The following is a 139,352-nucleotide window of genomic DNA, read 5'->3' as shown; positions in this document are numbered from 1 at the left end:
GAGATTTGGGGCAACAAAAAGCAAACCTGGATGTATCTGACTCAGTGGTGTGGAACCCTGGAATCCAGAGTCGGCCTTGGCAGAGATGTGCAATGTGTACCACACTCATCTGTCCCAGGAGTGCAGAGTCCTGTGGAAATAAACACAAAGTTTGGGCTCAAAATATCAACTTTACTTTTGATAACTGCAAAAGACTAAAACCAGGACCGGTCCTGTGACATAGTGGGTAAAGCTGCCACCTACAGTGCAGGCATCTCATATGGTCACTGGTTTGAGTCCCAGCTGCTCCACTTTTGATCCAGTTCTCTGCTATGGCCTGGGAAAGTGGCAGAAGATGGCCCAAGTGCCTGAGCCCCTGCATCCACATGGGAGACCCGGAAGAAGCTCCTGGCTTCAGATTGGTCCAGCTCCTGCTATTGTGGCCATTTGGGGAGTGAACCAGAGGATAGAAGACCCCTCTCCCTCCCTCTCTCTTTCTCTCTCTCTCTCTCTCTTTTTCCATGCCTCTGTAACTCTACCTTTCAAATAAATCTTTTTTTTAAAAAAAAGACTAAAAACAAACCAATGCCCATATGTATGTTGCCAAATACATTCTGAAAATCCATTTAAAAAAATCCTGTGTAACACCTAGAAAAAACTGAAAAGACAGCAAGAAGGTGAGCAGTCTAAATAGTGCGCTATGGCAAAATACCTTACTGTACATATGTTGGCATCTGTATAAAACATGTATGGTAGCATACTGGGGCTGCTTCAACATGGCTGCCTCCCTGTGGAAACTAGGAAGGAAACTAGAGGAAAACTAGGAAGCTTGGGAACGAGATTGGAGAGACTTGTCACTCTCTGCCCTTTTGTACCTTTTGAGCTTTGCGCCAGGTCACTGGCACAGCACTATTGTTTGAGTTGCGTTGTCAGCACAATCGGACTTTAGAAGCATCTCAGACCTGGAACCAACGGCTCCCTGAGTCCTAGCACTCAGCTTTCTCCCAGGTCAGACCCCATGACCCACGTGTAAGGAAGTAAAATCGAGACAGCCACATGGAGGACCAGAGTCCCAGCACACACACTGTCAGTCCCCGAGACACGGAACAAAGGGGCCGCCGACAGCCGCACCTGTTTCCCACGGCAGGAAAGAGTGGGAGGAGAGGGGCTGGCGGTTTCTCCCACTGGCTTCCTCCCTCACTGTGGCAGAGTTGAGGATGGGGACCACGAGCACCCTCTGGCCCCGGGCTGGAAACTCAGCATGCAGGGGAGGAGCGAGAGCCGGGGCACACCTGCAGGACAATGGCGCTGAGGAGTTGGAAGCCAGGAGGGAAGACAAGGCAGGGCTGAACAGATGGCTGATGAGAAGAAATACGTGGTGTTGGAGTCTCGTAGGTCACAGGGCCCAAAAAATGGACCCAGCGATCCAGCGACCTGCCCGAGCTGGGACAAGGACGGACCTCACCAAAGCCTGATGCGGCCGTGTTCTGAGGAAGCCCTTGTGGGTCCCCTGCCACATTCCCGCCCCCCCACCCCACCCCACGTTTAGAAAAACCACCAGTGTTCTGGTTTCCATTTGGCTTTGTGCAGTGGCAGCCTCTGCTCAGCCAGTCTCTGCAGAGGGGCCAAAGCGCCAAGAAACTACACACAAGACGAGCAGCAGCCTGGGCAGGATCAGAAAATGCCAGCGCCTTTGCCACCGAGCCTCCTCCACGGAGACTGCCAGGAGAGAGCTTTGCAAATGGAATCCATCTGCACGCAGCTGATGAGAAACATCTGAGGCAGAGAAGCCAGGACTCCCGGAGACCGGTGCGTTGCCCGCTGCGGAAGGCCAGAGTGCCTTCCCCAAGGTTTCTGCTCGGAGCGAGGCTTTGCACTCGTGAGAAAGACATGGGCTCCTTCTGGGAAGCCCGTGCAGACCCTGTGGTGGGCCCTGACCTCACAAAGCCCACTCTCCCACCTGTCCCCTCTGCACATGCGTGCCCCAGTCTGCCCCGGGGTTACTGGGCCTCATTGCTCTGTTGGGTTCAGGCCGACAGGGGACAAGTTCTAGGTAGATTTTGGTCACGGATGGTGCCTGGTTTTTTTTCCCTGGAGTTTGAGAAGATCAGAAAACCTGACTCACTGGACCAGGTATGAACTCCCCACCTCCTATGTAGAAGACCAAGATACTTCCCAATGCAGTCAAAGAATTTGGGGCATTCTCCTTCGGTTTCCTCTGCAATGAAACCTGATGTCCAACGGGTGGTGGCATTATTCATTGTTTCATGCACGTCCTGGATGATATCTCATAAAGAACTCTCTGCCTGGAGCTGAAGAAAGAGTGAGTTAAATAGGAAAGCTATAGGAACAGTGGTTGTCTTGCAAATGCCAAGGGAAATTGCAACCTGATTCTCATACTTGAGGTTGGATCCTAGACTCGCGCACCCTCGGGATGGAAAATGACAACACCCCCACGAGACAGCAGATGGATAATTGTTTGTCCAGTTCCTTTGTCCTCGTTGCTTTTCCACCATGCCGCCTCTGTTTCAAGCAGGAGGCCGGCTGTGATCACCGGGCAGACAAGTGGGCAGTGCACACGCTGGCGTGACGCTTGCGTTAATCGGCTGTTTCTCGTCCAGCTGGCGTGAGCCAGGGAATTGCTCAATGCAGACCTGGCATCAGCAAAGCTTTGGTCCAGTCCCGGGCCCGCTGGTGATGGATGGTGCTGTGATTCGATAGAGCCACCCGTCCAGAAACCATTACACCAGGAGTTGCCCTGTGTCTCGGCTTCTCTGAAGGATCTCTTCACCGTGCGTTACTCTGAGCATAAACATTATGCTGACCTTGATCCAGGAATTTAAACAGTGTCATTTAATGTAAACGCTAACAAATACCTTCTTGCTGAAGCGGTCTGTTTTCAGCGTGGGCAAAGGTTTCTTCTCTACGAAAGTACTTTGGGGCATTGGATTTTAAATTTCGCAGGCAGATCTGCAATTCTTCTCCCATTTACGTTGTCTGGCCTTCCGAGCATTCCTGCCAGCTTCGAAGGTTGAGGGAGCCCTCTGCCGATGGCTTGGCTGTAACTTCACAGCACGTAGCAAGGAAAACGAGATGACGTCTCAAGAGCTCCCGAATTGGAGAGCTGTCAGCTTGAGACATGACTGTCGCTAGGAGATCTAGTGCAGGCTTCCGCTGTGAAAAGCCAAGGCTCCAGATATGTCCTTGACTTCCTCCCACTACCCACGTGACTTCAGGTTTTATTCTTTTGGGCAAGAGAAGGAAAAAGTCTGGAGGAGGTTCCCACCCTGTGCATCAAAGACTTCATGCTTCTGTGCGCACACAGACATCACACCAAATACACACTTCTGTTTCTACAAATATACGCACACACATAGCGTACGTGGCAAGGCCCACTACAGGAAGATTCTGCCCTGTGTACGTGTCCTGGAATACAGGAGTGGGTGGTACCCAAGTATATCCTCGGTAATCCCAGGATCGTGGGGCTGAATGGAACATTCTCCAGATGAAAGACTCTGACCAGGCCACAGCTTGAGAGGCAGAGGAATTCTCTCCGGCGGCTGGAGCCTTGATGCTGGAGGTTAACAGCTTAACACCAGGGTGTGGTGCCCCATTCTGAACCCTGGAAATTAATGGGGATAAAGGTGGGCTGACTGCCAAGCCTTGGTGTGAATCCCAAGAGAAGCGCCTTTCTATTTTGAGATCTGTCCCCATCCACAGCATGATGTCCTGCGCTGTGACACATGTCCCATTGCTCCTTCTATAGGCTTCCTACCCCAACTCTTTGATTCCTGAACTTTCTGGAGTTTTCAGTCCATGGACCATGACAACAACTTATTCCCTGATCCATGTGATTTGCCAAAAAGAAGTCACGTGGTAGACTATGAACCAAACATTTGACCCAGACATCCACGGGGAGAACCAACAGCATGAGCTCCCCCTTACCTAAAGCATCCCAGGAAACGGGGGCAGTGGCTGAGGACTGGAGGAAGCCCGGAGCAAGGGGTCACCTGTCTCTCATGGTAGCCCTTAGGCCACTTTCATCTCATGACTTCCCCCTTTTCCATGTGTCAGGGCCTGACCATGCTTCAAGCCTTAGCTTAAATGTCACCTCCTCCAGGAAGGCTTCTTCAGGTCGCCCAGACATGGGGAACTGTCCTGTGTTTACCCAAAGGATTCTGTTTACATCCTTCTCCCATCCCACCATGGAATACTTAGAGTTTATAAATTGAGGTCAAGGCCAGCTCTTACTCATGTCTGTGTCCCCTGCTGAATTCCACCCCCATGTCATTCCATGCCCCTCTATCCTCCGGCTCCTTTTCCCCACCCTCGCTTCTCCTGTCTGCTGCCTATCAGAGCACCCTCCCACAGATGCCAGTCATTGTTTGCTCCATTAAACCAATACCTAAGGAGTTGGGGAGAGAATACTCCAAAGACAGAAGAAGGGCAGTGCCGAGATGACAGGCAACCGATGTATCATGTCAGACCCTAAGTACTCCCAACTCTCGTGTGTCAGTTCCAACACGGCTCATCTAGAAGCTTCCCAAGATTCTCAATTTCTCCAGTCCAGGAACCCTGTTTTATACCCGTGACCACAGAGCATTGGACCAGAGTTCGAGTCACTGTAAATTCGAAAAAGACCCCCTTCCTCACAATACATTACTGATACCTGCTAGAAATCTGTCATTAAAAACTGTTTAAACTTAAACTTGCTGTGAACAGAAGGTAAGTGACAGTCCCCAGGGTTGTGCGATGGGCTGCCCCAAGTTTGCTTCTAGGAGACTAAATGATATTCTGAATATCACATACTTCATGACTCACAAGAAATTCTTGGTAAGAGATTACCGGAACGCTTCTAAAGTTTAATCCATTTCTGAAAGTTCTCTTTTGGAATTACTTTCCCAGCCCTTTTATAAGCCACACATAAAAATTATGGAGTGGGAGACGGTTTGTCTTTTTTTTTTTTTTCTTTTTGTAATCCCTTGTTTCATGCTGAAGTCATATTAGCAGATTTATGTCTCCATTTGACTAATCAGATGTGGCTAAAAATGAATTTCAATGCTTCTAAAAATCAAACCTATTGTTTAAAGAAAAAAGGTTTGTGACCACTGACTAATCAGGGAATTCCAAGGGCATTGTCCAAAAATTAAATTTTGCGTAAAAAGCATTTATAACTTACGCGCATATCCCAGATATTCCCAAACCTCTAATTATAAAAAGTTAGGCACATTACTGCTTATTTAATTCAAACTGTCAAGTACTTGTTGAATACAAAAGCCGTTGAGGGCTGCAGATTGTAAAGATCAGATCTTCTGAGTCTGTAACAGAATCACAAGAAACCTAGGGCTTTGGAAACAACTCAAGCAGGGCACTCAGTAAAGCTGACACTGTGGATGGCTCGAGGGCATTTCAGTGGCATGATGTCCTCTGGTCTCCTCTCTGGACTTGAGAATAACTTGGATTATTGCTTCATTCCAATTTTCCAGTCTTAACCAAAGACTGTCCTTGAAAGATCATCGGATTCACTAACAAACGCTGCCAACTCCGTGCTTTTTCAAGCATGGATTATTATTCATTTAATCAACAAGCACTTTCAGGCCCCTGTCATGTACAGCACATAGTACCCAACCCTATAGGAGTTACGAAGACGATCAACGGTCCAGGGAAGACTAGACTCTAGGATTCTAATCTAAAATCTGTAGGTTGAAATCAAGATAAGAAAGAACATATCAGGGCTGGTGCTGTGGTTCAGCAAGTTAAAGCCCTGGCCTGCAACACCAGCATCCCATATGGGCGCTGGTTCGGGTCCCTGCTGCTCCACTTCCAATCCAGCTCCCTGCTACTGTGCCTGGGAAAGCAATGGAGGATGGCCCAAGTCCTTGGACCCCTGCACTGATGTGGGGGACCTGGAGGAAGCCACAGGCTTCTGGCTTCACCTTGGCTCTGTCTTGGCTGTTGCAGCCTTTTGGGGAGTGAACCAGCAGATGAAATCTCTCTTTCTCTCTCTCTCTCTAACTCTGCCTTTCTAATAAATCAATATATCTTTTTAAAAAAAGAAAAGAAAAGAAAGAATCTATCAGGGTGGGTGTTTGGAATAGTGGTTAAGACACCACTAGGGACCCCCAATCCCATGTTGGACTTTCTGGGTTCAAATCCTAGCTTCACTCGTGATTCCAACTTCCTGTTGATATGCGCTCTAGGGGGTGGCAGATGATGGCTCAAGTAGCTACATCTCTGCCACCCATGTGGGAGACCCAGACTGACTTCCAGGTTCCTGGCTTCAACCTGGCCCAGGCCTAGCTGCTGTGGGCATCTGGGGAATGAACCAGTGGACAGAAGATTCTCTCTCTCTCTCTCTCTCTCTCTCTCTCTCTGAAATAATTTTTATTTATTTATTTATTTTGACAGGCAGAGTGGATAGTGAGAGAGAGAGACAGAGAGAAAGGTCTTCCTTTTGCCGTTGGTTCACCCTCCAATGGCCGCTGTGGCCCGTGCACCGCACTGATCCAAAGCCAGGAGTCAGGTGCTTCTCCTGGTCTCCCATGCAGGTGCAGGGCCCAAGCACTTGGGCCATCCTCCACTACCTTCCCGAGCCATAGCAGAGAGCTGGCCTGGAAGAGGGGCAACCGGGATAGAATCCGGCGCCCCAACCGGGACTAGAACCCGGTGTGCCGGCGCCGCAAGGCAGAGGATTAGCCTGTTAAGCCACGGTGCTGGCCTCTGAAATAATTTTTTAAGAGAATATCATAAGTACTACAGTCACTCATTGATTAGACAGCAGAAATGACAGGCGCTGCGGACAGTAAGACACCTGTGAATGGGAGTGGTTATGGAGGCCTGGAACTAAACTCAGCCTTCATGGATGTAAAGTCTTCCACTAGGCAGAGGAGGAAGCGGCCATTCTAGGAGCGACCATGACAATGACAGCATTTGGTACAGTAGTCTTGGAGAACAGAAGTGGGCCAAGTCAGCGACACAGAAGCTGAAGCAGGGGTGTAGTGGCTATTAGATCTGAGAGGTAGTTTGGGACCAGATGGTGAAGCTTCTGAATAACAGACTTTATTCTACTTTATCCTGTGTAGGGCAGGAAGAGAAGCCCTCGTGTGGCACACCATGGGAAGCTGGGCAAGGGACACGGCAATGCTGACCTTTCCACGGGCCTCGTCAACATCGCTTCTGTGGGCAAAGGGATTCGCAGGGCAGCACATCTACATCTTGAGCCTTTTAGAAGAAGACGAAGAGGCGGGAGGAGGAAAAAGATGACGACTCGGGGATTAGCTGTGCAGTTCAGTCTCCCGTGTTCACCCTGGCCTCTGACCACAGGTCATCAGCAACGGGCAGCTGAGGCAGGCAAAGGAGGAGGAACGGCAGAGCTGCTGGTGGCTGGAAAGTAAGCACTCCTGGCAGTGAACCCTACCGCATCTAGGCCTAGGATAAAGCAGTGGGATTAGGTGGTTTGCTGGGCCCCATGGCGTGGTCTGTGGTGCTGTCAGCAGCCTTTAATCAAAACATGACAGTTTAGCGCACAGGGTGGCTGGTTTATGTTCTAGATATTAAATGCAGGCTTACGTGTCCCTCTATTTATACACGCACCCAGGCCTGCTGGACGACTGCCACTCCATTCAAGGGAGGTAAAATAAAACCCTCCTATGCGGCGTGCTGAGACACACGCCGTGCATTCCTGGAAGCAGCAGGCAAGAAAGGGTTTGACCTCCAACCACAAGAAGGAATCCAGTAGGGGAAGCCACGCCGTGGCCGAGCAGATCACAGAGAGAAATCCGTTTCCAATGTGTGCAGGGCTAGTCCTGGTAAACCTGGTAGGTGGAATGTTGAACAGGTGGAATGTTGAACACCAATTTTAAAGGACAGGAAGGCACCGGGCACCACCTGCCTGCCTTCATATTAGCATCATTGTCAAACTTCAATCTTTTTTTTTTTTTTTGACAGGCAGAGTGGACAGTGAGAGAGAGAGAGACAGAGAGAAAGTTCTTCCTTTGCCGTTGGTTCATCCTCTAATGGCCGCTGCGGCTGGCGCGCTGCGGCCAGCACACCGCGCTGATCCGATGGCAGGAGCCAGGTGCTTATCCTGGTTTCCCATGGGGTGCTGGGCCCAAGCACTTGGGCCATCCTCCACTGTACTCCCGGGCCACAGCAGAGAGCTGGACTGGAAGAGGGGCAACCAGGACAGAATCCAAGACCCCGACCAGGACTAGAACCCGGTGTGCCAGAGCCGCAAGGTGGAGGATTAGCCTAGTGAGCCGCGGCACCGGCCAAACTTCAATCTTGTCCAAAATCTTGCCATTGGGAGACCACCAAATTTAAACTCACTTCATTCCCAATTCACTGGGCACATCCTACAGTGGTCCTTTTTGGGAGATGAAGCCAATTTCTACCCAAAGGAAAGCAGTCTGCAGAAATCAACCTGGTTGGTTGTTTGGCAGCTTGCTAAGTTTAAAATGCCTCACACGGACAACACGATGGGCAGCTTTCCAGGCAAACTTCCCTGCTGTGTAGATCTGTAGCTCACAGCACCAACCTCCGATGCCTCCTGCTTCACCATGCTCTCAAGCTACACAGACCTACACCTTCTTACCTTGGCCACCTCCTTCCCACTGCTTTCCCATGTTACTAGACTTGAGTATTTCCAGGGCTGGTATTTAGTGAAGTGGTTAAGATGCTGCTTGGGATGCCCACATCTCCTATCAGAGTGCCTGGGTTCAAGTCCCAACTCCACTCCTGGCTCCAGCTTCCTGCTAATGCATACCCTAGGAACAGCAGGTGATGGCCTCCAACGTGGGAGACCTGGATCAAGTTCCCAGTTCCTGGCTTTAGCCTGGCCCTCCCTCTGGTGGGCATTTGAGGAATGAACCAGCAAATGGAAGTGTCCTTCCCAACTTCTCCCAAATAGAGAACATTAATAAGTTTGTTTTTAAAGAACAGAATGCTTCATCTTTTGAACTTTTCCTCATCAAAGGGTACTTTTCACATATGCCGTTTTCTGTAACAATTTCCATGCACAGCTTTCCCCCACTCATCACATCCCTCCTCCCATATGACCTCAGACATCACACACAGCCCAGTAGACTCATTGAAAATACATGCAAATTGTAGAACCTCCATGGGTTTTCAATAAATGTTGTTAACTCACTCTCTGAGTCCTACAGCAAGACGGCATACTTCAGCAAAATACAGACATTACACAAAGAGAATTTCATGATGCAAATACAGGAGTCTCCACCATGTGCTGTGGGCACATTCTAAGAGCCCCCAGTGGATGCCTGGAATCGTGGATAGTACCAAACCCTGTATATGCTGTTTTTCCTACACATCCATACCTATGACAGTTTAATTTATAAATTAGCACACTAAGAGATTAATGCCAATAACTAATAATAAAATAGAACAATCACAACAATACATTGCAATTAAAGTTATGTGATTATTCTCTGTCTCTCTCTCTCTCTCCCCTCCTCTTCCTCTCCCTCTCTCCCAAAATATCTTGTTGTACTGTACTCAACCTTCTTCTTGTGATGATGTGCCAAGGTACAATTCCTGGGATGAGATGAGGTGAGCTGAGGTAAGTGACATAGACATTGTAATGTAGCATTAGGTCATTAGGCTACCCTGTAAGGGTCCATTGGACACAAGCACTGGGACACTGGGACACCATGAACGTCAATCTGATAACTGAGGCACCTGCTAAGTGACTAACGGGTGGGTAGTGTATACATTGTGAATACACTGGACAAGGGGGTGATTCATGTCCCAGGCAGGACACAACAGGACAGCACAGGATTTCTTCATGATACTCAGAACAGCGTGTTAGTCAAAAGTTACAAATTTCTGGAAGTTTCTATTAAATATTTCCAGACAGCGGTTGACTACGGGCAACTGGAACTGCAAAAAGTGAAACAGCTGGGCCCTGTGCCTTGGCTTAGCCTGCAAGGACACCACCTGCAATGCCAGCATCCCATATGGGTGCCAGTTGTAGTCCCAGCTGCTCCACTTCCGATCCAGCTCTCCGATATGGCCTGGGAAAGGAGCAGAGGATGGCCCAACTGCTTGGGTCCCTGCTAACGCGTGGGAGACCTAGAAGATCCTGGCTGCTGGCTTCAGATCAGCCTAGTTCTGGACCTTGCACATTTGGTGAGTGAACCAGTGGTTGGAAGACCTTTCTATCTGTCTGTAACTCTATCCCTCAAGTAAATATAAAATATATATGATTATATATATATATATATACATACATACGTATATGTATATATATAAAGAAAAAGTGAAATAGCAAACACAGGGAGAGTATGGTAGTGTCGTGTTTTTGGCCACACTCTGACTCTCTGAAGAAATGACTGGGTACTAAAACCAACACTATTCAAATCAAAAGGGGAGCAGCGGCAGGCCTGGGGGAGGCCCACGCTCACCTTAAGGAAGAGCCAAGTGCGAGGCGTCTTCCCCCAGCTTCCTCCCCGCATCCCTTCCTGAGCTCTCCCCAGCCACTTCCGGCCAAGCCTCACTCCCCCGCCTGTCCCACCTGGTGTTCAGATGCTCACCACATGTCCCTTGGACTGTAGTGGGTGCCTCTTGATTGATTAGTCTTCCTCGCAAAAATTTCAGCAGTTTCACTTTTTGTCCAGATGTGTTACAGGTTTCCAATTGTAGCTCCTATAGTTCCACCTCCGGGTCTCTGTTCCAGGCGCCTCCTCTGCCAGTGGAAGATGTTTTCCCCATATCTGCCTGGCCAAGTTCTATTTAGTTCTCCCAAACCCAGCTTCACTGGGTCTTTCCTGAAACTCCCTTCTGGAAGAAATTTCTCTTTTCCTGAACTCTCATAGCGCTCGGTGCCTTTCTTACCACAGTCAGCGTACTCTGCATCCCAGATTTCTGTTCACCTGTCTTCTTGCTCCCGTTAAAATGGAAATTCCTGAGGGCAGCAGCTGTCTCCATCTTAGTATCATTCATTGTTAGCTTTCCTGTAATATATCCTCAGTGAATATTTGTGCAACGAGAGGACACAGCAATCCTGAGTCGTTGGAGGGTGGGAACATTACCCGGATTTAAGAAAGAAGGTGATCAGTCTAGGCACTCATCAGATTGAACTTCTCATTTCAACAGACGAAGAAACAGAGGCAAAGGCAGGCTGAATGCCACCTCCACGTGACACGCAGGTCTCCCAGGGAGAACTCTTCAGTCCTTACCATTCTGCTCCGTGCTGGGCTTGGGCTTTTGGTTTGTGGTTTGTTTTGCTTTTTTCAAATGTCATGCACACATGTCACAGGATTGCCTTCAGGAAGGCCAGGAAAAAATACCCTACTTCTTCTCATTCTCTTCTTATTAACCCCTCCTTAATTCCGTGCCTTCATAGCAGGTGCAGATGAGCTCTATGATAACAGGAAGATACCCAGCTCATTATATACAAGGCAGGCATGGTCTAAATAGGTCAAGAAAGCAAATGTTTCTCAAGATCAAGAATAATTCCCAGGGGGCGCCATTGTGGGACAGCGGGATAAGCTACTCTGTGCACGTAGGAGCGCTGGTTCGTGTCCTGGCTGCTTCAGTTCCAATGCAGTTCCCTGCTAATGCACCTGGGAAGGCAGCAGAAGATGGCTCAGTTACTTGGGTCCCTGTTACCCAGATGGAGTTCCAGGCTCCTGGCTTCAGCCTGGCCCAACCCTGGCTATTGTGACCATTTGGGGGATTGAACCAACAGATGGAGGATAGCTCTGTCTCTCCTCTTTCTATCAGTCTACCTTTCAAATAGGTAAAAACGCATCTTTTAACACATTAATTCCCAGATCAGAGTCTTTGGGCAAGAAAGTCTTTGTTGCAAGAAAGGAACTCTTGTCAAAAGAAAGAAACACTTGAACTGTAAGGCATGTGAGACATCAATCCATCTCGAGGCCTCATCAACAGGCAGGGCCAGGAAAACAGCCGCCTGCAAGGGTTCCTATCTCCTTTAGCCACAGCACAAGGGCCTCCTTGGCACATGGTTTGGAGCCTACAAATAGAAGAATCTCAAGGCAAGCTTTATCTTCCTGCTGCTGGTTGACTGCCAAGGACGTAGTATAACCTCCTGGGTTGCACTGGAGAAGCAGGCATCAGATGGGAAGAACAGATTGGCAGCACCTAGGGACAGAGAGGACCCAGCCTGGGTGGTGGCCCAGGCCCCCGGAAGAGCAATGACCACCACTAACCAGGCTAATTCTGATGCAGCAGGGAGAGTTGGAGGCCTGCTCCAGGGAAATCTCTAGCGAATGTTCTCACAACTGGACTTGTGAGAACAGCAGCTCCTGATAGCGGCTCAGGAAGAAGATAGGAGCTATTCACACCTCTGGGGCTGAGCCCTGCAGTTCTTTGGACAGACTCCCTGCCTGTTAGACAGAGGTGTGCAGAAACTCAGAAGAGGTGCCAGCTGGTGACAGTTAGGTCACTTTCCCCCTGCCTTTTTAGGAGGTAAAAAGTTAAATGGTTTTGTGCCTCTGTTTTGCTAACTGTGAAGTAGAGGCTTCTCCAGTGTGAGGGCTGTTGTGCTTGTGTATAAACTACCCTTTCTACAGGTGTAGACCAAATGTTCTCAGGCCACATCAGCCTGGAAGGGGGACCCTGACCTGAGACTCAGTCCTCACCGGTAGGTACCTGACCCATGGCCTGCCTTACAGATAGCAGGAGCCCCTGGGCATCCACTGGGGGTTCTGGAAGCTCTGTGAGAACCCTCCCCAAATGCTCCCCAGACACTGTGCTCTCCTCCTGGCTGCACTGACCTAGTGCTGCCCCTACCCTGGGCCCTGGTATACTGCTAGACCTCATTTCAGGCCAGGAAATCTGCTCCTCCCAGTTTGTGAGGCATTGTGTTCCTAGGGTTCGGAGTAGGAACCCATATTAGACCTTGAGTGAGGGTTCTGATTGATTTCTGTAGATCATTAAGCTTCACTGAAAGGTTGGCAGAAGATCATTCAAACAGCAGTTTTCCATGTTGCACTCTGTCTCAAGGACAATGTCCTAAGGAGGATGTTTTAAAAAACAATCACCATACACTAATCTTATTAACCAGAAGTAATCCTAATTCATTGATGTCCTCAAATACCAATCCTATATATACTCTCTTGATTTTCTCAAATGTCTTTTTTAATTTTAATATTTATTTATTTATTGAAAGGTTGCATTACAGAGAGAGAAGGTGAGACAGAGAGACAGAGGGAGAGAGAGATCTTCCATCCTTTGGCTCACTCCGCAGATGGCTGCAATGGCCAGAGCTGGGCCAGCCCAAAGGATGCAGGAGCTTCTTCAGGGCCTCCCATGTGGGTGCAGGGGCCCAAATACCTGGGCCATGCTCCACTGCTCTCCCAGGCACACTAGCAGGGAACTGGATCCGAGGTGGAGCAGCCAGGACTTGAAACCAGCACCCATATGGGATGCCAATGTCACAGGGAGTGGCTTAACCCACTGTGCATGACACTGGGCCCTCAAACATCTTTTTATTATTAATTTGTCTGAATCAGGTCCAAGCAAAGGTTTCACATTGCATTTACTTGCTATACCTTCTCAATTTCTTATTCTATAATAATTCACCCTCCTTTTTCTCTACTAGCATTTTGATTGGAGGACAATGCATATTTGATGGAGAAACTGAATTATCTTTTCCTATAGAATGTCCTACCTTTTTGGATCTAGCTAATTTGTGTCTTTGTCATTTTTTTTTTAAGGCAGGCAGAGTGGACAGTGAGAGAGAGAGACAGAGAGAAAGGTCTTCCTTTTGCCGTTGGTTCACCCTCCAATGGCCTCCACGGCTGGCGCGCTGCGGCCGGCACACCGCGCTGATCCGATGGCAGGAGCCAGGTGCTTATCCTAGTCTCCCATGGGGTGCAGGGCCCAAGCACTTGGGCCATCCTCCACTGCACTCCCTGGCCACAGCAGAGAGCTGGCCTGGAAGAGGGGCAACCGGGACAGAATCCAGAGCCCTGACCGGGACTAGAACCCAGTGTGCCGGTGCCACAAGGCGGAGGATTAGCCTGTTGAGCCACGGCGCTGGCCAGTCTTTATCATTTTTTAAAAAGATTTATTTGTTTACTTACTTACTTATTTGAAAGGCAGAGTTAGAGAGAGAGAGAGAGAGAGAGAGAGAGGGAGAGAGAGGGAATCTTCCATCCCCTAATTCTCTCCCCAAATGGTGGCAATGTCCAAAGCTGGGCCAGGTCGAAGCCAGGAGCCAGAGACTCTATCCAAGTCCCCCACATGGATGGCAGGGGCACAAGCACCTGGGCCATCTTCCACTGACTTCCCAGGCACATTAGCAGGGAGCTGGATTGGAATCAGAACTGTCAGGACCCAACCCAGCGTCCATATGTGATCCTGGGAGTTACATGGAGCAGCCTAACTGGCTGTGTCACAATCCCGGCCCTGTATCCTTGCCATTTAAGCTGATCTTCTATCCTTCATATTTCCTGTAAACCAAGAGAAAGTTCTAAGGTGCAATTTTTAGGCAAGAAGACATTATAAGTGACACTTTCCATTGCATCAAGCCACAAGACACGTAGTGTTAGGGCTGTCCTGCATGTGGCGAGGCCAAGATTGAGCTATTATAATATTCCCCATTGATATTCCACCCAACAGCTTTAGCCTCACTAATGTATGCTACACAGACCAATTAGTTTATTACAGACTTAAAATGGAGAATTTTTAAAAATTCTATCATTCTGTCTATATTTATTAGTTGGAATTCTTCTACTACTTAATTATTCTAAAATATAGTCAGTATAGGAAAGGTAAAATGAATGCTTTCTCATTATTTTTTCCATTTTCATAATAATAAATTCTCACCCTAGCAATCTCCTATGATAAACCAGCAAAATTGCTTGGGGGTGTTTACAGTATCATCGTGCACTCATGAGTTTTATATATTTGGTAGGGTATAATGCATCATATTACTATCTTAATTACTCCATTTTGACCAGTGGATACCCTTTCAAAGTGTTTCTTGTGTCGTTGAGACATGACTCAAATGTTCCTTGCTTCCTGGCAAAACAAGTCATTAAATTGATTCATGAATTTCTTGCCCCAAAACCTGGAATCAGCCATTTCACCCAAGGAAATGGCATTTAGAGTCTGCTTAGGATATCCTTTTTTTTTTTTTTTTTTTTTTAAGGCAAGGTTACAGAAAGAGGGGGAGAGAGAAAGAGAGAGACAGAGACAGAGAGACGGAGAAAGAGAGTCTTTCATCTGCTGGTTCACTCCCCAAATTGCCACAATGACCAGGGCTGGGTCAGGCCAAAGCCAGGAGCCAAGTAGGTGCTGGGGCCCAAGCACTTGGGTCAAATCCATTGCTTCCCAGGTGCATTATAAAGGAGCTGGATGGGAAGTGGAGGGGCCAGGACTTAAAACAGCACTGTCTGGTATTGTAGGCAGAGCCTGAGGGAGCAGGCTGCAGCCAAGGTAGCCTGGGCAACCCAAGCCCTTGGCCTGGACCTGACCTTGGAGCCATGAGCTGCCGTGGGCCTTCAGGAGGCAGCCCTGGGGGCTCAGGCCAGGCATGGACCAGCTGCTTTATAGAGCCAGGTGGCCAAGGCAGAGTCAGAGGTGGCCTCTGGGGGCTTGGCCTCCAGCCCAGGTGGCACCAGCAGTGGGAAGGCCTGGGCCAGGGTAGACATGGGAGCCCCTTGTTCTGGGGGTGGTCCCAGAAGCAGCAGCTACAGTGGAGGAGGCAATGGCAGAGCTGCAGGGATACTAGCTTCCTACCGCCCAGAGTGGAACTGAGTGATGACAGGGGGAATGGTAACCACAATGGTAGGCACCCTAGGCCAAGGCCTGGAGTGCTCCCAAGAGGTGGCTTACACGGACATCAATGGCTCTTTGGTGGGTTGTGGACCAGGCAGGATGGCAGAGACCAAGGAAGGTTCTCCAGGACAAGAGGTTGAAGAACCTAGAGCTGCACATATGCTGCATAAACGGGACCACTGCAATGCTATGAGGCTGAGACGCTGTTACTACTCAGCGGGAAGAAGAGGGATGAGCTTCACCTAAATCTGCGACTGGAAGCGGTGCCCGAGACAGTGTCATGAGTGGCCTGTCCTTTCACCAAGGCCAAATGGACCATCGCTGCCATCTATGTCAAGGCATGCAAGTACAGGCTCTTCCAAGGCTTGGCCTACATCCACTCCCAGGATGTGTGTCCCCAGATCCTGCTGGTGGACCCAGATACCGCTGCCCTCAAGCTGTGCAATTCTGGCTGTGCAATTCAGTTGGTCCCCGGGGAAGCCAATGGCTCCTACACCTGTTCTCACTGCTATCAGGCCCCAACGCTCATCTTCAGAGCCACTGACTACACCTCCATCCACTGATGCGCAGTCAGCTGCCTGCATGTGGACTGGGCTCCTGCTTGGCCAGTTCATCTTCCCTGGCAACAGTGGGGTGGACCAGCTCACAGATATCATCAGCGTGCTGGAAACTCCAACCAGGGAACAAACTCGAGAGATGAAGCCCAACTACACAGACTTCAAAAGTTCATCTCTGGACAAAGGTGTTCCATGCTCAAACGCCACCCAAGGCCATTGCGCTGAGCTCCAGGCTCTCTGTCGCTGGTACAAGCCAGTGCCTTATGTGTAGCTCAGTGTCATTCCCATCTCTCCTCACTTGAGGTCCCTGGCGCACTCTACTACTCTCTCCCAATCCTCCCAGGCTTTACTGGAGGCTCAGATCAGCTCAGGCCTGCCCGCGTGAACTCTTCCCGAGAGCCCCTCCAGGCAACTTTCCACTTCCGTTTGGGACCCCCAAGTGGGGCCCGGAAGCAGGGGAGGGGAGAGCATAGTCCATCAAGCTCCTGGCCTGGCTGCGCCCCTAGACTAGAGGATTCTCCATTTGTACCTCCAAACCTGGCCCCTCCCCTCCCGTAGCCTAGGCTCCCACCATCTCCTCCCTCCTCTTCCCGCCCTGGAGGGCCAAGAGAGCGGCGAGAGCTCCTGATGTCTTCATTTCCACAGTCGGTTTTGCCTGATCATTGGCATGAAAAGCTAAAAAATAAAGACCTAGGTTGTTCTTTTTGAAACTAAGAGTTCTACTAGCTGACACTTCCTGTGCAGACAGCTCTCTCAACTCATTGCCCTTCTCCTTTCTGATGGAGACACGCCCTGTCGTGGGTATAGTACTCACTATTCTTGTTCGGGTCTTCATTCTTTTATGGCGTATTTTATATACACAAATCCAATGAAATGGTGTTGTTTTGCAGATGTTTAAATGTTATAGAATGTTACTGCATTATAAGTATGCTATCACCACCAGTTTTTTGCTCTACAGTATTATACATCTTGTATTTATGTATATACGTATGTGGTCGGTATTGGTAGACATATTGCTAGTTCATTTTGATTGCTGCATGTTACTCCACAGAATGAATATGCCACAATTTTTTTTTCTATTAATCAATCTTCAGATTTCCTAATTTTGCTGTTAGAAATGATGCTGCACTGGACATTCGTGACCACATCTTGCACATAACATGGCTTTTCCTAGGATAAAATTCTAGATGTGAAACTGTAGGCTCATAAGATATGAGCACTTTCAATCTGTTAAAAATTACCAAATTGTTCTCCAAAATGGTTGTTCCCACCAGCAGCATATAAAATTTCCTACATCCCTACGTCCTCTCTCAAACTTGGTATCATTAGACTTTTTAGTCTTTGTCCAATTCATGGGTGTAGGTGATTTCTCTTTGGCATTTTAATCTGTACTTTCCTGATTGTTAGTGAGGTTGAGATTTTTCTTATATTGTTGCTGGCTACTTCAGCTGATTTTAAATTTGGGAACAAACCCAGGAGTAATGCCACAAGAATTGGAGCCAGACTTCTAGATTCAGATTCAGCCCCACTACTTACTAGTTGGGTGACTTCAAGCAAAGGATATAACCCTTGGGCCAGAGCCGTGGCTCAATAGGCTAATCCTCCGCCTGTGGCACCGGCACACCAGGTTCTAGTCCTGGTCGGGGCACCAGATTCTGTCCCGGTTGCCCCTCTTCCAGGCCAGCTCTCTGCTATGGCCCAGGAATACAGTGGAGGATGGCCCAAGTGCTTGGGCCCTGCACCCCATGGGAGACCAGGAGAAGCACCTGGCTCCTGCCTTCGGATCAGCGTGATGCGCCAGCCACGGTGCGCTGGCCGTGGTGGCCATTGGAGGGTGAACCAACGGAAAAGGAAGTCCTTTCTCTCTGTCTCTCTCTCACTGTCCACTCTGCCTGTCAAAAAAAAAAAAGTATATAACCATTTCTGTATGCATCTGCATATATAATAATCCCTTACATGAACATAGAAGGAATAAATTATTTAATAAGTATCCCAAAGTCTTATTGCAGACAGTACATGGCTATCCTTCTCTTCCTCATCATCATTGGTTTGCAGGAATTCTTTCCGTACTTTGGATACTACTTTTTTGATCAGATTTTGCACTTTAAATATCCTTCCCCAAATGTCTGTAATTTGTCATTTTATGATATCTTTTCTTATTGAAGATAATGTTAATGTAGTAAAAATTTATCCTTACTTTTTCCTCAACAGTTTGAGTTTTGGTGTATGGTCTAGGAAATCTTTCTCTATCCAAAGGTCGTAAAAAGATTCATTATTGTCTATTTTCTTCTAATATATCTAACATTTCACTTGCAGGATTTTGATCCACAGGAGATGTAAGATGGGGATCCAATTTTGTATCTTTTTCCATAAATAAATTTTAAGTAACATTTATTAATGGTACAACTGTCCATTATATAGTCAGTTATCCATTGGTACAATACTCCCAAGTCCATTTTCCTGCTCAAGTTCTTGGGAGGAAGCAGGTGACTGTTGGGTCCCTGCAACCCACATGGGAGACCAGGACTGTGCTTCAGGCTCTTTCCTTCAATTTGACCCAGCCCTGGCTGTAGTGGACATTTGGGAAGTGAACCAGCTGATAAAGGATTCTCTCTCTCTTGCTCTCTCTCTCTCTCTCCTTCTGTTTCTCAAATAAATGAAAAGAATTTTTTATGTGGCATTTTGGGTCTGTGTGACAGTTTTTTTAAAAGATTTGTTTATTTATTTGAAAGTCAGAGTTACATAGAGAGAGAAGAGGCAGAGAGAGAGAGAGAGAGAGAGAGAGAGAGAGAGGTCTTCCATCTGATGGTTCACTCCCCAATTGACCGCAACAGCCAGAGTTGCGCCGATCTGAAGCCAGGAGCCAGCAGCTTCTATCGGGTCTCCCACACGGGTGCAGGGGCCCAAGGACCTAGGCCATCCTTCACTGCTTTCCCAGGCCATAGCAGAGAGCTGGATCGGAAGTGGAGCAGCTGGGACTCGAACCAGCGCCCATATGGGATGCCGATGCTGCAGGCCAGGGTGTTTACCCGCTGCACCACAGCACTGGCCCCAAAAACGATTTTTTTATTTGCACCTTTCTTTCTCTTTTTTTCAAGTTATAAAGCGAAAAGAAGGAATACTGCTCCAATACACTGGTAGGAACCCTTATCCATCCCATCTTTGGAGACCGCTGCTCTAGAGACTGCACTGAGCATGATTTGCTACTAAAACAACCCCCTCAGATCCTCTGTGGGGGAAAGTGGGGCTAGATTTGCACAGCTGTCCTTTTCAGATATTTTCTAACCTGTGGAAGATAGCAAAGTACAATTTTCCCATGGATTTCTAATTCTATCTTTATCAAAAGTTGAGTGTCTTAATATATAGGAGTGTGTTTCTGGGCATTCTATCCTATTCCATTGGTATTCCACTGGTTTCATTTTCCAATTCCTGCTCCATCTCACTGTGTCCTAATCTCTATAGCTTTAAACTAAATCTTAAGGAGCTGGCACTGTGGCGCAGCAGGTAAAGCCTCCACCTGCAGTGCCGGCATCCCATATGGATGCCCGTTCAAGTACCTGCTGCTCCACTTCCGATCCAGCTCTCTGCTGTGTCCTGGGAAAGCAGTAGAAGATGTCCCAAGTCCTTGTACCCCTGCACCCACACGGGAGACCCAGAAGAAGCTCCTGGCTCCTGGCTTTGGATCGGCACAGTTCAGGCCATTGCTGCCACTTGGGGAGTGAATCACTGGATAGAAGATCTCTCTGTCTCTGTCTCCCTCTCTCTCTTTCTACCTCTGCCTCTCTGTAACTTTGCCTTTCAAATATATAAATAAATCTTTTAAAAAATTAAAAATAAATAAATCTTTAAATCTTATACAAGTCTCATTGTCTTCCTTTTAAAAGGGGAATGCAGTATTCTTGAGCACTTGCTCCCCCGTTGAGTGTCCTGGAGCATAAAAGACCAAGCAGATGGGGCCTGCCACGTGAGAAATCTAAAATGATGAGGCACTGGCTGGCAGCTGCTGGAGGACAGAGCAAGCAAGCACCATGGAGACTCCACATCCTGAGAATTTATCTGAACAAAGGACGGAGATGAGCATGTGGGTTACTTGTGGGCCATGAAAGAGACTTTGCCATTATGAGGGTTTCTTCTAAGAAAAATAGGAAGAATTTGATATAGAATAGAAAGAATCTGATGTAGCAGTTGGGTCATCATTTGAGCTGCCCATATCTTGTATTGGAGTGCCTGGTTTGAGTTCCAGCTGCTTTACTTCTGATCCAACTTTCTGACCCAACACCCTGGGAGGCAGCAGGGGATGGCTCAAGTACTTGGGGCGCTGCCACATATGTGGGAGACCCTGATTGAGTTCCAGGTTCCTAGCTTTGGCCTGGTCCCTCCCTGGGTATTGTTGGCATGTTGGCATTGGAGAAGAGAACCAGTGAATGGTAGATCTCTCTCTCTCTCTCTCTCTCTCTCTCTCTCTCTCTCTCTCTCTCTCTTTCTCTGTGTGTGTGTATGTGTGTGTGTGTATGTGTGCATCTGTCTCCCCCACCCCATCTCATCGTTTCAAATAAAATGAAAATAAATTTTAAAATAAGTAAATAAAATAAAAAGAACTAGCAGGTCAACATTGTGGGATAGCAAGTTAAATTTGCTGCCTATGATGCTGGCGTCCCATCTGGGCACCAGATCAAGTCAGAGCTGTTCCACTTCCAATCCAACTCCATGCTAATGTGTCTGGAAAAGCATTGGAAGATGGCCCAAGTCCTTGGGCCCCTGAACCCATGTGGGAGACCCGTAAGAAGCTCCTGGCTCTTGGCTTTGGCCTGGCCCAACCCCAGCCATTGCGGCCATTTGGGGAGTGAACCAGCAGATGGAAGATCGCTCTCTCTCTCTCTCGCTCGTGCTCTCTCTCTCTCTCTCTCTCTCGCACTCTCGCTCTCCCTCCCTCCCTTTCTTTGTAACTCTGCCTTTAAAATAAATAAAATAAATCTTGGCCGGCGCCGCGGCTCACTAGGCTAATCCTCCACCTTGCGGCGCCGGCACACCGGGTTCTAGTCCCGGTCGGGGCACCGATCCTGTCCCGGTTGCCCCTCTTCCAGGCCAGCTCTCTGCTGTGGCCAGGGAGTGCAGTGGAGGATGGCCCAAGTCCTTGGGCCCTGCACCCCATGGGAGACCAGGAGAAGTACCTGGCTCCTGCCATCGGATCAGCGCGGTGCGCCAGCCGCAGCACGCCTACCGTGGCGGCCATTGGAGGGTGAACCAACGGCAAAAGGAAGACCTTTCTCTCTGTCTCTCTCTCACTGTCCACTCTGCCTGTCAAAAATAAATAAATTAATTAATTAAATAAAATAAATCTTTAAAGAAAAATGAACTAGAGACATATGACCAAATACTGAGTTCCTGCGGTCTATTAGTCTATTTTCTGTTGCTATAATAAAAAACCTAAGGCTAGATAAGGTATAAAGAAAAGACGTTCACTTAGCTCACAGTTCTTAAGAATTGAGAGCATGACACCAGCACCTGCTCAGCTATCTGAGGGTATTTGGCCTTGTCACAACAAGGGTACAATGCCAAGGGTAGATGGCATCGCGGCAGGAGCCCACACCAGAGGGGAGATCACACGGGGAGACAGGAAGCCAGGGAGGGGGAGAGGCCGGTAGAACTCCTTACCCTTCCTATCTTCATAGACCACTGCTCTACAGGTGGCCGGGCATGATTTGCTGCTAAAACGATTCCCTCAGAGCCTCTGCGGGGAAAGGAAGAGGAAGCAGAGAAAGGCCCGGTGTGCACAGCTGCCACCTGCAGGTATTTTTTAACCTGTGGGAGGCAGCATGGTATTGCACATTTTCAACCTCGTCTGCTCATACGGATCACTAAGCATCCTTGCTAACAAAAGAGATTCCCCAGACTTCAGGCCAGGCTGATGGAATCAGAACCTCCCAGGAGGAGTGCCTGAGAACCTGCATTTTTAATAAACATCCAGAGTCTTGTGCACGGGCAAGTTTGGGAAATGCACAAAAGGAGAATAAACATGGGCTTTGGAGTTAGGCTGGGGATAAATAATGACTCAGTGTTTCACAGTGTGTGGCTTCAAGCATGTCCCTTAACCTCGCTGGGCCTCCTTCCCTTGTTTAGAGAAGGGGGTAATCATACTCCCTGCCAGGGTAGTCCATGACATCAGGTGAGAGGGTGCACATAAAACATCTGGTACAAAGCCTGGCACGCGGTAGGTGGTCATCTTTACTATGGGCAGGGTTCGGATAAATACATGAAGCTTAAATTACCAACCTACAAAGACATCCATGCCCAAAGTTAAGAAGAAGGAACAGTGCTCCCCCACCCCTGGGGCCTGGTGTTGTATTGTAGCTGGTAAAGCCAACGCCTGTGACCCCAGCCTCCCATGTGGGTACCAGTTCGAGTTCTGGCTGCTCCACTTCCAATCCAACTCCCTGCTAATGTTCCTGGGAAAGCAGCAGAAAATGGCTCATGTGCTTGGGTCCCTGTACCCATGTGGGAGACCTGGCCTGGCCCAGCCTTGGGTCATTGCAGCCACCTGGGGAGTGAATCAACAGATGGAAGATCTCTCTCTCTCTCTCTCTCTCTCTCTCTCTCTCTCTCTCTCTCTCTCCTTTCTCTCTATGTAACTCCGACTTTCAAATAAATAAATAAATCTTTAAAAATTTAAAATTAGACGCCAGTACTGTGGCGTAGGGGGTAGGACCACTGCTTGCAGTGCCAGCATCCCATACGGGCGCTGGTTTGAGTCCTGGCTGCTCCACTTCCAATCCAGCTCTCTGCTGTGGCCTGGGAAAGCAGTGGAGGATGGCACAAGTCCTTGGACCCTGCACCCATGCAGGAAGACCCAGATGGAAGACCTCTCTCTCTCTCTCCTTTCTCTCTTTCTCTGTAACTCTGACTTTCAAATAAATAAATGAATCTTTAAAAAAGTAAAAATTAAAAAGACAACAGCCCCTGGATTTTCTTGGAGAACCACCACCACCTTCCATTTCTCGTTCCTGTGATTCAGGTAAATGGATTCACCCTTGCCTTCATGGTCCAGGAGTGAGAGTGATCCAGGCCTGACCACCCAGAAGCTTCCATTCCCCCTCCTCAGCATTACCAGTTCAAAATGAAGGCCAGGATCCAAACTGGCACCGTGAGAGTCAACGTCCGGACTTCCAGTAGGGTTGGAGGCCTGGAGCTGAGTCATTGGCTGCCATCTTGCTGCTGAGAGAGCAAGAAGAACAGAAATCCCATGTCCAGAAATTTGTGCAGCCACAGAGGAAAGAAGAACAGAGATATGGGCAGCATGGCACCAGGTCGTGGGGATATTTTCCAGCCCTGGAATCTAGACACATAGCAGCAATTCTATCCAGAGACATTTCAGTTATATGAGCCAATAAAAAGTTTTGCCTAAGACAGTTTGAGTTAAGTTCTCTGGGACTCACATTCAAAAGAGTCTTGACAATGATTTTTAAGGCATTTCTTCTATTTTAGTCTCCAGCTTACTGTGGAGTCGCACAAGCCCTCTGGTCTGATACATTTCCTACCTTTATTAGGAAGAAGAAATCCCATAGTGTAACGTTTAGACTTGATGGATAATGGAAATTGCTGAAATCACTCTCTGGGGATGAGAAAACTCAACTCCTTCCCACTTAAACGGATTCATTTTTTTCTCGGAGTGGGAATGAACTGATATTTAGGTAGGTCTCTGTTTTTGTTCCCCATGCTCTGAGAAAGGCTTCCCATTCAAAGACAACACCACAATTAAAAGCTGTTGGATATGAGAAAGACAACCTTGGCTAGTCTGCGGTACTGTGCAGCTGAGATGATTATTCTCAATTAATGGATAAACATTACGCAATTGTGTCTTTCAAGTCCAGAGTGCTAACGTATAATACACAATCAGAGGGCATTGTGCATTGCAATAGAACTATTAGCCCAGGCCAATTTACTGCTCCTGGGAATAAAATAGTCCATTGTCTCTGAAAGCTGTAATTTGAGTCTTTCAAATTTCCAGCTATAGACCAGGTATAGACTTTCAATTTGGGGAGAATCCAAATGGAAGTGGAAATGGGAATTCCTTTTGGAATTCATTGTTAAGACAAAACCAATGGCCAGGAGAATGAAGAGTTTGGTGGAGGGTGAGGGCAGGGGGCAGGGTGGAAGGTGGAGTTTGACCTCCTATGAGGTCAAGATTCTCCCACCAGAAGTCAAGGACCTTAGACAAATCTGGCTGAGGCAGCATCTGGCCCTAGGGAGGGACATCCCAGAATGGACATGTCCCTGTGTGACTGCCCAGCGAATACCAAACAGATTGGGTCATTTTATTCAAACCTGGAGGACTTGGCTGCCCAAGCACATGCTCTACAGATGAACTCACTCTTGCTTTAGTCACACATGGCTGTCTGAGTAGCCCAGACAGCAAGAGACAGAGGGGAGGACACACAGGCCGGGCGATCAGAGAAATCAAAGGAAGGGATTGAGTTACTATCAGATCAGCAGCTGTGGGGATGCTGGGACACATAGGAGAGCCGCACAGGCTGACAGGGAGCTAGGGGTGTCACAGTCCTCCATGCTGAGCCAGTTGCCTTGCATGCAGATTGTAGGCTAACTGGGCGGGAAGAAATCTTCACATCTACCAAGAACACCCAGCAGGATGCCAGCCCAACAAAATGGTAAACAAAGCATGCCCGGTGGACTCCAGTTCCCTCCAGTGTAACGGACACCTGCAACGTTGCAGTGGGGATGTCCCCAGCAACCTTTCCATACACCCAGGTGCTGTGCCGCGTATGGGGGAATCCAAAGAACACATGTGCAGTACCTCCCCTCTAAGGAGTGCCCCATGTTGTAAACAATTACAAAAGAGAAAGAATGCTGTGGGAGCTGGGATGAAAGAAAACATAAGAATGACGAAATAGACAAAAATCCCAGAGAGTTTACATTCTGGTGCTGCCCAGGAGAGGCTTCCTAAGGAGACAGGAGGGAGTGGCCCTTGTTCGTGACCGGGATTATGCTTGTGAGTTTATAGTATTATTTCTGCTGGCCTCCAGAAGATGGCAAAATGTTACACACACACACACACACACAGCTTTCTTTATGAACAGAAGCTACTGCCAAAGCACCTAAAGGTCATGATAATAGGTTTGAATGGAATAAACCAGCTTGGTCTCTTGCTCTGACCTCCAGTGACCAAGGACACGGCCGACACTTGTTAAGTCTCTGGCTCAGATTGATGGATCAATCTGTGACTGTGGGAGCTTTATTGTCACTCCAAATGAAGCTAAGTAGCCCATAAAATTAAAGTCCTGACCTTTTAAATATCAGCCTCTACCAAGCAGATTAAACAACGCACTCAAAAAGAAAGACAAGCAAGATGGGAGACATGCAGAGAGGAAAAACATTACATTACTGCAAGACCCCCATGGCCTTGGGGATATTGGTACCATGTTGAGGTTGTGAGACTGAGTAGGATGACAGGGAACTGTTGGGTGACATCGCAGAAGATGCGGCGTTTGAAGGGTGGTTTACATGGTTGAAGACAGAAACTCGACACCATGACTCACATAACTTGTCTTCTGAAAACAGTTCCTGCAGCGGAGCCTGTGGCATGCTGCCTGCTTAGCAATGATTTTTTGAAGTCTAATGAATTGAACATTCAAGTGATTTTTAACTAGGTTTGCTTTTAACTTTTGTTGTTTTCTTTTAAGTATTTGAAAAGGTAAATATGTTGATGTAGTGGAACATTTTAATGTAATAACATAATACGAAGTCTTGGTCTCACTCCATTCCCTATCCTTACATGTCCCGTATACTGTACAGCAACCTCCTCTCCAAACTATTTTCATTACTTTATTTATCCTTCAAGATTCAAATACAAATATATTCTATTATGTAAAAGGTAACATGTAATATAATATACTCTGATATTCAGGTGCCTTCTTCACTAACTCTAAATTAGAGATTCTTCCATATTCAACTTAAACAGTGTTGCTTTTTTTTTTTTTTAGTTCCACCACTTCTTTCTTTCTTTCTTTTTCTTTTTTTTTTTTTTTTTTTTGACAGGCAGAGTGGACAGTGAGAGAGAGAGAGACAGAGAGAAAGGTCTTCCTTTTCCATTGGTTCACCCCCCCCAATGGTCGCTGCGGCCAGTGCTGATCCAAAGCCAGGAGCCAGGTGCTTCCTCCTGGTCTCCCATGTGGGTGCAGGGCCCAAGCACTTAGGCCATCCTCCACTGCACTCCTGGGCCATAGCAGAGAGCTGGACTGGAAGAGGAGCAACTGGGACAGAATCTGGCGCCCCGACCGGGACTAGAACCTGGGGTGCTGGCGCCACAGGCGGAGGATTAGGCTATTGAGCTGCTGTGCCGGCCAGAGTTCTACCATTTCTTAAACAAGCCCACGGGGATGGATGTTCATGTTTTTTCTAATTCTTAGTATTAAATAATTAAAAGCACTATATACCATTCAATAGGATAAATTCCCAAAAGCAGAATTGCTGGGTCAAAGATCTGAGGCCAACACTGTGGTGTAGCAGGTAAAGCACTGCCTACAGTCCTGACATCCCATATGGGCATTGGTTCAAGTCCTGGCTGCTCTACTTTCAATTCAGCTCCCTGCTGATGTGCCTGGGAAAGCAGCAGAGGATGGCCCACGTCCTTGGGTCCCTGCCACCCACATGGGAGGTCTGACAGAACTCCTGGCTCATAGCTTTGGCCTGGCACAGCCACAGACTTTGCAGCCATTTGGGGAGTGAATCAGTGGATAACAAATCCTTCTCTCTTTCTTTCTCTCTGTAATTCTACCTTTCAAATAATATTTAAATAAAAAAGTCCCTCATATAGCAATTGGATAATGGTCAGACATCTGACTTCAGCAAGGCAATATAATCTTCCCTGGGAATGATATTTGAGTGACAAAGAAAATTTTCTGCTGCAATTGTTAAACTAGGAGATTTTTTTATTTTTTTAGGTCTTCTTAGCTGACAGAGAATAAAGTCAAAAACAAGCAGAGCCAAGAAATGGAGAGCCAGAAACTTGGCGGCATCCTCACATCCTTGGATTCAGCCTTGTCCCTTGAACATCTAGAAATGAAAGCCTGAAAGTCCTCTTTTTGTGTAGCACCTTTTTTTTCTTAACCTAGTTCCATATGGCTTATTGTAATTTGCAATTAAAAGAGTTCCCATTCTCTTCAATAGATTTTGTTCAGCATGACAGATTAAGAAGCAGAGGCTGGGAGTTGTTAAATCCAATCACAGTGATAAGGTGTTCACCACACCTAGCTCAGTAGCTTTTATTTTCTGGTACCCATCCCCACTTTGCACACTGCATCCTGAGAAGATTCTCTGATGACGACTAGGAAGAAGGACTATGTAAGGGTGCACAAAGCTGCTTAGTAGCTTCTTCTTATTTTTATTTATTTTTTTTTTGACAGATAGAGCTAGACAGTGAGAGAGAGAGACAGAGAGAAAGGTCTTCCTTCCGTTGGTTCACCCCCCAAATGGCCCCTATGGCTGGAGCTACACCGATCCGAAGCCAGGAGCCAGGTGCTTCTTCCTGGTCTCCCTTGTGGGTGCAGGGGCCCAAGCACTTGGGCCATCCTCCACTGCCTTCCCGGGCCACAGCAGAGAGCTGGACTGGAAGAGGAGCAACCGGGACTAGAACCCAGTGCCCATATGGGATTCCGGCACCACAGGTGGAGGATTAGCCAAGTAAGCCCCAGCACCGGCCCCCTTAGTAGCTTTTAAAATAGCCAAGACCCTAAATTCAGTCTTGTATTCTGCCATCTTTTCCCATCTTTTCTCATACCAAGGTGAAAATCGCCCTAACCTTAACTCCTCCATAGGGCCAAGGGTCTTGGCTTATCCCCTGTGTCTTTGGCCAGAAAGGTACATTATCCAATAATGTTGCAGCTTAAATCAGTCACAAAACTTCTTTTTATACTGGGAGAAAGAGTTTGGATTCCTAAAGCTCTTTTTTGATTTGGAATTTCTTTACACTAACTATCTAGATTAAATTACACTCAACAAACAGAAAAATATTCTGGGTTGGGATCAAATCCTCTAACCACTAACACTTAGAGTCTCACAATTAGAACCTTTTTACTCTTAATTTGAATATAAGCTTCTGTTCAAATACAAACAGCCACCCGGAAGACATCCACTGAGTTTTATCAGCCATGTCCACCTTGGAGCATATTTTTACTGAAGGAGCAAGGGGGCAAAAGAGGAGAAAAGAAGAAAGCTGAGGTGGGGAGTAAGGGGTGTTACCAGAGAGGAGAAGTGCAGAGATGCAGGGATGGAGGTAATGACCAAAGGCATACTTCCTGTCTAAGTCCATTTCCTGCTGTCCAGCATCTGCTAGGCTCTGATGAGGGCCTCCTAGCTACATCACAACATGGTAGCTGGAGGAGCACATGAAGAGGAAGACAGCAATGACTTGGTGAAGGGAAGCCAGAGATCTTTAGAGGTCAAACTTGCCTTTTTGACACTGTCACAGGAACTAACGGAGGGCCTAGGAAAACCACACTAACCCCTTCTGAGAGTGACATACCCTCAGTGACCTAATTATGTCCCCCTGAGCTCCACCTCTGAAGCATTCTACCACATCTCAACATCACCGCACTGGGGACCAAGCTTCCAACACCTGAACCATAAAGGGTAACACTCAGACCACATCACCTCCCTAAGTCACTGTTGAGATACAGCTTCCCTTGCTCTAGTTCCTCTTGTTACAACAGAATACCTGAGGCTGGATGATAGATAAAGAATAAGGTTTATTTTGATTTATGGCTCTGGAGGCAGAGAAGTCAAAGAGCATGGCACCTGCTCAGCTGCCTTTGAGAACCTGAGCTAGACCATAACATGGGAGAAAAGTGGAAAGGCAAATGGGCCCATGAGGAAGAGATTAAACATGAGGGGCAACTTTGCTTTATAACAACCGGTTCTGGCGGTACCTAATCCAGGCCTGTGAGAGCTAGAACATAATCCCTGTTAGTGACCTAATTACCTTTCAGAGACCCCCCTCTCCTAACTCCATCACAGTGGCAATCAAGTTTCAACACGCATTTGAGAGGGAGTGACCACACTCAAACCATATCACAGCTGTAAGCCACAGTTAGAGTTAGGCACGTTGACATGCAAGGTGCCGATGCACATGAAGTGAATGACTCAGGTAACCCTGAGGGGCGGCCCTGATTTAATACCAGCACAAGTCATCTCATTCTTTTCACATATTCTCCTACTTGGTCATTTTTGGCATTGCCTTTATGAGCTGGAATTAATTTACATTCAGAAATCAAACCCAAGCAGATGTAGCATGTAATTGCAGCTGTCCTGTGATGTAAGCAAGAACCAGCTGCCTGAGCAATTTACTACCTGGACAGAACTTGGTTTTATAAGCTTATCTGTTCTCAGCTGTCAGTATTCTCATAGATTCTGCATCTATAAAATTTTAATTCCTCCACCGGTTCCTACTCAAAGGAAAAGATTGCAGATCCCTTCATTCAGATTACAGTCCAAGTCCTCTGAAGCCCTCTAGCCAAAGTCCAAGTGAAGCCAGAACTGTGTTGAAGAGGAAGACATTGGCAGAATGCAACTAGAATGTTCCCAGCTCTCATTCCCCAACGGAAACCTATGAGGGGTGGGAGGAGGATTATCTGAGCCAGTCTTATCAGAGCCCTGGAAAGCAGTCAAAGTTTACAGTCACCAAGCCAATACCCTATCAGGAAAAAGCCATCTTGACAATGGTTGGGAAGTTCTTTGCCATTGTTACTTGCCCTTACCTCACCCGTCCCCAGGATGGCAGTAGTTTTGTTCCTAAGTGACAGCATCCCAGTTTCCAGTATTCTCCACGGAGCCAAGGCATAGCAGACCTTGTTTGCAAATTACTGTGTACATCAGTTCTAAACTGTCTGGTGGTTATCTAAAGGATGGACCCAAGAAGTTTGTCTCTTTTTGTCTCAGAACTCTGATGGAAAAAAGTGTCTAGCCCTACTCACAAAACCTGCAAGATGACAATAGTACCACAGGCCCCTGGGGCAAAAGATTACAGGTGGTGACATACAAGAGATCACGTTAGGCCCAAAGGAGAAGTGGCAGCATGAGAGGGAAATGAGAACATTCAAATGCAGCCACATATATGAGAAAACTTAGGAAGCCATGCACATCCTCACCAAGATGCGTGCTCAAAAAATATCTGGGAAGATTTTACACTTTTACCTTTGGTTGATCCCTACATAAAAAAAAACTCTAGTTAGTTGTTGAGGGAATCCCCTGGCACAGAGCCCATCTAAATATACTGGGAAAACAACTGATACTTAAGGGAATCTTTGTCAAAAACTTAAACATGAGTTAAAGGAAGAGTGACCAAACACAACAAAGAATAGCCTCTGTAAAAATAGTTAGGAAAACTCTTATAACTAACAGACTACGGAAGCTTTCAACAACCAAAAAGCCAAAAACAAAAACCAAATGCAGAGGAAGAGGTATGATATACTTTCCAGAGTTACCATATTATATAGTCAAATGCCCTGTTTTCAACAACAACAACAAAAATCACTAGATATACAAAGAAAAAAGAAAACATGGCTCATTCAAAGGAAGAAAATAAATGGTCAACAAAGTGAAGAAACAGATATCAGACTTACAAGACAAAAATCTAACTATGATCAAAGAACTAGAAGAAAACATAGACCAGGAACTAAAAGGTATCAGGAAAAGGGTGCTAGAGTTTGAATGTGTTTACTCAAAATTCATGTGTTGAAACCCGAACTTCCATGGGTGATGCATGGCACAATAATTAAGTCACTGCTTGGGATGCTTGTGTCTCATATCAGAGTACCTGGTTTGCATCCCAGCTACTCCATTTCCAATGCAACTTCCTGCTAATATACACCGTGGGAAGCAACAGGTGTTGGCTCAAGTATTTGGACACTTGTTATTCACATGGGAGACCCAGATTGAGTTCCACGCTTTGCTTTCGCCTGTCTGTTGTGGGCATTTGGGGAATGAACTAACACATGGAAGACCTATCTACATCTCTGTGTGTGTGTGTGTGTGTGTGTAGGGGGGAGAGAGAGAGAGAGATCCAAATAAAGAAATTGTAACCTCCTAGGTAATGATGTTAGAAAGTGAGACATATAGGAGATGTTTAGGTCATGAGGGCTCTACACCCGTGGGATTTCTTTCCTTACAGAAAAGGGCCAAGAGAGACCCTTTACCCATCTTCCATATGAAGACAGAGCAAAAGGTGTCTGTATGAGAACTAGGAAAGAAGTCCTCACCAGACCCTGAGTCTCCTGGCATCTTGATCTTGGACTTTTCATACTCAAGAACTATGAGAAATTTCTGTTGTGTATGAGGTATCCTCTTAAGATATTCTGTTACTGTAATCCAAATAGACTAAAACATATAATATCAGAATGATATCTTCAAAAAGATAGAAATTATAAAAATGAACCAAACAAATTCTGGAGCTATAAGGTACAATAATTGATATGAAAAATTCACTAAATGGATTCAACAGTAGATCTTTTAATACTTTTTAAAAGACTTATTTTATTTATTTTGAAAGTCAGTTACAGACTGAGAGGGGGAGAGTGAGAGAGAGAGAGAGAGAGAGAGAGAGAGAGAGAGAGAATCTTTCAATTGCTAGTTCACTCCCCAGATGGCTACAATAGCTGGGACTGGGCCATGCCAAAGCCAAGAGCCAGGAGCTTCATCTCAGTCTCCTACGTGGGTGGCAAGGGCCCAAGCACTTGGGCCATCTTCCACTTCTTTTCCCAAGCTGTAAGCAGGGGGCTGGATCAGAAGTGAAGCAACCAGGACTCAAACCAGAGCCCATATGGGATGTGGGCATCACAGGCAGGGGCTTTATTGACTATGCCACAATGCCATCCCCTCAACAGCAGGTTTGAGAAAGCAAAAGAGAGACAGTGAACCTGAGAATACGACTATTGAAATTACAGAGTCTAAAGGAACATAAGGATAAAAGAATGAAAGAAAGTGCACAGGACCAAAAACCTATGGAATACCCTGAAGTGGAACAAATATGTATATTGGAAATCTCAGGAGAATATAAAAAGAGTGGGGTAGAAAGATTAGTTGAAGAAATAATATCCAAAATATCCCAAATTTGGTAAAAGACACATAACTACAAGTCCAAGGAACCAAATGAGCCCCAGTTATGACAACATCAAAAACACCCACACTAAGACACATTGTCATCAATCTGTCAAAAGACATAGAGAAATCATCCAGAAAATAGTAAAAGAGAAGTGACTCAAGATATGAGATATCATCAGCGGGAGCATCACCCAATTTCTTGTCAGAAACCTTCAAGGCAACAAAGATGTGGGACTACATTTAAAGTGCTGAAAGAAAAAAAAAAAAACCTGTCAACCAAGAATTCTGTAACTGGTAAAACTCCATCAAAAATAAAGTAGGGATAGGCATTTGGCACAGCAGCTAAGACGCCACTTGGGATGCCCACAGCTCCGACTGGAGTGCCTAGTTCGAGTTCCAGTTCCTCCACTTCTGATCCAGCCTTCTGCTCATCCACACCCTGGGAAGCAGCAAGGGATGCTCAATATTCAGGTCCCTGCATCCCGTGTGGGAGATTGACATCGAGTTCTGTTCTCCAGGCTTCAGCCTGGTCCAGCCCTGCTTGCTGCAGCCATCTGGGGACTATACCAGTAGATGGGATATCCACCTCTCTCTAACTTTCAAATAAATCAATCAAAAGTAAAAAAAAAAAAAAAAAGAGAGAGAGAGGAAAGTACAAAATACTGCTTGGAATACACACATCCTATTTTGGAGAGCCTGGGTTCAAGTCCTGGCTCCAGTTCAAATTCCGGCCTCCTGTTAATAAACAGCCTGAGAGCTGGCAAGTGATTGCTCAAGTATTTGGTCTCTGCCACCAGTGTAGGAGACCTGGATTTGAGTTCTAGGCTCTGGGCTTCTACTTGGCCCAGCCCTGGCTGTTTTAGGCATTTGAGGCATGCACCAGGAGATGGAAGATTCTCTCTCTCTCTTTCTCCCTCCCTCTCTCCCTTTCCCCTCCCCCCTCTCTCATTCAACTAAGTAAAAATAAATAATTTTAACAAATAAAGGCAAAATTAAGACATCCCCCCCCAAAAAAAGGCTGACAGAATTAATTAATATCTAGATTTGTCCTACTTAAAATGCTGATGGGGGTTTGGTATTGAAATTAAAATATGTTGGTAGCTTCAAATTTGTGTGAAGAAATAAAGATCTCTGGGGGGAGATTTCAAAGATAAGCTCATTTATGGGGCTAGAGTTGTGGCGCAGTGGGTAAAGTAGCTGCCTGTAATGCCAGAATCCCATATGGGTGCTGGTTCATTTCTCGACTGCTCCACTTCTTATCTAGCTCCCTGCAAATGCATCTGGAAAAGCAAAGCACTGGAGGATGGCCCAATAGCTTTGGCCCCTGCAACCATATGGGAGATCCAGAAGAAGCTCCTGGCTCCTGGCTTCAGCCTGGCTCAGCTCTGGCTATTGCAGCCATCTGGAGAGTGAATCAGTGGATGGAAGATCTCTCTCTCTCTCTGTCTCTCTCTCTCGCTAACTCTCAAATAAATAAATACATAAATCTTTTTATAAAAAAAGGAAAATAACAAGTGCTGGTAAGGATGTGGCAAAATTGGAACCCTTGTGCATGGTCTGATAAGCAAGTAAAATGGTGCAGGTGCTCTGAAAAACAGGACAGTGGTTCCTCAAAAGGGTACACAAAATCAGCACGTGATCAAACAATTGCACTTCCAGGTGTACACAGTAAAGAATTGAAAGCAGAGACTCGGACATTTGTACATCAGTGTTCACAGCAGCATTATTTCCCATAGCCAAAAGGTGGAAGCAATCCAAATGTCCATTAAGGCAGGAACAGGTAAAACTTAGCAGGTACACACAATGGTACATTACCCAGCATTAAACAGGAGTGAAATTCTGGTGCATGTTATAGCCTGGATGAACAGCGGCAACATGCAAAGTGATATAAGGCAGAATCAAAGGGATGAGTCCACGTATCAGAGTTACCAGGAAGAGGTGAATTCATAGGAACAGAAGGCAGAATAGAGGTTATCAAGGCCAAGGCAGTGGAATGGAGAGTTACGGGTTTCACGAACAGTTTCTCTTTGAGATGAAGAAAGAGTTCCAGAAAGAGTCAACTTAAGGCCGGCGCTGCGGCTCAGTAGGCTAATCCTCCGCCTTGCGGCGCCGGCACACCGGGTTCTAGTCCCGGTCGGGGCACCGATCCTGTCCCGGTTGCCCCTCTTCCAGGCCAGCTCTCTGCTGTGGCCCGGGAAGGCAGTGGAGGATGGCCCAAGTGCTTGGGCCCTGCACCCCATGGGAGACCAGGAGAAGCACCTGGCTCCTGCCATCGGATCAGCGCGGTGCGCCGGCTGCAGCGCGCTACCGCGGCGGCCATTGGAGGGTGAACCAATGGCAAAAGAAGACCTTTCTCTCTGTCTCTCTCTCACTGTCCACTCTGCCTGTCAAAAATAAAAAAAATTTTTAAAAAATTTAAAAAAAAGAGTCAACTTAAGTGGTTGGACAACAATTTGAAATGTTAATGACACTAAATTCACACTTAAAAATGATTAGAATGGTGAATTTTAGGCTATCTATATTTTATCCCAAGCAAGAAAACCTAAAACTTCAATTTTTATGTTAAAGATAAAATGTGTTTTCATAGCTCCCTCAAACCACTTGCTAAGGGTCATTCAACCTTTTTTTCCCCTTATTCAACCACAGTTTAGTGAACATTAACCAAATGAAAGCTCTCTGGTAGGTCCTCAGCTTTCAAAAATACATAAAATAGTCTCGGTCGTAAAGGACTGTGGAAAGGCATGGCAAGGACTTGGAAAGGCTCAGCAGTAAAATGAGCAGACGCTGCTCATAGCACGCAATAACCATCCCAATATTGGCAAGTGCTGGGACTTTGGGAAGCACATGGGTGGGAGCACTTAGCTCAAGCAAGAACTACTTGGGAGCACTTTGTGAGGATGTTAGTGACTGAGCTGAGTGTCCCTAGGGCGTGTATGAGTTAGCCAGAACAATAAAGAGTACGTGAGAAGATTGAACAAATAATATGAAATTGGTGTGGAGGGTGAGCAGAGGAAGATGACTATCTGAGAGCATGACAAGGTTCAGAAAGCTAATACTTTGGGGGCTGGCACTGTGGCGTAGTGGGTGAAGCCTAGTCTGCAATGCTAGCATCCCATATAGACACTGGTTCATGTCCTGACTGCTTCACTTCTGACCCAGCTCCCTGCTGATGGCCTGGGAAAAGCAGCAGAAGATGGCCCCAGTGGTTTGGGCCCCTGCTACCCACATGGGAATCTTGGATGGCGTTCCTGACTCCTGGCTATGACCTGCTCAGCACTAGCTGTTGCAGCCATCTGGGGAGTGAACCAGGGATGGAAATCAATTTTCTCTCTCCCTCTCTCGCTCTCTTGCTCTCTCACTCTCTCGCTCAACTCTGACTTCCAAAATAAACAAATAAATATTTTTTAAAAAAGTACTTTATCCTAATAGCAAGGAATGACCATTACATAAAGTCTCAGAGGGGCTGGCACCGTGGCTCACTTGGTTAATCTTCCACCTGCAGCGCCGGCATCCCATATGGGCGCCGGGTTCTAGTCCCAGTTGCTCCTCTTCCAGGCCAGCTCCGCTGTGGCCCGGGAAGGCAGTGGAGGATGGCCCAAGTGCTTGGGCCCTGCACCCACATGGGAGACCAGGGGGAGGTACCTGGCTCCTGGCTTTGGACCGGCACAGTGCACCAGCTGTGGCAGCCATTTTGGGGGTGAAGGAAGACCTTTCTCTCTGTCTCTCTCTCTCACTGTCTAACTCTGCCTATCAAAAAAAAAAAAAAAAAAATAAGGTCTCAGAAAGAGGAGTCAGCTCATTGGATACATGGTGGAGATGCACAGGAGAGGGCCTGGACTCCCATTCATCAGTGAGAACCCAAACAGAGCCTGACCTAAGGTAGTTAAGATGGTCAGGAAGACTAAGAGAACCAAAAATGTCCACAATGAAGACTTGGAAGACTCATGACTGGCTGGGTGCAGGGCAGGAAGACGCTTGGTTCTCTAGCTGAGGGAATTTGGCAGATGGTGGCACAATTCACTGCCATCAGAAACTCAATAGGTCTGGAGTGAGAGGGATAATCAGTTGTGTTTGGAAATGTGATAGAGGTGGTTGTGAAGCAGAACTAGATTGCTATTTAGGTGTGGAGGTAGGAACAGGGCTTGGTATCCACTGCACAGAAAAGAGGATCTGTCTGAAGAGACATTTATGTCTAAATCTAGAACCCCATTAGAAGTAGATATACCCCTTCCACTACAGGATGATCTAAGGAATGGAGTAGCCCCTTCCTGTATATGACATCAAAATCTAACCATGTGGGCAGCTGCACATTCAACTTGTGTGTAAACTAACTATGGATGGACCTGGAAGTATTCTGAATTGTGTTTTCATTTTGAAGCATGGAGAGATTTCTAACATGTATCTTGCCTGTGGCAGATCAAAATCCTACTTTTCTTTTTACATTTTAGACCAATCCTTTGGGATCTTGTCAAAAGGCAGAAAAGAGTAACTAATAAGCAAAAATAAAATAAAATAAAACAAAAGTTAGTGTGTTCTGTTCTTTTTCTGAGTAAGTCTTCATCATTGATCTTTTTGCATAACTATCCTTGCCTTCTGTTACTGACAGAAATTCTTCTTCCTCACAGAATTCCTAAGGAGCCAAGGCACATCCTCTATGGAAGAAGACTGGGCTTTGGAGTAAGAAATCCTGAGTCTGAACCCTGTTCCATCATGTGCACAGTCATTGACAAATTCACTTATTCATTCAGTTCTGTATTCAGCAAACAAAAACATATGGAGCACATTTTATATGATATGTCTTATCCTTTACATATAAAACTGAATTAAAATGAATAGCTCCTGGAGTAGGCATTGTGGTGCAGCAGGTTAAGCCACCAGTTGGGATCCCTGTATCTCATATCAAAGAACCTGGAATCGAGTCCTAGGTCTGCTTCTGATCGAGCTTCCTGCTAATGCACACCCTGGAAAGCAGAAGATAATGGTTTAAGTGCTTGGGTCCCTGCCACCCAGGTAGGCAACCAGGATGGAGTTCCTGGATCCTGTCTTTGACCTGAGCCAGCCTCAGCTGTTGTAGGTAGATAGGTAGATATTTGAGAAGTAAATCAGCAAATGGATGATCTCTCTCTCTCTCTCTCTCTCTCTCTCTCCTCTTACCCCCCCCCCAATCTCAAATATATAAAAATAAATAAATAAACTTTAAGAAGCAATAGGGGGATTCCAAATTGGCTGAAGAGGGAGAAGATGTGCTGCTTTGACCAGGGGAAAATAGCTAAAGAAAAGCAGAGGAAGTACATTGCCAGGGGAGAATTGGAGAGCAGCTTGCAGTAGAAGTTCTGCAGAAGGAAGAGGGACAACGTGGAGCATCATGCAAGGTATGGATGTGCAACAGCCAGTAGGGACAGCACACAGGATTCCCACAGCCCAGGCGGGGAGGAGACACCAGCATCTGGGACTAAGTTGAGAACAGGCTGCGGCAGTCGGTGCCACTGAACTTTGAGTCCAGCCTGGAGCCCTAGCAGGAGGCAGGGTGCATACCTAATCCAGCAAAAGAAAAGCACACATTTCTTTCTCCCCTTCCCCTGACAAGGGCACCTGGCAACCAGCAAGGAAAAGGCACCATTGTTACTCCAGAAGAGGCTGCGGCAGCTCTTATGTGTGCATGTGACCAAGGGATTTTAGCAGAAGGAAAAATCCACATTCCCAGATAGGACTGTGAGGTGCCCCCATCCTCTCAACATATCACAGGCTCCAGGGCTCAAACTGCCAAGGGAGTATCCATAAGCAGCTGGCTCTAGGAACATCTCCGCTCTCTCTGTGGACAGAAGAGGCTCTCAGAGCTGAGAGGATCCTCTGCACCCCGTGACTGTAGGAGACTTGCACACTGTGACTGTGGGAATTCTGTGACTGCACAATAAGGTGCAGGGTGTAGCTGGTTCTCTGGGCAGTCACTGTGCCTGGCATTAGAGGCTCAGAGCTCCTTGATGACATGGGATAGGTAATTGCAGAGGGTCCCTTGTTCACACTGAGGACCAAACAGACCTATTGTGTCATTCATGGGCCAGAAAGGGTTGGTGTTGTACTGTGGGCTAACCCTGAACACTGATCACATTGAAATTCACTTCCAATCCAGCTCTCTGCTATGGCCTGGGAAAGCAGTGGAAGATGGCCCAAGTCCTTGGGCCCCTGCACCCGTGTGGGAGACCCAGAAGAAGCTCCTGGCTCCTGGTTTCAGATCAGTGCATCTCTGGCTGTTGTGGCCCTCTAGGGATTGAACCAGCAAATGGAAGACCTCTTTCTCTCTCTGCCTCTCCTTCTCTCTCTGTGTAAATCTGACTTTCAAATAAATAAATAAATCTTAAAAAATACAAAAAAAATCAATAGGTTTTGTATACACAGACAACGCCATGGCTAAGAAAGAACTTGTAAGATCAGTATAATTCACAATAGCTACAAAAAAAAAATTTTTTTTTAACTTTTTTTTTTTTGACAGGCAGAGTGGACAGTGAGAGAGAGAGACAGAGAGAAAGGTCTTCCTTTGCCATTGGTTCACCCTCCAATGGCCGCCGCAGTTGGCGCGCTGTGGCCGGCGCACCGCGCTGATCCGATGGCAGGAGCCAGGTGCTTCTCCTGGTCTCCCATGGGGTGCAGGGCTCAAGCACTTGGGCCATCCTCCACTGCACTCCCTGGCCACAGCAGAGAGCTGGCCTGGAAGAGGGGCAACCGGGACAGAATCCGGTGCCCCGACCGGGACTAGAACCCAGTGTGCCGGCGCCGCAAGGCGGAGGATTAGCCTAGTGAGCCACGGCGCGGCCAGCTACAAAAAATTTAAATATCTTGGGATAAATTTAACCAAGGAAGTGAAAGAGCTCTATGATGAAAATTACAAAACACTAAAGAAACAAATAGAAAAAAACACGCAAAAAAAGGGAAAATCTTTCATTTTTATGGATCGGAAGAATTAATATCATCAAAATGTCCATACTACCCAGAGCAATTTACAGATTCAATGCAATCCCAACTAAAATGATATCCAAAAAGGATATCCAATGATATTCTTCTTCATAAATCTAGGGAAAAAAAGATGTTAAAATTCATATGGGAACACAACAAACCCTGAATAGCTAAAGCAATCTTAAACAACCAGAACAAAGCAAGAAGCATCACAACACCGAATTTCTTTTTTTTTTTTTTTTGACAGGGCATAGTGGACAGTGAGAGAGAGAGAGACAGAGAGAAAGGTCTTCCTTTTCCGTTGGTTCACCTCCTAATGGCCGCTGCAGCTGGCGTGCTGCGGCCGGCGCACTGCACTGATCCAAAGCCAGGAGCCAGGTACTTCTCCTGGTCTCCCATGTGGGTGCAGGGCCCAAGGACTCTGCCTGTCAAAAAAAAAAAAAAAATAGTTCTTGTATATAACCAGTGAGAATGAAATTTACAATCCCAGAATTGTAGAATAATGCCAGTATTAGAAGAGTGGGAAAGATAATGACCTAACTCTGCGTTGGTAGGAGTTGTTTATTGACACCTGAAGGAGTAAAAGGTATTTGCCAGACAAAGCTGGAAGTTTGAGTAGCTAAAGGGCCCTGGGGTGGGGGTGGGTGGCATTCCTGGTAGAGTTACAAAATCAAAGTGAAGAAAGCATAAGTTAGTATGGAGTTGGGTTCCAGGAATTCCAAGTCAATTCTGATGGTTGGGCAATTGGGTAGCTCCATGAATAACAGAGACGGGTGATGCAAGATGGGATCAGGTGCATTCTACCTGCTATGTTGCCTAGAGGTTCCAATGAGTCATTCCCCTCGCTGTCCACAGCTCTGGAAATATCCTCTCAAGTGAATGTTTCATCTTATTGTTGTCCCCCACCCTCTGCCCTGGAAACTCCCAGATACTCATTATTAAAGCCTGGGACACTGTGTCCATGGGCTCCTCTCAAAATTCAGTAGCATTCTGTGCATGTCAGAGTTCTTCTGAGAAACATAACCAGTGGGTATATGCATACACAGAGATTCACATTAAGGCATTGGCTCACACAATTATGGAGACTGTCAAGTCTGAGGTGTGCATGCAGGCCCGCAGACAGGAAACTCTTAAGGTAGAATTCCTTCTTCTTTGGGGAAATTCCAGTTTTTGTTCACAGCTACATCTAGACTTTTTTCTAAGATTTTATTTATTTATTTATTTGAAAGTTAGAGTTACAGAGAGAGAAGGAGAGACAGAGAGAGAGAGAGATCTTCCATCCACTGGAGCTTCTTCCAGGTCTCCCACTTGGGTGCAAGGGCACAAGGACTTGGGCCATTCTCTGCTACTACCAGACACAGAGCTGGATCGAAGTGAAGCAGCTGGGACATGAACTGGCTCCCATAAGGGATGCCAGTATCGCAGGTAGTGGCTTTACCTGCTACACCTCAACACTTACCCCTAGATGGGTATTTGACCAAACAACTGAGCACCACACCTAACCATCACTAGGTATAAATATCACTTTATATTTCAGACTATCTAGATATATCAGAGAAGGGTCTCAACAGGAAGCAAAATTCACTGAAATAGATTTTACTAAAGGACAATTTTTAGAGGTGTCATCAGGTTCAAGGGGGAAAATGAGATTCAAGGATACTTGTCAAGAAATGTAACACAGGGGCTGGCCTTGTGGCCTAACAGGTAAAGCTTCCACCCGCAATGCCGACGTCCCATATGGATGCTGACTCATGTTCCAGTTGCTCCATTTCCAATCCAGCTCCCTGCTAGTGGCCTGGGAGGAGCAGCAGAGGATGGCCCAGGTTCTTGGGGCCCTGCTACTCATCCTGAAGATCTGGAAGCTCTTGGTTCCTGGCTTATGCCTGGCTCAACCCTGGCCATTGCAGCCACCTAGGGGATGAACCAGTGGACGGAGGATTTCTCTATCTGTCTCTCTCTCTCTCACTCTTGCTTTGTATGATTTTCAGATAAATAAATGAATTTTAACTAGAAAGAAATAAATATAATGGATCTGAGATTTTACTCTATTGGAAAACTAACAAGATAGCCTGTTATAGTTTCATGAATACTAGTGGAAGACACGGCTTTCCTGGATCAAAGATGATGGACAGTTTATTACTCATAAAAATAGCAGAAAGAGGCAGACATTTATCTCAATAGCTAATATGTTTGCAGTCTATGTTGAGTTGGTTTCAAGTCTTGGCTTCACTTCCAATCCCAGCTTCCTACTTATGCACACCTTGGGAGGTAGCAAGGTCTCTACTAACCAAACAGAATGAAGTTCCTAGCTCTTGGCTTCAGCCTAGTCCAGCCAGCTGTTGCAGGCATTTGGGTAGTGAGCTAGTTAAGATGTCTGTATATATGTCTGTCTGTCTGTCTGTCTGTCTACCTATATATCTATCTCCCTACCCCTATCTGTATCTCTAATTCTTTTTTCCTTTCAAATATAAATAAAATAAATAATTATTTTAAAAACTCAGTAATCAGAGTATCTAGCTCCTCAAGTCCCAATTCCCATGGAGTGACATGAATAGAGCCACACATAATGTCTGCGCATGCAGTGGGCTGAGGTACAGAAGATGCCCTACACCTAGGGAACCCAATCTTTTATAATGGACACTAAGCATGTGTGCCCTATATCCCAGAGGCAGACATCATATTTATTACACTGGACAGTGAGTATGACTGTCTATTATTCCAGAGGGAGACACTTTCTTTACTCTTCCAGGTAACTCAGTATACAATTATCCTTGAAATACTGTTAGTATCTTCCTTGTAAGATGCGTTGAAACATAGAAGATACATGAAAAATTATTCTTTTTTAAGATTTATTTTTTATTTATTTGAAATAATAAATAAAGGCAGAGTTGCAGAGAGATCAGGAGACACAGAGAGAGAGAGAGAGAGAATCTTCCATCTGCTGGTTCACCCCCAAATGGCCATACTAGCCAGGGCTGAGACTGACCAAAGCCAGGAGCCAGGAACTTTTTCCAAGTCTCCACATGGGTTCAGGGGCCCAAGCACTTGGGTCATCTTCTACTGCTTTCTCAGGCACATTAGCAGGGAGCCAGATCAAAAGTGGAGCAGCTAGGTCTTGAACCAGCACCCATATGGGATGTCGGCATCATAGGCAGAGGCTTAACCTGTCATGACACAGTGCCAGTCCCCCAGAAAATTATTCTCAACAGTACCTCAAAATGGTGATAAATGTCAGTTACCACTCACGGATCTAAAATGCAAGAAAAAAAGGAAAAGTTCTCTGAGTCCAGTGAACGCAAAAGCCGTGGGTAAAGGACCACTGATGAGTCAGCTCTTCGTTGCATTAACTAAACACTATAGAGGAGCAGTTTAGGGAGGGGGTAGGCTTATATCAGCTTGTAGTTCAGAGGTTTACCGCCCAAGATTGCATGGTTTTCTTGGCTTAGAATTCTGGTGAAGTCAGAAGATTGTAGAGGGATGTTTGCATGGTGAACTATAGGTAGCAGAGACACAGGAAGCAGATTCTGCCTACGTAACCCACCCTCTCATGTGAACTCTTCTCAGGTGAAGGCCCCAGTGACCTAAAAACTTCTCACTAAACCTAACGCCCAGATGTCATAATTGGATCAAGCTACCACCTTTAATGCATCAACCATTAACATAAGACTTTGGGGTTTAAAAGTCCACATGAGTTTGGAGAGCCAAATCCTGGTCAAACCATAACATTCCACTTGTGACTCCCAAAAACCCATGACCCTCTCACATACAGCACAGAGTGATTCCATTCACAAAAGTTCAAAAATATTAACTCAGTCCAACATTAACCTAGAAGTCCAATGTCTCTTTGGAGACTCAAGGCAAACTCCTCCAGCTGTGTGAACCTGTATAATCAAAAACAAGTTGCATTCTTTCAAGGGACTAGGGTGAGAGAAGCACAGGGTATACATTTCTACTCCAAAAGGGAGAGAAAGGAAAAGATTAATCATACCAGAGCAAAACTGAAAACCAGCAGGGCAAACATGAAGCCCTAACATTCCACGTCCAACATCCTGGGTACACTGTGTTGGGATGTGGGCTCCCAAAGGCTTGGCAGCCTCACCCTTGTTTTGCTGGTCACAGCCAATGCTTCAGTTCTTATAGGTTGGGGGTCTCATCTCTGTAGCTCCATTAGGCATTGTCCTGGTAGGGACTCCCTGCAGCAACTACAACCCCATGTGGAGTAGCATCTGGAATTGGTTTATAAGAAAAGGCTAGAATAGTTTGCCAGTTTTTGTCTTCTTAAATATTGCCTTTCCTCAATTTTTCACCTTTCTTCTCCTAGGAATTTCTATTAGATGTGTGTTAGATTATTAACCTCCATGTTTCAACTTTTCTTTCAGTTCTCTATCTCCTCTTTTTACGCAATCCTCTGGATAATTAATCTTGTAACTATGTTGCAGTTCACTATCCATCTATTAACTTTGTTAATCCACGGTTTAATCCGCCTACTCAGTTTTCAAAGAGACTTATTTTATTTATTTGAAAGGCAGAATGACAGAGAGAGGGGCAGAGACAGAGAGAAAAAAAGAGACTTTGCAGGCTGACGCAGGAACCTGGAATTCCATCCCAGTCTCCCGCATGGGCAGGGGTCCAAGTACTTGGTCCATCCTCCACTGTCTTCCCAGGGGCATTAGCTGTAGCTGGGATCTGGATCAGAAACAGAGCATCCAAGGCTTAACCTGCTGCACCACTATCCTGGACTCCCTATTCAGCTTTAACTTCAGTAAAAATGTTTTCATTTCAAGAGGTTCTGTTTGGCTCTTCTTCAAATCTTCATGGTGATTTATGTATTTTCTTTAATCTCTTTAACCATTACTTAAACTACATATTTTATAATCTTTTAAAGACTATTGCATATAAATGAGTTCTAATTGTACTGTATCAGATACATTTTTGCATGGTGGATCATTTCCCTAGGTGGTTTGGTCTTTAGATTGGGTTCATCTTCAGTAGCAGTTGGCTTGCCTTTGAAAGTCTGCTGGGTTATAGATTCGTGTTACATCATGGTTTTATATTTGCATCTTACACAAAAGCATGAAAAGGATTTCACTGCTCAGCATCAGCTTTTATACTAATACCTCTTCTTCACATTACAAAGTATAGGGCAATTTCACATTAAAAATCTGAATGTGGAGTAGAAATATAATTCCTCGTAACTTCCCTGAGAATTTTCTAGTGCCCTTTCATGAAAGAATGGTTCAGGGATCTCAGTTACAACTTCCTGCCTTATTCTGTCATAGGCCATTTCTTCTAGCAGGTGCTAGAAGCCTAGTACCTATCCTCTGGAGTATAGATCCTGCTCTGATGTTTCCCTGGCTGATGCAGCAGGTTTACTGCTCTGGGTTTTGGTTCCTCTTTTATTTGGAAACCCAATACCCTTTCCATGTCTTTACAATGGAGGAGGGAAGGCAGAGGTACCTGCTGGCTCATTTTGCCATGAACTCCATAGATGGCTGTGGTACCATTTCCATACAGCCTAGAACCCACACTGTACCATTCAACCACTCTTACAACCTAACATTGTTGTCCTTTTTTTATACGGTCTCCTCCACCTTGCAAAAGCTCAGGATTGGATTTATCCAAATGCTGTCTCTCTTGAACCAAACCTGTGACAAATATGATGAATAGTGCAAACACAGATGTTGGGGTAAACCAGAGTTGAATCTAAATCTCAGCTCTGCTACTTACTAGCTGAGTAACCACTGGCAAGTTATTTAACACACCTAAGCCTCCAGTAACATGTAAGTAACAATATTTATCTCAGAATTATTGCCAGAATAAAATAAAATTCTGAAGGCAAAGGCACTTAGCACAGCTCCTGATATATTCAATAAGTGTAGATCTGATTGGATTCTGAAGAAAATCTCCAGGTTGAAACTCAATGAATAGCTTTCCCTCAACCTCAGCAAGACCCTCCGTGGTGCTTCGGAACCTTTTCACGTGCTTTTTTTCTCAATCCCAACAATGCTTGCCGATCTGCCACATCTCGTCAAGCTATCTCCCCTTATTCTGACCTTGCCCTCAGCAAGTACCATTGCTTTCTATTTCAATGAAAACACTGAGTATCAAGTACCTTCACCAACGATTTACCAGCCCCATGAGTGACTTGCAAAGAGCTTGGTCTTCCATCTCGAAAAAAAAAAAAAAAAGTTTGAATTCATGCTATATTCCAGATGGTGTTCTAAGTCCTGGCAATACACCACCAGGCAAAACAAACAAAAATCACCGCCCTCTATAGTTTGTGTCCCACTGGGAAGAGAAGTGATAAAGAGTATAACTAAGTAAATTCCATGGTATCTTACAAAGGGATAAGTATAAAAAGAGAAGTAAAATGCTGGCGGGCTTGTGATCTTTTTTTTTTTTTTTTTAAACAGGCAGAGTTAGACAGTGAGAGAGAGAGACAGAGATAAAGGTCTTCCTTTGCCGTTGGTTCACCCTCCAATGGCTGCCGCAGCCGGCACACCACGCTGATCCAAAGGCAGGAGCCAGGTGCTTCTCCTGGTCTCCCATGGGATGCAGGGCCCAAGGACTTGGGCCATCCTCCACTGCACTCCCGGGCCATAGCAGAGAGCTGGCCTGGAAGAGGGGCAACCGGGATAGAATCCGGCGCCCCGACCGGGACTAGAACCCGGTGTGCCTGTGCCGCAGGTGGAGGATTAGCCTATTGAGCTGCGGTGCCAGCCAGGCTTGTGATTTTTTTTAATAGGGGCATCTAGAGAGTTGTCATTGAAAAGCTGGCATCTAACAAAGATGAGGAGGGAGTAAGGAACTAGAAAGTGCAGTGGCTTGCGGTGGAAATGTACAGGGCATGTGTGAGCAGAGCTGTGATGCCCAGATGGCTGATGAGGCATGAGGGAGGGGAGAGGAGGCAAAGTGGAAGAACTAAGGAGGGGTCTGATTGTGTAGGGCCTTGCACACCATTCCTAGGATATGCGCTTTCACTTTGTGAGAACGACAGGCCTCGGAGGATTCGGGAGAGAGAAGTGTTCTGAGAAGTTTAGAGCATCATGTCATAACTCTGCTGCTGCGTCCAGTATTGACTGAAGAAACGCAACAGCAGCCAGGGAGACTAGGTAGGAGGTTACGGAAAAACCCAGCAAGAGATGTTGGTGACTTCCGTCAAGACAGTAAGCAGTGAAGGTGGTGAGAAATGGTCCTATTCTGAATGTATTTTGAAGGAAGTGACAGCAGTCCTTGTTAATGGGCTGGGCGTGGAGTGGGACAGAAATACAGGAATCAGGGATGATTGTAGAATGTTTGCCTAAGCAGCTAGAAGGATACTGATCCCATAAAGTTAGTTGAGAAACACTGAGAGGAGTAGGTTGTGGTGAGGAGGATAGAGATGATCAGGAATTCAGTTTTGGACATGTTAGGTGTAAGATGCCTATTTGGCATCCAAATGGGCATGTCAAGAAGATAGTTGGAGTTGCTAGAGACCAGATAATATCACTGAAGGAGTAAGTGCAGATAGAAGAGAGAATAGATCCAAAGACTGAGGAAGGAGCAGGGAGGGTGTGCATTTGCCCCTTTTCAGTTGCTATAACAAAAGACCTATGGGTGGGTATTTATAAAGAAAATGAGTTCATTTGACTCCTAGTTTGGAGGCTCAAGAACATGGTGCTGACACCAAACAGGCTCTGGTGAGGGTCCCCTTGGCTGTGTGTCACATGGCTGATGGTATCGTGGGGCTGGGGGGCATGCATGAGAGAAGGAGAGACCAAATGGTGAGACAGGAAACCAGAGAGCAGGGTGGTACCCCTTTTGCTCTTGTTTAACAACCCCTATTGCAGGACTAACCAAGGTCCCACAAGAACTACACTAGTGCCTTCCAAGGGTAGCATCTTCAATCTTCTCTTCCTAAGCTCCTCCTCCTAAAGGTTCTACCACGTCCCAACACTGCCACATTGAGGACCAAGCTCCCAACATTTAAGCACTTGGGTGACACATTCAGATCCTATCCAAAGGATGATTAGCAAAGGAAGCTAAGGAGGAGTGGCTAGGGAAGTGGAAGGAAAATTGGAAACATTTGATGGTTCCCTAGACGTCAAACAAAGAAAAGATTTTCAGGGGTCAAATGGCATGAGGCTGTGTACTATGAGGTCAGAGACCATAGCTCATAACAATCTGGAGGTAATTAGTGACCTAGACAAGAGAAATTCAGGTTGAGCAGTGAGAATGAAAGATTAACTAGCATGGATTTAAGAGAAATGATTCAACAGATATGCAGGAACTTTAAAAATTTCATGGAAACATGAATTAAAATATAAGTTTATTTTGATGCAAGAATTTTTTAATTTATGCAGATTTTCTGTGATATGCATTTTCCCTTAACTCTTTGAAAACTCCTCATACTTGTATGTATAAGTTGTAATTCACATAATTCACAATAGCCCAAATGTGGAAACAGTACAAGTGCCCATCAGTAGAAGAATGAATGGATGATGGTATCGTGTATGAGGTATATACATACGATGCAATATGAAGAATGAAATTCTGGGCCTTGCATCTGTCCTTGAGGTTAAGACGCCTGCATCCTTTATCAGAGTACTGGGATCAAGTACCAGTTCTGCTCTCAATTCCAGCTTCCTGCTAATGCACACCTGGGAGGCAGCAGGTGACGGCTCAAGTGGTTGAGTCCCTGCTACCCACACGGGAGACCTACAATGAGTTCCCTGCTCCTGACTGTTGGGAGCATTTAGGAAGTAAACCAGAGAATGAGAGTTCTGTCTCTTTATCTCTCTCTCTCTGGTGGATTTAAAAAAAAAAGTGAAATTCCAATATATGCTACAACACAATGGATTCTGAAAACATGTTAAGTGAAATAAGCCAGACAGATACTGCATTCCTCTTGGGTGAGGTACTTGGAGTAGGGAAATTCATAGGGACAAAAAGTAGAATGATGGCTCCAGAGACTGGGGAGGGTATGGGAGCTATTTTATAAAGGTGGAATCCCATTTGGGATGATGATAAATTTCTAAAAATGGATAGTAGTGATGGCTGTGCACCACTGTGAATGTACGTAGTGCTACTGAACTGTACACTTGAAAATGATTAAAGTGATAACTCCTGTTTTATGCACATTTCTATGTTATGTGTACTTAGCCACTATAAAACAATTGGAAAAGGAATGAAAATCAGGGGCCAGCCCTGCAGCGGGCTAAGCCCCCATCTGAGGCATTGGCACCCCATATGGACACCGGTTCATGTCCCTGCTGATCTTTTTCCAATCCAGCCCTCTGCTAATGGCTAGGGTAGGCAGTGGAAGATGGCCGAAATGCTTGGGCCCCTGCACCCATGTGGGAGGCCTGGAAGAAGCTCCTGGCTTCGGACTGGCCCAGCTCTGGCTGTTGTGGCCACTTGGGGAGTGAAGTAGAGGATGGAAAACGTCTCTCTCTGTCTGTAACTGTACCTCTCAAATAAATAAATAAATAAATAAACAATTTTTTTTAAAAAAAAAAGAACCAAAAATCATACAGACAAGTATTTCAGGAACTCTTGTTGTAAAGAAAGTGGCAATAAAATGAGACTGTGGCGGGAGAGAAGAGGAGTGGAGACAGATTTTCAGAAGGGTAAAGTTTACAAGTTGTTTTATGTCCTTCAGAATGATCCAGGAGACACAGGAGAGGTAGGGGAACAGCTGCAGCAATGCCCCTGCGTGGGCCAGAGGAGGAGGGGCCACATGGCAAGTGGCCTTTGCTGGCAGCAGAGAGAGGGGCACTCTCTGGAGAGGGGCACCGGGCACACGAGAGTTGCAACTGTCCTGCAGGAGGGAAGGCTCAGCAGAGCACACAGCTCCCCATGCCGGCAGGGGTTGAGGAGTGTGGTGATAGAGTTTGTCCAAATTCTCTTCTGAGTATTTTACTTTCTTTCTGAAAAAGGGACAATGCCCATCATGGGCGAGTAATGTTCCTTCCGCGATGCTCATGCCTGGGGCAGGCATTAGGCCCCATGGATAAGATGCCACTTGGGATGCCCACATCTCATATGGACTTTCCAGGTTTGAGTTCCAGCTCCGTTCAAGATTCCAACCTCCTGCTAATGCCCACCAAGGGACACAGCAGCTGATGGCTTTATGCCCGTGGGTCCCTGCACCCTCATGGGAGACCTGGATTGAGATCCTGGTTCCCAGCTGCAGCCTGACTCGACCCTAGCTGTTGCAGACATTTGGAACGTGAACCAGCACATGGGAGATCTGTATCTCATTCTCTCTCTCTCTCGCCCCACTTTCAAATAAAATAAATGTTTTAAATGATGTTCATGTCCCAAGTCCTGTAAATGTTACCTTACACGGCCAAGGGGATTCTGCAGATGGGATGAAGGATAAGGATCCTGAGAGTGGGAGATGCTGCTAGAGTATCTAAGTGAGCCCAATCCAATCACATGTGTCCTTAAAAGTTGGGGGGGGGGGGCAGTGTTGTGGTGTAGCAGGTTAAGACCCTGTCTGTGATGCCAGTATCCCATATGGGCACCAGTTCAAGATCCAGCTGCTCCACTTCCAATCCAGCTTCCTGCTGGATTCATTCCCTTCCTCCCTTCCTCCCTCTGCCCTCCTTCCGTATGCTCCATTTCTGATCCAGTTTCTTACTAATGCTCCTGGGAAAGCTGTGCAAGATTGCCCAAATACTTGGGCCCCTGCACCTATGTGGGAGACCCGGAGGATTCTCCAGGCTCCTGGCTTCCTGGCCATTGTGGCCCTTTGGAGAGGAACCAGCAGATGGAAGATCTCTCTCTCTCTCTCTCTCTCTCTCTCTCTCTCTCTCTCTCCCTCTCTCTCTGTAACTCTGCCTTTCAAATAAATAAATCTTTTTTTAAAAAATGTGGGAAAGAAAAATGAAGTACTGATATGTGCTACATCATGGATGAACCTTGAAAGTCATTTATATGAAATATCCATTATAGGAAAATCCATACAGAGAAAGAGACTCATGGTTGTCAAGGACCAGCAATGGGAACATGGGGAAAGAACAAAGGTTGACTGTTAAAGGGGACAGCATTTCCTGGGGATGATGAAAATGGTCTAAAATTGATTCTGGTGATAAATACTCAACTCCATAGATATACTGAAGACTATTGTACACTTCAGATGCATGGTACTCAAATTATGTCTTAATAAAGCTTTAACAAAAAAAAAATAAATAAAGGAAGAGGAAGGCAGTCAGAGAAACCTACAACTGCAGTCAAAGCAGTAGGAAGCTGCCAATGTGAAGATGGAAGAAGGGGATCCTGAGCCAAGGAGTGTGGATGGCCTCCAGACGGGAGAAAAGGCAAGGAAGTGGCTTCTCCCTCAGCCTTCCTGGGAGGGACGCGGCCCTGCCAACACCTCAATTTTTAGCTCGGGGAGACCAGAGTCCAACTTGTGACCCACAAATCACAATAGTACATTTGTGTTGTTTTAAGGTACTCCATTTGTGGCAATGTGTTATGGCAGTCATGAGTTGAAAGAGAGAGTAGAGAAAGGGTCTCGGAGTTCTCACAGAAGACGTGGTAGGGGCACGCACTGTGGCCACTCGGGATGCTCACATCCCATTTCGGAGCTCCAGTTTGAGTCCTGGCTACGTGGCTGCTCAATTTCCAATACAACTTCCAACTAATGCATCCTGGAAAGGCAGTGGATGATGGCACAAGTTCTTGGGTCCCTGCCATCCATGAGGGAAACCAGGATGGAGTTCTTGCCTCCTGGCATCTCCCAGGTGTTGCGTGCATTTGGAGAAAGAACCAGTGGATAGAAGATTCTCTCTCTCTCTCTCTCTCTCTCTCTCTCTCTCTCTCTCCCTTCCTCCCTCCCACCTTCCCTCCCCCTTCTCTCTCTGCCTTTCAAATAAAGAAATAAATAACTCTTTTTTCAAAGAAGAGATGGTGAGAAATAGTCACATAGGAGAGAAAAGAATACCTTGAGGTCAGTTCTTCTCCAGGATATACATTTGCATGGTATATTTCTACAGACTACAGCTGATACCTTAGGTTATGGAGTCAGATAACATATTTGAATCCTAATTCTGACATTTACTAGCATTGATCTTGGGCAAATGTCTTCAGTTTTCTTACCTACTAGGTAGAGATCAAGTTAGCTTCCACTTCATATAGTTATAGTGAATACCAGAAGCACACACACACAAAAAAATCCTTGAACTCAGTAAATTTTAGTTGTATATTCTTTACAAATTGAGGCAAAATATTTTATTTTTCCCAACCATAACTTCATTTCAATGTTATTCAATTCAACTCATCATTTCTTTCTAAAGCACTTACTATATTCCAAGCATTAAGTTAAACTTAGGAAAAAAAATGGTGCCAAAATAGACATGTCTCCTACCATGAGGAACTTATAGTGGGAAGGCAGACATCAAACAAAAACTCATTCAAATAAGCATAAACATCAACTGTAAGAAGTGCTATGAAGGAAAGCTAGAAGGTGATATAAGAGGATATAAAAGGAATATGAACCTAGTTTTCCTTAACAAAGCAATGATTAAAACATCGGTTGAGTTAGGGGAAAGAGAGGAGCTGGAGAAACCTTTCCAGTTAGAGGGCACATGTGCGATGGCCCTGATATGGGAAAGACCTGGGTGACTCGGGAAACGACACCAGGCCAGAGTGGCCCTGGATGTGCTGCAGGATGAGGACCACGGCCTGGAGTGAGGCTGGAAGGCCCCAGTCATGCAGGACCTTGCACGACGAGGAGGCTCCTGAAGACTGAAGGGCTTAGCGGTCAGGTTGACGGCTTCAGATCAGGATATTCATAGTTGAACATGAGAGACGTGGACAGCGACAGGAGACAACTTGATCAAATGAAGAAAATAAAACATTTCTTCTTTTTTATGTAAGCTTTACCATTAAGTGATCGAATAGCTGAAAGGGGGAAATCTTTATTGTAGCTAAAGAATGAAGAATGACAGAATTCTTTCACCATTTTGAAACTAATGAATGAATTGATCCAGGCATTACTCACCAGTGGCTGCTAATATCAAAATCCCACACTGTGTGTCTCCTAAAAGGAGAGTACACTGTCACCTATCAAGCAATCTTGCCAAAAATTAAACTTGATCTGATAAAACATCTAATCCTATGGTCAATTTACAGAAAATGCACAGGATAAGGGAAGGGGTTAAACAGACCACAGTGATGCAACAGATGAAACCTAGATGATGGCAAACACTGACAAACAATCTAGCCCTTTAAAAAATGCAGAAGGGCCTGCGCTCTGGCTTAGCAGGGAAAAGCCACCCACTGAGATGCCGGCATCCCAAGTGGGCACCAGTTGGAGTCCCAGCTGCTCCACTTCCAATCCAGCTCCCTGTTAATGGCCTGGGAAAGCAGCAGAAGATGGCCCAAGTCCTTGGGCTCCTGCACCCACATGGGAAACCCAGAAGGAGCTCCTGGCTCCTGGCTTCAGTCTGGCCCAGCCCTGGCCATTTGGAGAGTGAAGCAGTGAATGGAAGATTTCTGTGTGTTTGTGTGTGTGGGTGTGTGTGTATGTTACTCTGCCTTTCAAATAAATGAAATAAATCTTTCTCAAAATGTACTTTAAAAGTGCAGGAGATACGGTGGGAAAAATCACTATGTTCCTAAAGTTGTATTTATGAAATACATGAAGTTTGTATTCCTTAAATAAAAGGTTTCTGGGGGATAAAAACACAGGAGAAGGGGTAGGCATTTGGTATAGCCGTTAAGATGCTCGTCTCACCTCAAAATGCCTGAGTTTGAGCCCCAGCTCCGCGTCATATTCAGCTTCCTGCTAATGCGCACCCTGGGAAGCAGCAGGTGAGAGCTCAAATATTTGGTCCCTTCCATCCACATGGGAGACCTGTTTTAGGTTCTAGGCTCCCGGCTTTTGCATGGCCTAGTTCCAGCTGTTATACGCGTTTGGGGAGTGAATCAGCAGACAGAAGATCTCTGTCTGCTTGTCTTTGAACATCTTTCTCTCTCTCTCTGCCTTGCAAATAAAATGAAATACTTAATTTTAATGTGTGAGAAATTACAGAGGACTGAAACGAAAGATGCAGTCAAACACTAAAACAGCTCCTCATGGAAACAAATTGTAAAATATCATACTTCAAGTCTGTACAGACAGAAAGCAGATGGGTTAGTGGTTGCCTACTGCTGAAAAGTTAGGGAGAAATGGGGCATGACTGCTCCTGGGTACTGGGTATGGGTTGCTGGGATGGTGAAAATGTTTTAAAAAGATTGATCTCGGTGACAGTTACACAACTCTGTAAACATATTAAAAACCAGCGAATTGTATATCTTAAATGGTGAATTTTATGGTATCTAAATTATATCTCAGTAAAGTTGGCATATGTACACACACACACACACACGCACAGTTCATGGAAAATGGAATTAAAAGATAAGTTTATTTTAGTGTCCAGAAAGTTGAAATCCAAGCATACTGTCTTCATAATATGTATTTTTCATGAACATTTTGAAGGCTCCTGGTTTGTGTGGATTTTAAAACTTTTTTATGTCAAAATAAATTTATCTTTTAATTACATTTTCCACCAGCTTTTTGAAGTACCCTTGTGTGTGTGCGTGTGTGTGTGAGAGAGTGTGTGTAAAAGAAAAGAGCTAAAGACAGAGAGGAAATTAGTCAAGGGATGGAATATTTCTACACAGAGGGGATACTCTGCAGTAGAGGAAAGAGCATGAGGTTTTAATATTTTTTTTATTTATTTTCATTTTATTTGAAAGGCAGAGAGATACAGACAGACACTGATTTACCACCCCCTCCCCCACAATGCCTCCAATAGTCAGTACTGGGCCTGGCTGAAGCCAGGAGCTAGGAACTCAATCCAGATCTACCATGCAGCAGGGACCAAAGTACCAACCTGCTGCCTCCCAGGGTACACGGTAGAAGAAAGCTGGAATCGGAAGTAGAACCAGGGCTCAAACCCAGGCACTCTAATATGTGATACAGGTGTCCCAAGCAGTGTCAACCATAGCACTAAACACTGACCCTGGGCATGGCATTTTAGGGATAGGGAAACCCACCCACAACTGGTGTTTCCTTGAAGTTGTATAGTGAGAGTTGAAACTGAAAGATTTTGAAAAAGGCCTGGAATGTACAGGGTTGTAAAAGCCAGGCTAAAGTGTTTGAGACTTCAGAACCATCAGAAGCCTGAGTTGGGTGATATGATCACTACGCCTTACAGCTCTGAATATCCCACAGAGAAGGAAGAGAAGGTAGAATATGTTTGGGAAACGAGGTAAGTGGTATTCCAATTCTCCAGACAAGCGATCCTCTTATTTTAGAGAGCTGATGATGGGAATGATTTGTGGATGGACAGGAATTGAGATGCAGCACAATGGTAATGCAAAGTCAGCTTGCTCAACTGCGTGGATGGTGAAATGGGGACTTAAGAAGAGGTGCAGGTTTTGGGGTGAGGGAGCGACATTAATTTTTTAAAGAGTTATGGGGAGGGAGGGAGCAGGAGAGAGAGAGTGCTTCCATCCACTAGTTCACTTCCCATATGGCCGCAAAGGCAGAAGCTAGGCCAAACCAAAGCCAGGAGCCAAGAGCCAGGAGCTTCCTACAGGTCTCCCATGTGGGTGGCAGGGGCCCAAGCACTTGGACCATCCCCCACTCCTTTCCCAGACACTTTAGCAGGGAGCTGGATTGGAAGTGGAGAAGCCAGGACTCGAACCGTCATCCATATGTGATTATCCACTATGCCACAGTACTGCCCCCCCCCCAACAATAACTTTTTAAAATGTGTTTAGAATAATCTAATAAGAAACCAGGGTGACTTGTGCAGCCTCTGGCTCTCCTCATTGGAATTGTTCAAGTCAGACTAGAGATCTTTCTGTGGAAAGCATTCTTGCTCTACAGTATGTTTTGGGCTAAATAACTCAGGTCCTATGTAGCACTAATGATTTACCATAGGAAAGGGTCATTTTTTTTTCCAGAATTTGGTCCCCAAAATAGCTCACGGCTGAGAAAACAAAAATCCTGGAATCTGAATGCCTCAGAGTCACCCAGCCTGAGTTAATAATTAAAGGTTCCTCGTGTTGTCTACGTTTGTTTGTTTCACCTATGTGCAGGATTCTGATTTCACAAAATCCTCCCAGCAGTGTTATTTAACCCAGTGTCAAAGAGAGGTGTCTGTGTTCCAGCAACCCAAAGACAAGTCCCTACTAGCTCAGGAAGAAAAAAAGGTGGGAGGCTGCAGAAGCCACAGAAACTGACCTTGCCCAAGCCAAGTGGAGGACAGGACTTCTTTCTCACACCCTCTTCAAGCACCCAGCACTGGCCCCAGAAAGGGCCCAACAGCCTGGGGGTGGGGAGACAAGGAGCAAACAGTCTAAATGGAGAATGAAAAAGAAAAACAAAAAACAAGACACAAAAGGGAGGGACGAGGAGATGAGACCGGAGAAGAATCTCCAAGGAAAATTTTAAGTTTTTGTGCCAGCTGCCACTCTTGCCTTGAAAGGCACCTGCCACCTTGAGAAACACTTGGTAAATACTTGCCTAATGGGCTTTTGTTGACTGGCCCATTAAATGCCCCAGGCAAGGTGGACTGGGTTTATTTTGACTACCTTATTAGCACCCTGATTGTTCTCCAGTTGTTCAGCCTGTGCAAACATTCACCCCTCCACCACTCCGGATCCCCCACCCCCACCCCAGGCACCTGCGGGAGCTCCCCCTGGGTAAGCACTAAGCCTGCGCCTGCGTTCCCTGGTCTTTAAACCTCAGCACAAAACTGTTTAGTTTTACGTCGGTCTTTCCTCAACTCCAAAATGGGAATAATTTTTTAAAAAAAAAAGTGGTAATAACAACAGACGCCTATAGATTCCAGGTGCCGCGAGGACCAACTAACATTACAGAATAACTTGTTGGAAACGACCACGGACTACACAAACAAGTCGTTTTGATTGCGTTCACTTCTCAAGTAGATGTCAGTTGTCGGAATTCGGGTGCTTGGCTGCTCGCCCGAGCTCCGGGAGAGGATTAATGGAAGATGTTGCCAAGTGTTTCGGAAGGAAAAAAAAAAAAAAATCCACCGGGCTTCGTTGGGACGTCAGAGTCGCCACCTTGCACAAAGCCCTTTGGAAAAAGAAGCCCTTCTGTGCTGAAGCTTGGAGGTGTGGGAAAACCAAGTCGGGCCAGGCGGAGCGCCCGGGGCGCCCCGCAGGCCCGCCCGGCGGCGGGAGGCAGCGCTCGGGTCCTGCGCCCTTGCACTTTGTACGACCGATGCCGCCGCTGACCTGCAGCTCCAACACCCCCAGACAGTACCGGTCACTTCCGGGTGGCCGGCAGGCTCCCTCCCGGAAGGCCCCGGCAGCCAAGCGAGGGGGCAGTCCACCATTCACGGTGGTCCCAGGAATAGGTACAGATTTTGGAGCCGCTGTGTGTGGGGGGCTGGGGGGTGCAGGGGGCGGGGTGGGGGGCGGCGGAGGGAGCAGAGGCGCTCCGGGAGCCGATTGCTCTAGGCCACGTCGCCCTGGAAAAGGCGAGAAGCCCCCTCCCGCCGTGGAGAACGGCAGAGCCGGGGGCTGCGGGCGCGGGGGGACGCCCGGTTCCGCGCGCCCCGCACCTGTCGGCGCGGCCGCCCCTCTGGCAGGCCTCGGTCTCCACGCGCGAAAAATGGGGACGCGGCCAACCCACGCCCCCTCGCCGAGAGCGCACTTGGGATGTTTCGGTTTCGGCCTTGCTCTAGAAACCACTCCAAAAAAAAAAAAAAAAAAAAATCGGAGTTTCTTCCGTAAAATGCGAGAAGTGTGAGAGCTGAGGGAAAACGGGCTCTCAGGGTAGGCGGAAGGCAGATCGGACAGGACTCAGGGAGAATACGGATTATGAACCCGCACGTGTGTGCACGTGAGGAGAAATGCCCGGTGTCCAGGCCCGCGGTGTCTGCGTCACGCGGGCGCCCTCGCACCCCACATCGACACCCAGTCGCCTCCAGTTCAAATGCCTACCACCAGAAGGGTCTTCTCTGCGCTTGCGCACCAGCCGCGTTTTCCCCCCCACCACGCTGGGCCCCGCCCCCAGGTAGCACCGCCCACTTTCCCCTCCCTTTCCCCCAACCCGGCTCTGCGCGCAGAGCATTGTGGGACACAAACAAAGTGCCCCCCAAACAGGCTGGAGTGAGAGGAGCGGCCACGGCGGCGGCCCGCACGCGTGCGGCGGCGGCTCCCTCCCAGCCTCCCCCTCCCCTTCCCTTACTCCCCTTCCCCTTCCCCACCCCGCCCCGCCGGGAACACGCGAGCGGCCGCCGCGCTCCGCACGCCGCCGCCTGCCCGCGGCCAACCGCCCCCAACGGCCGCCCGCGCGCGGCTCCCGCGCCCCTTCGCTCCTCCCCTCAGCCCCCTCCGAGCGCCGGGGGGCGCCTTCCTCCCCGCCGCCGGCCCTCCCGCACCTCCCAGGCGCGCCGGTGGGCTGGGCCGCCATGCCCCAGCCCCTGGCTGCTCACGGGCCTAGGCGCGGCGGCCCGAGATAGGGTCCCCTGAGCCCCCGGGGGAGGAGAGGGAGCGAGGGCCGGGCGCTCCGCCCCCTCCCCCCGGGCTGTCGCCGCCGCCGCCGCCGCCACCTCGCCGCCTCAGCCTGGCGGGAGGAGGAGGAGCAGCAGCAGGCCTCCGGGCCCCGCGCCGCCGCCCGCAGGTAACCGGGAGGGGAGGCCGCGCGGGGGGCTGCGGCCGCCGCCGGGCCGCTGACGCGAGAGGGGAGCCTGGTCTGTCGCCCCCATCCGCGCCGGGCGACACCCCGCGGGGTCCCCCTCAGAGTGGCGTCCTGGGAGCCGCGCAGCCCCCAGGCTTTGGGGGTGCCCCGCGGCTGCTGCACGCCCATCGCCCCGAAGCAGGCGCAGGTGGGACCCCCCCACCCCCTTCTCACCTGGTGCGCCCGGCGAGCCCGAGACCTGTTTTTGGTTTCTGATTTTTTTTTTTTTTAAGCCTCCTTTTTCCTGCTGCTTTTTTTTGGTCCTGGAAAGAAAAGATGGCACTTATTTAAAAAAAAAAATTCTCTTTTTCTTCCTCACCTGGGGGGGGGTGGCGGGGGAGGGTCTCTGGACATCTACTCTTTTGACTGCCGGCCTAGCCAGAAAAAGGGCTTCTCAGTGAGTGAAATGAGAAGTACCTTAGAACGGATGAAAGGAAATTGCAGCCGTGCGAGTGCTAGGAGCCTTAACCAGCGTTGAGAATGAGACCCCAATATCGAGTTCTTTATTGTAACTTGCAGAAATGGAGACAGAAACTTAATTTCTTTTTTATTGCATCCAGTAGATTGTCTGTTAGGTCAGGACAAGAGTCTCTTTAACTTCCACTCATATTCTTAGTGTGTATTCGGAGATAGTCTAATGCCATGAGCAGCCTACGCGGTTTGATAGATGCCAGAGAGTTTGGATTGGTCAAGATTGATGTCCTTTTGTTTAGGGTTTCGATTGGGGTTCTTGGATTTGGAAATATGTGTAAGTCCTCAATTTCCCTGTCCACTTGGCTCTGACTTCCAGTGGACTGACCGTATTTAATTTTTATCGCTTGCGGAATGTGAAGATCATGACTGTTTCCCTTTAGTCTTGTATTTTAAGGTGATTACATGAATTATGAAAAACAGGTTTGCTTATTTTGTGCAACACTGCTAGGCCTTGTATACATATGTAGTCTTAGTATCAGAACAATCCAGTGACACAGATACTGTTTCTCTAATTTTATAGATGAAACTAACTTAGAAATATTAACCTGCCTTAGAGAAAATTGCCTTTAAATGTACTTTCTACTGTACCTCTTAATGGATGTGCTGTTTTTTAAAAAAAACTTTATTAGGACAAGTTTCAGTCTATAGAACTTCAGGGGAAAAAAATACAATGCATACCCCCTCCACACCAAAACTCAGCGATTAACAATTTTGCAGTATTGTTCCCCTCTCTGTCTCTCTGTGTATGCTTTTGAAAGTAAATTGCAGCACTACCACCCTCAAATATTTCAGTATACATTTCCTAACAATCAGGATCTTCTTTTAACCCAGTAGCATCAATATCTGTCAAAATTCCGGTCTAGATTCACATTTCCTCAGTTGTTCTGAAGTGTTTCTGGTGGTTCTCACACCCCTCATTAAGCTGCATTAGTAAGGATTCATGCGTTGCATTGGGTGATTCTTTAGTCCCTTTTGTAAAAAAAAAAAAAAAAAATAGTACCCATTCTCCCTACTATTTTTCTGATACCTACTTGACCAAACCAGTTGTCTTAGAGTACACCCACCTCTTGGAGTTGTCTGTGTCCTAGTGTCAATTTCACTTAATTATTCCTTTCTCCCCTGAATTACCTGGTAACTGGAAGTTAGGTCTGGCCAAGGACTTGATTAGCTTAATGTGTGACTTTCTGTGGCAAGAATATTTAATAGGTGATGCTGCGTACCTCATATCACATTATATAGGAAATGTATGGTGCCAGATTGTCATGCTTAACAGTGCTAAATGTGACCGCCACTTGATTAAAGCAGTGGCTGCTGGATCGGTTATAAAGATGTGTTTGCCCGTTTCCATTTCCTGTATAATACCTGGGATAATACTTTGACAGCAAGCAAATACTTTGACACCAAGTTTCCAAGTCCCTTTAAAAAAAGATGTATTTGTTTGAAAGAGTTAGAGATGGAGAGAAAATCTCTGGTCTACTCCCCAGTGGCTGAAGTGACCTAGGCCAAAGCCAGGAGCCTGGAATTCCATCCATGTCTCCCACTTAGGTGACAGGGGCCCAAGCACTGGGCCATCTTTTCTGCTTTCCTAGGCACATTAGCAGGGAGTTGGATAGGAAGCAGAGCAGCCCTGCCTGTGTGTGATGCCAGCATTGTGGTCGGCGGCTTAACCACCTGCACCCCATTGCCAGCCCTTCTGAATACCTTTTGCTTAGAGATTTTTGGCACCCATTGATGACCCTGGCCTTGGCTTTGCTGTACGCCTACAGAGGCGTACAGTTCTTTGTACTGAGAAATGGTATATAGAAACCAAAATCTGGATATTTGGTATATTCATTGCTGCTATAGTGTCCTTGCTTCTAGGAGCTTTGAAAAGAGAACAGTAAACATCTTTTTGTTTAATCATGAGTTTGTAGTGATATATCCAATTCAAATTTTAACACAGCAGACTCTTGTATTTGATTAAATATTTGTCCCAAAATCTTACTACCTAATAAAATTAAGTCACTTGTATATGCATAAAATCATCTTGAAAGTGCAAGTATTACTATCAGAAAACTTCTGAACAAAGTTTAATATTTCTTATTTTTGTCCCTAGAATATATTACTTGGAAGGATGATAATCAGAGTACTAAGCTTCGAAATCACCTGAAATACTCTTCTGGTTAAATTGCCAATTTTATATGGTTCAATGGTTTCATCTTTATGATCGCATTAATATGTAATATATTTATATATATTTTGAATCTTATGATTCAAAAGTCAAAATAAGGTTTTAAAAGTATACCTGAAAGAAACCCAATCCAAATTAGCTTTTTTAAATGAAGTATTTGTTCTTTTTAATGTCTGTTCTCATTAAGTGAGAAGGATTGGCAGTGGACAAGATTTATCACTTATTTTTAAAAACTGCTGTGGCGCAGTGGGTTAAGCTGCTGTCTGCCCCACCTGTATAGGCCCTGGTTCACGTCTCAGCTGCTGCACTTCTGATCCAGCTCCTTGCTAATGTGCCTGGGAAAGCAGCACAGGATGGCCCAGGTGTCTGGGCCCCTGCACCCATGTGGGAGACTTGGATGAAGCTCCTGGTTCCTGGCCATTTGAGGAGTAAATCAGTGGATGGAAGATTCTCTCTTTCCCTCCACCACCACCCCCAACTCTGACTTTCAAATAAATATTAAAAAAAAAAAAAAAAAAAAAAAGGAATACTTACATGATTCCTGTAGCAAAGAGAAAGCAGTAAGACTAAAAGTGGAGAAGTGGATTTCAAACTTGGCTTTTGCAAATGTCATGTTTTTAAAGAAAATACTTAGAACTGCAGTTTTTATTTGAAAACTATTTCTTTAAGAGAGGCATATAGTTGATATAGGTTTTGTGAATCCATTACTTATATGCCACACAACAAAACAGCCATACTTAAGCCATCTGCAGATATAAAGAAATGTATTTGGACATGTCATTTGTAAAGATAGTATAATTTCTTTGGAATAAATTTAATAGAAATTCCTAATTGTGTGGTCTGAAATATTGTGTTCAGGTGAAGTTTTGAGGGAGAGCAAAGTAGGCAAAGCACAGGTAAGCAGTTCATCAGCCTCATGTCAACCAGGTGCTGAAAAGCAAGAGTTGTGCCCATAGTATGTTCTTCGTGTTCATCACTGCTTTTGATGATAGAGCCAAAACATCTTTCCTTCAGAGAAGACTGTGGACGTGGAGAATGCCTGTGCTTTGCATCTGATCATTCTGATTCTGTCTTTAATCTCAGTAGAATAGACTGCGTATGATTATTAGAACACAGAGGTGTTGAGAAAGTGTAAACAGTTGCATGGCAGCTGGAGGCTGTAGTGGAAGGCTGAACTCACAGGAATGGTGACTACCAATATTTCTTGTGCCTTTTCTACATGTGGGCTGTGATGAACATCTTGTACATCATCTCATTTAAATTTCACATTAGCCTTTTGATAATACTACTAGTATCTTATTTTGCAAGTAAAGAAATGGTATATGGAATGATTAAATGACTTCCTGTGTTGTTATAGCTAGTAAGTGGCAGACCCAGGTTTTAAACTCAAGTCTCGGCCGGCGCCGCAGCTCACTGGGCTAATCCTCCGCCTGCGGCGCTGGCACACCGGGTTCTAGTTCCAATTGGGGCACCAGATTCTGTCCCTGTTGCCCCTCTTCCAGGCCAGCTCTCTGCTGTGGCCTGGGAAAGCTAATGTGCTTGGGCCCTGCACCCGCATGGGAGACCAGAAGGAAGCACCTGGCTCCTGGCTTTGGATCTATGCAACGTGCCGGCCGTAGAGGCCATTTGGGGAGTGAACCAACAGAAGGAAGACCTTTCCCTCTGTCTCTCTCTCTCTCTCACTGTCTAACTTTGGCTGTCAAAAAAAAAAAAGAAAGAAAGAAAGAAAGAAACTCAAGTCTCCAGATTAACCCTTAACTTTTTTGCTGCACTTCACAATTAAAAGTAACCAGTTAAAATATTGAATATATTCTCAGTTACCATGAATAAGAAACCACGTGACCAATGTTTATCTTATAGCAGCACTAAAGATTGCATGCCAAGAGTCACATGGGCTTGTCATGTCTATTACACATCCTTAGATCTCCCCTTCAAAGGGTATGTAAATTCCTGATGCATTTATTTATTTGAAAGTCAGAATTAGAGAGAGAGGTCTTCCTCCACTAGTTCACTCTCCAGTTGGCCACAACCGCTGAAGCTGCGCCAATCCAGAGCCAGGAGCTTCCTCCAGGTCTCATGCCGGTGCAGGGGTCCAAGGACTTGGGCCATCTTCTACTGCTTTCCCAGGCCACAGCAGAGAGCTGGATCAGAAGTGGAGCAGTCGGGACTTGAACCGGCGCCCATATGGGATGCCGGCACTGCAGGCAGCGGCTTTACTCACTATGCCACAGTGGCGGCCCCTCCTGATGCATTTAGATACTGCTTTAATAGGCATGTAAAAAGTCTCAAAAATCAAGACGGACTGATGGATGAAAACTTTCACAAGAAAATATTGGAAGGAATGATTTAAAAGGTACTCTAATTATGAAACAGTGTTGGCAGTTGTGTTTTAGGCTGGTACAGTGTAACATTTTCCACGTCTGTGTCTACTGTGATGACCCTCTGTGTTTTAGTAAGGCTTCCTCACCCTGTAAAGGATGAAACACCTGCCACTAAAAATGGTCAGATGTCAAAACTTGTAAAGGGGGTTCCCTCATTAGTTTGGAGCCTCTTAATTAATGAGGCTCTTTCCAACTCTAGTTTTTTAATACTCTTGTAAATATTACATATATCAATTATAATTTCCCCCTGTGGTTTCCTGACATTTTGTAGGACTGCTGTTAAGTGCAGTATATGCTATATAACTTTTTAGTGTTTGGTTTAAATTTCACCTCATGACTAAAGTAGATCTTGAATCTCAGATGATTGATTTCTGTGAAGCTGAAAGTGATACTAGTTCTTTGTACTTTATATTAGAAACATTTTACCGCATTTTAGGTAATGAGCTGGAAATCTTTAGATTATTGACATGAGATCTAAACTAGTGGTTGTGTATGTGCCTTTGAAAACATAGTGTAGATTCCTGCTTGGTATTATTAGTGCAACCATGATCTTGGCTTTTACATAACTTATCCTGGAGTAAATCGCTGACTTGTATTGCCAGGGTATTTTACACTGGTAACTCTGTCTTGTAAGAGTGAAAATGAATATTAATCTCTCTTCCTGGAGAACATCTTCATTATCTTCACATTGAGTATTCTGCGTTTAATGCTTTCCTTGTATAGCTTTTAAAAAAAACCTAAAATCTCAAATGCTTTATACCCAATCTTTTGGCAATTTTGGCATCCTGTTACTTTAGGATAGTGCTGTCTTTTTACAGGTATTATTAAATGGTATGTGTGTATTTATGCTTGAATCATTTGCTGTTAATTTGGTGATAAAGGTTTTTGATGCATTCAGCATAAATACAAACATCTTGAGGGTAATGTGATAAAAGCTAGGTAAGGTATTTGTGAAATTTTTATTGTCTGTCTTCTGAAACAGCTTTGGATAAATCCTTTTAAAATAATTTCATTTTATTCAGATCTTAGCCTACTACGTATCTGAACCTCACCTGCTTTTGACAAGCAAGCATATTCAGTACTATGTTAAAATTTTTTATGTTTTGATCAATGAAGTTGAATTGTTTTGACCCAAAGAAAACAAAGTATGAGCGTTTTCAGGATTTGGACATTTTGTACTTGTTTTGTCTCTGTTCCATATTACTGTTTTATTGATATGTATTTTCTTAATTTCAATTTTCCCCTCTCCATTTTATATTTTGATCATCTGGGTTTTACTCTTTACTGGGCTGGAGTGGGAGGTTGCTCTTTGCTTTTCTTCCTTTCTGCTTTGCAGCTTCCCACTGCACGTTTCCTTGTTGTGGCTTTCCATTGGTATACGGGGTACTTCAGAAAACTGCATGGAAAAATTAGAAGATAAGGTTATTTTGGTCCAAGAAGTTTTTTAAATCCATACATAGTTTTCCATAATATGCATTTTCCATTTTTTTCAAAACCACATCAAGGAGGACATTTTCTTTTATCTTGGGGCCCTTTATGTGCGGTATAAAACTGTAAAACCATACTTCTATGAGAATTCATATTTACATAGATCACTGCTTGTCTTTTGGGACCCACATTATGCTGTTTCTTCCTCCTTTCTTAAGTAGGTTTATTTTGAGTTAGTCTGAGAGGCAGTATAGAACAATGTTAAGAGCCCAAACACTTGAGCATATCACCTGGGTTTACCTTTGACTCTGTTTCTTACAAGTTGTGTGGCTCTGGGCTACTTTGTGCTTCATTTTCCTCACTGGTAAAATGAAGTTATGTGATACCTATCTCAAAAAGTTGTGTGAAAACTAATGTGTCAGAGGTTCTCAGCAGTACTTGACATGTGTTGAATACCAAGTAAGTATAAACTACTAACTACTAACTAGTGATTATTGTTATTTCAAAGCCATTGATTGGGGTTTTTTAAGTTACTGAGATTGAATTCTAAAGCTATAGATCACTGCCATTACAAATTTGCCATCTCCAGTTTCATTTGGGTCTTCAGTGAGTCCCACCTGTCCTTCTGGTTTAATTTTCCTTCTGCTTACGTTATTTCTCATATTTCATTTTCCATAAACCAGGAAGTGAAATTTGTTAAACCAGCTCCTTCATCTCTTCCCTCTCAGCAGGTAGAGATTTCAGAAAGACAAAACTGTAAGATAAGGATTCCCGCTACTTCCCTCTGCCTCACCTGTAACTGCAGCCAGCCTTGCTCTTCTCTTTTCCCATTCCTGGATCTCCTGTGGAAGACTAATCCTTTCATTCATAGCCTTGAGTCCCATTTCCTTCTCCCTATCCTAGGACCTTTGTTATCTGTTTCCTCTATCTTTTAACTCTTCCCTCTTCTCTGAATCTTTCCCAATAACAATCAAAACATTCTCTATTTTAGCACAATAAAAAAAATTCTGTGGTTTCTCTTCTATAGTGATATCAGTATCCTCTCTTGAACCTGTGTTTCCTTCCAGCTAACCCCCTTGTTTTATCTTTAGAACCAAACTACAGGTTATACTAAGTTTTCTTTTTAAAGATTTATTTATTTATTTGAAAAGCAGAATTACAGAGAGGCAGAGGCAGGGGTGGGGGGGTCTTCCATCCGCTGGTTCACTCTGCAAATGGCTGCAATGACCAGAGCTGGGCTGATCTGAAGTCACAAGGCAGGAGCTTCTTCCAGGTCTCCCACATGGGTACAGGGGCCCAACCACTTAGCCCATATTCCACTGCTTTCCCAGGCCATAGCAGACAGCTGGATCAGAAGTAGGAGCAGCTGGGACTCAAACTGATGCCCATATGGGATGCTGGCACTGCAGGCTGTGGCTTTACCTGCTACGCCACAGCACTGGTCCCTGTACTCAGTTTTCACTTCCTCATTACCGTGTATTTATCTTTGTCTATTGTAATCTTGAATCTAACTCTACTACTTCTGTCTTATGTGCTGTTAGAAGGTCATCAGTGATTCCTGTATGACCAAGTCAAATAAACTTTAGTTTATATCTTACCCATCAGCATTTGACGCTGTTAGCACCACTCTGTGAAATACCTTATACTCTTGTTCTGAAATATCCTGCCATCCTGTTTATTCTGTGTTTCTTTCTTAGGTTTTCTTTCTGCTGTCTTTCCCTTTCCCATTTTTCTCCTCATTTTCCTTATTTTTGCTTAATTTTTTTTTTTCATAGAATCAAGTTAGGCTCTTTTTTTTCCTATAGTTTGAGTTACCTTTCTGAGCTTTATTTCCTTCCTTATATTTATTTTGGGCTTACTTTGCTTTTTTTTTGACTTTGTAAGGTAGAATTCTATATCATATATTTTTTAAAAAGTTGTGATGGAATACACATACCATTTACCATCACAGCAGGTTGTAAGTGTACAGTGGAGTGACATTAAGTACATTCACGTTGTTATACAGCCATCACCAGACTGTAACTCTAATCATTAAATGATTATTCTCCATTCCCCTATTCCTACATCTCCTAGAAACTACCCTTCTGCTTATGAGCTTGACCATCCTAAGTACTTCACATAATTGAAATCCTGTAATATTTGTCTTTTTGTGACTGGCTTATTTCACTTAACGTGATTTCAAAGTTCCCCCATGTTGTAGCATACAGGTGTATCAGAATTTTCATCCGTTTTAATACTGGATAATATTCCATTTTATATGTGTCATCTGTCAATGGACATTTGAGATGCCTGTACCTTTTAGCCATTGTGAATAATGCTACTTTGAAGTTGAATGTACAAATATCTGTTCATGTCCCTGCTTTTAATTATTTTGAGTATATACCCAGAAATGGAATTGCTGGGTCATAAGATAATTCCATTCTTCATTTTTTCGAGGAAGTAATACTGTTTCTTAGAGTGGCTGCACCATTTTACATTCCCACAAACAGAACACAAGGAGTTCAATACCTTGCCAGCACTTACTTTCTGTTTTTTGTTGTTTTGTTTTTTTTTTTTTTTTTAAGATTTATTTTATTCATTTGAAAGGGGAGTTACAGAGACAGAGGTAGAGAAAGAGAGAGGTCTTCCGTCCACTAGTTCACTCCCCAGATGGCCACAGTGGCTGTAGCTGGGCTGACCCAAAGCCAAGAGCCTGGAGCTTCTTCCAGGTTTCCCATGTGGGTGCAGGGGACCAAGGTCTTGGGCCGTCTTCTGCTTTCCCAGGCCAGAGCAGAGAGATGGATCGGAAATAGAGCAGCCGGAACTCGAAACCAGCACCCATATGGGATGCTGGCACTGCAGACAGTGAAAAGCCACAGCACTGGCCCCATGTGGTTGGTTGGTTTTGTTTTTTTTGTTTTTGTTTTTTTTTTATAGAAACCATTTTTATGTGAGTTGTATGCCACTGATTTTAAGTCTTTCCCTTTTTATTTACTTTGATTTATTTTATTTATTTGAAAGACAAAGTTACAGGGAGAGAAAGGGGAGAAATAGGGATCTTCCATCTGCTTGTTCATTTGTCAAACGACCACAGTGGCCAGGGCTGGGGCAAACCGAAGCCAGGCACTTCATCCAGGTCTCCCACTTGAGTACAGGGGCCCAAGGATTTGGGCCATCTTCTGCTGCTTTCCCAGGCACATTAGCAGGGAGCTGGATTGCAAGTGGAGCAGCTGGTGCCATTATGGGCTGCAGCCAAGATTTAAACGGGCACCCACATGGGCTGCCAGCATTGCAGGTGATGGATTGATCCACTGTATCACAATACCAGTCCCAAGACTTTGCTTTCTAATGCATGTATTTTAAAGCTATAAATATTCCTCTAAGTACTGCTTTATCCACTTGATAGTTACATTGCAGTATCATACAATTAAAAATATTTTCCAGTTTTACCTGTTGATTCGTTCTTTGAACAAATCATAGATATTTAGAAGTATGGTTGTTTAATTTTCAAATATTTGGAGTTTTCTTGATAATCTTATTTGTGATTTTCCTTTTGCTATTGCAGTGAGAAAACATTTGTGTTTTCTGTGTGCATTTGTTCCTTTAAAATTTATTAAGATTGATTTTTTGCCTTCGCACATGCTCTGTATGGAGTAAACAGTCATGTTGCATTTGAAAAAAAATGTGTGTTCTGCACTATAAATATTCATGATGTTAAGGTGGCTAATAGTACCATTAGTTCCAGTAGCAGAGAGGGAAAGTGTATTCAAACGTCATTATTTTGGAATTATCTTTATCCCTTTAGTTTTGCCAGTGTTCACGTGTATTTTTTAAGCATTGTTGTTAGATGCAAACACATTCTTGGTTGCTATTTGCCACTATATCTGGTAATATTTGTTGTCTTGAATTCTGCTTTATCTGATAAAAATAAGCTGACTCCAGCCACCTATTGTTTATATAGTATATTTTCTTCCATACAAATTTGTGGGTTAAGTGGGTTTCTGATAAAGAGTGTATATTTGGTCTTGCTTTTTTCTCCCCTTTGACAGTCTCTGCCTTTTAGACAAAATATTTAGTCCATTAGAATTTAATATAGCTAACTTTAAAATTATTTGGGAAAACAGACATATATTCATTATGGCAGCATAAGAAAATAGGATGAACTGAGTGGCTGTTAACAGAATGGACGTCCAAAGTTAAGGTGTTGGCAGAGTGGACTCCTGAGGACTGTGCGGGAAGGATCTTTTATTCCACAGCACTCTCTGTTTCCAGTAGTGCATAACTCACAGTGTTCTTCTTGTGGCCATGTGTCTATCCTTTATAACAAGCATATCTTAATAATCTCATTTTAACTTCATTACCTCTTCAAAAAACTTATCTCCAAATAAAGTCACATTCTGAGGTATTGGGGATTCTGGGGTTATATTTTTTAAGGGGGACACATTTCAACTTAACAATACATCAAAGATGACAGCATGTGCAAAGCTATGTTAGATAAAGCACTGTATTTGATATATTTTAAAGTGTGTACACAATTGAGCTTTTTAAAGTTTTGTTTTTTGAAAAGTAGAACAACAGAGAGAGGGAGAGAAAGAGATCCTGAAGCACCTTGTACTGATATGGGATACCAGCTTCTCTGTTGGCACTTACCCAGCTGAGCCACACCGCTGGCTCCCCATGGTTGAACTATTTAACTACTCACTGTAAACACTTAAAAGCTCTTTAGGGGAAAAAAGAGCTCTTTACATGCCAGTTGACTAAAACAAACTTGAGTTTCACTTGTCCATATGGGGAACCAAAAGAGTGAATGTGATAGGCCCTTTCTTGAAGATTTCATTCCAATAATGATGCTACGATATTAATAGCTAATATCCTTCAGGTACTCTGCTTGAATTCATATAAATGGCAACATGATGGGGATGGGATGGCAAACTGAGAATTGACTCTTCAAATCTTGGTTTTATTACTTACAGGGCTAATGTATTTGTCATATTTTCATTAGTGTAAATAAATACCTGAGACATACTTACAGAAGGAAGAAGTTTATTTGGGCTCATGGTTTGGGAGGTTCACAGTCCAAGATCAGGCTGACCTCACTGGTTTGGCTGTCTAGTGAAACTGAAAGTGTTTATGGCAGAGCACACGTGGAGGAAGGATCATGGGGCAAACTAGGAAGCAGTGTCTGGTTAGGCCCTCTTCTTTTATCTTTTTTTTTTTTTTTTTTTAAGATTTATTTAGTTATTTTGAAAGGCAGAGTCAGAGAGAAACTGAGATCTTCCACCTGCTGGTTCAAATAAGTTGAAAAAAAAAAGGAATGGTCTTAAAATTTGGATAAATTATTCAACTTGAAATTTTCTCTGAACATAGGCACTAAGGATGACCCTTGGGAAATAAACCATCAGATAAAGATTGCATACACTGTTATTTGTGTTCAGAGAAAGAAAAAGCCTGTTTGCAAATATGAATTCTCATATGAGTTCATTCTAGAAATGTGGCTCCTTCCATGAAAAATACAGATGCTTGCTTTTACTTAGATTGACAGCAGTGACCAGCTTAGAACATTTAAAATATGAAGTATTTCTATGTTTGTAAAGAAAAAACTTAATTCTAAAGAAAATAATAAAAGCATGTTATTTTTGCTTTTGGGGTGGGGGCAAGTAATGTTTGAGTTGCAGTTTTTACTAGTTTGAGTTGACTCGTAAATTTTCCATATAATTTTAACTGGAAGCTTTTACTTTGAGTTATGGGTCTTTCATTCTTAAACCAGCTGTATAAAGAGATTTTCTATGAAATTGTTTATATGTTATGTTAAACACTTTACTTCATGTATTTTTGTCTTAAGTTTTCTTTTGTTCATCGTTTGCCATTCAACTTTTATTCTCATTGTCTTAAGTTTTCAATTCTGTAACTGTTTCAGTGACATTTATTTGAAAGTTACCGTAACTGGCGTATGTATTGGTCAGTGTAAGTCTTTTCATCTGTCCTATACATAGAATGATGGGACATAGTTGGTTAGTGTGAATTTAAAAGAATATGCTTATTGCAAAAATATGTACCATATTTCCACAGACATTTACTTTAGCATATTTCAGATCCTTACTCTGTTTTAGGCAATTACAGAATACAGTCAGGCCTCAGCCTCTTCCCTCAGATTGCAAGAGGGTCTGTGGGAGAACACAGTCTGTAAACTCATTGATCACCTGTTATGTGTAAAATATTGTGCTAAGAATACAGCACTGATTCTTTTGAGAAATCACAGTACTATAGTAAGAGAGGTTATTGATAGCATTGTAACACACATAATGTTATAGAAACAGAAATGATTAAGATCCTATGTATACAAATGTTCATAATATCTTTATTTGTTAGAGCCCCAAACTGGGAACAGCTCAAAAGTATCAACACTTAAATGATAAACAAATTGTACTGTATCCCTGCAGTGGAATAATACTTAGCAGTGAAAAGAACTATTAATGGATGCATCTCAAAATAATAATTATTTTTTAAGATTTATTTATTCAAAAGGCAGAGTGACAGATCCTGAATCCTCTGGTTTGCTCCTAAAATGATTGCAATGGCCAAGGGCAGGCCAGGCCAAAGCTGGGAGGCTGGAACTCCATCTAGATCTCCCACGTGGATGGCAGAGGCCCACGCAATCAGGCCATCATCTGTTGCTGCTTTCCCAGGCGCATTAGCAAGGGGCTGAATGAGAAGTAGAGCAGCTAGGACTCAGACCAGCACTCCAATATGGAATTTTGGCATTGAAAATGAAAGTTTAATTCCTGTGCTGGCCCCAAATCTCAATATAATTTATGGTCAAGTGAAAGAAGCCGGGCAAATAAAGAGAGTACATACCATATGATACCGTTTATAGAAAATGCAGCTAATCAAATGAAAAAGCAAATTAATGATTCCTAGGAAGGAACAGTTACATAGAAAAATTTACAGGGATCATGGAAATGGTGCTTATCTTGATTGTGGTGGTGATATGTATGTCGTAACTCAGGAAACTGTTCACTTTAAATATGTACAGTTTATTGCACATCCATTGTATCTCAATAAAACTCATAAATATATTTTTATACATATTTTAAGATATGTTTATTTGAGAGGCGGAGTTACAGAGGTCTTTCATCCACTGGTTCACTCCCCAAATGGCCGGAGCTGGGCCTATCTGAAGCCAGGAGCCATAAGTTTCTTCCAGATCTCCCAAGTGGGTGCAAGGCCTAGGCACCTGGGCCACCTTCCACTGCTTTCCCAGGCCACTAGCAGAGAGCTGGATGGGAAGAGGAACAGCTGGGACATGAACCAGTGCCCATATGGGATGCTGGTACTATGCCACAACAAAAGATTTTTAAGCAATCTATGCTAGGATCACAGATATACTTGACTTCATAAATATATTGAGATTATTCTTGGAGAGAGAAGATATACCTTAGTAAACCTAATCAGCAAGATGGTGTGCCTTATATGAAGGATTTTAATATATTGACATCAGTGTCAAATGTGACAAAGTATTTGAAAGTGCTGAAAAGTACCAAGTACTTATTTATAGCTATTTGGTATGATAAACTAGGCATGAGCAAGAATCTGGAGATAGATGATTATATTTTAGAGGTCATTTGAATAAAGGTGGAGAATTAATTCAAGGATAGTGGCAGTGGAGAAAATGGATTTGAGATGGGTCCTAGTAACCAGGGCTGTGTTGACAAGAAAAGGAAAAAATAATTTACATCAGCTTCCTGTGTCTGCTGTAATAAATTGTCACAGACTGGATGACTTAAAATAACAAATTATTCTCAAAGTTCTGGAGGCCAAAAGTTCAAAATCAGTATTGAGGACAAAATCAAGGCTCAAGGGAAGAGCAGACTATTCCTTGCATCTTGCAGCATCTGTTGGCTGTGGGCATTAATTTTGTAGCCACATCGTTCCAGTTCCTACACAGTGCCGTGTCACTCCCTCAGCCCCGCATGAAGCTGTGAAAGCACCTTCACTGTCAGAGCTACCTTCGCCTCCCTCTGAAAAGGATCCTTGTGATGGTGTTTAGGGCCCAGCTGGATCATCCACACTAATCTCCCCATTCCAAGACTTAACATCTGCCAAGTTTTTGCCATGAAGGTGTGATTCACAAATTCGAGGAATTAGGACACAGACTTTCTGGACTTTGTGGAGTTGTTTTTGTCATTGACCAGAGAACTTCAAAGGAAGAGCTGGTTTGTGAAAGAGATGCAGAGAATTTAGTTGAACCTATTTAAATATCTTTGGTAAACCTATATAAGGACACTCTTTTTTTTTTTTTAGGAAAGGTTTATCAGGTGGGGGAAACCGGACAGGAATACTGATTTTTGTATCAGAGAACTTGAATGGAGTGGATTAAGTAATAAGGACATTTATTATTTTTTTAAAGATTTATTCATTTGAAAGGCAAAGTTACAGAGAGACAGAGGCAGAGAGAGGAGTCTTCCATCCGCTGGTTCACTTCCCAAATGGTTGCAACAGCCGGAGTTGGGCCCATCCTAATTCAGGAACCAGGGGTTTCTTCCAGGTCTCCCTGCGGGTGCAGGGGCCCAAGGACTTGAGCCATCTTCTACTGCTTTCCCAGACCATAGTAGAGAGCTGGATCAGAAATAGAGCAGCTGGGAGTCAAACCAGTGCCCATAAGGGATGCCAGCACTGCAGGCGGTGGCTTTACCCGCTACACCACAGCGCCGGCACCCAGGACATATATTATTTCAAACAAACCCAAAACAAGCACTAGGGTAAGCTATCTGTAGAACTGATTAATTCAGCAATTGAAGTACAGCAGCAAAACCAAGTTCTCAACTAGCCTAGCTCTCCTGTAGTTAGGTGTCTCCCTGCCCCAGACATACACATTCTAGACCTTCAGTTCACATATGAAAGTACCTAGTTGGCTTCCTTATCAGTAAAGAAACTAACTGCTGAAGCTCTTCAGCAAGTTCTGTTTTTCTTGGCTAGATAAAATATCTTCTCGACCACCATCTTTTACCTAAATAGAACGCTTAGACCTTTGTTCACATTTGTTAAGTCCCCCCATCCATCTGTTTGAAAGTCAGTGTTACAGAGAGAGTCCATCTACTGGTTCCCTCCCCAGATGGCCGTTATGGCCAGCCCTAGGCCAGACTGAAGCCAGGAGCTTCATCCAGGTCTCCCACATGGGTATAGGGACCCAAGTACTTGGACCATCTTCTGCTTTCCCAAACCATCAGCAGGAAACTGGAACAGAAGTGGAGCAGCTAGAACACAAACTGGTGCCCGCAGGAATACCTGTGTTGCAGGCAGCCACTTTACCTGCCACACCAAAAAGCCAGCCCTATCCTATAAATTCTTACTTTCAAATTCCTGTCTCCTGTCTTTTAACAGTAAGCCTGGGTATACCCAAAACCTTTCAAAGTCTTTGTAAAAATCATTTCCTAGCAGTGTTTACATGTTGTTTGCCATTGTCATGATTAGATAAACTTTGAAGTTTTCCAGAGGCTACTCAAAACATGGTATCACAGCAGACTGAATACAGATGCAGATGTGAGAATTCAACTGATTTCCAGTAAACTTATACTTTAGGAGATTTGCAAGAATCAAGTCCACTCTGCCTTTTTTGTTGTTCTGAGAAAATGTAGGTTTGGGAAACTGTTGTGTCAATATCTAACAGACTTTTAAATGAATGAATTTCTTTTTAAAAAAAATCTACATTTTAACTTATAATACAGTAATTATGTGAGGTCTGCAAGAAGTTAATGGAAAATGTGTGTTATGAAAAGCTGGGTGGGGGGCAGGTGTTGTAGCACAACGGAGTGTAAGCAACTGCTTGGGATGCTCACATCCCGTACTGGAGTGCCAGTTCAAGTCCCAGCCCAGCTGCTCCACTTCTGACCCATCTCCCTACTAATGGCCTGGGAGTTTCAGCCTGGTCCAGACCTGGCTGTTTGCAGCTACCTGGGGAGTAAGCCAGTGGAGCAAGATCTCTCTTTCTCTGTCTTTCCCTGTCTCTCTGCCTTTCCAACAAATAAATAAGTCAAGGAAGAAAGGGAGGGAGGGAGGGAGGGAGGATCCATTGCCAGTTGAATGGATAAACAAAATATGGTATGTATATGTGGTAGAGTATTATTCAGTCTTAAGAAGAGAGTCTTACACACTGCAACATAAAGGAACCATGACACAGAACAGATATTGGATGATTTCACTTGTATGAGGTCTAGAGTTGTCTAATTTGCTTATTTTTTTTTTAAGTTTTCGTTTTATTTGAAAAGCAGAGAGACAGAGATCTTCCATCTGCTGGTTTACTCCCCCAAATGCCCACAACAGCCAAAACTGGACCAGACTGAAACTGGGAGCGTAGACCTCATTCCAAGTCTCCAACATGGATGGTGGGGACCCAGGTACCTGAGCCATCATCTTCTCTTGAAGTGGACTTAATCAGGAAATTGGAATTGGGAGTAGAGCCAGGGCTTGAACCCAGGCAGTCTGACATGAGGTGTGAGTGTCTCAAGCAGCATCTTAATCCCTGTGTGGGTGCCTGCTCCTGAATGGGCTTTTAATGTGCTCTTTGAAATGACGACTGCTAAGTGTGACTGTGGAACTGAGTTTTCTGTTTAATTTTAGTTAAAGTAATCACACGTGGCAAGTAGTTACTTCGTTGAACGTTGCAGCTCCATATTCATCCTCTTACCCTACCTCTATCATTATATCTAAATTGAGTTTCTTGTGGTTAGCATGTAAGTAGTTCATGTTTATGTTTTCACGTGTATACACGTGCTCGCTGCCAGTGTTTTAATTGGTTTTATTTCGGTTGTTTTGAATTTGCTGTAGTTACAGTATACTGATGCCAGTATTTCAAATTTGAAGTATATAAGGAGCCTTGTCTCCCTTAAAAAAATACGTGAAAGGCAGAGTAACGAGAAGGAATAGAAAAATCTTCCATCTGCTGGTTCACTCCCCGAATGGCTGCCACATCCAGGTCTGGGCCAGGCTGAAGTGAGGAGCTGGGAACTCCCTCTTTCTTGGTTTCCCTGGTTGGTGGTAGGGGCCCAAGTACTTGGCTCATTTTCCACTGCCTTCTCAGGTACATTAGCAGGAAGCTGAATTGGAAGAGAAGTAACCAGGATGTCAACCTGTACACTGATAGGGAATGCTGGGCATGGCAAGTGGTGCTTTACCCACTCCTCCACATGGGTTAGCTCTCTTGTTTTAAAAAAAAAAAAAGAAAGTTTTTAAATTTATTTGAGAGGCACAGAGCACTTCCATCTGCTGATTCACTTCACCAATGCCTGCGATGGCTGTAACTGGGCCAAACAGAACCTCAGTCCAGCTCTCCCATGTGGGTAGCAGGAACCCAGTTACTTGAGCCATCACCAGCTGCCTCCCAGAATCTGCTTGGGCAGGAAGCTGGAGTAAGGAGCCAGTGATGGATATCAAGTCCAGGTACTCTGATACAGGACATGGTATCTTAACTGCTAGGCTAAACATTGGCCCCTTGTCTCCCTTGAAAGTCTCTTGACTCTCCCATCTATAATTGTCATTAAATTTGCCCTCTACATACTTTAGGAACCACATCAAACAGTGTGACAAGTTGTGCTTCAATTAATAGGAATATTATTTAGAAAATGCAAGAGGAAATAAATACAAAGGGGCTTCAAAAAGTTTGTGAAAAAATAGGATTAAAAGATAACACTTTTTTTTTTTTTTACTCTTCCAGTGTTTCTGTCTTCAATTTCAATAACTTTTCAACCCTTTTTTTTTTTTTTAGAGTAGGTCTGCTAGCAACAAAATCACTAGGTTTTTTTTTTCCCATCTGAAGATGCCTTGATTTCTCATCATTCCTTTTTTATTTTTTAAAGATTCATTTATTTATGTATTTATTCAAAAGGCATCCCAAACAGTGTCTCTTTCATTTATTTGTAAGGCAGAGAAACAGCTCACTTGCCAAATGCCCACAGCAGCCAGGTCTGGGGCAGGAAAAGCTAAGGAGCCTATAATCCCACCTAGATCTCCCATGTAGGTGGTAGGGACCCAAGTACTTGAGCCGTCATCTGCTACTTAGCAGGAAGCTGGATTGGAAGCAGAGTAACTAGAACTCAAACCAGGTACCACAAAATGGGATGTGGTTGTTTCAACCTATGAATTAATCCTTACTGTGCCAGACACTCACCCATATACCACACCCCCCCAAACAAAATTTTATCCACTTTACCAGATACCTATCTTGTACATTATCTTGTCTTATTCAAGTTCAGATTTTCCTGGTTCTTGGTATGATTAGTGACATATTTGGACATTTTGGGGTTTGTGTTGGGAGACTCCAGGTGTTATTTAGCAGGCCTCCTCTGAAACCACAGCACTGCCTCCTCACTACCAGGGAGGGATGAGAGTCAGGTCCTCACGTGGCCTTTGTTAGCACCACTCTGTCAGTACTGCTGGTTAGGGCTGCAAGTTCCCTTTCTCCACTTGGCCTGGACTGACTCACCCTGGCCAAAAGGGTGATTATTTTACCACTACCTGTGTCTTCACTGACTTGGGGGAAGTAAAGGGGCTTTTTCTTTATCACTGGGCAAGGATGAAAGTCCCAGCTTCCCACTTGGCCTTCCCTGACATAAAACAGACCTCGTAAATAGTGGGCAAAAGGGAGAGATCCCATCGCCCAATTCAGCCTCTAAGTGGATGGGTTTCTTACTATTAAGGTTTAAGAGTTCTTGGCCAGCGCCACGGCTTAATAGGCTAATCCTCTGCCTGCAGCACTGGCACCCCGGGTTCTAGTCCTGGTCGGGGCTACGGTTCTGTCCCGGTTGCTCCTCTTCCAGTTCAGCTCTCTGCTGTGGCCTGGGAGTGCAGTGGAGAATGGCCCAAGTGCTTGGGCCCTGCACCCACATGGGAGACCAGGAGAAGCTCCTAGCTTCACATCAGCGTGGTGTGCCTGCTGGCCACAGCGACCATTGTGGGGTGAACCAACAGAAAAGGAAGACCTGTCTCTCTCTCTCTCACTGTCCACTCTGCCTGTCAAAAAAAAAAAAAAAAAAAAAAAGAATTCTTTATACTGTATGCCCTAGATAGGAGTTCTCTAACAGATGTGTGATTTGCATATCGTTTCTCCCAGGCTAAAGCTTCTTTCCACTTCTTAATATGTTTTTCACACAGCAAAAAGTTTTAATTTTGATAAAGTCTGATTTATATATATATTTTCTTTCTGACTGAGCATTTTGGTTTTATGGTTAAGAACTCTACCTTTTTGAATTCTGAGGGAAACAGAAGTGTCACAGAAGTTTTCTATCTTTCTTTTAAATGATTTGTATATACTTTACATTTACATTGAGTTTGATGACCCATTTTGTCTTGACCTCTCAGTGGTATAAAGGTGTTTTGTATATGGATGTTCAGTTGTTGCAACAACATTTATTGAAATTGTGTATCTTTTCTATATGGAATTGCTTGTGCACCCTTTGAAAAAATCAGCCATGTTTTCTTGTGTGTTTGTGTTATCTGTTCTGTTCCATCTATCACTTTGTCCAGATTCCTATAGCTCTTCAGTAAGTCTTTAGTGTAATTCGTCTGATTTTCTTTTTTCTTTTCTTTTTTCTTTTTTTTTTTTTTTTTGACAGGCAGAGTGGACAGTGCGAGAGAGAGACAGAGAGAAAGGTCTTCCTTTTGCTGTTGGTTCACCCTCCAATGGCCGCCATGGCCGGCACACTGCGCTGATCCAAAGGCAGGAGCCAGGTGCTTCTCCTGGACTCCCATGGGTGCAGGGCCCAAGCACTTGGGCCATCCTCCACTGCACTCCCGGGCCACAGCAGAGAGCTGGCCTGGAAGAGGGGCAACCAGGACAGAATCCGGTGCCCCAACCGGGACTAGAACCCTGTGTGCCAGCGCCGCAAGGTGAAGGATTAGCCTGTTGAGCCACGGCACCGGCCTGATTTTATTTTTAAAAATTGTACTGTGCATTCCAGTTTTTGCCTTTCTATATAAATTTTATTATCTACTTGTCTATATCTGCAACAACAAAAATATTGCTGGAATTTTAATTGTAATTGTGTTATATCTGTAGCTCAGTTTGAGAAAAATTTGTATCTTTTACTCTGTTGAGTGTTCCAGTTCATAAACATAATGCTCATAGAAATATACCTTTAAAAGTTAATAGAAAATGGAATTATAAGTTGTTTACTTTGGTGCAGAAGAAATTTTGAAATCCATGCCTTTTTTTTTTTTATAGTACATGTTTTTCATGACCTTTTTGAAGACCCTTGTATCCATGGATTTCAAAGCTTTTTGCACCAGGCCAGCATTGTGGCGTAGTGAGTAAAGCCCACCGCCTGCAACAGCGCCATCCCATAAAGGCGCTGGTTTGAGTCTCAGCTGTTCCACTTCTGATCCAGGTCCCTGCTAATTTTCCTAAGAAAGTAGCAGAGGATGGCCCAAGTGCTTGGGCCCCTGCACCTAGATGGGAGACCCAAATGAAGCTCCTGGCTCCTGATTTTTACCAGCTCAATTCCGTCTATTGTGGCTATCTGGGGAGTGAATCAGCAGGTGGAAGATCTCTTGCGCTCTTTGTTTCTGCCTCTCTGTAAACTCTGCCTTTCAAATAAATAATGTTTAAAAAAAAAGCTTTTTGCACCAAACTTTTATTTCAGTTTTCTGTTAGTTTTTTGAAGTTTACTCATGTCTCCATTTACTTAGTTATTCCTTGACATATTTTTGTGTTTTTTTTTTAATATTTTTTAAAGTTCTATTTTATTTTTAGCAGACAGGTTATAATTGTGTATAATTGTGTATAGGTATGTGGTACATGTGGTTCTTTTTTTTTTTTTTTTTTTTTTTTTGACAGGCAGAGTGGACAGTGAGAGAGACAGAGAGAAAGGTCTTCCTTTTGCCGTTGGTTCACCCTCCAATGGCCGCCGCGGTAGCGCGCTGCGGCCGGCGCACCACGCTGATCCGATGGCAGGAGCCAGGTGCTTCTCCTGGTCTCCCATGGGTTGCAGGGCCCAAGCACTTGGGCCATCCTCCACTGCCTTCCCGGGCCACAGCAGAGAGCTGGCCTGGAAGAGGGGCAACCAGGACAGGATTGGTGCCCTGACCGGGACTAGAACCCGGTGTGCTGGCGCCGCAAGGCGGAGGATTAGCCTAGTGAGCCGCGGCGCCGGCCTTTTTTTTAGATTTTTTATTTATTTGAGAGGTAGAGTTAGACAATGAGAGGGAGAGACAGAGAGAAAGGTCCTCCTTCCATTGGTTCATTCCCCAAATGGCCACCACAGCTGGCACTGCGCCGATCCAAAACAGCTGCCAGATGCTTCTTCTGGTCTCCCATGTGGGTGCAGGGGCCCAAGCACTTAGGCCATCCTCCACTGCCCTCCTGGGCCACAGCAGAGAGTTGGATTGGAAGAGGAGCAGCCAGGACTAGAACCGGCGCCAATATGGGATTCCGGCGCCGCAGGCAGAGGATTAACCTACTGTGCCACGGCGCCAGCCCCTATTTTTGCTTTTTTTAAAAATGTTTTTTGTTTTTTAATTTGAAAGGCAGGTCACAGGGAGAGACAGAGGACTTCCATCTGCTGGTTACTCCCCAGATGGCCACAACAGCTGAGGCTGGGGCAGGCTGAAGCCAGGAGCTTTTTCCGGATCTCCCACTTGAGTGCAAGGGCCCAAACGCTTGGGCGATTTAGCCCCTGCTTTCCCAGGCGCATCAGCAGGGAACTGGGGGAAGTAGAACAGCCAGAATTCAAACCTGTGTCCATATGGCATCGCAGGTGGCAGCTTAACCCACTGCGCCACAACGCTGACCCCTTATTTTTGTCTCTTATTTTTGTACATGTACTCTTATTCTCTACATGTATTACTAGATTTCTACTTATATATTTTCATTTTTTCCTGGAGCTGGTATTGATAATTACATTCAAGCTTAGATTTCTTATTGGAATAATGTAAAAATATAATTGACCTTTTTTTAACTTTTAAAATTTTAGTTTCACTTGTTAGATCTCCCTTCTGCTGGTTTACTCTCCAAATGCCCACAACAGCCAGGATTGGGCCAGGCTGATGCTGGGAGCTAAGAACTCAGTCTAGGTTTCACATGAGAGTGGTAGGGCCTCACCTACTTGTCATTTACCTGTGCATTAGCAGGAGGCTGGGAATCAGAAGTGGAACCAGGACCTAAACCCAGGCACTCTGAAATGGGATACAGGTGCCCTAAGCAGCATCCTAACAGCTGTGCCAAACACTTGCTCCCATAATGGACTCTTTATGTTGACCTTGTGTCCTATCACTTACTAGTTATAGGAGACACCTTTAAAAAGGTTGAGGGTTGGGGTGGGGGGTGGCACTGTGCCACAGGAGGTTAAGCCACTGTCTGCAGCATTGGCATTCTATGTGGGCACTGGTTCAAGTCCTGGCTGCTCCACTTCCAATCTAGCATCCTGCTAATGTACCTGAGAAAGCAGCAGAAAATAGCTGAAGAGCTTGGGCCCCTGCACCTTTGTAGGAGACCCAGATGAAGCTCCTGGCTTAAGCCCAACCCAGCCCTGACTGTTGCAGCATTTGGAGAGTGAACCAGTGGATGAAAGATACACCTCTGTCTGTCTGTCTGTCTCTCTCTCTCTCTGACTCTGTCTTTCAAATAAATAAATCTTGAGAAAAAAAAAGTCATTGGGTGTAAATAATCAACTCTGAATAGGAACAATTTTTTTTTTCCCCTTTCAAATCTATATGTCTTTTTGGACTAGTGAGGACTTGAGATATGATGTTGAATGAGACTGGCAAAGGGGGACAATCTTACCTTTTTCCTGGTCTTCGGGGCGGGGGGACATCCCATCTTACTCTCCTTAGGGTTTTTTTTTTTTTTAGTAATTCCTCTGTCAAGCTGAGGAAATTTCCTTCCATTCATAGACTGCTGAGATTTTGTTATGAGAGATGTTGAGTTTCTTTTCAATTGTTTCTGTTGCACCAACTGAAATTGTCATGTGGTTCTCTTTAGACTGGCTGATTTTTAAAAAATTTTGAACCAGCTTTGTACTCCCAGATAAACCCTATTTGCTTGTGTTATTATTTTTTATATTTTACTAGATTTTATTTGCTGATATTTTGTTGAGAATCTTTATGGCTGTGTTCACATTTGAAGGAATATTGGTTTCCTTTTTTTAAAAAAAATTTTACTTTCTGGTTTTGGTACTGGGTGGTGCTGGCCTCATAAAGTGAATTGAGAAGCATTCCTCTATTTTCTGGAAGAGACTGTATACAAGCAATAGTAACTTATTTCATGTTCCATAGAATTCTCCACTGAAACTTTCTGGACCTGGAAATTTTGTGTTTAGATGGGTTTGAATTACCAATTCAATTTCTGTAATAGTTATAAAATTATTTAGATTATCTGCTTCATCCTGGTGAAATGTTGATAGTATGTGTTTGGAATTGATCTATTTTATCTGTGTTCTAGAATTTGTGTGTACAGTTGTTCCCAGTACTTCCTTATCCTTATCTGTAGTAATAGATCCTCTTTTTTCCTTTTTCCAGTAATTTATTTCTTCTTGTTCTCTTTGTCAGTGTTACTATAGCTTTTATTAATTTTACTGATACTTTTGAATTTTTAAGATTTTTCTCTTTTTGTTTTAAATTTCATTGTGCTTTTTACTAATTCCTTCTATTTGCTTTGGTTTTATTTTGTTATTTTCTGGCTTCTTAAGGCAGAAGCTTTAGATTATTAATTTGAATCCTGGGTACTCTAGCAGGAGTGTCAGAGGAGAAGTTGCCATTGTCTCCACCTCTGGCTTTAGGGTACTGGCTCAGAGATTTTGTCCGGTAGGAATAGACCAGAAGAGAGAGCTGCTAATCTCTTTATAAAGCAACTGATTTAGTCCACAACATAGTATATAGACTTCAAAGCCAAGACCAGAGTCAGGAACAGTGGTAGTTGTGGGAGATGATTGTGAATTAAATGAATAGTCAGACTGTATTTACAAGGGGGTGATTAAAAGTTCATGAGAAAATGGAATTACAAGTTTATTTTGGTGCAAAAATTTTTTTTGAAACCAAAACAGTTTTTTCATAGTATGTGTTTTCCATTAACTCTTTAAAGACTCCCCTCATATACATGGCTTTTTTTTTTTTTTGCTCCAAAATAAATTTGTTTTAATTCCATTTTTTCCATCAGCCTTTTGAAGTACCCTTGTGTGCTGTCTGCTTTACGGGAAAGACCAAGGAATAAGATAATGGTAAAGAGTTTTTGGTGACCAGAACAGATATTACAGACTTCAGAAACTGTTCCTTCAAAGGAGCCACAGTTGTATTTGTTTTAATTTGCTGATCAATTTATACCCCTTGACATTGTTGAAAAATAATATAATGATTAATATAGTTTAACACCTGGGTATAATAAGGGAAAGAACTCAAGAGAGTTCTGTAAATTCAGGTGACACTGAAATGTACCTCCCTAAGGAGTAACAACAGAGGCTTGGCATTGTGGGACTGGGAATGTAGGGAAGTAGACTTCACTAAAATAGTCCAACTGGTTACTAACAAGCACAAGAAGAGAAAAGGGAGAGGAACTGTAACTGCTACAGCATATTAGCAAAATTGCCCAACTTCCAGGGAAAAAAAACTGTGAGACATATATAGAAACAATGAAGTGTGCTCCATGCACCGAGACAGAAGACAACTCAAACTGCCTGTGAGAGGGATACCAGATGTCAGATTTAGCCTGAAATACTTCAAAATTATGTTCACAAGCTAGAGAAAAAAATATGATTAAGAAGTAAAAGAACATATAATGATATTTGAATGGAAAAATACAATAAAAAATGTAAAATTTTCTAGAAGGGCTTATCAATAGATTTGAATTAGCAGAAGATAAAGTTAATTTGAACATAGATCAATAGCAATTAGGAACCAAGAAGAAAGAATAGATACATGAACAGTCAGAAAAATGTGGGATACCATCCTGAACACCATTACACACACTAATACATAACAGGCATATCAGCAGGCGAAGGAGTGAGAGAAAAGGTAACCACAGAAAAAATATTCAAAGAAATTATGCACAGAGAAAACTCCCTGTATTTTTAAAAAACTGACTTGCACATTCAAGAAACTCTGAACTTCCAAGTTAAAAAAAAAAAAAACACAAAGAAATATACAGATACATCATAGTAAAAATGATGAAAGTCAAAATGAGAAAATCTTGAAAGCAGCAAGAAAATGACTTAGTTAAAATGGAACCATGATAAGATTTCTAGCTGATTTCTTTTCAGAAGTGGGGGAGGCCAGGGAGTAATGAGAAAACATATTCATATATTCAAAGTGATCAAAGAAAAATGTTACACCTAATAAAGCTGTCTTTTTTATTTTTACTTATTTATTTGACAGATAGAATTAGACAGTGAGGGAGAGAGACAGAGAAAGGCCTTCCTTCTGTTGGTTCATGCCCACAAGTGGCCGCTACAGCCGGAGCTACGCCTATCCAAAGCCAGGAGCCAGGTACTTCTTCCTGGTCTCCCATGTGGGTGCAGGCGCTCAAGTACTTGAGCCATCCTCCACTACCTACCCGGGCCACAGCAGAGAGCTGGATTGGAAGGGACTAGAACCCGGCACCACAGGCGGAGGATTAACCAAGTGAGCCACAGCCCTGACAAAGCTGTCTTTTTTAAATGAAGGCAAAATCAAAACTTTCACAGTTAAAACTAAAAGAATTCATTTCTAGCAGACCCATCTTACAAGAACTACTGAAGGAGTTTTCTGAAACTAAAAGCAAATGAATACTACATGGTAATTTGAATGTACACAGTAAAACAAAGTACACCAGTCAATGTAATCATACAGTTACTGTAAACAAAATAAGTGAACCTTTTTCTTCTTTCTTGTTGGAATTCACTTAAAAAGCAAGTTGTTTTACATGAGTGTGAATTGTAATGTTGATCTGTAATGTAGAAATATGATAAATGTGTAAATATATTTGCCAGTAACAGCACACACACATACACCCCAAAACAAATAGTGGGTAAGAGCAAAACTGTTACTGGGCTAAGGAAATGACCACAGAAGAGAGTAATAATTATAACAACATGTTATGTCTGTACTACTAACAGCATGTATAACAATACTATGAAAGAAGGAAGAAGAATAGAACTATATAGAAATATATCCCTTGAATCAGGCTAGTAAAAATCTGGAGCTGATTTCTGATCATTCAAACTGCATATTGTAAACCGTAGAGCAACTTTAAAAGTAGAACTTAAAAAATAATGAAAAATACATTAAATGTCACATTAGAAAATATTCACTTAATGCAAAAGAAAATGCAATAGGTAGACTAGATGAACAAAAAGACATGGGAGATAGAATTGAAGTAGAATGACAAGTATTAATCTGTGTCAAATATTAAATGTGAATGAATTAGATAATCAAAAGGCAGGGGTTGTTAAATTAGTTTTTAATTTTTTTTTTTTTTTAATTTTTGACAGGCAGAGTGGACAGTGAGAGAGAGACAGAGAGAAAGGTCTTCCTTTGCCGTTGGTTCACCCTCCAATGGCCGCCACAGTAGGCGTGCTGCGTCCGGTGCACCGCGCTGATCTGATGGCAGGAGCCAGGCGCTTATCCTGGTCTCCCATGGGTTGCAGGGCCCAAGGACTTGGGCCATGCTCCACTGCACTCCCTGGCCACAGCAGAGAGCTGGCCTGGAAGAGGGGCAACCGGTATAGGATCGGTGCCCCCACTGGGACTAGAACCCGGTGTGCCGGCGCCGCAAGGCGGAGGATTAGCCTAGTGAGCCGCGGCGCCAGCCTAAATTGGTTTTTAAAAATCACCTAGTTATGTGCTGTTAGATTTGAAGTAAAGAACAGATTGATATGTGATGTAAATAGATAAATCATGTTGATATAAATATTTAGATAGTAGCCACAGGAAACCTGGAGTTGTACTAACATCCAACAAATAAGCTTTATATCCAGAAATGTTACTAGAGGCATTTTATACTGATAAAGAGGTCATTCCATCAGGAGTTGTAACAATTATAAGCATAAATATGTATATAAACATATTACTTACAAATTACTTAGATTATAAATCATATAAATGTATATAATATAAACATAGTAATAGAGTACCAAAATATGTGAAGCAAAAACTGACAAATGGAGAAGTAGTCAATTTAGTACTAATGGTTGGAGACTTCAGTAACACCACTTTGAATGATACATAGGATGAGAAAATTAACAAGTAAATAGACACTATAAACCAGTTAGACCTGACAGACATCTGTGGTACACTCAACCCAACAGCAGTAGGTTATACATTCTTAAGTACGCATGGGACATTCTTCAGTGTAGACCTATGCTAAGCCATAAAACAAACTTCAGTAAATTTTAATAGGTTGAAATAATGTGCAGAGTATGTTCTGAAACCAAATGGAATAAAATTAGCAATGAGTAGCACGGCAAAGTTCAGAAAACTCACAAATTTGTGGAAATTAAGCAGCATACTTCTAAATAACAAATGAATCAAAAAGGAAATCTGAGAATATTTTAGGGTGAAAAAAATGGAAGATTTAGAAATGTGTGTGGTATGTTGCAATAGCAGTGCGAAGAAATTTCTAGTTGTTAAATGCCTGTATTAAGACAGAAGAAAGATCTCAAATGAATAATCTCACTTTCCTCACTTTTTACTTACAACACTAGAAAAAGAGCAAACTACAGCTAAAGGAAGTAAGGTAAAGGAAATAAAAGACTACTTATGAACACTTGCATGCCAACAATTATAGATGAAATGGGCAAAACTTTGATTCAAGAAGTCACCATCTGAGTAGTTCTATGGCAAGTAAAGTGTTTGAATTATAAAGCTACTCACAGGAGTGGGCATCTAGCCTAGAGTTTAAGATACCCGTCTCCTAGATTAGAGTGTCAGCTCCTGATTCTAGCTTCCTCCTAATACAGACTTAGAAACAATGGTGATGGCTCCAGCAGTTGAGATACTGCCACCTTGGATAGCTCCTAGCTGTGGTATAGCCCAGACCCAACCATTGCGGGCATTTCAAGAGTGAATCAGTAGATGGGAGTATATTCATTCTCTACTGTGACCCCTCCCTGACACCTCACCTCTCAAATGAGTGATTTTTTTTTAATGCCCACAAAGAAAATCTTTGGCTCAGATGGTTTCATGTGAGTTCTAGCAAACATATGAACCAATAACAATTCTTTATAGACTCTTCCATGTAACAGAAGTGGACCCTTCCCATTCCATTTTATGAGTCTAGTGTTAAAGTCATTTAGACAAAGACATCAGTAAAAAAGATACACCAGTATCTATGAGAATATGGATGCAGAAATCCTCAGCAGAATACCAGTAAATGGAATCCTACAGTATATAAAAGAACTATATCTTAACATATATGCAATGAAATTAAGACAGTTCCATTCACAGTAGCATCAAAAGAATAAAATGCTTAGGAATAATTGTTCATTTCCATCTACCTGAAAGGCAGAGAGAGATCTACAACCAGCTTCCGTCTGAAGCAGAGGAGCTGGGACTCACAGTGGCACTCTAGTGTGAGAGGGGAGCATCACAAGCAGCAGTTTAACCCATGATGCCACAGTGCCCACCCTAGGAGTAAACCTAACAAAAGAATTGTGAAACTTGCATTCTCCGAACTACAAACATTGCTGAAACAAAATAAAGACTATCAAAGTAAATGGAAAAATAGACTCCCCAAACTGTTCTATAGATTCAACACAATCCCTGTCAATCCTAGCTGACTTGTAGTGATTGGCAACCTGATTCTAAAATCTATTTGGAATTGCAAGGGACCTGTAATGGCCAAAACAATACTGATAAAGGACAAAGTAGGAATCCCGCTTCCTGATTCCAAAACCTACTGCAAAGCAACACCAGTCAAACAATGTATTGTTACAAGGGTAAGCATAAGAGTAGAGATCTAGATATAAACTCATACAGATATATCAAACTGATTTTCAGGAAGTTGCCAAAACCTGTCACTGAAGAAAGAAATCTTTTCGACAGATGGTGCTGGGACAACTGGATAGCCACATGCAAAAGAATGACCCTTCACAAAATAATTCAAAGTGAATTAAAGACCTAAAATGTAGGATCTAAAACTATAAAATCCCATGGAGAAAACAAGGGTGAGTCATGACTTTGTATTTGGCAAAGAATTTGTAGATAAGACACTAAAAAGCAAAAGAAAATACAAAAACTGGACTTCATTAACTCTGACAGCTTACGTGCTTCCAAGGACTACACCATCAAAAAAGTGAAAACCCGCAGAATACCATAGCACCTGTACTGGGATGGCAAGAACCAAAATGTCAGATAATGAGTGTTGGTGAGGATGTGGCGAAATCAGCAGCCTGGCTTGCTGTTGGTGAGAATATAAGGGTATAGCTGCTTTGGAAAACATCTGGCAGTTTCTCCAACAAGTAGAATTACCATGTAATGCACCAATTACACTCCTGCATTTGTATCTAGGAAGACTGAAAATGCGTCTACACAAAAACCTCTGTGTTTATAACAGCATTTTTCATAATAGCCGGAAATGATGGAAACAGCCCCAGTGTCCGTCAGCTGATGAATGGAAAATCAAACTGTGTTCAGTCTGTGTAATGGAGAATGATTTGGCCCTACAAGGAGATGAAGCACTGATACTACAACTTGCTGAGTGAAGTACAGTGAGCCCCAAGGTCCACATATTACTCCACCTTATATGGAAGTCTTGTACAGAGGAATTTAGAGAGGCAGCTTAGATTAGTGGTTCTGTATGGCTGGCACAAAGGTGAGGGTGTGATGACGAGGGTGATAGCTAAACTATGCAGGATTTCTTTTTGAAGTAATAAAATTATCCTAAAATTGGTTATCATCATGGTTGTACATACCGGTTTTTATGGGGAAAAAAAGTTGTAGACTTCAAAAGGATGAATTATGTATGCGTGCAGTATACCTTTTTTTTTTTTTTTTTTTTTTTTGACAGGCAGAGTGGACAGTGAGAGAGACAGAGGGAAAGGTCTTCCTTTTGCCGTTGGTTCACCCTCCAGTGGCCACCACAACCGGCGCGCTGCGGCCAGTGCATCGCGCTGATCCAAAGGCAGGAGCCAGGTGCTTCTGGTCTCCCATGGGGTGCAGGGCCCAAGCACTTGGGCCATCCTCCACTGCACTCCCGGGCCATAGCAGAGAGCTGGCCTGGAAGAGGGGCAATCGGGACAGGATCCTGAGCCCTGACCGGGACTAGAACCTGGTGTGCCGGCGCCGCAGGCAGAGGATTAGCCTAGTGAGCCGCGGCGCTGGCTACATGCAGTATATCTTAAAGCTGTTTTATAAAATGTATAGTCATGTTACCACATAAAAAATAATTTCTTGGTATTGGCAAATGGTCAGTGAAAACGTGTCCAAATCGTCTCAGATTTCATTTGTTTTTTTGTTTTTGTTGTTGTTGTTGTTTTGACAGGCTGAGTGGACAGAGAGAGAGAGAGAGACAGAGAGAAAGGTCTTCCTTTGCCGTTGGTTCACCCTCCAATGGCCGCCGCGGCTGGTGCACTGCGGCCGGTGCGCTGCAGCCGGCGCACCGCGCTGATCCAAAGCCAAGAGCCAGGTGCTTCTCCTGGTCTCCCATGCGGGTGCAGGGCCCAAGGACTTGGTCCATCCTCCTCTGCACTCCCAGGCCACAGCAGAGAGCTGGGCTGGAAGAGGAGCAACCGGGACAGAATCCGGTGCCCAGACCAGGACTAGAATCTGGGGTGCCGGCGCCACAGGCGGAGGATTAGCCTGTTGAGCCATGGCGCCGGCCTATCATCTCAGATTTCTTTTTACATGTTTGTGTCAAATAAGATAGGGTATGATTGGTTCATAAAATATTTTAAGTCTCTTAATCTGTGTGTTCCCTATTTTAGTTTTCCCTTCCTATCTTTTACCTTACAGTTTACTACCTACAAAAAGCTAAGTCTTTTGTTCAGTAGTTTCTGAGTCTAGATTTTGCTGTTTGCTTTGCTGTGGTGTAGCTTAACATGTTCCTGTCACCTTCCTATTTACTGTGAATTGGTAGTTGGATCTAAAAGCCTTGATAGGTTTTCTTCAGAGTATGTGTGCATGAAGATATAAACTGTTAATGTGCAGTCCCTCTTTGTGAGGAAAGAAATTCCACAAAATGGTGATCTTCTAATGTTCCTTCATTTATAGTAGTTCTGTAAAGAGAGAACTCCTTGGGGCCAGTGCCGTGGCACACTGGGTTAGTCCTCCGCCTGCGGCGCTAGCATCCCATGTGGGCGCTGGTTCTAGTCCTAGTTGCTCCTCTTCCAGTCCAGCTCTCTGCTGTGGCCTGGGAAGGCAGTGGAGGATGGCCCAAGTGTTGGACCCCTGCACCTGCATGGGAGACCGGAAAGAAGCTCCTGGCTTCGGATCGGCGCAGCTCTGGCTGTTGTGGCTGTTTGGAGAATGAGCCAACGGAGGGATGACCTTTCTCTCTGTCTCTCCCTCTCACTGTCTGTAACTCTACCTCTCAGATAAATAAATAAAATCCTTTAAAAAAAAAAAAAAGAGAGAACTCCTTCATATTGTTGGATGACTCAGAAGTACCCATTTATATTTCTTTTTAAAGCCAGTTTTCAAAATAATTATTTGGTTCAATAGTATCTTTTAAAGGTAATGAGTTAGGATTGTTATTTTTGTTTCTAGTGCATATGAACTCATGAATTTAGATATGTTTCTTTTTCTAATTTATGTATTAATGAAAAAAAGCTTTCATCCACTGGTTCTATTCCCTCATATGCCTACAGCTGCAGAGGCTGGGCCAGGTCAAAGCCAGGAGCCAGGAACTCATTCTGGGTCTCCCATGTGGGTGGTAGGGACAGTTACTTGAGCCATCACCTGCTGCCTTCCAGGATCCACATTGACAGGAAACTGAAATCCAGAGCGGAGCTGGGACTTGAATACAGTTCAGTGCAGGATGCAGATATCCAAAAAGTCATCTTAGGTGCTACATCGTAATCCCTCCCCTAAACATAGTTCATGTATTACAGTTTATTGTCCCATTTTTTTTTACCATTAGCAGCCTTCTCAAATTGATTTTTTTTTCTTAAGGTTTGTTTATTTATTTATTTGAAAGGAAGAGTTACAGAGAGAGAGAGCTTCCATACGCTGGTTCATACTCCAGATGTCAACAATAACTAGGGCTGGGCCAGGCCAAAGCCAGGAGCTTCTTCCAAGTCTCCCACATGGGTGCAAGGGCCCTGGAACTTGGGCCATCTTCTGGTACTTTCCCAGGTGCATTAGCAGGGAACTGGATCAGAAGTGGAGCAGCCAGGGCTCTGACTGGGACCCCTATGGAATGTTGGTACTGCAGGCGGTGGCTTTACCCACTGCACCACAACACCAGCCCCTGATGTGGGTTTTGATAAAACCCTAGCAATCTTTGATAATTTCCTTGCTCTCTGGTCAAGATGCTCCAGGAGAAAATTTACTGCCTCTGACATAGGATCAATGGTCTCTCTAAAGAACCATGGTTATGGGGCTGGTGTTGTGGCATAGTAGGTAAAGCTGCCACCTGTGATGCTGGCACCCCATATAGGTACAGGTTTAAATCCCAGATGCTCCACTTCAGATCCAGCTCCCTGCTAATGTGCCTGGGGAAAGCAGTGGAAGGCAGTTCAGGTGCTTGGAGACATGGAAGCTCCTGGCTTTGGCTCAGCCCAACTCCAGCCATTGCAGCCATCTGGGGAGTGAGTGAGCCAGCAGATGGAAGATCTCGCTGTTAACTTTCTCACTTGCTCTGTCCCTCTTTCTGTAACTCTTTCAAATAAATAAATAAATATTAAAAAAAAAGAACTATGGTTCTTTTTACTGGGAAATGATGCTGGGGATATTAATTGCTGTAAATTAATTGCATTATCAGTTTATAATGATTAATTTAAAATTTTAAATTATGAATTCAAGTTGCAACTTTTTCTCCAAATTTTAACTTTTCTAATTAATGGTATGGGCAGATCAGAATTTAATGAAACATTTATCCATTGGCATATTTTACTGCCTGTGTTGTGTATAGTATGTGGTAAGTTTATCACGGGACTGAATCTCCATAGACGTGTGTTGGGAAATGCATGTAACAAGTATATGACATGAAAGGCATTTCCCAGTCTAATCTTTATCTTCCTGTCATTCCTCCAGCCATGTCAGATTATGTACAAATTTGTGTCACTTTTAACTTGAGCAAGCATAAATTGGCAATAGGTACTCATCATATTTTATTTTTGCCTTCTGTTGTCCATTTAACTTAATTCAAAGTTAAAGGTCTCTCCTCATCTGGCCCACTGCAGGCTTGCAGTGGAAGGGTAAGGTTTGATTTGCTTCCTGTTTCTTTCTGTCTTCCCACACTTCGCACTTTTTTTGCTCCTCTCTATTTTTTGAGTCTGGTTTCTGTCGTAATTGGTTTAGGAGAGGCAGAGGTTAAAGAAGAAAGGGTCTTTTAGTGGTGATAGCAGTACCAATAGCACCATTAATTAAGTTGCTAGTTACCCTTTGAAGCACTTAATATATCTTGAGTCCCTTAACCCCAGAACTCTATGAGGTATGTTGTAGTATCCCTATTTTACTGAGTAAGAAACTAGAATACAGGTGGTTAAGTGATTTGCCTAAGATCACATAGCTATAAATGGTAGAACCAATGTGCAAATCCAGCGTTGTGGCTGCAGGGTCAGTGCCCTCAACTACTCCAGTGTAGCTTTTGTGTACTGCTGGAAGTTAGAGTGCTTCCTGGTTCTGGCCAGGTGTTTAGTCAGATTCATCTGAGTTCTTTCTGGCGTGACACATTTTTTCATAGACCTGAGACAAAAGGCAAATATGCTGCTGCTTTGCAGGGCTGTAGGAGGGAGTGGAGTAGGAACCTGTAACACTGATTATGCTCAGTCAAAATCCTTTTTGAATGTTGTGAATGTTCAAAGTTGTTGAAGATGGACATAACACAAGATTGAAAAATAGTTTTCCACTACCTCCTTTCATTGGTGGCCTTGTACCTCACTTGGGAATGTAGTACATATTTGGAGCCCCCATGAAAATTGAGTTGGAACTGGTTTAACATCTCATTGTACGTGTTCTCCAAACAGGATAATTTCTTGCTTTCATACCTTTGTTCGTGCATATGGTCACTGGACTGTGGCTGTATCAATTTCTCTGAAGGCATGTTTCCTCCCTCAGCCACAGGACCCCGATCAAAATAAGCACTCATCGTGGCCAGACTGTTAAAAGCAGATGCCAGTTTCCTAGGTTGCAGCAAATTAACAAAGCATTTTATATATAGCCCTCCCATTTCCTTCTTCCTCTCATTCCTGTGAGAGAAATCAGTAAATATATGTTAATGATGATTTGCTTAGACCAGTCTTCGCTGCACAGTGTTTCGTGGTGAATACATGTCTTCAGGAAGGGCATGTGGAGCAGGTTTATATTTGAATTGTTTTTGCTGATTATGGTCAAGATATTTCAGTGACCTTACATCTGGCTGCCTTGGTACAGGGATTTTTTTTTTTTTTTTTAGTGTCTTTTATCCTTAAAGTTGTGGTATCAGACAGGAACCAGTCCTAGATTTTTCATTTTGTCTTCTCAGAATATTCGGTTACCTTTTTTTTTTTTTTTATTCATCTTGAAATCTTTAAGGTGTTTTTTTCTTTTTCCATACATTCTCCCCTGCATAGAACATTCAGAGGGATAATTATGTAATGGATCGTTTTAATGTGGGAACTGGCATTGCCCACTGCATGCTCACATTTAGAGAAAGAAGTAGCAACGTACCTACTAACAGATAATCATGAAAATCAACAAGTTCAGATGTGAAGCCTTTAGAACAGTCTCTGATGCATAGAAAGCACTCTGTAATTGTCATTATTTATAAACTGTTATTTAAAACTCTGCAGCTCATTAAAACACTAGTTCACTGATTCTACAGATCGGACAGTTTCAGAGGATAGGTGGGGGATACAGTTTAATATATTTCTTAACTTGAAATTTCTCTTTCACTACTTAGCTTTTTTGTTCAGCTCAGTGGCCACATGAAAAAATGTAAAATCACCTTCTATTCCAGCTACTAAATTGCCAATTAATGCTTTATTTTATGTATTTTTTAGGACATTTCTGATTCATTTGCATCCTTGAAGAGCATCTGTAGAAGAGGAAGGAAAAGATGGGTGTGAAAACATTTACTCATAGTTCCTCTTCCCACAGCCAGGAAATGCTTGGAAAGCTAAATATGCTGCGAAATGATGGACATTTTTGTGATATCACTATTCGTGTCCAGGACAAAATCTTCCGGGCACATAAGGTGGTACTAGCAGCTTGCAGTGATTTCTTTCGCACCAAACTTGTAGGCCAAGCAGAGGATGAGAACAAGAATGTGTTGGATCTGCATCATGTCACAGTGACTGGCTTTATACCCCTTTTAGAATACGCTTATACAGCCACTCTGTCAATTAACACAGAAAATATTATTGATGTTTTAGCTGCAGCAAGCTATATGCAAATGTTTAGTGTTGCTAGTACCTGTTCGGAATTCATGAAATCAAGCATTTTATGGAATACACCCAATAGCCAACCAGAAAAGGGCCTAGATGCTGGACAAGAAAATAATTCTAACTGCAATTTTACTTCTCGAGATGGAAGCATTTCTCCAGTGTCTTCAGAGTGCAGTGTGGTAGAACGAACCATTCCTGTCTGCCGAGAATCCCGGAGAAAGCGCAAAAGCTATATTGTTATGTCTCCTGAAAGCCCTGTAAAGTGTAGCACACAAACAAGTTCACCCCAGGTGTTGAATTCTACAGCTTCCTACTCAGAAAATAGAAGTCAACCAGTTGACTCTTCTTTAGCTTTTCCCTGGACTTTTCCTTTTGGAATTGATCGAAGGATTCAGCCTGAGAAGGTTAAGCAGGCAGAAAATACCCGGACTTTAGAATTACCTGGCCCATCTGAGGCAGGTAGAAGAATGACTGATTATGTGACTTGTGAGAGCACAAAAACTGCCTTGCCTTTGGGTACTGAAGAAGATGTCCGGGTCAAAGTAGAAAGGTTGAGTGATGAGGAGGTTCATGAGGAAGTGTCCCAGCCTGTCAGTGCGTCTCAGAGTTCCCTGAGTGATCAGCAGACAGTGCCAGGAAGTGAACAAGTCCAAGAGGACCTTCTGATTAGCCCACAGTCTTCCTCCATAGGTACAATGTCTTCTGTATTTTTCCATGGTACTGTAAAGTCAACTCAGAAGTTTTTAAGTTCTTATTAGATAAAATATTTTGTGCTCAGTTCTTTCAGGAAATATAAAGAAGAATAAAACATAGTAACTGGATTTTTTTAAGATGCTGTTGGCACTATGTTTTTTTTTTTTTTAACAAATTATGCATTGGGGAAGAAATAGTTGAACAGTATCTGATGGTACAAAGGCAGAGATAGAAATTACAAATGACTATGAAAGCAAAAAAAAAAAAAAAAAGAAAAAGTAAAAGATCCAGTTCGTGTTTTATTCTTCATTAAAATATTTATTGAAAACTAACCTTGTGCCATAATATTGGTAATACATTAGTCCCTGAAACAAAAGAATTAATAGTCTACTTGGAAAAGCAGATAAATGATTACAGTGAACTCTTACAAGTGCTTAGGTTGAGGTATGAACAAAGCATTAGAATGCAACAAAGGAGCTGAGTTTTACACAATAAGTATGTTGCCCAAATGAAGGAATGATATTTCTATGAAGTTTTATAAAAACACAGGGCATGGCATGCATGCAAACCCAAAAGTGTAGAGGACATTTTATGCTTGATAAGCAATGAATTCGATGGAAAATGATGTACATGGAGCTCAGAGGCCTGCAAGTGTGGGAAGTAGTGAATGAGAGAGAAGACATAAAGGAGTGGCTCAGGTTGGGGAGGTCCTTGGGCACTAGTTTAAATTAGAGTTGCATACAAGTATGATAATCTGATCTACAATGGCTTTACCTAATATTTTATTTTTACTACATAAAATGTTGAGAAATAGGAGGTCCAAAGCTGATAATCTACTGTCTATAATTTTTAAGTTTCATCCATATGTTAGTGTACTTCTTGGTTACAAGATGCTCCTTTTATCTAACTTTTCTTTCTAGAAAGGGACAGTGTTTGTATTAGGAAGGCACACACAGCATTCCAAAGATGCTTCCTCAACTCATGTTTAAACCCCAAAGTTATTAGTTAATTAAACTAAAGGGAGTGAAGACTTAATCCAGATATGGTGTCTGAGAGTTGGCCTCTGAAAAAGGGTTGGATTGGATTAGGTTGCTAGGGTGGAGCCCCATGATTGAATCATGGTGGCTTTCTGAGGAAAGAGCCACAAAGACATAAGATAAGTGTGTTTCCTGTCTCTGCTTCCTGGCTTGCCATGTGATCCTTCTACTTGCTCTGCCTTCCACCACCCTCATGAGACTCTAGACCAGTGGAGCTGCCTGATCTTGGACTGTGAGCCTCCAAAACTGTGAGCCAAAATAGACCTTCCTTCAGAGGTAACTTCTCTCAGATACTTGTTGACAATGATGAAAAGCTGACCAGTACACCAGAAATCCCTAAATAATTTCTGCCAGTCTATGTCATGTGATCTTTCCTAGCTACAAGGGAATCTAAAAAGATAAATGTATATTAGTTGGGTACATAACTGCCTGAAACAAAATTGGAGCGGAATGAATATTGATTATTTAACTAGCACTGTCTGCCACATACATGTGGCCAAGTATCCAAGGTAGGTCTGCCTTAGAGGAAATAAAAATAAAACATACAGGTATTTCAGGAAAATTAGTTTGGTATGGTATGCAGGGGGATTATCTGTGCAGAGACAGGTTTAAAAACTAGTTACAATACAATTATTGTGAATGAAGAGTAAAACTAAGGAAAAATGATACTTTAGGACTTTTTAAAGGAAAAACAATACTGTTTGAATTATTGAGTATAGAGGAATCTTCAGAAAATTCATGGAAAATGTTACCTCTCTAAAGTCTGGTAATGCATTGAGGGAACAGAAAGGGTCAAAGTACTCTGGATGATGAGGAAGTAGTGATAAGATTTTACTGTATTTATTGATGCTAAGGCACATATTTTATCATCCCTGAATCGAGATGTGTCTTACAGGTGGTACTATTTCAGCTTTATCTTTCTTAGTGGTATGAAAAAACAGCAATCATAATTGATGGCATATTAGTGTCTATAATGCCGTAACTGCAATATGAAAATCAGTGTAAGGTAGTAGGAACCTCCACTTTTAAGAGTAAATCAGCAGGGTCAATTCTGTATAAATTGTGCTTGAGTGGTAACCAAGCAATATCATGCCAAAGTATTTGAAAAATGAAGAATAGTAAATAAATAGTTTGGTACTTTTCTTTTAGTAGTGACAGATTCAGTGTCAATAGAAAAATATGTAAGAGCCTAAAAGAAAGGACTAATCTTTGGAAAATACCTGTATTTGGGATTGGGAAGGGACAGAAGAAGAGTCAACAATAGATGATAAAGAAGATCTCTTCAGAAGACCAGGGAACCAGAAGACCATCTTAACTTTGTTGATATATTCTGTCAGCCCCACTGTCTTAAGTTTTCCAGGGCTGCTGCAATAAAGAATCACAAATTGGATTGTTAAAAACAACAAAAATTGATCCTCTCACAGTTGAGGAAGCCAGAAGCCCAGAATCAAAGTGTCAGTCAGCAAGACTTTGTTCCCTTTGGAGATTGTAGGGAAGGATCCTTCCTTGGCTCTTCACCTCTGGCAGATGCCAATAATCCTTGACATTCCTTGGATTATAGCTGCTTAACAATTTCTACTTTTGTCTTCACATGACCACCTCTGTGTGTCTATCTTGTCTCTGGCTGTAAATCTTGCTCCGTATAAGGGCATTAATCACTGGTTTTAGGACCCACCCAAATCCGGTATGACCTCATGTTAACTTGATTACATCTGCAAAGGCCCTGTTTCTAAATAAGGTCATCTTCATAAGAAGTTGGGGTTAAGACATGAATGTACCGTTTGGATGGAATCAGTTCTACCCATAATACCCACTAAAGGTTCTATTCCTAAATTGAGATCAGGCTACTTTTAAAGAATGTAAGTGAACACCCTTCTGGTAAAATATTTAATGACAGGAGATCATTGCATTTGTTGGTATGATCCAAGTTTTTGATCGCTTATTTGAGAACTTAGAAAGCCAAATATTAATCAAACTAAATATCTCACCACTCAAATATTGCCTTTATAATCTTATTACATGGTTGTGTAAAAACTAATGAACATAAATGGAATAACCTTTAATATAAGTAGAATTTTTTATTAATATAATATTACTACAAATGTGGATTCTGTTATAAGGCAGACATAGTTATATCTCCATTAGGAATATCATCTAATGAAATAATCTAGATAGACTTTTCTTCTTTGCCTTCGTAGCAAATCTACAAAGGTAGCTCCAACAAATTTTTGAAGACATTAAAGATTATGCACTTTTTCCGTGAACTTTTTGAAGACCTCATACTAACCACTCTCAAACCTGTCTTAATTCTTAATTTATACACTGAAACAAAGTCATACAAGAAAAAAATTAATTCCTTGGGTATTAATAGTAGGCAGTCAATAAATGTAGAAGAAAAAAAGGGAGTTATACGTGGTACCTTTTTTCCGTATTCCTTAAGAATACTTCTATAAGAGTTTACATCGAGTCTTACTACACAAAAGACGAGGCCATCAATTTTTGATGAAGTTTAAGAACAAATTTTCTGGGACCAGTGCTGTGGTATAATAGGTAAAGCTGGTGCCTTTGACCAAGCATTCCATATGGGCACTAGTTCACATCCTGGCTGCTCCACTTAAAATGCAGCTCCCTGCTAATGTGCCTGGGAAAGCAGTGGAAGATGGCCCAAGAGCATGTAAGAGTCCCAGAAGAAACTCCTGGTTCCAGGCTTTAGATCTGCCCAGCTCTGGTTAGCTGTTGCTGCCATTTGAGGAGTGAACTAGTGGATGAAAGATCTCTCTCCCTCTCCCTGTCTAACTCTGCCTTTCAAATAAATAAATCTTTAAAAAAAATTCCAAGACAATTTCATGGTAATGACTTCATTATCTATCTTGCCATTTTCGATTATCAGGAAATCCCAAAGACACATAAATAGTTCTAGATAATCTGCACTTTACTGCATTTGCTAAAGAATTCTAGACTCTAAAAGTCTTCTGCTATTAAAGTGATATGAAGGTTAGTTAAGATACATAAATCTTTAAAAAGATTCATTTATTTATTTGAAAGACAGAGCTACAGAGAGAGTTCTTCTATCTGCTAGCTTACTCCCCAAATGGCCACCACAGCCAGAGCTGAGCTGATCCGAAGCCAGGAGCCAGGAGCTACTTCTGGGTCTCCCACCCATGTGTAGGGGCCCAAGCAGTTGGGCCATCTTCTACTGCTTTCCTAGGCCATAGCAGAGAGCTGGATCAGAAGTAGAGCAGCTGGGACTCAAACCAGCGGCCATATGGGTTTCCAGCATTGTAGGCAGCAGCTTTAACCCGGTATGCCACAGCTCTGGTCTCAAGGTACATAATTTGAAAATTGAGTAAACTTGTTTAGGTGAGCAGCTAGAGGAATGGTTAAATTGTAACAATGATCATATGGAAAAGCAATGTAACATGATTAGAAGTTCGGGCCCAGGACTCAAACAAATCTGGGTTCTGCTACTACTTTTTGGCACTTAATGTAATTTTGATCAAGTCACTTAAACTCACCAGTTTCTGTAACCATAAATGTAATAGTAATACTGAAAATATTAACTGGAAAATTCCAGAAATAAATAATTCATAAGTTTTAAATTACACCCCTTTGGAGTACCATGATGCAATATCCTGCTGTCCCACTCCATCCTACTTGAAAAATGAATCATCTCTTTTTCCAGCATATCCATGTTATATATGCTACCCACCCATTAGTCACTTAGAAGCCATCTTGGTTGTCAGAGTATCTTGTCAGATAACCATCTTGGCTGTCAGAGTGCTTGTGTTCAAGAAATTTTCTGAGGTTCAGTTAGATCATGTTCACTACTGTCATTACAGTGTGTTCTAATTGTTGTGCTTTATTGTTTTACTGTGCCGAATTTATAAATTAAACTTTATCAAAGGTATATATGTATAGGAAAAACTGTGTAATATATATATATATATATATGGTTCAGTATTATTCATGATTTCAGGTGTCCACCCAAGGGCCTTGAAGCAGATCCCCTGTGCCTGTTTATTATGTTAATTTCTTCCAGCCAGATACTACCACAGACTCACCTGTAGTTGAACCAGTGGGAAGGTAGATGTACTATCAGAAAATCAGTAATAGACACAGGATAAGCTCCAGTAGAAACATGTATCCTAGTGGTTTATTCTAATGGTGAAAGTGTTAGGAATGTAAGTGTTATAACAGGAGGAAGGCAGTTGTGTGTCCCTTATGATGGACAAATCCTTGAGAAATTAAACTGTTCCTACAAAGCAAACTGATGCAACTCTGAAGAGAACAGGATAATTGGGATAACCCTGGTATTAGTGTCTTTCTGATTGGTCTTGCCAATAGGACTGTAATGACTTAAGCAGAAGCATTTTGATGATGTGAATTCAAGGTCCAATTTTTACAGGAATGAGTGTTGGGATTACTGATGTAAGGGAAACTTTAAAACCAGAAGGGCCTATAAAAGGAGATCTCCCTTCTGAAACGTTGAAAGGGACAGCTATTAAATTCCTGTCAACCAGGTCAGATGACGGATAATAGATGCAGGATCTATTAAATTCAGCACAGTTGCTATGTTTTGGGGAAAAACATTTAAGAGTTTTTCCTTAAGTGAGAAAAGGAGATCTTTGGCAGTCAAAAGCAGGATGAAGGTGAGCGGTCCTACTAGTTGGCAAGAATAGTAGCAAAGCAAAGGGTCAGGAAAGTCCTGAAGCATTAGAAAGTGATAGGGTTTTGTTATCTTGAGTAGAAGCTCAGGGTCTGCTGGGGAACGTCTCAGAATCCTTAGTTTAAGGTTGCACCGTGGAATGACACAGACTAGTCAGGAAGATAGGATGTATGTCTTTTAACTTGAGAAAGTGGGAAGCCAGTGATCAACACCTTGAAGCTTTACTGCTAACTCAGTGAATGGTACCTGATAAGTTCCTTTCCTTTGATGTATCTTCCAAAAGACCAAAACTCTAAATTTTAAGTCATTAAATGAATGTTTTCTTTATTTTATTAAGATTTTATTTATTTATTTGACTGGTAGAGTTAGAGAGAAAGAGAGGAAAGGTCTTCCTCCCATTGGTTCACTCCCCAAATGGCTGCAACGGCCGGAGCTGTGCCAATCCGAAGCCAGGAGCTAAGTGCTTCTTCCTGGTCTCCCACGTGGGTGCAGGGGCCCAAGCACTTGGACCATCCTCCACTACTTTCCCGGGCCACAGCAGAGAGCTGGACTGGAAGAGGAGCAACCGGGACTAGAAATGGCACCCATATGGGATGCTGGAGCTGCAGGCGGAGGATTAACCTAGTGCGCTATGGCGCTGGCCCTAAATCAATGTTTTCAAATACAGCTCTTAACTGTGACAATGCCAAAGATATCATATAGGCATCTCTTGTAGTATTCAGTTATGTTAGCTTGTAATAGGGTTGAACTTAAAGTAAAATTGTCAATTATTACAATTTATCTTCTTAGAGATTTATGGTACTTTGGCTATGTAAATTTGAGAGTTTTTAAGTACTTTGATAGTTACACAAGGGTACCTCAAAAAGTTCATGGAAAATTAACTTTAAAGTTTATTTCACTGCAAAAATTTTGAAATCTATACCTAGTTTTTTTCAAAATAGACAAATTCCATGAACTATTTGAAGACCACTCTTAGTTTTAGAATTTTTTTTAAGTTTGTGGATGATAAAGTCAGTGGAAAATATGAGTAAAAGATAAAACTTAGGGAGTTCTTTGACAACCATATTGGTATAATATGTAGTCCTATTAGTAGAGGAACAAATTGGAATTCCTGTAGTGAGAAATATAAAAACAATTGTTTTCCTTCTTTTATAGTATGACTTGAAAGCCTGAAAGAGTTTCAACATACCCTGAGAATAAACAATAACCAGAACAAACTCATAGCTCACTGGAGTTTTGTTTTATTGTTTTAATTGATTTTTATTATTTGAAAGGCAGAGACAGATCTTCATCCACCGGCTCATTCCTCCAATGCCCAGAACAGCTAGAGCCCACAGTTCCATCTATGTCTCCTACATAGGTGGCCAGAACCCAGATACTTGAGCCCATCCCCTGCTGCCCCTCTGGGTGTTCATCAGCAGGAATCTGGGATCGGAAGCAGAACTGGGACTTGATCCCAACACTCCAGTATGCTGTGATGCAGGCATCCCAAGCAGAACCTAACAGCAGCTCCAACCACCTATCCTGAAGGAACTTAAAAAGACCAGCAGTGCTGGAGCTGAGGTGTGGGGCCACAGGCTGAGCCGCTGCTTGTAATATGGTCATCCCATATTGTAGCACCAGTGCAAGTCCTGGCTGCTCCGTTTTCCAGTCTAGCTCCCTATAATGCATCAGGGAAAGCAGTGAAATAATGACCCAAGGACTTGGGTTTCTGCTGCCCGTATGGGAGACCCAGATTGAGTTCCAATCTCCTGGCTTTAGCCTGGCCATTGCAGCTATTTGGGGAGAGAACCAGCAAATGGAAGATCTGTGTCTCTTTCTGTCACTGCCTTTCAAATAATCTTATTAAAAATAAAAATAAATAAATAAATAAAACCTCAGTGCTTGGTTCCTGCCCTTGTAGACTATATGTTGACAAGAAGATCATGCATTGGAAACATCCAGAGCCATACTTAAAATTATCATTCCATGTTGATAGCATTGATCATCTCAGTTGCACAATCTTGTTCATGTCATAAGCTCTCCAAAAATGGCCACTTGCTGTTTTAGGTTGGCCTGGGTGAAATCAAGTCAGTTGAGAAATTAGTGTACAGGTTAGTGTTGCAGTGGGATAACATGGAAGGGAGCAGGTGTTTGGCCTGGACAAGATGCAGCTTTAGAAGGAGACAACCCATGAAAACTGCAGCAGTCTGTCATAGCAGTGTGCAATTTTTTGGTTCCAGGCCTTGGCTAAAGGTCATTTGTCGTGAATCAGGGTACAGACGAAAGACAAGAACACCCTCCTGATTCTGGGCACATGAAACCAAGCAGAGCAGTTCTGAGGAAGACACAAAATTGAAAAAGTCCTTATAAATAAAGTTTTGAACATATTTGCTGAAATGTCACACCCACTTAAATTCATCCATGTAAAGTATATAGTGATTTTTAGTATGTTCACAACCACTTCTATATACTCTATTGTGTTCATAGAATTGCCTGTTCTGGATATTTCATGTAAATGGGATTATGTAGTATGTGTGATCTATTCTGATGGCTTCTGTGGTTCATTCATGCCATGCCATGTGAAGTTTTCTTTTTGTTTTTTAAGACTTATTTAATAGAATGGCAGAGTTAGAAGGAGAGACAGAGATTATCCATCCTCTGGTTCACTCTCCAAATGACCACAGTGATCAGTGCTGGGCCAGCCTGAAGCCAGAAGCCAAGAGCCTCATTGGGGTCCTTCACATTGGTGAAGGGGCTCAAATATTCGGCCTATCTTCCCCTGCTTTCCTAGGGTGCATTAGCAGGGAGATGGATTGGAAGTGGAGCAGTCAGGACTTGAACCTGCACTCAAATGGGTTGCTGGCGTCATAGGCAGGAGTTCATCCTGCTGCACCACAACATCAGCCCCACCATGTGACATTTTAAGATGGCTTTCCCAATTGAGTTTATTGCTCATTTTTTTCCCAGTTGAGTTTATTGCAGCAAGAGAGATCATATACCTGAGAACTTAGGGCTGCTCAGTAAGAGGTTGCCTCTCCCTGTTCCAGTCGTTGTTAGGAAACTGGCGCAGTTTTAGCCAGGTGGCCACATGGCCCAACCTCTGTGGTCAAGCGCTATGCCCATCCTAATGGGATTCTGCTCCTGCTTCCCTGCCTGCCCTCGGGCAAAATTTTAAAAGGGCCTGTTCCTGAATACGAGCTCTCTTGGTTCTTCTCTATTGGCTTCTCTCCTGCTCTCTTGGTTCCTCTCCTCCTCTCGTCTCTCTCTGTCTTTCTTACAGTCTCCTTTTCTCTTTTTCCCTCTTTCCCTTCGCCGTCCCACCCATCTGGTCTGTTGGGTGTTCCCCAATAAACTCTTTCCCTTACTCTGGTGTTCAGTGTGTTTTGTGACAGCTAACAGTTGTGGCCATTCGGGAAGTGAACCAGCTGCAGAAAGAAGGTCTTTTTCTCTCTGTGTCTTTCCCTCTTTCTCTGTCACTCTGCCTTTCAAACAAATAAGATAAATCTTAAAAAAAAAAAAGTGAACCTACAAGAGCAGTGAATCAGTCATATTAGCTAGAAAGAGAGGGATGTTTGGAAGTATATGCACAGTGACCTTGTTGTTGTCTGTCTATACAATGGTGGTTTTTGTTTTGTTTGTCCCATTGAATATGGGGTCCTGTGCTGATACTGGTGTTCCATGAGCTTGTTTATGTCCCACAGAAGACCATTATGGCCTGTGTGTGAGTGCCTGTCCCATTCACAACTGCTAGGCCAATCTCTGAATGTTAGGGGCTGCTTAACTCTTTTTCAAGTATTAAGTGTGAAATACTGTACTGAAAATTAGACAGTGCCTGGCACATGGTAATGCTCAGTAGGAAATGACCACTGTAGTTGTCACTGCCAGGAGGGTTTTTGTGAGTCCCTGAAGCGTGGTTGCGGCAGCTTGTGTGTAATGCAGCAGCAGTAGCTGTCATACAGCACTCCAGATTGGTGAAAGATTGTCTAAAGTCAGCTTTCCTGTTTCATCAGTGGCAAGGGTCTGTACTGAATTCTTAGCCAGTAGTGTCGAAAGAGAAGTTCATTTTAATAATTTAAGAAACATGAATATCACGCCTGGAAAGTAATATTGTTTATATATCCTGCTGTTAAGTCAGTTCAGTTGAAATTACAATTCATTGTTACTTGTGTAGAAAAAACCATCATCTGTAGAGAGAAAAAGTTACAATTTCTTTTTGCTAATAATTGCATAAGCAGTAAAATTGTTTTTGTGTTGTAATGTCCATGGCATGGATAGAATTCTAAATATCTCTTTGGTTTTAACCCTTTGTTTAGCTTGGAGTGGTTTTTCACTTGTAGCTTCTGGTGCATTTAATAGCCCTGAGTGAGGGGAAAGCACCTTTGTTTTAATATTTGTGTGCTCACTATCCCCTGAATTGGGGACCTAAAAGGCAAAGTTTAGATGACATTTTAGCATGTAGAAACGAGTGTTTTGGCCGGTGCCACGGCTCACTTGGCTAATCCTCCGCCTGCGGCGCTGGCACCCCAGGTTCTAGTCCTGGTTGGGGTGCCGGATTCTGTCCCGGTTGCTCCTCTTCCAGTCCAGCTCTCTGCTGTGGCCCAGGAAGGCAGTGGAGATGGCCCAAGTGCTTGGGCCCTGCACCCGCATGGGAGACCAGGAGAAAGCACATCTTTCTCTCTGTCTCTCTCACTGTCTTACTCTGCCTGTCAAAAAAAAAAAAAAAAAGAGTGTTTTGTTTTAGATATATCTTGCGCTCTTTTTTTCCAATTTTAGTATATGTGCTGCTGAAGTGAGCACTATTTTTTTTTTCTTAGTTTGGAGACCGAGAGAGCCATCATGAGCTCATTCATTCATTCCCCAAATGCCTATAATGACCAAGGTTGAGCCATGCCAATGTCAGGAAGCAGGAGCTCAATCCAGGTCTCCCACATGACTGGCAGGGACCCAACTACTTGAACCATTACTTGCTGCCTCCCAGGGCATGCTTTAACAGAAAGCTAGAATCAGGAGCGGAGCTGGGACTCGAATCTCAGCACTACAACATCAGATGTAGGCATCCCATATGGCAGCTTGCCCACTAGGTCAAGTGCCAGCCCCTCAAACAAACCCTTGACAAAACTAGAATCAATCCAAAGCGATATGATTTTTTCCACCTCCTAGAAATAGTCCATACATAGCCTGCCTGGTAGTAAGAAGCAAATGTCAAATAGATGAATCTCCCTGACATGCCCTTATCATGCATGTCCAAGTGTTTTTTGCAAACCTTTGCCTATAAACTTTAATATTACCTGTAATCTGAATAAAGTTCAGAATGCTATTAAAATAAATTTTTATATCAGTGTTGGTCAAGTGGTCCAAATATTGGGAATTTTCCAGTCTTTATCCTAGGACAGACTGAAATATTAGTGTGTAGTCCCTTTTCTTGAAGGAAAAAAAAATGAAAATGGGAAGATACTGACAAATGAACAGTTCTTTCTGAAATAAAATGCAGCATTATCTGTTTTTCTGTCTCATGTCTAGATTAAAAACAAATCAGAAAGATCAAGGATAGTTTGGATAAATAGACATAAAGCAAAAGCATATTTGATGGTAGGGAAAGAGAAATGGCATGTGCAGAAATGCTGAACACCTCAGTAGGAGTAGGACTGGGGGAGGGGGAGGGAGTGCAGGAAGAATAGAGGTGCCACTGGGATAAATGTGAATGCACACAGCCTGCTACTCTGACGAGCCCGAGTGTATCATTGCATTCAGATGCAGTGTAAGAATTGGTGTCCACAATGGTGGCTGTGCATCATAAACAAAAAATAAATTATGTTTAATATTCTTTATTTTAAAAGTCAAGGAAAAATTAATACTGTCACAAATTTTCCAGCACAAATGATTAAAGAATTTTGCATATCTTAAAAGGGATTAGATTGTTGGGGGAAAACTTGAATGGGAAATTTACTTGTCTCAGCTAATTCAGTTCCAAAGAGGGGAAACTTAAGGTTTGGATTCTAAATTTCCATCAGAAAGAAATTTCATCCTATGTTTCCATTAACAAATAGTTATTAAATGTTCACATGTATATAATGTCCAAACTGTTAAAAATAAATTAATCATAACTTTCACTAAAATGTTATAACCCAAGCTTGTTTGTTATTAAGGAACTAAATAATTTCAGAAGCTCAGATTGGCTTATTTGTTGAACTTGTTTGCATATAGTAAAGAAATTAGCAAATTTCATTATCTAGTGAGAACAGCCTAGGTTGTTTGGATCCACTGTTTTACATGTACCAGACGTTTTGAAAATCTCTTTGAAAGTATTTGAAAAGATGGTCAAGGAACCCCCAGATAACTTTAGAGGGAACACCTGACCAAGAAAGGTAAATAGATTATCAGAATGCTAAAGCCAGTTTTGCCTGTAAAGCATTTGCCAACACAAGGTGGGCTTTAGTTCATCAAACCAAAATGGCAAGGAGAATAAAGTCAAGGCCCAGATGGTGAATGTGAAAGTTAGGACATTTCAAAGAAGTTATTACACACACAGCGTAGGATCCCTGAAGGACTGTACAACTAGAATTAAACCTGCCCTCATTCTGCAGACTCCGGAGCTGTTGAAAACTGTCTTGGCAGTAGACGGACAGAAAATGAAAATGGAAGAAAAATACATCCCTGAAAAGCTGTGGTCCTGAGTCCCCACTTTCAGATCTATATTCTGGTTATGCCTGGTATGGGTAAGCCAAGGAATCCGAGGCAATGAATTTGCTTTAGGTAATACTCTCAGAAACCTAGTAGAAGCAATCATAAAGGTTTCTTGGAAGAGTACACCGTTCATCCTAGCCTCGGCAAATCTGTCCCCTACAAATAATCTTCAAGGGCAGTAACCGCTGTTAGCAATCACCAGGGAACACAAAGGAACAGGCAGAGAGAACCAGTAGGGAAAAATAAATAACAGAAATAAATTGGCATAGTTTTCAGACACAGGTGTAAAACTGATTATACTTAACTCTAACAGAATTAATGAGCTTGGACAATAATTGCAGAGAACAATAAACTAAAAACAAACACAAAATATCACCTCTACAAAAGAAAACCAAAATTAAAATCTCAGTGAACATTTTGGCAGGAGATTAGAACTAGCAGAAGAGGAAACTGAGGAATCAGGAAGTAAATTAGAAGAAATTGCCTGAATCCTATGCAGAGAAGAATGAGAATTGTGTGGAAGAGAAAAATCTAAGTTTATTGTAAGTCCTAAAAAGAGAAGGCAGAATGAAAATTTTTCAGAATTAATGAAAGGTGCTAGCCTACTAAAGCCAGCAAATCTCAGAGAAATAATATACACAAACTAGACATAGCACAGAGAAAATTGAGAAATATTTTCTAAAAATGACTACATCTTTCAAAGATATCTGACTTTTTAACTTCAGAAATCATGTATCTGGTATGGGAATCCTCAGTTTGCTGAAAGAAAATAACTGCCAAGCTAGACGCACTATGAAAATGACCCAAGTGCTTGGGCCCCTGCCACCCACATAGGAGACCTGGATGGAGTTGCAGGCTACTGACCTCAGCCTGGCCCAGCCCCAGTCGTTCTGGGTAATTCTGGGAGTAAACCAGCCAGATGGAAGGTGGTTTTCTCTGTCTCTCCCTCTGTGTCACTCTGTCTTTCAAATAAATAAAGAATCTTTTTAAAAAAGAAAAAAGGTGAAGATGAAATAGACATTTCAAACAAAAATAGACTTCATGAGCAAATTATTGCTCAAGAAAATTCTTAGGGAAGGACTTAAGGCAGAATTAAAGTGAGCATAGAGGAAAGATCTCATAGACAAGAACATGTGAAGAGCTATAGGAAGAGGTCGAAATGTGAACAGATTATCAGTAAACATTTCTTGTATAAAAATTGTCTTGTGGGTTTTAATCAGAACAAAGAAAATATCACACATGGGTCTGGTGTTGTGGCATAACAGGTAAACCTGCTACCTTCAACACCAGCATCCTGTGAGTGCTGGTTCATGTCTTGGTTGCTCAACTTCTGATCCAGCTCCCTGCTAAAGGCCTCGAAAAAGCAGTGGAAGATGACCTAAGTGTTTGGGCCCCTGCCACCCATGTGGGAGATCCAGACGAAGCTCCTGAGGACAACCTGCCTCAGCCTTGGCCATTGCAGCCAATCGGGGAGTGAACCAAAGAATGGAAGCTTGCTCGCTCTTCTCTCCCTTTCTCTGTAACTCTGACTTTGAAATAAATAAATACATCTTTTTTTAAAAAAGAATCAAACAATAATTCACACATTCCAGGATGGAAGTAGGTAGGAAATGAGTTTCTAAAATTCTTTTGTGATTCTGGTGGAAATGAAGGTTTTGATTAACTTGAGACTTGGTAAGTATAGGTCCAATTCCTCAGGTTGTGGGGAACAGGGAAGGAATATTTCACGATCCCAAACCAATAAAGTAGGGAAAAGTGATTGTTACCACTTCTATTCCACAAGTTGATTCTAAAATGTGCATAGAAATGCAAAGGGCCAAGAAAAAGCCAGAATGTTCAGGGAACAAATGAACAGGTGAGAGGACCTGCTCTGCTTGATACCATGATTGATTTTAGAGCTGTGGTAACCAGAGATAATGCAAGGACAGACAGGCAAACAGAGCTGATAGAAAAATCTGGAAACCAACTCAGGTGTTAATGGACACTTGATAAGTAACAGATGGCACTACTAAGCAGAGAATATTCCTTAATAAATGTATTTGGTCACAAAATCAACTCAAGGTGGATTAAAGACTTAAATCCCAAAGGCAACAGCATCAGTCTTTCATAAGATAATTTGAAATGGTGATTCTTCTTTCTTGAGAAAGACTTTTCCAAAACTTACGTTTTTATTTATTTGAAAGTTAGAGACAGGTAGATAAAGTTCGTATCCACTGGGTCACTCTCCAGGTGCCCACAACAGCCAGAGCTGGGCTCAGTCAAGAGCCAAGAGCTCTCCACATCTTCTACATGGGTGGCAGGGACCACCTCTGGAGTCCTCACCTGCTGCCTCCTGAGGTCTGCACCAGCAGGAAGCTGCGATCAGGAGCAGCACCAGGCCTCAAACCAGGCCCTCTGATAGAGGATGCAGGCACCCTGAGCAGCAGCCCCGCCATTAGGCCAGATGCCCACCCTGGGAAGGGAATTACGTTTATAAACAAGACCAAAAACCGTAACTTAAAAGGAAGAGGTTTACAAATCGTGCTAAGTTAAAATTAAAAACCTGTGGTCTTCCAAATAAACCATGAAAGATTAGAAAGACAAGCAATACAAGGTGCAAAGATAAAACAACGCAATAGCAAGACTTGATGAGGCTTTTCACAGACGAGGCTTGGTAAATACATAAAGTGAAACACAACCTCATTAATAGAAAGGGAAGTGAAACTACTGCATGACCATCAAATCGGCAAAAAGTTTAAGATCCCAACAACACTAAATGTGGAGGATGCAGAACAACAGCTCGTATGTGCTACTGGCAGTAATGCAGATTTAATACAGTCACTTTGGAAGAGTTAAGCATTTGTGAATAATATTGAAAATGCATGTATTCTGTGACCTCACAATTCCCCTTCTAAGCTTATACCCTAGAGAAAATCTTACACATGTGCAGTAAGTTACTTGTACAAGAATATTCCCAGCAGCACTGTCTGTAGTAGCCTAAAACTGTCCATCGGGTGTAAAATGGATAGATGATGCAGCAGTGAAAATAAACTTGTTACATTTAACAGCATGAATAAGTCTATGATGGTAAAGAAGGAAAACACATGCATGTTGTATGACTCAGTTTATATAGAGTTTACAGCCAAACAACCGAACTTGATTGTCTGTGGCAGGCAGTATCAGACTCTTCCTTAAAGGCCAGGCAGTAAATAGTTTGGGCTGAACTCACTATCACAACCACAGCTACTCAGCTCTGGCACATGATGCAAAAGTAGCTCTGACCATGTCTGTGCTTTGTTTTTGCAAAAAACAGTTCCTAGTTTATGGGGACCTGTATTTGAATAAAAATTGGGCTTACAAGGTGAAGGTTGAGGATGAGAAGGGTGGGTGGGGACTTCTAGGACCCTGGCAGTACTTTCACACAGCTTGCATGGAGGTTGCCCAGGTGTTCACTTTGTTCTGTAAATTCCATGGAAAAGTGGGACAGTAAGTTGTTTGTTACAATAAAATACATTTTAAAAGAAAAATTCTCAGTGTTTCCTTAATTGTTAATTATTTTATTATGGGTTTTTGTTTAGTTTGCATTTGGATTGCTCCACTTGATTTCTGAAATTTGTATCCTGAGAAGAATTTGAATAGTAATAAAGGACGTTATCTTCACATGTTTGTAATTCAGATAAACATTTAATTTAAAATATAGAACCTACCACTTTTGATTAATAATTCAGAATGTAAATTCTTTAGAGGCTTGGATATCTATAGCTTACAATCAACATCTTGGCTTATTTACAACAAAGTATTGACAGCTGTCTTCTTTCTCCTGTTTACAGGTTCAGTAGACGAAGGTGTTACCGAGGGGTTACCAACACTTCAAAGCACTTCCAGCACGAATACTCATGCAGATGATGATGATCGGTTAGTACTAACAAAGCATGTCGTAGTCTTGTGAGGGTGTGCTTACAGATTCAAGTATTTTATATAGGAATTGTATAGGCCATTGATTGGGATCTGACTTGAGTATACTTTTCAGAGTAATCAGATAGCATTGTCATTATTATAAATTTGACCACCTGTACAGGTTTTTTTCCTGGCATTTACAAAACTAATACTATTGCTTGAAATACGAGGGTAAAAAGTTCATGATAAATGATAAATGGAATTTAAAGAAGCTTATTTCAGAAAAATTTTGAAATTTAGGCCTAGTGTTTTGCACAATATACATCTTCCACAACTTTTGAAGTTTTTGTTTTTGTTTCAAAAACATTCTTTGTACCAAAACAAACATTTTATTTTCTATGAACTTCTCAGGGTATCTGTTGAGTATTGACAAACTTTGGGCCACAGGTGAATTACAGCCCACCACCTTTATCTGTAAATTAAGTGTTGATTAGAACACAACCACACTTGTTTACATATTGTTTATAGATGGCAGAATGAAATAGTGTATAGCTTGCAAAGTCAAAATACTACCTAGCCTGCTACAAAAAATGTTTGCCAGATCTTTATCTGTGTGTCCATAAAGGCATTACCTTCATATTAATCTATCTGCTCTATAAAAGTGTTCCCACAAAAATATATAAAGATCATTTGCAGACTGGACAAGGCCAGGACAGAACTCTTGATTTCTAATTCCCCATCTTAGTCTTTCTCCCATGTCAGTCAATAGTATCATCATCCCCCAGTTTCTGAAAAAAATCTCAGAACTATTTGTGATCTTTCTTTCCCATATAACTCCCCATTCTCTCTCCCTTTATTTAATTCTTAAGTCCTGTCAACTCTGCCTCCAAAAATGTAATCCCAGTCTGCCTACAAGGGAACCCTAGTCCAGGTCACCCCCATTTTTTGTATAGACTACTGCAATAACCTTCAAACTGGCCACTGATTGACAGTTTCTTCATTCTCTCATTCATTTTTATTGTACTCCATTCTCCGCATAGCAGCCAGAAGCTTCTTAAAGTGAGATTATATATCGTCGTTCTAAGCTGTTGGTTGACATTCTCCATTTACACTTAAAATCTTAAACTTGCCCATCTTTAAACTCTGTGTGACAGGACTTCTGCTGAACTCCCTTTAGATCATGCTCCTTGCATACTACAATCCCACCACACTGACCTCCTTTCAGCCCCTGCAAGATTTCGTATTTGTTCCTGTCTTTGAGCCTTTTTTGTCACTGTAGGGCCTTTGCCTGAACTGCTTTCTTCCCTTTCACTTTGGTGGGTCCTTGTTGACCTTCAGATCACCATATTAGTGTCAGTTGGCAAGGAGGCCTTTCTGACCAGTCCAAAGCAATGCCCAATTACTGTTGGACCCTCCTGTTTGAATGATCTGCTCTGATAATCTTCTCAATTATTTATATGCCTCTCGTCACTGAATACAGACTTCACTAAACGACTGAGTGCCTCCTCAAAGAGAGCCCAGAACAACATTAAAGCTGTAGTTGCTGGGCTGGCAGCACAGCTCACTTGGCTAATCTTCCACCTGCGGCGCCGGCACATCGGGTTCTAGTCCCAGTCGGGGCGCCGGATTCTGTCCCGGTCGTTCCTCTTCAAGTCCAGCTCTCTGCTATGGCCTGGGAGTACAGTGGAGGATGGCCCAAGTGCTTGGGCCCTGCACCCCTGGGAGACCAGGAGAAGCACCTGGCTCTTGCCTTCGGATCAGCGCGGTGTGCCGGCCGCAGCACGCCAGCTGCGGCAGCCATTGGAGGGTGAACCAACAGAAAGGAAGACCTTTCTGTCTCTCTCTCTCACTGTTCACTCTGCCTGTCAAAAAAAAAAAAAGAAATTAAAAAAAAATGTTTAAAAAACTTAGTTGCTGAAACCTGGAGGGATTCACGGGACTCAACAAGGTGTATGATTCCTGAATAGCTAAGTCTGAGAGAGGAGGTTATGAACCACGCTTATTTCAGTGAATTAATGAACGCATAACCTAATTTCCTACATTTCTTAATTTCAGATATGAAATTGGGTCTTCTGTAGTTTATGAAATACTGTACTGGGTGATGGATATAGAGATTAGATGTCTGTCCCTTCCCAAGGACGCAGTTGTCTCTTTAGGGGGAGGGAGAGAGGTTGAAAGTGGAGAAATAAACATCATCGTAAGTGATCTACAGGGAGTTCTCATGGGCAGCCTGCATAGGAGAGAACCAATGTAAGCAACCAATGATTCAAAGAAGGCTTCCCAGAGGACAGTGTGACTTCTAAGCTAGATTTCGTAAAATGAGCATCATCTAGAAGAAGGAAGGCAGTGAAGGTAAATGCTCAGAATCACAGCCTTCAGAGAGATTATGGTACATTGGGGGAAGTATTGGTGTAGGCTATGGGATAGGCTGCAAAGGGACACATTGATCCCAGATCGGAAGGAGTCTGGCAAGCCTTCCAAAGGAGTTTAGATTTATTCTGAAGAGAGCAGTTCTGTAGGGTTTATACAGGTGGCTGATTTATTCAGATCATTGTGGTACGGTGAGAAGGATAAATTAGAGGGATGTGGAGCTAAAGGGAGATTTGTCAATTCAGGCTTATACTGATGAGGCCCTAAATTAAAGCAGTGGTAATCAGGGAGGGATTGGAGAGAAGGCTAGCAAGGTAAAATAGGTTATGATATGTCCTGTGTTTAAATGGCCATACTTAATTAAGATGCTAGACTCCCTGGACAATAACATTTTTGGCATTTTTTAAGCTTATATAATGAGAACAGATTTCATATGTACAATTTTAATCTCATCATGATACTTTCATCCCTCCCTCTCTCTTCTTTCTTTTAGCTTTTTTTTTTTTTTTTGGTGATGACATAATTTCATTTTACTTTGTAGTCACAGCCATAATCCTCCACTAAATAAAGAATTCAACAAGTAGAAAGTAGAAAGACTGCTGTTCCACAGTAGTATAAAAAAGGCTATAAACAATAATCAGATCTCATGATGTCAGTTTCTATATTAGCTACCACAAATCAGAGAAAACATACTTTTCTTTTGGGGGCTGGCTTATTTCACTAAACATAATGGTCTCCAGTTGCATTCTTTTTGTTGCAAAAGACAGGATTTCGTTCTTTAACCAGTTAATCTGACAGTTAAGCTATTTCAAAAGGTATTTGTAAGTGTTTTTTCTTTTGTTCATGTAATACTGACCTGCAGAAATGTTTATTCAACTTAAAAATCAGAGCCTGGTTGCCTTCTTTGGTCTATTTTTTTAGATTGGAAAATGTTCAGTACCCCTACCAACTCTACATTGCTCCTTCCACCAGCAGTACAGAACGACCAAGTCCAAATGGTCCAGACAGACCTTTTCAATGTCCAACCTGTGGGGTGCGATTCACCCGTATTCAGAACTTAAAACAGCACATGCTCATCCACTCAGGTAATGCTGTCTTCCTTGTTAAGTGAGTGAGTGCTCTACAACATTGTAATTTTGGAATCCTAGTTAAAATAAAAACAGGTATTTTTGAGTTAAGAAAAAAAAGTGTAATCAAATATGAGTAGATTAGCTGAAGTCTGTAGCTGAAATGGTGCAGTCAGAATCTGTCTGCTTGTGCATTGGCCTCTGGCTTAAATTTTATGATTAATACTCAGGGGTGGATGGCAGTGAGCCCCTGCTTGAGACTGCTGAATGCCATGTCACCATGCTTGGGTTCAGTGCCTGGCTGCACCCCTCACCCCAGCTTTCTGCTGCTGCAAGACCCTAGGAGGCAGCACTGATGGGTCGGGTTCCTGCCATCCTCCTAGGAGACCTGGATTGCATTCCCTGAGCCCAGCAGCGTTTGGGAAGTGAGCCAGCAGATGGGAGCTTTCTCTCTCTGCTTCTCTCTCAAATTCTAAAATGCCATTATTTGTATTAAATATATTAAAATATTAAGACGTTTAGAGTTAATATGTAAATTAAGGTACTGGGTGTATTATATGAGTGTCCGTGAGATGGGGAGACATGAACACAGATGGTAAAGCTAGTGAGATAAAAGGGCATATATCGGCCAGCGCCGCGGCTCACTAGGCTAACCCTCCGCCTTGCGGCGCCGGCACACCGGGTTCTAGTCACGGTCGGGGCGCCGGATTCTGTCCCGGTTGCCCCTCTTCCAGGCCAGCTCTCTGCTGTGGCCCGGGAGTGCAGTGGAGGATGGCCCAAGTGCTTGAGCCCTGCACCCCATGGGAGACCAGGAGAAGCACCTGGCTCCTGCCATCGGATCAGCACGGTGCGCCGACCGCAGTGCGGTGTGCCGGCCGCATCGCGCTGTCCGCGGCGGCCATTGGAGGGTGAACCAATGGCAAAGGAAGACCTTTCTCTCTGTCTCTCTCTGTCTCACTTTCCACTCTGCCTGTCAAAAAAAAAAAAAAAAGGCATATATCGTGTTCTTTGTAACTTCTCTGAAATTATTTCCAAATAAAAATGAGCTTTTAAAATTTGTTTTCTAAATTTCTCTGTGCCCTGATTAGTGAACTTTGTAGTTTTTGCTTTTTGTTTTTAGTATAAGAGATTTTCAATGAATGTGTAGAACAGATTCAGTGAAATTTTAAGTTCAGTGATAGTGTAAAGGCAACAGATACGTAGGGGTAAAACCTTGACCTCTGTGCATAAGAGATCCTTGCTGCCATCTTCAGCTTGTTAGTGCCCTGCTTTCTCCTTCTGTGGATAAATAAGGCTGATAGTCTCTGTCCTAACACAATTCCCTCTGACTTTGTTAATCCACAGATTATGTTTTATGGGGTTTTTAATTTGCTTTTTCCCAAAAAGAAACCTGATCATTTAAGGAGACCATTAATATGCTTTTATAACTCACTTACTAATTTTCTATCAGTATTGTACTAAATAACCAAAGAACCAGTTCATCACGTGATCGTTGTATCATGATCCTTACATTCAAGAGATGTTTGAATTTTGCTTTTTCCCTCTCATTTTACTCCTTGAGATAAGGAATGGAGGAGGTGGTATTGATCATTTTCACACCTTTTTAGTATAAACCTGTTTATGTTAGTGAAATGAAGCTATAAGTGATTTTACACGGTGGCTTTGATTCTGTTTAAATACTTTTGTTTAAATTTATTTTGAAGTTTTTGAAGAGTATTCAAAAACCATTTCCAGCATGTATCACCTAGTTTGCCTCTCCATGTCCTGCCTTTTTTTTAGTGGCTTTTCAGATTTTTGTAACTTCTCTGAGATAATGATGCAGAATACATTTTGCTGGTGTTTTTTGTCTTTTTAAATGATTACTACAAAATTATAATTGAGAAATTTGTGAGATTTATGACTTTTTAGTTCATTTTGTTTTTAGATGGTATTTTGTTTGGCTTTGTTTTATAGGAATTAAACCATTTCAGTGTGACCGCTGTGGGAAAAAGTTCACCAGGGCTTACTCGCTAAAGATGCATCGCCTAAAGCATGAAGGTAAACGCTGTTTCCGGTGCCAGATATGTAGTGCCACTTTCACTTCCTTCGGGGAATATAAACACCACATGAGGGTTTCCCGGCACATTATCCGCAAGCCTCGGATTTACGAGTGCAAAACATGTGGCGCCATGTTCACCAACTCTGGAAATTTAATCGTGCACCTGAGGAGTCTGAACCATGAAGCATCAGAGCTAGCAAACTACTTCCAGAGCAGGTGAGGTGCACAACGAAAACCCAACCAGGAAAACTGCTTTCTGAACTCTCTTTTCCTGCTTTTAGGGCAGCCTGCTGTGTTTTTTTTTAATCAGGTTGCCAGCTAGTCAGTCTTCATTTTAAAACCCCACTGTCCGTATTCTAATCTGATAAAATTTTGCTGAATCTTTTCTAAGAATATAAAATTATAAATATTTTATAGTTGGTAGTATTAAAAATATTTTCTTACAGAAGTATACTCTTAGTTTTTTTTTTTTTTTTAAACCTAATGTTAAATAATTTTATAGTAGATCATTATATCTTACTGGAAAATATACCATGCCAGATAATACTCAGTAGTGCAGGGTTACTACAGACCCTGGATAGGACTAAAATTCTCAAACACACTCTCTCTCTCTTTTTTTTTTTTAATTCTATCTGAGCAGTGTCCCATTAGCAGTGCAAAAGGAACTGCAGGTGCCGCTGTATTGGATGTGATTGTTTAGATCAAATAAGTCTCCTATATTCCTGAGTTACAGAGCTCCATGCTTTTAATTTAATAATTTATAATAGAGTTGCCTTTCTGATCTGTAGGGTTTCCAAGGCGATCAGGTTCTAGTTGTAGCTTTGCCACTGACTGCTATTTATTACGCATGTCACTTTGCAGATGAAGCCTGAAACTTAGCATAAGATAAAATGTAAGCTTTCAACAGGTGGCTTCTAAGGTCTCCTAGACAGAAAATTCTGTTGTCTGTTTTTTAATACTTTATAAATATTGTACATCTGTAGGAATTTTTGGTTTCTTACAAAATGAAATCTTTGTAAATCATAATGTTGTAAGTTACCTGTATTTTTGAAACTTTTTCAATAAATAACAAATTATTTCTTCATAAATCTTTTCCCATCAAACCATACATTTATTTTGTTTAATGTGATCACATCTAATTCTGAATGTATGGTTGTCACATTACTAAACCTTGGTTACACATATCATGTTAAACATAGCCTGCTTATGATTAGAATATCGTTCCGGTTAACCATTCCTATCATCTGTATGTTCCCTGTTAAGTGTCCTGTATCCCCCACTCCTTTTCTCTACCACTGAAGACTTTTTTAGGATATATAACATAGGATATTTTAAGTTCCTTTGCAGATAATCAGATTTCTTATTAATAACAATCAAATTATAAATAACCTCACCAACTATAATTTGACAGTCCTAATGTAAGGAACTTTTTTAGTTCAATAATAAAGATTTAAAACATTTAAGATGATGTATTTTATAAAGTTTATTCTTTTAATACCCCAAAAGTGCTTATCCATAGACATTTTAGAAAATATAGAAAGTATAAAGAACAAATTAAAATCTTTTTCTGATCTTACCATTCATGGAAAATATCCACTGTTGTCAAATTTTCTGTGTATTCTACTGCCCATATTTCCAATAAGATCAGTAATGAAATACTTCTAGAGAATTAGCATATATAACCAATCTCAACATATTCATTTCCAAATTCTGACTCAAAAGTAGTTTACTTTCATTTACTTAATCTAATAGCAGGACACATCAATTATTTCCTACATTTCTCAACTTTCTATTGTAAATGATGTATAAAGTCATTTATAAATAAGGACTTGGTTACTTAACATATATCCAGTTAGTAACATGAAACTGGGTTTATATATGTCTCAGTGTGTGGTCCAAGGAAGGCTAAGCGTTTGATGATTCAGATGATTGCTTAAAGTGAGCATGCTGCTTATCTTTGCTTCATGTATAGGTACTCCTCTGCAAAGAAGAGAGGGTACTTAAGTGTCTGAAGAGACACTGAACGTAGGAATTAACTTTATGCATTGGTGGAAGGGAGTTGATACACTTGGTCCTAATTACCAGCTTTAGTTCATATTTAAGAAAATGTCTAAGTTGAAAGTTTCTGAGTTTTATCTTCGTGGAAGAATTAGTGAAATGAAAAATCCCAATCTTGTTTTACAAGTCCTATCTTTTTATTGCAGTCTGTTACTGATTTAAAATTAACTCTCTGTTTCATCCTTTGCCTCTCATCTAGTGATTTCCTAGTACCGGACTACTTAAACCAGGAGCAAGAAGAGACCCTTGTTCAGTATGATCTTGGAGAACACAGTTTTGAAAACAACTCCTCTGTTCAAATGCCTGTAATTTCACAGGTCTCCTCCACCCAGAATTGCGAAAGCACTTTTCCCTTGGGGTCTCTTGGTGGGCTGGCAGAAAAGGAGGAAGAAGTGCCAGAGCAGCCAAAGACCAGTACTTGTTCTGAGGCAACCAGAGATGACCCCCCAAAATCAGAGCTGTCTTCTATAACTATTGAATAATTCTGTGGTGTGGCTTCATTTTTGGTTTTTGGAAAGTGCCTGTGCTTGGTCTTGTACATTTAAATTTAATTTAATTTTTTAAACAAAAATAGAATTTGGGAAAGAATTTCCCTTTTTACTTTGTAAGCCCTGCAACTGATATTTTATTTTTCATAAGTGAGAGATTGTTTCTGTAAGTACGCTATAACATGATGTTGGAACACAGTAGAAACTATGAGAATTAAGAAGAACCAGTTGACTTACAGCATTTACCAGTGTCTTCTTCCATTGTTAAAAGTGGGGTAATGTTAGACCATTCGGTAAGAAGAAATGAGGTGATTATTAACTTTCCTGAGATGAATGGGTGTACAAGAGACAAATTACCTGACAATTGGCCTGAGTAGATGTTTACTCCTATATACAGGACGCTGTACAATATTTTGTAAAGCCTGTTGATTTTGAAGTGTTTATGGTAAGCTTTCTTTAAAATTATTAGGGTAAATACTTCTGAGACCCAGCATACTCTTTTTTTTTAATATTCGCATTTCTATTATAATTTTTCTTGATGAAAGGTGGGAATGGGGTAGACATTCCTTGTACCATTACAGTGCCACTCAAAAGGCAAAGAAGCATGACTGAGAATAGTCAAGCAGTGGATGAAGTGGCCAGCACTGGAAGGTGAAGTAGGTAAACCCCAGCTTCACAGGAACGGTTTAAATCCTGCTCTTCTGACTAAAATTGATGCTTATCTGGTCTTCGAATGTGATTGTCAATTAGGGCACCGCCCAAATGAGTTTTCCCCTTGCCCCATCAGGGGTACTTTCCCTTACTATACTGATGTACTACCATATAAAGGAAAAATATTGGAGATACTCTATATTTTATATATAGGCTTGTGTATTGTCAGGGATGTTTTTAATGTGCTTTTTTGGACAGAATAATTCTCTGTTGAGGCGATATTCTTAACTAAGATTGTTTACAAAGCCCCGTATGACCGCGACATGTTGTCCTTCTTCCAGAATATTTTTAGACATTGCCAAGTTTGTTAAAAGCAGTTACTATAGTTTTTACACACTGTAAGCAATAATTTAAAAGATAAGAAGCTATAAAATGATCATCTATGACCCATAAATCTGGGGAAAGAATAAAATTGTTTATACTAACAAAAAACTAAAAACCCTAAATTAATGAATATCAGCATTTGTGCTGCTCAAAGGAAACTTCCTAGTTTTCTAGTTGAAATTTATCAGATGCTGTAGATTGGGGTACATTTTTCATCTGATACCATTAAAGTACCTCTGCCTCTAACCCTAAGTACTGATGAGTTCGTGAATAATCGACTTTAGAATAACATTTGTTCTTTTTATCTACCCAGAGCTTAATAATTAAGAAAGCAAAGCATCAGATTAGATTAGGGAAGAGAAACAAAATACTACTCTCTAGATAAAACACAGATCTGAATTTGGTTCAGGTGCCAGGAATCACTAAATATTTTTTTTTTTTTAATGATAAATGACTTACTTCAGTTTTTTAAAATTGGCTAATTCTGTAATTTAGGGTATTTTTTTCTCCAAAAAATATAAAGTAAGCAAAAGTGAACTCATTGGAATTATTTTTTAAAGTTAAGTTTCTTTCTGTCTCTGCCCATACTCTGCTCTACTTGTTTCCAGTGTTTTACCTCATTCATGAACCTGTTTTTTTACCCATTGCCTCCTAAACATAAGTATGTTGCTTTCAGGAAGATCAGCATATACAGAGGTGATGGGCTTCTACCATTTAGACGTCTTTTACAGTAGGGCTGAATTATTTTCTGCAACAGACTGATACTGTCCTCTGCTGTGTCTCAACTGAGCAGGTTTGGAAGTTTTATTTTTCATTTCATAGGTAGTGTATGGAAACTTAGGCTTACCAATAGATAAATCTCAAAATTAATTAAAAAATCCTGTATTGGCAAAACAAAGAATAGGTAAAATCTGTGATTAAGCATCATTGTTGCTCTTAGTTTCAAGAGTTACCTTTTTTTTTTTTTTTTTTTAAAGAACAAGACAGAACGAAAGGAAGGAAAGACCTAAGAATAAAGAGCAGTGTAAGAATCCTTAGCGGGTTTATAGGTTGGAAATGCTGTAGCGAATCTCCTGTCCTGAGAACTCTGTGATGAGAAGGAGCCCTGCACAACTTTGGCAGCTCTGAAGTACTTGGATCATATTCTCAGGATGAAGGACCACCGATCACTAGGTGCTCTTCCCAAATGCAAACTTTAGGTCTTGATTGGTAGTAACAAATTCACATATTTACAAGTTTTATGGGAGATTTGAATATACTGTGAAAACACATGTCTGGTTAAGTTTTCTGTTGCCCAAACCTATCAATTCAAGGTGACTAATGAGTATTTAACATAAAATTATACAAACAAAAGCCTTTTCCTATCTTATTGAGGCTCTGCATTTTTCTTGATATATGATTTAAGGAAGTTTAGTTTATGGATCTGTTTAAGGAAACAAAGCTGCAAAGGATAATTGTATATACAGTGGTATTTAGATTTATTTAAAACTCATTTCAATGAGGAATGCCTAGATATATAATTTGTATCAGAACGTAGGGAAAACATTGCAAAGAGATGAGAGCCAGTTACATTATCCCATCCATTAGAAATTACCTGTGTAACCAAACATTAAAATACTCCTCTTTAGAATATATAAGGATAGCTATTTCCTTAGGGCCCAAGAGGGTAACTTTGTGATATTTAAAGGGCTTAAATTTTAGAATGCAAAATAAGTTACCTTTTTAAAACCAAGCATTTTATACAACAAAATTTTTTATTTTCAATTTGTTAACTGCCAAATAGATGTGATACTTTAGAAGCAAACAAAGATGTTCACCCATAATACTAGATGTTATAGCTCCTTTAATTTTTGATAGTGTATTCTAATAGCAGAAGCATCCAGCATGTCACTAATTCTGATTTGAAACAGAGATCAATACTGGATCGGGTGTTTTCACCCTAAGTTTTCTATAAATGGGTGGAGATGGAAGTTATCATCCTCAAATATATTTAAATGTATTTTTCTTATTTTGAATAGCCAATCATCTTAATTTTTATTTTAAGTAAAGTTAAAAAAAAAACCTGTCAGTTTTTTTACGTTTTCAGTTTCAGTGAGACAGAATAAAGTAAAATAGTTAAGTATCCTCATCCATCTCACATTTTAAATCTGAGCAGCCTTTCTGACATCCAGCACGGAGGTCCCATGCCGGGACACGCGTCCTTTGGTTTGACAAACAGGAAAGCTTCCATTTTGTTCAGATATTTTACCTAATGGAGTAGACTGGTCAGCACCTCTGATACACTTACTCATGAGTAATTCACTAACCTTCTAACACTGAGCCAGACTCTCCCAGTCTGTAAATGGTCCCCTGCGAGCCTGAGTCTTTTGTCTCTGTGTATTTACCTAATAATCTAAACAGAGACCAGTTTACCAGCTTAGTGGCTTTTATTTTGAAGACACTCTGATCATGTTTTAGTCACTTTCAGCTTTATATCCCTGAAAAGTATATTACCTTATATAATTCTATACTAGTAGACACACAGAATGAACTGTTAAAATTGTGTATATTCACTGAAAGTTTGAGATTTGTACATTGATGAACAAGAGAATTTGAAAATTTTCTGTTTCATTTATTTCCAAGGTACCATGTTACAGCTGAAATATGCATCCAAATGAAGAATAAAATAACCTTCTAGTTATTAACTGGCAGAAACACTAGTGAACTTTACATTTGGAAGAAACCAGAGTGGCCAAAAGGCAGTAACTGTGGCTTTCACTGTAGCTACTGACGTCAGACGCTTTGCTTACAGCACATTTAGATCTTGAAAGTTACTGAGAGAAGAATGCATAGAAACTAACTTTTCTGAAGCAGTGAAACAAATTGAGAGAACAAGGGGAACTCTGTTTTGTGATAGATGTTTCTATGAGAACTGTGTATAGCTAAGCATACTCTTATAGGCTTTAGGCCAGAATCATCAAATTTAAATTAAGTTGCTCCTTATTTTGTTCAGACCCATTTTTATCTTTCAGTGTCATTTTTGCTTGACCGAATGTGGTGGCATATAGGGTATTTTTATTTGAAAAAAGTCCTCAGCAAGATAAATTAGCCAAGAGCAATAATGATTCAAATTAAGCAGTGAAATAGAATGAGCCAGCCTGGAGTTGAGTTAAGGAAGCTCACCCTGTGGTTTCCGAATTCAGGCTGCAGATCTGTTGAGATGTTTCATCATACTCATGGTGGATGAAGCCTTGTGTCAGGAGACCAGTCACATCAGTAGTCATACTCTTTTCTTATTTTGCTTTGTCCTAGACACAGATATTTCCACTGTATCACAATGAGAGACATAGTTCCATGTTAAGCAAATAGCCTCTGTGGATTCCCAGCTGTTACTGGAAATTTGGTTTGGCAATATCCAAAATGAAACTACCTTGAAATGCTCATGCTGCTTTAGTTAAGTAAGCACCCTCTGAAAAGGACCAGGCCAGTTCTAGCTAAGATCAGGATTCCTGTGTATGTAAGAGCCTGCAAGAATTTAAGAGTCCAGACCATGGATTAAAACCAGAAAATTCTTTTTAGGGTTTTTTAAATATAATTTTTAAATTTTAGTTTGAAGTACCTGGCTTATAAAATCAGATTATCGTGCTATATCCTTTCTCTTTAAAAATGGCTAATTTCACTGATTCAGCTTGAAGTCCTGGGGTCAGTTGTGATGATTTATTAATAAAACCACTGCTTAATGGTTTAGGGAGTTGTGACACTAATGTCGTGACTTGTGTTAAATTGTGGTCATTTTCCCGAATGCCAGTCTAAACATTTCCAGATTTTGTTACTCAAGTAAATTAGTTAAAAACCATCCTGTCGTGAATGTTGGGTAACCAGAGTCCATCCCCTGCTGAGGAAGGCTCAAGCCCTGCCTGTAGAGAAGCCCGTCGTCTCCTCTTAGTGCATGTCTGCTGCGGGGGTGCCAGTGGCAGCTGGCTTCCCTTCCAGGTGGGAAGCCTTGGTGCGGATCTCAGACTCCTGCTTGCTGCGGAGAGCCTTTTCTGTATTAGGCCATGCGTGTTTCCTCTAGATTTCTTCTTGTTAGTTACCAGCTTGGTTTTCTAGTGGGCAGGTGCTGTGTGAAGTCTCTCATACTGAGAGTAGTCCATTACATTTTGGAAAGTTGCACTACTTTTCTTTCATCTTTCAGGTACCTAAAATGAATGACACAGCGGGTATTTGGAAGGAATAAGGTCATAAACTTTAATCATTTTCTTCCTTGTGCAAAGAAATGGCTTGTAATGCTTATATTTTTTGATTTTCTTTTTCTTTTAAGCAGCAGTCCCTAGTAGGGTAAAATTTGGTTTTGATCCCAGTTCCTAGTGATATATTTAATTTTTCTGTTGCTACTGCTGCCTCTTGTTGCATCAGATAGAGATTGCCTGCCTCTTTACAGGGCACCCCTGTGGCACCTTATGTCCAGCTTGGAGGATAGTAGATGGCTTCTTGGTGCCTCTGCTGTCTTTTCAAAAGCCATTTTATAAAAAATCCTAGGTAGCCTATTTTAATATTTAAATATATATATATTTGTGAAAGATACTTTTAGAACAGACTTTTTTTTAACTTTAAAATTCCTGTATTCCCATTTTTAAAAGTAAATTTAAACTTTTCCATGATTAGGAAGTGTTTTCCCAGAGCAGCATAATGAGAAAGCCAATTTGAGATAGTAGACCAGAATTCAGCGATAGAAAAAATCGATGTCTGGTTAAGGAGTCAGTTTGAAGGGGAAAAAATTGCTTTGATGTAACAGAAATGAATTTCTAAATAAAATTGTGGTTTTGTTTCTATAATTTCATATTTGCTGCTTTAAGTAGCTCAGTATTTCACAGGGCTAACATAAATCTGGCTCTATGTCAGACCAGAGTACTTTTCTAGTGCAGCCAGCCTAGGAGGAAACCCCGCACCAGGCTCTTCCAGGTGGGCAGGTGCCTGCTTTGTGTAGCTGATGCATGCTTTCATGTTTGCCTGTTGCCCAGTGGCAAGGAAGTCAGGGCCGAGGAGGGACCTTTGTACCCTGCCGGTTTCAGCGTTATGGTTCTTTTGGGGCACTGGCATCTTGTGACGCCCTCAAGGAAGGGTAATTCTGGGCAGAAAATGTGAATGTGATTTACATAGGTGGGTGGTTTTCATGTCTTCTGCCCCTCCTAGATGCAGTACTTACCCTGTGCCAGTCCCTAGTTCACCAGCTTTGTGTCCAGTCGTCATCTCCTTCAAATGTGGCTTTCCTCGGTGACAGTGGCCACAGCTAAGTTACTTGGCATGTTTGACTTTTGACAATAGCAAAAATGGTTTTGGATTTTGTTTTATTTCCTAAAAATGTATACAATGTCAGAACTCCACGTTTTATATACTAGTACCTGGCTATTAGTATTTTACAGGAACCATAGTTCTTGGTGACTACACACACACACACACACACACATACATATATATTTTTGTGACTTTTTTGTAAACTAAGTGCCGTTTCAACGTTACAATCATTTTTAGAGTTATTGTAATCAATGTGAATATCATGTTTTTTCAAATCTGTTCTGAGCCTATAGTGTTTGCTTTGTGAATATATGTGTATTGTATATATTCTGTATAGTTACATTGTACTGAAATATTAGCTTGTTTGATATAAGGAAAAGTATGTATTGAGTACCTTTTTGCTAGCCTGATTGTTTAATCTTTTTAAAAAAGGTTTAAACTTTTTTTAAAAAAAAAAAACTTTAAACTGGCCTTTATTAATGGTCACAAAGTTGCAGTTGGAAGGGATGGGCAGGGAAAAACTAGTTTTGAGTGTCTTTGGATAGAAACATGAGACTAAGATTTGTTTTGTTTTTTCTCATTAAAATATCTTATTAATGCTCTATGGAATAAAAAAATCCCTGCTGTTGTTATTTATTGTTGACTGGAAGGAAAAACTGGTGATGTTGGTTTGGTTAAGTGGATGAGAAGAGTCATCAGATGAATTCATTACTTAGGTGAACTTCCATTGTATACAGACTAGAGAATGTTACGTAAACGTGTGTCAAGTGTCCTGGTCAAGTAAGGAAAGAGTAAGTGCAGGGATTGCACAAACCGGCCGACGCCCTCGAGATGCCTGCCTCTCATATCAGAGTCCCGCCTCCTGCTCTTGATCCTTCTGCTGAGGTGCAGCCTGGGAGGCGGCTGGTGATGGCTCCCATATCTAGGTGCCTGCACACCACATGGGATGTGTTCTGGCAGAAGATGGCATAAACATTTAGATCCCTGCTCAGGTGGAAGACCTGGCTGGAGCCTCAGGCTCCTGGCTTCAGTCTAGTCAGGTCCTGGCTGTTGGGGTCGTTTGGGGAGTGAACCAGCAAATGGAAGATCTGGCTCACTCTTCAAATGCCCGCAGGTATTTGTTCCAAAGCTGGGAAGCTGAACCTCCACCCAGGTCTCCCACATGGGCGTCAGGGACCTAAATGTTTGCAACATCTTCTGTTTTCCCAGGCGTGTTAGCAGAGAGCTGGATCAGAAGCAGAGCAGCCAGGGCTTGAACTGGTGTTCTTGTATGGAATGCTGGTGTCACGGGCTTAACCCACTTTGCCACATCACACCCCGTAAATAAAAAGCTTTAAAGAATGAAATCCTATCCCACAGTTCGCTTTGCATATGAATTATGTACCAGGAAAGTTCCTTTCAGAGAGTGATACTAAAAGTAATAACCAAAAGATATATATCTCCTCAACTGATAGAGTTGAAATTAATAGTTTGAGCTTTTTCACGTCTCATCAAGAATGTTCCAAGTACTAAGGTGAGAAAGTTAACCACAAACAATCGATTAAAGTATCAAGAGTTTAAGGTGGGGGCAGAGGAGCCTGTTTATAAACAAAATTTCATACATGAATGTGATTCTCATACATATGAGTAAACTCAGATGGAAAAACTGGGTAAGATGGGGCATACTCCACCCGGAAAGAAGTTCCTTTTCAGCAAACTGATTTCTACCTAGGGCTGAACACCCCTGGTTACAAAGGGAAAACTGTGTTGTTGGTTCCTTCAATTCTGATTGGTTTGTTTGAATTTTCCTGCACAAAGTATCGAGGTTTTCATTCCTGTTCACTTTACAGATAAGGGAACAAGTCGCTGCAGCCGCTGTGAGGGGAAGTGACATTAGAACCATCTCAGCTTCCACGCGTAACCCCACACCGTGTGTTCCATCCCCACCAAATTTTTCCACAGCTGACGTTTCTGGTTGCATTGGACTAGAAGTCATTTACTGAGTGTGTGAGTCCCATTCACCAAAGACCTAAAAAAATCGTACAGGCTCAGAAGCCCCTCCCCCACCCCCACTGCAGCACGCACCACCTTCAGGTGACTCTTGCTGCTGTCTAGGGACCCTGCATTGGGTTGCTGTAGACAGCAACAGGAAAAGATGACAGCCAAGTACTTTGTAGTCCATTTTAAATTAGGGCTGGAGGCAAAAATGTCCTCCTTGGCCATCCAAACAGCAGTACACCCAGTAGGGCCTGTGTGTGGTAACTTGTCCAAGGACGAAATTCTGTATTGAATGCAAATGAATCTACTTCGACAACGAGCAAAGATTCCTGTTCGTTGGGTTTTACAGTTTATAAAACGCTAGCACTTTGATGTGCATAAACCCGCTGAGATGAGCAGGGAGTGTATGACCCACTCCAGCTGGGTCATCTTCCATCACGTTTGCGCGGCCTCTGCTCTCCCAGCAGTCACTGGCAGAGAAGCCGGGGACTGTGGAGCCCTGACGGCTCCAGCACTGCGCTCCCTCCTGGACCCTGGCATTTTGTGTGACCCCTGAGGGAGGGTAGTTCTGGGGCGAGACTGCTACGTGGATGGGCCTTATTATGTCTTTCCATGCAGGGTCTAGTTCTTGTTCTTACTGTGTGAAAGGAATTGCTGATGGCCTATTTCTCAAAGTGTGGCCTGGTTGATTACTTCTGGGTGCTCTTAGCTGGGCCTCTTTCCCTCCCCTGTTGCTGTTTTCCATGAACTCCATCCCTCCTGCTCCTAGCTTAATTCTAGTTTTTGTTGCTTCTGGCCTGATAACACTAACAGCCTCCTACGCGCTCTTCCCTCCTGAGTCGAGCCTCCTCCAGCCTGTCCCACTGCTGGTACATTACCTCCAATCCCCTGTCTCTCTCACCCTCAGATCCCCTTCCCGACCTGCCCCTCCCACCTTCTGAGTTCAGAACCCCTCCTGTTAATCCTGTCACCAGTTCTGTTCAGCTCTTCCAAGCTGCCTCTCAGGGACACTGTTGTAAATCTGCCTCATAGAGTAGTTAGGAGAATTAAGTCAGTTCTGTGTAAAATGCTTAGAACGGAACCTGGTGTGCAGTAACCACTTTGAAGTTTGTGTATGCGCGCGCGCGTGTGTGTGTGTGTGTGTGGACACAAGTCTGGCGTCACACTGGTGTGTCTCCCTCACCTGTTGTTAGGACAGAGTGAACCCATCCTTTGCAGCACCTGCCACAGGAGTTGAGCCAAGAAGGCTGACGAATAGACAAGTGGATGTTGCCAGGAGTTGGTTGTGAGCTCAGACTGTAAAGTTTAGAGGTGTTGATCACAGAACTTCAGGTCTGACATCCTAGAATTAAGTCGGGACCACGATTTGTCACTGCTTATGTATCAGAGTCCTATCAAATGCGAGGAACTGGACTGTAAGATGGAGTTACGAAGGAGTAGCGACTGCTGTCCCCCGTGAGAATGTCCCCAGACTCCTCGAGGATCCTGTCACCTGAGTTTCCCCAGAGCCGCCAGGCCGAGATTTCTGGGATGTTCACAGAACCTCCTCTACAACCAGTCGCGTGGGAACTGAGAACAGCTGCTTCCCTGAGAAGAAGCTCCCCTAGGACAGGGGCCCCGCCTGTCTGCCATGCTAAGGGGTCCCCAGGTCCAGGGCCGTTGATGGAATCTGTCCTAAGGAGTTTGTGGTTTCTAAAATGAAGACTGAAACTGACAGAAAAAAACGGACTGCCACGACAGAAACACCCAAAAAGTGTGCTTTGGAAATTGAAAAAACTGGTGGGTCCGGGAAGGCCCAGGGAGAGGAGACACTTGAGCTGGGTTTTTGCTTGAAGAGGTGGGGTTGAAACAGACGAGGCCGAGGGGGAGGCTGGTCACCTGAGGTGACTGCTGAGGGAATGCAGATGGCATCATTGGCCAAGCGTGGCGGCATCCCCGGAGCGGGAGAAGGTGGCCTGAGAACTGGAACTGCGCTTCGTAGGCTGGGGAGAGCTGTCACGTGCAGGCATTGGAACGTGATCAGAGCTCCAGGTGCAGATTGAGGACAAGAGCAGAAAAAGGGAATGCATACAGACTTACCTGGGCCCCGGTGAGCAGTCAGCCAGCCCTCAAGGTAAGAGCCCCCAGGGAGCTAATGGGACTTGGCTGCAGGTGGGATCGATGTTCGGCATTGGTGCCGACATGGCTGGGCTGGGGAGAGCTGGGTGAGAAGTGGGCCTGTTGGGGCCGGTGCTGTGGTGCAGCGGGTTAAAGCCCTGGCCTGAAGCACTGGCATCCTATATGGGCACCGGTTCTAGTCCAGGCTGCTCCTCTTCCAATCCAGCTCCCTGCTATGGCCTGGGAAAGCAGTGGAGGATGGCCCGAGTCCTTGGTCCCCAGCACCCATGTGGGAGACCCAGAAGTTCCTGGCTCCTGGCTTTGGATCGGCGCAGCTCCGGCCGTTGGGGCCATCTGGGGAGTGAACCAGCAGATGGAAGACCTCTCTGTCTCTGCCTCTCTCTAACTCTTTCAAATAAAGTAAAATCTTAAAAAAAAAAAAAAAAAAAAAGTGGGCCTGTGAGCTGAAGTCCTGGTTTCGTCTTGGACAGTATTGAATACCTACTGTATCCTCTCTTAATTTGAGACAGAACTCCAGCCCACTGGTTCACACTGCCCACTGGCTGTGGCAGGGCCAAAGCCAAAGTCTCCCAGGTGGGTGACAGGAACATCACTGCTGTCTCCCATGAAGACAGCTGGAGTCAGAAGCCAGAGCTGAGTAGGGAACCCAAGTACAGCAATACAGGATGTGGGCAGCCCCAACGGCATCTTCCCCACTAAACCAAGCCCCACTCCCCCACTGTATGCTAAGGTCTGACCACGCATGTGTGACTGAAGTGGGTGGGCAGCCTCTCCTTTGTTTTTGAAGTGGAGCTCTGCCCCAGAGCGCGCAGGGTAAGAATTAGGTGAATTTCTAAGTAGGCTCAAGAATTGCACGTGAGAGGCTGAGCTTTGCAAATTCCGTTAACTTTGCTGGTTACCGGCTTTCAAGTAGAATTCCGCTTCCCAGCCAGGCTGGCGGGGTTGAAAGCTACAAAGGCGCACCTTGTTCTGATTGTGCTGCCTGCTATCCCGCCTCTCATAAACGCCGAGTGACTGACCGAGGCAAGGAACAGAACCCCTGCCCTTGGATCAGGTATGCCTGGTGGGGGAGCGAAGAGGGGTAGGGGATGAATCCGGTGTCCGGGCAGGAAGTGCAAAGGCGGAGGAGGTGTTGGTGGCCCACGGGGGAAGAAACGGCTGAAGGAGGAGGAAGGGGCTCTAGGGCAGTGCACAGGACTCCACCCAGGCCGGAGAGAAGAAACAAACTGAAGGAGGTTTGTCTCCAGGCAGAAGACATGTCTGCCTGGACAAAGTCGGAGGGGCCCGTTTCCCCAGCAAGCGCCGCGGAGCGGGGTGCTCTGGGGGAGAGCCAGGTACCAGCAGCAGCCGTATGCTTTTGATTTATTATTTTTGTAAGTAGATGAACCCAGGCTGCGTATCCCAATGTTTGGCTTCTTGGAGCCTTTTAAATGCCATTTCAAAGACCTGTGCCTGTCAAACACCTACCCAGACAGCCCTTCTCCTGGGAAACTGGCTGAGTACACACCAACGGCCGCTTACCCAGATGCACTCCGTGCACGTGATAAACGTGCAGTGGTTTTCATTCTCTCCTCCAGGAATCCGTGAATGGTCAGGGGAGAGGGAGTCACACACAGCTGTACTGGGCAGGTGTGGGGGGGTGAGATTTATGCAGGAGGCAATGCACCTCCACCTGGGAAAGCTGAGCACTGGGTACATCCACTCGTACCCACTATGTGCTGGGACATTCATGCCTTCTCCCTGGGGCTGGGGATCCGGGGGCCCTAGACCCCTCCCCATATCCACGTGTGACACCCATGAGAACACGGTCTGTTGTGTGGATCCAGGCTGTCAGACATAAGGTTTTGCCTGTGGCCCTAGGGGGAAGAGACAGGCACAGATCAGCTTCAGGGGCGATTTTTTTTGTTTTGTTCTTTTAATTTATTTGAAAGGGAGTTAAGAGAGAGCGAACTTTCATCCATTGGTTCACTCCTTCACTCCCCAAATGGCTGCAATGGCCAGAGCTGGGCCAGTCCAGAGCCAGGAGCTTCTTCCAGTCTCCCACGTGGGTGCAGGGGCCCAAGTACTTTCCCAGGCACACTAGCAGGGAGCTGGATCAGAAATGGAGCAGCCAGGACTCAAACCAGTGCCCATATGAGATGCCTGCACTACAGGCAGCGACTTTACCCACTGTGCCGCAACACCGGCCCCGGGCATGAATTCCAAAGGTTGCTTTGCACATGATGAGTGCTCGGGACACGCAGACCTGTGTGCACCTGCTCCAGACCACAGCGTTTCTCTTGGTGCAGAGCAAGGACCACTGAAGATGAAGAAGCCCTCCCTAGTCGGGGCTCTTGGGCGCCCCAGTCCTCCCTGTGGCCCCGAGTGCCCACTCCCTGCCTAGGACTGTAGAGTCTTGGACCTTCACTCCTGAAGCCTTGAAGACCAAAGACCCTTTCACATTTTCTGAAATGGGTGTGCTCCCTGCTGAACCTCCCAAACCATCCCCTTACTGTCCCCATCCCGGAGCCAAATATTCCAGCCCCTAACTTTCCTCCACTTACAGGAGTCAGGTGTGGAAGGATTTTTCCCAGCTGGTGGATTCTGTCTCCACTCAGGCCTCCCTCACAGTCCCCGATTCCTCCCAACCCCGCAGTGTGCCAGTGGATTTCCTCAGCCTCCCATGGAAAGTGTGTGGAAGGGCTGGGCGGAACACCCAGCCGTCTGCACCAGGAACCAGCTCCAACAAGCACACACAGCACTCGTATCCCAGTTCTGAACCTTTGGGGCCTGGGCCCTCTGAACCCTGCTGCTCCCACGGGGCATCCCAAGAGCATCTTGAGTGGGTTCATAAAGAAGCAGTGCAGCCCTACATGCAGCGAATAACCAAGGTACAAAGCAGAAGAGGGTCCCAAATCCCGAGGGGGATGGAGGTTCGTGTGGACATGGCGTGGTGGGAACTCCTCCTTGGGGTCCTTTACCCTCCCTTCTCACTTGCCTCTTGAATTACTGTGCGGTTCACCGCCGCAGCCCCAGCGCCTAGCATGCAGTAAGCAGCAAGTAGCCTAGAACACAAGGATGCTGGACATCAAAGCAGTTAAGATGCACACATCTGGGTTCCAGGGTTCGAGTCCCGGCTACAGCTCCTAACTGCAGCTAATGCAGAGCCTGGGAGGCAGCGGTGATAGCTCAGGAAATTGGGTTTCTGGCTTCAGCCTCAGCCCAACCCTAGCCACTGTGGGCATGTGGGGGGTGAACCAGATGATGGGAGCGCTTTCTCTCGGCCTCGCAAAAATAGGGTTAGAAAACTCTCGGAAATGGGTCCTCAGTAATGGAGGTCTGGATGCCGGGTTACACTTAATTTTTTTTTTTTTTTTTAATTTTAAGATTTGAAAGAGTTACACAGAGAGAGAGGGAGAGGCAGAGAGAGAGAGAGGTCTTCCATCTGCTGGTTCACTCCCCAATTGGCCACATTGGCTGGAGCTGCGCCAATCTGATGCCAGGAGCCAGGAGCTTCTTCCAGGTCTCCCACGTGGGTGCTGGGTCCTAAGGACTTGGGCCATCTTCTACTGCTTTCCCAGGCCATAGCAGAGAGCTGGATCGGAAGTGGAGCAGCCAGGACTCAACCAGCGCCCATATGGGATGCCGGTACTGCAGGCAGCGGCTTCACCCGCTACCCCACAGCACCGGCCCCTACACTTAATGTTTCAAACAGTGTAACATGCACTTCAGTTCCTGCCTCTATGTGCGCGACGAGGCTTGGAAACGCCAGCTGTTCAGAGTCAGGCTCTTCGCGGCTCCCGTGGTGGTGGTGGTGGTGGGGGGGGGGGGGTCGGGGGTGTTCTTCGGTGTTCTAGCACTCCCAAAGAGTGCAAAGAGGGGGGCTTTGCAGGCCAGCAGCCCCCTCCCCAGACCTGGATCTGAGCACGTGGGAGAGCGGAGACGGCCCGAAGGGGTTAACATTATTTAGCCGTGGAGGAGAGCTGTGAAGGCTTCCAGATACGGGCCGCTGGGAGGAAATCCAAGGCCCGGCAGAGTCCCGGGGCCCTGGGCGCCCAGGAGAGGGCTGGGTTCCCCCGGGGCAGCGGCCCTCGTTATCCGGCGAGGGGTCACGCATGCAGGGCTCGGCCGACCGGGTGAGGAGCGTGCGGGTCTCCCTCCGAGAGCGCCTGCCAACCGCTGCAGGGCGCCTCGGGCTCTCCCCAGCTGCCGCTTTGGGGCGTTCATACGTCGGGGGGAGGGGTTTGGGGCCGCGGCACCGCCTGCAGCTGATGGTTCCACGCTTGGAGCGCAGGTGTTGGACATCTGGGCTGCGCCGGGTTCGCCATAAACCATGCGGGAGGTGCGGGGGCACACGGAGCTGCCCGGAGCTTCGTCCCCGACCGCGCCTCTGCTCGGCCCCAGACCTCAGCGGAACGCGGTGCGCGTGCGCCCCCTACTGCCCTCATCCGGAATGAACCCCAGGGCCGGGACGGAAAGCAGCCGAGAGCATCTTTCTACCCCCACCCCTCCAACTTAACAGCAGACGCTCTATAAAACCAGACCAAGGGCGCGTGTTTAAAATAAATATCCAAGTTGTGAGCCGCTCACGTCTTTTTCAAAAGCCTCTGGACTGGGACACAGTGGCATCTGCAGCCCTGGCTCCCGCGGCGTGCCCCCAGGGACCGTCCTCAACAGCATTGCACTGAGCCAGACCCCGTGGGAGGCTCTGCCCGAGGACACTGGAGCACGGAGCCGAGCGCGCTGCCCCGGGCTCCGCTCTGCGCGCTCGGCTGCTGCCTCCCACGGGGGCGCCGGGGAGGGAGGTGAGGGGTGGCGGCCGTCCTCTTGGAACATTCTACCCCACCCCGCCCCGCAGTGCGCACGGCCCCTGGCAGAGTAGAAGCAAGCAGATGGTTTGGACCCTGAGCGAGGGAAATGCCCCGAAGGCCGCCGGGGTGGCCCGGGAGGCAGGAGTGGGAAAAGGCCTGGAAACGCTGGAGGCGCTGCTTTTGGCCTTGGCGACGTGGGCTGCAGCCAGCCAGTTTATTACCCGGCAACAGGGGCCCGGGAGCCCGCCCCGCGCCGCTGCAGGTGGACGGGCCTCGGCTCCCGAAGCCGGGGCACAGCCAAGGGCGCAGGCACGGGGTCCAGCCGCAGGGGCACCTCGGGCCTCAGTTTCCCCTCGGGAAAGTGGCGGGGGTGTGACATCTGAGAACCCACTCCTCAGCACTGCGGTGAGGAAGCCGGAGGCTGCACACCCGGCTGGTTCCCGGCCCGCAGTTATTTCTGTGCTTGGTGCAGAACCTGCACGCCCAGCAGGGGGCAGTCAGGGCGAGGGCCTACAGGCGCGGTTCCCGGCCCCTGCGAAGGCCTAGCAGGAGGGGGCCTAGCTGACCTTGAAGTTACAGTCCTTTCCCACGATGGAGCTGGCTGGGGGCTGTGCTTCCAGCTGTAACCCACATTCCACGGAGCAAACGAGGGGTCTCGGAAAATCCTTCCACGCGCTCCCGAAGGCCCTGGCACGGCACCTGCCCCCACACGCACCCTCAGGCTGCTTGGGGAGCCCAGGGGCCGGGGACCCGGCTTCCGGAGCCGCTGAGACCTACACGGCTGCACATCCCTTCCCTAGTCCTGGACCCCTTATCTCCCGGACCCATATACATGGACTCGCTACTCGTTTCCAGCCAAGACTCACAGGTCTCAAACGCTGACTTCTAGTTTCCCTGGTGTGTATCTAGACCCTTTTTCCTGTCCTATTTGTCTTCAGTACTGGGAGAGTATTAGATTATGAACTTCAGGGGCAGCTGAGACACCGGTGCCCCACATCCCAGTGCCTGTGTCACCTCCCAGCTCCTGCTCCTGATTCTACTTCCCTGCGGGTGCAGATCCCAGGAGGCAGCGGCCACGGCTCAAGCGGTTGGATCCCTGTCCCCTGGGTGCTGTTTCCAGCTCCAGGCTTCAGCCCTGCCCAGATGCAGCTGTTGGGGACGTTCAAGGGGTGGGCCACCATCCCCCACCCTCCCCAGTGGGCCGGGTGCTCTCCTCCCTCGCCTCACACAACACACCGTGTTCTTGCAGCTCTGCGGAAAAAGAGCAGGGAAGAATTCCCCTCCTGAGCTAAGCAGGAGCATATGAGGTTCCAGCCAGGCCTGGCGCGCACACCCAGTTATTATTGACCACACGGGCGTGGGCAGGGGAAACTGTGATAACCTCCAAGGTGCAGGCAGTGTGCAGGGAAAGGAAAGTCAAGTTCACAGCCCAGGAAAACACACCACGCACACGCACACACACACCCCTCCTACTGGAAGGTTCTGAGACAATGGAACAAACAGACAACGGGATCGGGTCCACCTCCGCCTAGAAACATCTGTGCACTGGCTTTTTAGGAAAGGCCAGGAGGTGAGCGGGAAGGTGGGGGGTGGGGAGACCTGTGTTCTCCAAGCTGTGGACACGCCCAGGAAGGAGTCAGGGTCTCACCAGCAAAATCCAGGGTGACCCCTGCACACGCAGCAGACCATGGGAGCCATTAGAGTGGCTGGCGCGGGATGGCGAGACCCACTCCCTTCCCCCCAAGCTGTCCTGGCACCCCTCTCCTCCCCACAAAGCAGAGCCAGGCCTGTGTCTCCACTGGCACCTGCTGGCTATGGGTTGCCTTGGGGAACAGCAGTTTGGGCTACCTTCTAAACAACCCCAAGATATAAAAACCAGGCGAGAAATATAAAATATTCCCATTTCTGCTTTGGGGCTTGGTCTTAGGGCTCTCAGGGGTGTTCAGGGGGTGGAGGGTGGGGTCACCCTGAGGAGCCCCCATCCCGGAGACCTGGTCTGAGATACCCATTAGCCCCACCTCCTCCCAAGCAGCCCTGTTCCCCCTCCCTCCCACCTCCCACCAACCATCTACCGAGGGGGGCCCTGGGACCAAGAGGCAGAAGCACCCCTCCACCAGGCTGACTACACAGGTGGCAGACAAGTGCCTGGCAAATGGGCCTCCCTAGAGGAATGTCTCAGGATCCAGAAAAGAAAGAGAGACCATGGGGCCAGCGCTGTGGCATAGTGGACTAAGCCTCCACTGCGGTGCCAGCATCCCATATGGGCACAGGTTCAAGTCCCGGCTGCTCCACTTCCGATCCAGCTCTCTGCTATGGCCTGGGAAAGCAGTAGAAGACGGCCCAAGTGCTCAGACCCTCGCGCCTCCATGGGAGACCTGGATGAACCTCCTGGGACCTGGCTCCCACCTGGCCCAGTCCCAAAGATCCAGTTTCCCTTACACGTGGGTGGGCACCACACACACATACAATCAGTCTGTGGGTTCCCTGGGGAGTGAGAGAGCATCCCAGTGCCACAGCCAGCCATGTTCTAATCAGATCGCTCCTAGAACAAGAACTGGATCCTCAGCACATGCCCACATACACACACCTGCTCCCACCCCGAAATGCACTTCTGCAGGCGCAGGTCTCAGGCCTGTTGTGTCTCTGGGGATACCAGGTCACACTTGCTACTTACAGAGATAACACCCAGCTCGGCCGCGGGCCCCTCTTCCAACCCTGAAAGCCATCTTGTGAGTCTGCCTGGGAACGTGTCGTGATCTGAGACCCCGTGTCCGAGGACCCCAGGTCCTGGCTGCAGACTGCAGGGACGGGCACTAACGGGGCTGCAGGTCTGACCAGGAGAAGCTCTGGCGCGCAGGCCTCTGGGATGCTTATCCTGAGGTAAGCGCCAGATGTCCAGGGGTGCCTGGAAAGCCGCAGAAGACACCCCTAAAGAATAGATGCGCCCGACTCCACTGAACGGCCCTCTCCCTTGGAGCGGTGCAATATCGCCACCGCGTGGCCAGAAGCCTGAACGGCCGCCCAGCTCCTCAGGCCAAGCTGTGGGTCTCTCAAGCCGCGTAAGGTGGATCCAGGACCAGAAACCTGTGGGTTTTTTTGGTTTTGTTTTTAATAAAGGCACTAATTAAATTTCTGTGGAATCCACGTGTGGATTGGGCCCCTGTGGCTGCAACACTCAAGACCCTGGTTTAAATATTCATCCCATTCTACATGGTTTTGATTAGTGGCTTAAACAATGGAGATACAAAGCATAGAATCAGAGGCATAGATCATTTCAAGATCTCAACAACAGCCGGCGCCACTTCGGATCAGCGCGGTGCGCCGGCCGCAGTGGCCATTGGGGGGTAAACCAACGGAAAAGGAAGACCTTTGTCTCTCTCTCACTAACTCTGCCTGTCCAAAAAAAAAAAAAAAAAATCTCAACAACAAAAATAGTGAGTCGAGGGGAAGACGTCTGGGGGAGAGAGCTTGTGGGGGCCCAGCCACACCACAGAGAGCCCCCTCAGACCCAAGCTGCAATGGAGAAGATCTAAGATCTCCTTCACCCCGCAGTGGGGCAGAACAGGGACGGGGGCAGAACGGGGAAGCTGGCAGTCTTCGTCCCCACCTTCCAGAGCCTGCTGGGCCCTTGTTCCCTTCTCCACCCCCACCCAAACCACACCCAGCAACGCTACCGTAGGCTGCCCAGGCCATACCAGGCCATAGCAGGTGCATAAGGCAGCAGGGGACAGCTATGAGACTCATGGCGCCCAGTGCAAAACACAAATGTGAGGAGGCCCCCTCGTTAAAAATTCACACAGACTCAAAAGGCAGCAGAGGCAAAGCATTAATCCAAGTGCAGGGCTCTGTTCATCCCATGACCTTGCATGGTGCATTTGACTACGCCCACTGCAGCCTGCACGGAATTTTTTTAAAGATTTATTTATTTATTTGAAAGTCAGAGAGAGAGAAAGAGGGAGAGAGGTCTTCCATCCGCTGGTTCACTCCCCAATTGGCCGCAATGGCTGGAGCTGCACCCATCTGAAGCCAGGAGCCAGGAGCCTCTTCCGGGTCTCCCACATGGGTGCAGGGGCCCAAGGACTTGGGCCGTCTTCTACTTCTCTCCCAGGCCCAGGCCATAGCAGAGAGCTGGATCAGAAGTGGAGCAGCCAGGACTTGAACCAGCGCCCATATGGGATGCCAGTGCTTCAGGGCTTTAACCCACTGCACCACAGTGCCAGCCCCAACACGGAATTTTCTGTCACACTCCTGGAGCTCTTGAATTGCAAATGGAGACCTGTGACTAACAACTTGGGCCATGAGTCCTTTCCAAAGCCCTCCCCAGTGAAGGAAAACAGGTCAGCAGCAGGTGCACCCAGGCCTTTGGGCAACCACTCCCATCTGCCCACTGAGGGGGGTCCCTGTGCACCTGCAAGGAACTTGGCAGGGAGGACCGGATGCCGGCCTGTGGCATCCCCATTGCCGACCCAGGCTGTCTGTCCGGGTGACCCGTCTTCCTCAGAGCGCTACTGGCATTAAGCGGGGCCTATTCTGAGCTCCCAACAGAAGCCGGGCCAGATGGGGCGCCACAGCCTTCTCAAAGGCGCTGCCACTCACTGACCTTGCAGCATCAATTGAGTCTCTGTATACAGCAGGCTTCTGGGTTTCTGCCAGCAGGACCGGGCATCCCTGTGAGAGACTGCGGCCGCTGGTGCAAGCCCTCAGGGATGCCGACCGGGCACGGGCATGCTCGGCGGGGCAGGATCTGCAGCCACCGCCACGCTCCCGGACCTCGGTGCGCGTGAGCAGCGCCTGCGGGGTTCCTCAGAGCAGAGTGGGATCCCAGAAGTCCGGGTGATGCGGGAGGACTTGCCCTGGGACCAGCTGCTCCTGGTGGAGCCACACTGCCAGAGCCGCTGACACAGAGGGTGGCCCGATCCCCGCCCCGGCTCGGCCCTCCCATAGAGGTTCTGGCCAGCAGGGTCGGGGGGGGGGGGGGACCTTAAAGGACCTCTGTGCAGTGCATCTACCCCTCCCCCGCAGGTGGGAAGCAGGGGGTCCATGTTAGCTCAAAACAGGGGAGGGGACCAAGACGCTGTCATTGCTGCCTTCCGACCCGGGGGGACCAGGGAGACCTCAGGCCCCTCGGGCGGGGCCCCACCGCGGGGACAGCCGTGTTACAGCGTGGCACGGCCTGAGGACTGGCCCCTCGACAACGCTCGGGCCCCAGTGAAGGCATCCTCAAACGCCAGCTC

General features: G+C 44.1%; 1 protein-coding gene across 6 annotated transcripts; it reads left to right on the top strand.

The window, feature by feature from the left end:
- Positions 1–57,901: 57,901 nt before the first annotated feature.
- On the top strand, positions 57,902–125,844 carry ZBTB44 (zinc finger and BTB domain containing 44). Of its 6 annotated transcripts, none has more exons than XM_062197362.1 (6): positions 57,902–57,996; positions 93,582–94,655; positions 110,837–110,921; positions 114,249–114,358; positions 116,294–116,594; positions 118,636–125,844. In XM_062197362.1, exons 2-6 carry the CDS (start codon positions 93,638–93,640, stop codon positions 118,916–118,918), a joined length of 1,797 nt encoding a protein of 598 aa, XP_062053346.1. In that variant the 5' UTR covers positions 57,902–57,996; positions 93,582–93,637; the 3' UTR covers positions 118,919–125,844. The 6 variants fall into 6 exon arrangements, with proteins under 6 accessions (XP_062053346.1, XP_062053345.1, XP_062053343.1 ...); XM_062197361.1 differs by having other exon boundaries at positions 114,246–114,358; XM_062197359.1 differs by having other exon boundaries at positions 57,903–57,996; positions 114,195–114,358.
- Positions 125,845–139,352: the final 13,508 nt, after the last annotated feature.

The sequence above is a fragment of the Lepus europaeus genome, chromosome 7 (genome assembly GCF_033115175.1).
Source record: "Lepus europaeus isolate LE1 chromosome 7, mLepTim1.pri, whole genome shotgun sequence".
NCBI classification, from domain to species: Eukaryota; Metazoa; Chordata; class Mammalia; order Lagomorpha; family Leporidae; genus Lepus; species Lepus europaeus.
The sequence above is the reverse complement of the archived record's forward strand: the minus strand, read 5'-3'. Positions and strand labels throughout refer to the sequence as shown.

Excerpts from the sequence above, each read along its gene's own strand:
- ZBTB44 (XM_062197359.1), top strand. The coding sequence starts at position 93,638 with ATGGGTGTGAAAACATTTACTCATAGTTCCTCTTCCCACAGCCAGGAA. Across the intron at positions 114,359-116,293 it reads GCACATGCTCATCCACTCAG|GAATTAAACCATTTCAGTGT; the intron begins GTAATGCTGTCT and ends TTTGTTTTATAG. Across the intron at positions 116,595-118,635 it reads GCAAACTACTTCCAGAGCAG|TGATTTCCTAGTACCGGACT; the intron begins GTGAGGTGCACA and ends CCTCTCATCTAG.